The following is a 144,179-nucleotide window of genomic DNA, read 5'->3' on the forward strand; positions in this document are numbered from 1 at the left end:
GTCCAGATCTGGGAGGAAATACCCCAGGACACCATCCGTCGTCTCATTAGGAGCATGCCCCGACGTTGTCAGGCAGGCATACAAGCATGTGGGGGTCATACAAACTACTGAGTACCATTTTGAGTTGCTGCAATGAAATTTCAGCAAAATGGACTAGCCTGCTGCATCATTTTTTCACTTTGATTTTCGGGTTGTCTTTGAACGCTGAACATCGGCGGCTCCTCCGTGGAGATCGTCAAGAGCACCAAGTTTCTTGGTGTTTACCTGGCGGAGAACCTCACCTGGTCGCTCAACACCAGTTCCATAACGAAGAAAGCCCAGCAGCGCCTGTACTTTCTGCGAAGGCTGAGGAAAGAACATCTCCCACCCTCCATCCTCACCATGTTCTACAGAGGGACTATCGAGAGCATCCTGAGAAGCTGCATCACTGCCTGGTTTGGGAATTGCACTGTCTCAGATCGCAAGACCCTGCAGCGGATAGTGAGGACAGCTGAGAAGATCATCGGGGTCTCTCTTCCCTCCATCTCGGACATTTACACCTCTCGCTGCATCCGCAAAGCCACCAGCATTGTGGATGACCCCACAAAACCCCTCTCACACACTCTTCATCCTCCTTATGTTTAATTTATGTAGTCCCCGTAGCTCTGTGCTGTTCTGTGTTGTCTTATGTAGCACCTTGGTCCCGGAGAAACGTTGTTTCGTTTCACTATGTACTTGTATATGGCTGAAATGACAATAAACTCCACTTGACTTGACTTGACTTGACTTGACTTGAATTCAGCCCTCTGTAGGTTGATAATTTTCATTTCCATCAAACGATGTGGCATCCTTTCGGTCCTAACACATTACCCAGTCCATATCAGTATAGATATCCAGCATGATATTTTTCCCCATTGAGATCTGATGTGTTTTCAAAGTGTCCTTTAATTTTTTTTGTTTTAAAGTAAATTAAAGTCCTTTAATTTTTTTGAGGAGTGTATATACAGGGTGTCCCAAAAGTCTCCATGCATAGGGGAAATTAACACTTTTTTTTAGCAAAATGTTTTCCAACATTTTTTCATACTTCATCTATATTATTTTTTTTCAGATAGCCTTTAAGAATGCCATTGACAAAAGAAGAATGTATTGAAATCTTTCTCATGGCTGGATCAGGAAGCTGTCACAAGGTTGCGATGGAATTTAACAGGAAATATGGCAAGCAAATCATACACTGTTGCCGAGACTGAAAGTGTTGAGGACCAACCATTAAGTGGACGTCCACAAACATCCACTGACGAAGGCACAACCGACGTGGTGCTGGCACATATAATCCCATTGTCCAGTCTGATTCAAAGGCCACTTAGATTAGTATGAAAGCATGTTGGACATGGGCCGCTGCAGTCTGGTGTAATGGGCTTAAGACAAGCCCCAAATTTAATAAAGGCTGATGAATTTTTTAATTTTTTTTAAATATTCCATAAATCAAGTTTATATGCATAGAACTGCATTATAAATAACGGTTGGCATACTCTTGCAACCCCATTGCGCATCTAAGGTGACCCTACATTAGGTTGTGACCCCAATGTTGAGAACCTTACATTTACATTTACAACTCTTATCCAGAAGTGCTTTGTAATCTCTGTGAAAAAATTGCTATCAAACTCATGCTAGTTTACTTGGTCAGGGCCTAAGAGTACAAAGGTCAAAAAACTCTGTTGAGGAGGTTAGTACAGTATGAAAAGAAAGTACAAGACAAGGACGATTCTTTTAATAGATTCATTCAAGTGCTAGGTGAAGAGGTAGGTCTTTAGTCTTCACTTGAAGACAGCCAGTGAATCAGCTTTTCTGACAGCCGGGGGAATTCATTCCACCACCTGGGTGCCAAGACAGAGAAGAGTCTTGATACATCTTCCTCATACCTTGAGGGATGGTGGATCCAGTCTAGCTGTACTAGAGGCTTAGAGAAAGTGTGGTTCAGAGCGGGGTGTGACAAGTGCCTTAAGGTAGGCAGGTGCTGCTACATTTTTGGCTTTGTAGGCAAGCATCAGTGTATTAAATCTAGAGGAAGCCTTTTGAGGGCGCTTAGCAACGGTGTGGTGTGAGAGAACTTGGGGAGGTTAAAACAAGTTGTGTGAAAACAAGTTGTGAATACAGTAGTCCAATCTCGAAATGACAAGCGACTGAGCAAGCACCCGCGTGACCTCTTTAGATAGAAATGGCCGCATCCTCCTGATATTGATGTTGCATGACTGGGTCAGGTTAGTAGTGTGAGGCGAGAAGGACAGCTGGTTGTCCAGGACTGCCTCAAGGTTGCATGCAGTGACCTATGAACTAAAGGGTCATGAGTCACTTTTAATTATGTCTGATGTCTGATCGCATTGCATTTTATTAAATTTCAGTGGCATGCTGCCTATTTCAGCACAGAGACCTTAATTTATGTCTATGAAAATTCTTTGTGAACAGAAAAAATATTGTCTTTGGTCCAAACAAAATAGCATGATGACCCTAAATCATATATGTAAACCTAAATGACCATAGAACCATAAATCCCTTATGAACCCATAAACACACACTCTCCTGCTCCTTCACTCTCGCATGCTCTCTCCCTCCCCCAGTCACACCCCCCAGTACTTATGCTTTGTATTCTTTTGTGTATGGTATGCATTCTTCTGTATTTCCTCTCAGCTCTTTGCATAGTGCCATAGAATCAGATTTTATTTCTGTGTTAGGTGTTTGTTGGTTGTTATTCCATGGAACATCATGTGACCTATTCAAAATGGATTTGAATATTTTACGTGGACGTTATTTGAATAAAGTACAGCTATGTACCAGTTTGTGTGAGCTGTTCGTGTTTACATACAAGACTGGAGGTTAAATATATGCACTTGAATAAACTTGAGACAGGTCAACAGAGAGAACTTACCTTTGTGCTACACTAAAAATTCTCAATTACACAAATTAAAATAGTTTTTTTTTTTTAGGAATTGTGTCATTTAAGTCACTTAAATTTAAACTACTGATATTTTCATTTTATTGTACAACTGAAGTTGCTGTTCTTTCGGCTGCACCTGTTAGGGGTCACCACAGTGGGTCATTGGTCCGCATGTTTGATTTGGCACACGTTTTATGCCAGATGCCCTTCCTGACACACCCCTCCCATTTTATCAGGGCTTGGGACTGGCACTGAGAGTACACTCCCATTGGCCGGGTTGGTTCCCTGCCCAGGAATTAAACCCAGGCCATCGCAGTGAGAGCATGGGATCCTTAGCCACAATACCACCAGGGACCTACGTTGTATAATAAAGTATTATAATAACATAATATATAAAATAATAAAGTATTGAACAGAAATAAAATGTCCATGTTTTGTTCAGGGTATGCCATAACAGATTTTTCTTTTCAATTTATAATCCACTCTGTGAGAAGTGGTTAACCTTACTTACCTATAAACCAAGAATAAACTAATCATTTCATTCCTCTTTATAGAGTTTGTTTCTGGAAAGATCTAGCATTATTCGGCATTTGGTAATCTGTACAACACTGAATTAAATCGCTATGTTTGGGTGTTTGCTACAATATGAATTATAGTGGTTGTTATGATTGTTTGTTATTTCGTCAGGGCTGATGTCAGGTTTTGGGGTTTGTCGAAACAGGTACCTGTTTCGATAATTCACTGCTTTGATGCATTAATTTAACAGAAAATTCCCAGCTATCACTCCTGAGCACTTACTTAACCAGTAATCAACAACAATAACCAAAAATGATAATAAGCTTCCCACCTTAAATTATGGTTAAAGTCTTGGATGTCAACAATATTTAAGTTTTCAATGTGCAAAGGTCATAAGCAAACATGAATCTTTCACACTAGTAAACATTGATAAACGTGGCCACGGCTATTTGGTAGCTATTTGGTAGCTATCTGCATTCTGCACTAATTAAACATATTGAACACAGTTCTGAGTGGATACATTAGATTGCGTGTTATGACTTCTTTTTTTTTTTAATTAAAAAAATGAACTGGTTATGTGAAAAAGCAAAATGCAGCATAGCATTTTATTGTGCTACATCTCCACCTGGTGAAAAAGTAGCTTGCTACTAGAAAAGCTACATTATTTTGAAAATAGCTCAGCTACTGCTATGCTACTAAAAGCATAGGTATCACTGGTTCTTGTAGCTAGATACTCCTCAATACTGACAATGATACTGATACAGTAACACTCCTAGCTCAAATATGATTGGGAAGATTTTCAGGTCTTCTAAGGTCAGTTTTAGACAGATTATAAAAAATTGTAAAGTAAAACACATTTACAGTTACAATTACTGTACTGTATTTACTACTGTATAGTATTCTATGTTTCTGTTAATATACCATAAAATTTCAAATAATTCACTTACTTGGCTGACTTTTCCATTCTCACCCTTCCTAAAACATTAGATGTTCCTCTATGCATTGCCAACTTATACGGACACACAGACCCATTGTTTATGGCATCCACACACACACACATACACACTTATCAGTCTCACAGCAACAGTGACGCAATTGCCAAGGAATTATGGAAATGAGACAGCTGCTTACTTCGGCACCCAGCGAGATCATTTGCATAAAACAACACAACGTCCCAAAAAATAAATAAATACATAAATATACATGAGTTTGATGGGGAAGTGCAGGAGCATGAGTCCTCAGGCAGCAGCGACCTGTCAGATAATGATTAACTTTTTTCTAAACTGTAGCCAGTGCTGTTGGATCGATGTCGAGACCTCAAACCTAAGTGCTTTTCTCTGAGGACAAGAAAAGAACTACAGACAAGATATTATTTTTATTTTCCTTTTGCACTATTTCCAGGTGCAGAGCAGCTATAAAATGGTAGATGATGAGATAACCTAATGTTTTCACATGATTCACTCATTTTCATGCTAATTTTTCACGATTCATTTACGTTCATATGTGTTTTTTTTTTTTCATTTATTCCCACATAAATCAATTTTTGTATGAGTCATTTATTTTCATGTTACTTTTACGCATGATTCGTTTATTTTCACGTTAATTATGTAGGGCAATTGGTTCCATTTTTCAGATGTGATTGTCTCACATGATTCATTTATTTCAGGGCATAACGTTGAAATGCACTTTCCTAATCCTTTTCATATGTAGTCACATATTATTCACACAATGACATCACAGACATGATTTAAAAAAAAATTGTAAAAAAAAGTATGTCCTATATTCATAGATATTCTCATATATTGCATTAGCCAGTTAGCAAACAGTTAGCTAAAATGCTAACAGGAGCTAATTTGACAGAATTTCTAAACAAAATTCATAAACACACCATTCTGGTGTAAAAGGAGTTGTGGTAGGCCGAAGCCTAATAATATAACCAGAGAACATGTTATGTATGAGAAATCAAGATAAGAGGAAAACTTCCCTTAGTCTCACTAAAGGGGGTGTGGCCTCTGTAATCTTTAGTCTTAGTGGAGAATGTGTGGCCTCTGTAAACTTTAGTCCCAGTGAACGTTTAGTCCCAGTGAAATAGGTGTGACCCCTGTAACCTTAAAGGAGGTGTGGCCTCTGTAAACTTTGGTCCCACTGAAGAAGACGTAGCCTCTGTAACCTTTAGTCTCAGTGAAGGAGGTGTGGCCTCTGTAAACTTTAGTCCCAGTGAAGGAGATGTGGCCTTTGTAACTTTTAGTCTCAATGAAGGAGATGTGACCTCTGTAACCTTTAGTCCCAGTGAAGGAGATGTGACCTCTGTAACCTTTAGTCTCAGTGAAGGAGGTGTGGCCTCTGTAACCTTTAGTCCCAGTGAAGGAGATGTGGCCTTTGTAACTTTTAGTCCCAGGGAAGAAGATGTAGCCTCGGTAATCTTTAGTCCCAGTGAAGGAGGTGTGGCCTCTGTAAACATTAGTCCCAGTTAAAGATTTATGGAATCTGTAACCTTTAGTCCCAGTGAAGAAGGTGTGGCCTCTGTAACCTTTAGTCTCCCTAAAGGAGGTGTGGCCTCTGTAACCTTTAGTCCCAGTGAAGGAGGTGTGGCTTCTGTAACCTTTAGTCTCCCTAAAGGAGGTGTGGCCTCTGTAACCTTTAGTCCCAGTGAAGGAGGTGTGGCTTCTGTAACCTTTATTCTTAGTAAAGGAGTTATGGCCTCTGCAGCCATTAGTCCCAGTGAAGGAGGTGTGGCTTCTGTAACCTTTAGTCCCAGTGAAGGAGGTGTGGCCTCTGTAACCTGACCTGTGCAATGTGTCAAGATTCTCGAATGATCTTTGCTTGCATCTCTGATAGCTAAGTTGTTTGTGTGTTGTTTATCAATTTGATCTCTCATTTCAGGGTGAAGTTACATAACATTCAATGTTTTGTGCTCATGAAAATCTTTCAACTAGTGGAGTAAAATAAAATAATAATATGCATTTAGGTTGGTTAATACAGTAGATATACAAAATGCAGTATGCACCATGTACTCAGACAGACATCTAGTTCACTCTCATTTGGCAGAAGCTTTTAAACATTCACTTGCTCCATAGAAGGTGCAGATGGTAATCACCTATCAGGCCTGGCAGCTTGCCTTGACACCAAACACATACTTGTACATGGAGTGAAATTACTCCCCAGAGCAAAACAGATGTTCTCAAAAAAGCAGTCCAATACCTTGACCCAACTCATCTTTATTTACTGCAAAATGGGGAAAAAGTTTACGGGAGACTCAAAAAAGCCGTCATGTGATGATCTCAGTATTCTGCCTTGGCTAAGACTTGGGGAAACTCATGTGATTCCATTAGCTTGATTTATTGATTCATAACTCAAATTCTCAAAGGACAAAAGCAAGGCTTTTAAATCAGACCATCTAGAAATGCCTTCACTGTCAACTGTCCCAATGATTGAACGCTTGTCCTCGAGAACAGGTCCCATGATGCTGATGTTAGCCTTTCATAAGAACATGGTCCAGGAATGATGAGTAGATGTCAAATCAAAGATATGAGAAAGAAATTTTGTGAGTCCTCGGATAGGAAATGTCATCCTATCTGTGTAGCTGTTTTTACAAAAGCTTTAGTCAGTGATTATTTTTATCCTGCATGAGATGTCATTTTCTTACCTGTTTGTTTGGAAATGGTAGCTGCCACAGGACATACTCTACAGTCCAGACTAGTGACTGGTAGAGGAGGTTTATTACTTCTACTGATACTGGTACAGGTCAGAACCTGCAGGTTGTGGCATATTTTCAGGGGCACTTCGTCCAGTTTCTCTCTTGAGGTTTCACACATATCACACATTTTCACCCAGGAGCTTAAAGGTTGATAGCATAGATGGTTTTAAAAGCACAGCAACCATTTGTCCATGTTTCTCATGTAACTCTAGAGAAGAACTGGCACATCTTTTGCTTGAAGTCTGGCACATAAGCAGTAAAATGTTCATGCAGTTCTATATTATGTCATGATGTGAAACCAGTCAGATCCCTTCTTGATGTCTCTTGACACAAATCCAAGTGTCGCCTTAGCCAAGTTAGCATCTGTTGGGATTGTTCTGGTTGAAGATGTGTTCTCCAAACTGCAAGGCACACTATCTTTCTGGGCAGTGTTTTACACATCATCATAAATCATTTGGGACAGAAAATATTTCAAACTCTTACTGATCTCCCAACCTACCAGTGTAACTTCCTTTCATGAAATCTGAAATTCTCCAGAATCTTTGGTCTTTTGGGCTGTGTTTCATGTGTCTCCATGAGGATTTTTTGGAATTACTGCCTTAGCAATCAATACAATGGATGAAATCTATTGCATCTTTCTTTCTCAAGTTTGATAACATGCAAAAGACTGCCATGTTCCCCTTCAGCATTGAGGGCAACATTTCCCTTGTTTTGTAAAACATTCAATTATTTTTCTTCTTTCTTTTGAGAATTTTAAATGTCATCATTTGCTATTTTGGCTTAAAGCACAATACAAAGTGGTTCCTTTTGTCATCCACCCTGCACGACCCATAATTTGATGGAGGCAACGTGTTTATATTGCTGCTGTTGTGTTTTCAAAGGTGAACACAGTGAACACTTCGGTTCCAAATACTTTTTCGCAGTGGGGTCCAAACTTCTTCCAGCTTCATCAGACAAGCTTCCAGCAGTGTCAACTATGGACTCAACATTGCTGTAATCTGTATAGTCAGATTGCTTAATTGGTCATCCAGGGAACCTGTTAGGGAGTGAATTAATGAATAACCAGCCAGTTGTACCAGGTCCAAATCGGACACATAAAATGTAAAATCATGACAGCTTATGACATTACAGCCATATTATTTCATTTTTTTTATATATAAAAAAATGTAGCAGCATTAGTTTAGAAAATGTCATCATTGTGCCACATGTCTGAATGTTAAGAAGTTTAAAAAATGGATTTGCTTAATATTAGCTATAAAAATATTAACTTTATTATGTCATGTCTGTCATATAGTGTCAAGGACTGATTTAAAGTGGCATGCATATTTTAGCTATAGAAAAAAAAAAGTCATTCTTGTGTCTTTTATCTGATATACAGTGTTAATATATCTGTATACACGGTCTGTATTCTGTTTGTGTCTTACCCAAGTTGATTGTTAGATTCGAGCAAGCTGAATGATGTATCGCCAGTTCTGTACTTCAGCCAGCCACTAAAGCATAAAGCCCTGGACGTGATGGTCCAACAGAATTCCTTCTGTGGTTAGCTAAGGACATGCACCATTACCTGCTCCTTTCTGCAGGATATTTTATGTCCCTTTAAATTGGAGAAAATGGGCAGTATTCCTGCAAGGTAATGGCTTCACATCATTTTCACACACAGCGCAGGGACACTGACAACGCGTGGGACAATTTGCAACATTGCTCAAATCTCAGTATCTATCTCTAGGTTCATATATGCTTACGGTAACTTACCAGTGCAGCTTGTTCTCTATCTCTCTGTCTCGCTCTGTTCTCTTACTCCCACAGCTGACATTTCTGAAGAGCTTCTCATTTATTACAGGTCACAGACACTAAAGCAGCAGTTTAAAAAGACAAAGAGACTCACTGTGGTCCCATCAGCACCCAGCAGCAACTCTTTCCCCTGGTCTTAGTCATACATTTACCCCATATTTTTTAAAACATGACAGCACCTCACACTGGTGGGCCTCCTTTAATTTGTGAGAAGTCAGCTGGATCTCTTTAAAAGTACAGCACTGCTTAAGAGCCTGAAAACAGTCCTGATATGAACATGGCATGGAAAACTGCCAAAATGCTTCCCCATTATGAAATATCAGGTGGCTTTCTAAGCAAACATACACACAGCTGGTCTAATCCAAGAAGCCAGTCGGTCATCATTCAGACTTTTGGGGCAGAGCATGAAGACTAGCGGCTAGTCATTTGGAAGTAAGAACGACAGATATGTGTACCATTAGAAAGTGGCCCAAATTAGCAGAAAATTTTTTTTTTCAAAATTTGAAAGTACAATATTATACTGGTCTTTGTTTTTTAGCAAATGATCATCGCCAATATCTGTCACGTGGTCATGTAACAACTGGACAAACCATGTTTCCTATGTCTTTAATTTACTAGAAGTAAGAAGGAATACAAGTTGAGGAGCATGCTGTCTTTGGAAATATATCAGCGACAAAGTGGAGTGTTTGAAGCCACCCTCAAGTTGATTATTTTCCAAGAACAGCATGTCCCAAAGTGTTTTATTCCTCTTACACCACAGCAGTTTGTCCATGCTAACAATTTTTATTTTCTTAGAGAATGACCTACTTTAATGTCATGTAATGTTTAATTTACTGTATAGCAACTGTAAACAGCCATTCCCTCAGTAGCCTGTCTTCTGTCACTCTTGAAGTTAATAAAACAAAAAAGAAAAACACAACTTGTTGTGTTACCCGAAAACAGCAAAGACGTGTAAACTCGTCTGTCCTGAAGATGTCAGAAAAGTTACAGCTTTGCCCTCTGACTGTTACTAAGCTCTAACACTGGAGACTCCTTCCATACATGTTAAATAAACATCACCTTACAGAAAGCTTCAAACACCATATCAACAGTCACAAAAGTTATTTTATCTGTTTATGTGGTGTGTTCTCCAAACAAATACCAGTCAATTAGCCATTTCTACAGAAACGATAATGTATTCAAATAAGCACATATATACACCGATCAGCCATAACATTATCCCTGACCCGCCGAGGCATGGACTCCACTAGATCCCTGAAGGTGTATGTGGTATCTGGCACAAAGACATTAACAGCAGATCCTTTAAGCCCTGTAAGTTGCGAGGTGGGGCCTCCATGGATCGGACTTGATGGCCAGCACACCCCACAGATGTTTGATTGGATTGAGATTTGGGGAATTTGGAGGCCAAGTCAACACCTTGAACTTTGTCATGTTCCTCGTACCATCCCTGAACAATTTTTACAGTGTGGCAGGGCGCATTATCCTGCCAAAAGAGGTCACTTCCATTAGGGAATACCGGTGCCATGAAGGGGTGTACCTGGTCTGCAACAATGTTTAGGTAGGTTGTATGTGTCAAAATAGCATCCACATGAATGCCAGAACCCAAAGTTTCTCAGCAGAACATTGCCCAGAGCATCAGACTGCCTCCGCCAGCTTGCGTTCTTCCCGTAGTGCATGCTGGTGCCATCTCTTCCCCAGGTAAACGATTCACACGCACCCAGCCATCCACATGGTGTAAAAGAAAATGTGATTTATCGGACCAGGCCACCTTCTTCCATTGCTCCGTGGTCCAGTTCTGATGCTCACCTGTCCATTGTAGGCACTTTTGGCAGTGGACAAAGGTCAGCATGGGCACTCTGACAGGTCTGTGGCTACACAGCCCCATACGCAGCAAGCTGCGATGCACTGTGTGTTCTGACACCTTTCTATCATAGCCAGCTTTAACTTTTCAGCAATTTGTGCTATAGTAGCTCTTCTGTGGGATCAGACCAGATGGACTAGCCTTCACTCCCCATGCACATCAGTGAGCCTTGGGCACCCATGACCCTGTTGCTGGTTCACCAGTTGATTTTCCTTGGACAACTTTTGGTAGCTACTAACCACTGCTTACTGGGAACACCCCACAAGGCCTGCCGTTTTAAAGATGCTCTGACCCAGTCATCTAGCCATCACAATTTGGCCGCTGTCAAAGTCTCTCTAATTCTTACGCTTGCCCTTTTTTCCTGTTTCCAACACATCAACTTGGAGAACCAACTGTTCACTTGCTGCCTAATATATCTCAACCCTTGACAGGTGCTATTGTAACAAGAAAATCAATATTATTCACTTCACCTGTCAGTGGTCATAATGTTATGATCGGTGTACATACATAATATATACTGTATCTGTTATTAGCAGAACCCATGATAACTACTTAACCAGGTCCTGCACACACATACAACATACACATACATTTCATAACACAGTAGCCCTGGGCCTTAAAACCAAAACAAAACAACATTAAATATTGGAATATTGAAAACCACCCTTCCATAACACTCAAAATTAAATCAGTTTAAAATTCCTCAGATCGTATATAAGCCAAGCCCCCACTACAGGAACAATATGCTAAGGTGGATAAAATGGTCACCTTAATGGCAAACAACACTGGGGATGCACAGTCAAAACCTCAAGCAGCGAAGGCTTAATTATTTAATAATTGACTTTAATTAATTGAAATACGCATTTTAAAATTGATTATTATTATTTTCCTGAACCAAAAACATTTAAATTGAATAGACAAGCAACAAAATGTACACTGTAGTAAAGATTAATTATTATTATTATTATTATTATTTATTTTTTTAGGGTAGGTCATTTTAATTTAATGTGCACATTTTTAGTGCTTTGTGTTCCCATGTTGTAAAATAAAAATGCATCTCCAGTGCCAGTTGCCTTTGATTGCGGAGGTGTGAAGCACCTTACTAACTTCCTCATTGTGATTCACATGCAGTCACAGTGTGGCCTTTCAAACAGATACAGAGAAAGTGTGTGAACATGAAGCGTGGCAGCCTGTTTACTGTATATGTGGTTGCATAGGTCATCATGCTGACATAGGTCTACCATCATCATCATCATCATCATCATCAGCATGATCATCATCATCAAGGGAAGTTAAGAAAAAAAAAAAAGAATGGAGTAACGGGTCGATGAGCACCCAAATATCACATTTTTATTGTTAGGATCGTGAAACAACATTTTTCAAGACAATTAGGCCCTGAGGAAATCAATGTCTTATTACTGTGTTCATTATGCAGGCCAGTGAACACAGACCTAAATGAGACAAAGAGAAGTCAGAGTGAATGGGCACCATCGACATCTCATTTCCAAAGAGGAAAAAGAGCAAAAACTGTTGACACTAATGACATAACATGAATTATTCAGCAGACAACTATTTGCATTGCGTCATAAACCGTGCTCTCTAATAGGTACAAATCATCGCTTCCGAGAAGATGTCAAAGTCCATTTTTCACCACAGCGCTGTTGGATTCTTGACTCGGATTGGCCAGATAGAAAATATTGATTCATTTATATAACAGCAGCTCGGCCAGTAAACACAGGTTTATATTAATGTTAATGCGCTTTTTCTAATATTGTGTAATAAACATGCAAGATGATGTTTAATTACCATTTATGGAATGAGTCTCCAGTGTCATCAGTCAAAGGTTTTAAGTTTTCTGACACGAGAAAGTTTTTGGTACAGAGTTTATGCTTTTGCGCATTCTTGGTAACATGACAAACTGCATTTTTTTAACGTGAATAGAAAAAAAGAGAATCTGGTGAGGAACTGTTTACAGCAAGAACTGTTTTGCAAGAACCTGCAAGACGTTAAAAGTAACTACAGATAAACAGATAAATAGTATGACATCATTCATCATTCTGCTGCAGTATAAAAGGAATAAAACACTTCAGGATGTGCTGTTAGTGCAAAATAATCAACTCAAACTCCACTTCATCACACTTCATCCCCCATCTTTTTTTTTTGTTGATTACTTTCCTCTAACAGCACAACACAGTGTGTTTTATTCCTTACTTATTACTTATATACTGTACATTGTCCCAGTGTCCCAGACAAATGTGTGTGTTTTTCTCCCGAATGGATTTAATCCATCATCTCACTGCTCCTGGAGCTGCTGTTCCACATGGACGCCTAGGACACAGATCAGCAGTTTTGGAGGACACTAGTGTCACTTTAGGGATTATTGCATAGTGTTAGACAGGACTGTGGACGGTTCAACGTTTTGGGAAAGGCTTGTACCATTTGACACTACAGGACAGACAAATATGAGCTTCACACTCATACACAATAAATGAATGAAGTAATTATCTAGAAATATATTAGATTAAGGAAGGATTTTCTTACATGATTTTTTTTTACCCCAAATCAATGGCTTTTCTCTACTAAGCCAGTACACTTAAATGGAGAATGGACTTTCAGTGCAAGTGTATTAAAACCAGATTAGTCTCGGGTCTTGGACAGACAATCAATAGACACACTGATTACAATAATCCTGAACAGCATGGTGTTTATTATCTGGATCGTTTGAAGAAAGACTAGAACGCTACAGAGTGTTTTGCTCATTTTATACTCTGGATTCTTTGTGATAATGATTAAGATAACGCAATGGAGTCAGTAAGATCATTCACAGGTATGAACACCATGCACACTATATTATTGACTTGACCTCTTATTGTGGTTGGTTCATCAAATAATCAAACATTTTATTACTGTAGGTTCCATTTGGGTTTACTTGTCTTATACCAGGCATATGTAAAACCCAGTGTATAAAAATATGTTTCATTTTTTTCACATTGCTAAAAGAAAAAGAAGAAATGTTAATGCATGGCTAAATAAGAAATAATGTAGGAAATGAATTTATGTACGAGGATCAAGTATAATAGAAGGTGAGGTTTTCTGGGAAGGAGTTAATGCATATGGGAGAAATTTAAGAAAGGAGTCTCCAGTGTCAGCGCTGAATAACAGTCAGAGAAAAACTTTTGCGTTTTTTTTTTTTTTTTGTCTAATGAACTTCAAGATAGAGAGATGCTGTGCAGCATCAAGATTTATTACTTTACAACAAAAACACTTTGGTATTCATCATTAATTTCACATGTAAAATACACATAAGACAGATGTAAAAGCATGAGCGGTGGATTCCTAATGCATCACACATGATTTGTAAGACAGATCATTTGGCAGTACTTTAGCAGGAAGTACACTGACTTGCATAAGTATTCACCTTCTTTAACTTGTGCACAATGTGCAGTGTTACAAACTGGAAATGAAATGGACTTCGTCAGGATTTCAAGATTTTTATTTGTATATAATTTTGCAAACTATTCATAACACTACAAATTATGGAAAAGCTCAAGGGGGTGAATACTTATGCAAGCCATTCTAGATATTTAGCAAGACGGTCTCATATTCTCCCTCCTTCCAAATGTCACCATTCACCTTATTAAATGCTACTTGCTGTGAAATTTGCATGAGCAAATTTGAATTATCCTGTGTAATCTGGCGACAGATTCATGAACTATCAGAGGAAATAAAGGGAACCACGACATAATAACCGAATGACCTTTTATTATAGAATGTTTTTTTGTATAGCAATTTGTAGCACTGTTAACAGTTTGGAGCTGCTTTCTTTAGCAAGGCATGTGTGTAAATCATCTTAAATCATCATTTTAATTACTGTTTTATTCTTATTTAATTGCTTTCTTGCTTTTTTAAAAAAAATATTACTTAAATATGTATTATTTATTATTACTAATATACAATGGCATGCACTTTTAGACTGAACAAGTGTCATGCCTTCAAGATTAGAAGAAACCAAAAAAAAAAAAAAACAACATCGTCTCACACACACGTTGTTCAATTTTCTAAGTTTACGCAATTCACACGAAACGTTCTGAACATCTTCTTTTCAGATATAACACGTTCTAGACATTTCTCTCTTAAAAGAATACAAACCTTTCTCTTTAATTTTGAACGAATGCAGCTGTTCAACATGTCTTCATGTCAGAAAAGAATTAACTTCGATGTGATAACAGCTTGCTAGCAAATGGATGATCTACTCCGTACTAGCACATCTGAAGAAAAAAAAAAAAAAAATCGTAAGTCAGTATATGGAACTGTATGACTTAAAATGTAGAGCTTGTAATAAGCGGTGCTCGTCCGTACTGGTGGCGTATTACACAATGAGGTGCTATGCTAACACTAAGTACTTTTTATCACTGAACAGTTTAATTAAGGATGACATGGTGAGTTCCTGCCACACAGTAAGGCTCAGTATTCATTAGATTCTTGTGAGAGTGAGGAAACTATAAGCCGAACAGCAGGAAATTCATTTTCTATCTTATTTTCTACTTAGCCCAAGGGAGTCCGTATCTCCGCACTGTCAAATGGAGTTAATCTGCTTTAAATATGTCATCTGCTATTACACTAATCTCATTCGAACAGCTTAGTTTTTACATCCTGCCACCAGGAAAGCACTGAATTTTTTTTTTTTCTTTTTAAATGTATCCTTCCTTGAAATTAACGTCCTCAGTTATGGTCTCTCAGAACGTCCCAGGAACTCAAAGAGAAGGTGCGGAGAACCCTGGAAGAACACAGCGGGATCACCTCATGGACAATTTGAGAATCTGATGTCCAAAAATTTTTTTTTAAAAATCAAATCATGAGCTGCTGAGCTATGCTGGATGTACGAGCACTCACAAATCTTCGGTAAGTTAAACAAAACGCGAAAAAGTTTGTGAGGAAGAATTGAGAACTTTGTACCCCAACTGAGAGAATTAAAAAAAAAAAAATCTAATTAAAATCCTGTGTAGTGTGTTTACTATATTTTCTTCTAATTTATGACATTTATTGTATGCAAATATTAACACTGTTATGAGCACATTTTTATAACGAACAATGTGCTTTTGTATTATCAACACACATTTTGACTGATTAATAAATCATTAGAATTATTTTTTTAAAGATGCAAACGTGTATTAGTTTAATTAATAGGTTTCTCAGCAAAAAGCTGATTTTTTTGGCTTCAAGAGCTGAAAAAGGAGAGGTTGGTGAAAATAATCAACTTCAGGGTGGTAACAGTTACTCCGCTTCATCACTCAAACCCTGTCATTGATTATTTTCTTATAACAGCCATGCGATCAATCTGAATTGCTGGAAAAGGTTGCACATTTACGAGTTAAAAAAAAAAAACCCAAAATGCTTGTTTATATCAACAGCATAAGCAATAATTTCCAATCTATAAGACTGTACAGGCAATACAGATAGTTTCATTTAAACCGTAATCATTTTATTGTGTAATGATCATAATCCAAAAATATACATCATAAAAGACACTGTGCCAGTCCACAACCAGGAATAATACAGCATGTTAAACATAGACTTACAACACTGAGAGGGAAAACATTCAATTATTATCCTTTTAAAAAGCCAAGGGCGAGACGTTCTCAGTATTCACAATTCTGCCTTGGAAATGTCTCAGAGCTCTACATTTTTATTAAATAACATCCACGAGTGAGTCAGGGAGGATTAACCAGCCTCTTGATTAAGGCTTTGCTGCCTCAGAACAGCACACGCGTTCTCACATAGCACGAAAAAATATATTTCCAGGTACTTTTATTACTTTTTATTATATAAGATTGATGTGTAAACAATCCGGTGCCTTCAGTTTTCTAAAAAATATACTATAAAAGTCTCCGATATCTTCCAGAATTTACAAAGTTTTAATGTTACCCACACACAGGATGAAGGAGAGGTACAAAAGTCTGAAAGGTACACTTTGTTCTCTCAGTCGTTTGGATATATATACATATACAGTATACAATATATTATGGGATGATGCTGAGGAATACACTATTTCTTCTCTTAAGAGCATGAAACGTTCTGGCAGGTGAGTTCCAGGAACTGCCGAGGAAGAAAGTAATATCTTTAACGTGCTGGTAGAAGAAGCAGTCTCTGAGGAACATGGATGATTGAGATGCTACACTACAGTGTTTCTGTGCCTGTATGGTGGCGGAGGCAGAAATGTTCTTGGCTTCATGCTGGACTCTGAAGGGTTCTCTGGGTTCTCACGGCCATTCTGCTTGTAGATGAAACTGTTCCTGCAGACCAGCGAAGGATCTGGAGGATGCTGTGGAACACTGGCTGGAAGGCTGTGATGCCACTTCTCTGGATTGTTTGTGTGAAAGGACTTCTTGTTTGTTCCAACTGTTTGTGTTGTGCTGCTTTGATGGATCACATGACCTGGTAGAGCAGTGGTGCTACTTTTAACACCATCGTGTTGGTGTGAGACGTGAGCAGCACCAGGAGAACCAGGCTGGATTTGGTGGCTGATGTGACATATTTGTCCTGTTACTGAAGGAAGGACACACTTACTGGGATGATCAGTACATAGACCGTGACCTGAATGGAGATGGTGGCCATTTTGACTCATTGGTCCACTTTGAGGAGGCTGAACTGGTGGAAGTGTAAAATGAACATGGGGTCTCTCTGTTTGAGTGCTGAGGTTTACATAGCTATTTGTAGTCCTGCTTGTTGTTCTGGACAGCAGAGGAAGAGAAACCCCGCTCTTCTTCAGTGTCTCTTGGATCATCTCATCTGTGTTGTGGTCTAGAGGACTGTTGATGTTCTCATCCTCAATCTTGAGCTGTCCGTCAGGATTGCCATGGTAACCTGGGTTGTCCAGTGCATGAATCTCTCTGTTTTTCTGGTGTGTGATGAAAGGATTCTCCTCAATAGGGTCTGGAGTTTAGAGAAAACAGCATTTTTTAATATGAGATCTCAAAAATCCTGCCAAGAATAAGAGCGGAGAAGTTCACAATTTATTGATCTATCCACTTACATAACTTAACACAAAGTTCTGTTCAGGATCACTCTTATTATTTTTTTCACCAGCATAAAACACTGGACTACTGCAGAAACAGAAGAGGTTACCTGAGGAACTCTTGTCATTCTTGGCGGCAATACAACGATCCTCATCAGCACTTCTCCTCTGGGTTCTTTCTTTCAGGAATGCAGCAGGATCTGTAGTGTAGCGTCGACAGCTGCTGTCCTCCACAAAGGCAGTGCTGAGCTTCTTCTTCAGCCTTCCATGACAGAGCTGCTCCTCCTTCCCAGGCCTCACTGGGAAAAACAGTTCACCAGACGACGTGGCTGCCTCACAACTCTGTGTTCCTATTGTCGCATCGCTCAGTCCCTGTATGTCATTCAATATGCAAAAGAAAACAATCCAAAAAGAAAACTCTTAATTCCGTGCCTGATTATTAGCTTAGGGGAAAATAAAGCAGAGATACAGTAGTGATAGGTACTACAAGTCTCACCTGATTGGAATCCAGATGAGGGCTGGATGGATGGGAGGAAACAGGAGAATTGAGGTTGTGAGGAACCAGGTACTCCTCAGCATCCATCACATCTCCGAGTTCGTCCTCATCCAAAAGACTGTGGAAGAATTTACTGTGGCTGGGACTGGGCAGCTTCATGCTGTCATCCCCCTGAAAAAAAAGCACCCCAGTACTCTCCAGAAGTACGAAGTGTCAGAACTAAGAGAAGAAAATATCTTTTTGATACTCACCTGGATGACTAGGTATCTCTGAGGGTCTCTTGCCATCCTGCAGAACTCTGTAGCGAGCTCTTTAAACCTGGGACGACTGTCAGCATCGATCATCCAACCTTGAGCAGGTTGGATGAAGGATCATTAATGAGGTACAAAATGAAGCAGCCCTTTCAGCAGGAAATGAATCAATGCAACATAAATAAATGGAAAATTCTGCCTGCACCATGTCTTTTCTTTTTGTCCGTAATTCCCCGACTTTGTCTACGCAACTATTCCGCTTGCTGATAGAATCATTTAATCCCTGTCAAGGGATTGCATTTGCATGTTTCCACTTCACACCGAGTTAATTCCCTCTCTAAAGCTCATGCTACAACAGTAATTACTCATCTCTATCCATACACTGCAACGTGGTTATTAACGGTACAGGGATTAGAATCGTAACAGTATGTCGTATAATAGTAATTAAATATAATGCATTTTTATTTGACCACATTGTAAAAGAACAAACTTCTTGTTTTACAATCTGCAGACATGTGGAAGGAAACACAGGTAGAAAATGTAAGCTTTGAGACTTACATTTGACCATGACCATGTAGACATCTATGGTGCATATAAGAGGTTGAGCCAGACGTTCTCCTTTCTCCAGAATATCCGCGATCTCACGATTGGGAATGCCATCATACGGCTTTCCTCCGAAGGTCATCAGCTCCCAGACGGTCACTCCTGATGAAATAAATATTAACGGCTGATTCAAAAATGACTTGTACAGTGATTGAGGCAACCTCAGAGGCATGAATTTGCACAGATAAATTGTATATTATGAGTAGCACATCCAAACAAATTTACTTACGCAGATGCACAACTGGACTCTGAATACGCATAACTTTCCCTCCATAAAATTTGACATAACTTTTTGGACTTACGTTGTGCAAGCATTAACTGGTAAACTACTAATAATGAGCATTTCCCATTTACCATAACTCCAAACGTCACTTTGGTGGGTAAACTTTCTGTAGTGAATACACTCCAATGCCATCCACTTGATGAGCATCTGCACATGAACGGAAGAAGAAAAAAAAAACACATACGGCTATTCTGTATCGTTAATACGTACTGTAGGTTTGACCATATTCACATCTAAGTTTAAAGAATGTCACTGTGGCTTGATGTACACTATCTAACCTTGTCTTCATCATTACTGTACTCCTTCACATCAGCACCCAGAAGCTGAGCAAGCCCAAAGTCGGTGATCTTGATGTGGTTTGGGGATTTCACCATAACATTACAAGCAGACAAGTTTCTATGGACCAGCCTTCTCTCCTCCAAGTACATCATACCCTGAAAATGGATATACGTCATCATAATTAATGTAGGCATGTCTCTTCTCTCACTCTATAAGTACACTTTTGAAGGAGTCCCTCAGGGTTCAGTATTAAGCCCCGTCATATTATATTCTATCGCTGCAAATCTGTGTGATATCGAATCAGGTGTGAACAGGAGACTGAACATAGAGCATAGACACATTCTCAATGTTGTGTTAATGGTGTTAATGCAGGTCCAGTTCTCTGCTTACACACTGCTAGCCTTTAGCCGTCCTCACATGTTCCATTAGAGATGGGCATGATGAAAGGCAGAGCAACCCAATCAAAATCCGTTGAAGCTAATTAGCATTAGCCAGCCCTGTGCATGCCCCATACGTTGGTACATGCTGAGTGAAGTGCATTAGAGCAAAATCACTCACTCTGGCTTTGTATGGTCTTGGTTTTAGTGAGCGCATTAATAGAAATTCACGGGAGTCAAAGAAAAGAGGCTCCCTATGTGCCCTGTTACAGCAATATCATTTTACTTTGAGAGAGGAAACAGAATCTATGTGACAGAGAAAAGAGAAGGAGGTTGGAGGAAGTGGCATAAAGGTCCCTCTCATTAAGAACAAATCAGTCACAATCCACTGTGTCAAAAAAAATCGTGGTCTGTCAGGATTCAAACCTGTTGGTGCATTCGTTCTAGAATGAACAGTTTTCAGTTGCCAATTACTGGCTTTCATTAAAAAAAAAAGATTTAAGTATTGATTTAATGATGATATCTATACGCAGGATGTGAACAATGCAGCCAAAGATGGCTTCTATAGAAAACTTAGTATACTCTTATGAGAGAAATGAGGTTGCATGGAATCACTGAGTGTTGGGATGCCAGGGTTTTCTTGACAGCTTTATTGAGTGTTTTAATTTACTAACTGGGCACAGAGAAATAGGAAAGAAAAAAAAAAAAGATGCACAACATTCCATCCAGCATGCCGTAGTACTGTTATAGCCAATCAAAATGTACTTCCACGGTTAATTACTTCATCAATAATCCATTATGCAATGAGATGGCACCACAGTCAGAGCGAATGAATAGCCAGCGCTCCTGGTTCAGCTGGAGATACTGGAGAATCCTCCTTGCTAATACATCATGCTTCCATTACCGTAAGCTCATTTATTATTCCTCCATGTGCCATGCAACATCTCTAAATGAGGATCTGCTACCAATCAGGCTGCGGTGTGACCGCGACAACCTCCAACAGCAGGGACGTGTCGCAGGTGGCCGCATGATTGATAGAAGTCATTAAGTCAGTGTCCGAACCTCTTTGTGATGAAAAGCCAGTGTGTGTCTCTTCTACTCAAGCCATCAGTTCACAGTGGGCAGGTGACTCGACAGTGTCGCAGGTTAGCGAGCAGGATAAGGGGAAAGTTGTGCCAAAAAAAAAAAAAAAAAAAAAGCATTGAAGCACGACAGCAAGATGCCATTTTAAAACAGTAGCTTGTGTCTCTTACAAGATGTAAGAAAAGTTTACATGCTCAAGTTCTTTCTTCCTATTCTAGTAAAAAAGATGTTATGTACAACAATAAATGAGATAGCAGACTCAGATGAGTGGCAGCTCTTTTTTTCCCCCCTAAGCACTTTGTGGTTACTGTAAAACCCCGTATATTCACGCACTCTAGTTTCTACTGGAGCAGGCTTGACCATGCTGGGACAGGAGAAAACAGAAAACAGAGTTTTCAATCACTTTCTAATTATCATTATTATTAAAAATATTTACAAAGTGTTAGATCTGACACTTCATTGTACACCACGTTAATCTTGTGGCACAATTTTTAAGGAAAAAAGTGCAGTTTTTGACCATTTTCAGTCATTTTTTTTGGTGGCTACTGTTGAATGCAGTAAATATAGCTAACTGATGTGAACTATATACGTGTTTAATGTTAGCTAATTAGTACATTGGTAGATTTAATTTCACATTAATGAACTCAAAACATTCTCCATTTGTCTAGCCAGAAAGCAAGGCCTCATCTTTCAAGAGTGAAAACTGAGAAGAGATGAGAGATGACTATAATGTGAGATGGAGGAAAGGGGCGGTGCTTTTTTTTTTTTTTTGCAACTGTCAATCATTTCAGATTCATAGGTCGAGTGGATCCATCATTTGTTTCGGGGTTCTTTTATTTTGAGTGACTCGTGGCAGTGTACTCCGGCGTTAAAATGCGGACTTTGCGCGCAAAATGTGTGAAGGCTGGCAGATCTGCAATGAAAGTAAATTGGAAAGCCACTGCTGGTGAAGGTGACCTGTGAAGGTGTCCCTCATCATCTGTGCTTGGAACTCATTTACTCTGCACCTTCACACACATGCTCCTGGGGTCTAAGAATGAGAGTGTAGGAGCTTTGTTGGTAGCACGGCAGCCTGAGGATAAAGGCCACAAAAAAACCAAAAAACAAAAACAGAGCAGAGCTAGGCGATGTGGCAGAACATCCCAAGAAGAAAAAAAATGGAGACGGAGGAAAAGTAGGACCATGCTGTGCAGCCCCAGTGTGATTTTATCACTAATAGTTTATAGAGACTGCTGAATGAAGAAATCAAGGACACCACTTTCTTCAGACAGCAATGCTACTTATAGTCATGACAAAAGCAAGTCATAATTTAAAAAAAATAAATAAAATCATGAAAAATAAAAGATATTTTTGCCTGAAAGCCTAAAGCAAGAGTGATTTAAAAACTAGAAAGGCTAGCTGGCGAATGTGAAGGATGTAATCATATTCAGTTACTTCATACTCTATACCCCTAATAATGAGTTTCTCATTGAAGGACATTGAGACTTATACTGTAAATAACTGAGACTTGGAGATTTTTGCGTGTGTACGGAGCACAAAAAGAGAAAAATACAAGGTAAAACAGAAACAGGACCCTCTTACCTTGGCGATCTGCACACACCAGTTGAGCAGCAGTTGAGAGCCGACGTTGTCCTTGTGCTCGTGAACGTAATCCAGCAGGCAGCCGTGGGGCATGAACTGGGTCACCAGCTGCACGTTCGGGCTCACACACACCCCGAGCAGACGCAGCAGGTGTGGGTGATCCATGCTGGACACCATCACAGCCTCCTGAGGGGGTAAAAAAAAAAACGTGACCTTGTAATAGAAAGCTGTGAACCTCAGATGCAGGTTTAGACCCTTTGAAAAACGCGATCGTGCTAACGTTCACCTTGACGGCCATGCAATGCTTTTAATAGATGTTTTTTTTTCTTATTATTTATTTAATCCTGAATTCAGAGAAAAGGCTGTGCATTAACATTGGCCTTGAAGAAAAGTAAGAAAGAGCATAGAATGAAGACTTTTTTCATCACTCTAAGAAAAAAAAAAGAGAGAAAGGTCATCAATATCTGTCCTCTCAAATCCCAGACTAAACATTATCCACGAAGGCTTATAGAGAGAAAGAGAGACAGAAAAAATAATGAGAGAGTGTGTTTAGGGTTCCCTCGCCTCTCAGAAGAGGTGACCGCCATTAGTGAGAGTGACCCTCAGCATGTACTCATCTGTGTGCTTATGTGTGTGTGTGTGTGTGTGTGTGTGTATACTAATGCACTTATTTAGAGTGCATGCACATGAATATAGTTTATAGCTGTTTTTAATTATGACATGACATTTTCTGTTTCGTACATACATTAAACCAAAGATCTTGATGTGTGTACGTGGAGATTTATGCGCACGGAAAAGAGCATCGCTGCTACTCACATCCAGAAACTTTGCGTTGGATTTTGGTTCTGTGGTTTCATTGAGGACTTTTACAGCCACTGGGATTTTCACACTTTCACCTTCAGGTATCCAGATGCCCTGATAGAGAAAAACCACACTCAGATATTTTATAGAATAATAAAATGCACACTTATCTCTCTCTCTCTCTCACACACACACACACACACACAAAAAAAAACACTCTATCTCTCTCTCTTTCTCGATTACCTTGTAAACAGTACTGAAGATTCCAGATCCCAGGATTTTAACCTTCTTGAGTTCAGTTTCCTTCAGTAAGCGCAGCTGAGCCTGATTCAGTGCTGTTCCACTGGCTTTAAGAGGCTCCAGGAGCTGATCCACACACAGATCCCAGATCAGTTATTACAATAACACACTAACATACACTATACACCTATATATACACACAGCAGATCCCAGATCAGTTATTACAATAACCCATTCACGTACACTATACACCTATATATACACACACAGATCCCAGATCAGTTATTACAATAACACACTCACATACACTATACACCTATATATACACACAGCAGATCCCAGATCAGTTATTACAATAACACACTCACATACACTATACACCTATATATACACACAGCAGATCCCAGATCAGTTATTACAATAACACACTCACGTACACTATACACCTATATATACACACAGCAGATCCCAGATCAGTTATTACAATAACACACTCACGTACACTATACACCTATATATACACACACAGATCCCAGATCAGTAATTTGTACCTCTGATTCCAGAAAGCGCCGTAACACTCTCTTCTTCTTGATGCTCTTGCGTCTGAAATAAACAGCAAAACCGAGCGCCACAATCACGAGCACAAACATCATCCCGATCACTCCGGCTGCAATCAGAGGAGTCCTGTAATGAAAAACGGCTAACGTTTAGGCAGCCAAAAATGTCAAAATTCCAAAACGAAAGAAGAAGAAGAAAGAAAATCACTTCCTGGAGGTGTTATATCTAAAACATATATTCACTGGAGTTTCATTCCAGCAGGGGTGGATATGAGTAAAATAATAATAATAATAATAATAAGTTAGCACTATTATTACCTGTCCATCATTCCAATGCAGTCTTGAATCCGAGGTCCAGTGCATCTGAAAGACACACAGCGATGTGTAAAAAATTAGTTTATATTAGTGTAGTGTAATTAGTGTAAAAAATAGTTTATGTAATATAAAAAAAGGTTTTACTTGAACACTAATCTATCACATAAACACATCTATACAGTTTGTAATATCCCTCATTTTAACAGGCTGAGGCCATGTACCCAGAATGCACTTGGAGCAGGGAGTTCAATCTCTCAGCTGGACTCCTCACAGTGACACTGAGCTCTAATGAACAATTTACTCCCAATTAAAATCTTTTCTATTAAAGCTTTGCTCTAAAATCTCTGCTGGGTGCCAGGAATAATGACCACAATCTACAGCAGTTGTAAGTTTAATAAAGTGTGATTTAGAGATTTAATTCTGTGTTAGATTCAGTGCAGTATACAAGTTAATCGAGAAAAACACACACACACACACACACACACACATACAGCATGCAGACTTATTGCTATTACACTCAGGCTGCTGCTGCATTACGAGGAAATGATATCATCATGAGTAAGTGATCTAATTCCTTATGGTTCATTACAGTGCGCTTCACATTTGCAGGTTTTTTCAGCTGTCACGTGTTGGAGCACTTAGTTTATCAGCATTAATCAAAAATGAACACACACACACACACACACACAGATACACACACGTACCCCCGGGTGCAGTGGGTGTGGCAGGGTCTGCACTCGTTGTTGCTGTGTGCGTATTTGAAGATGAAGCTGTCGGCACCCTGCAGCCCATCAGGACATTTCTCCACGCAGCTGGGCCCGTCTTTCACATGAACACACTTCATACACTGATCTGCACCCTGAAGAGGAGAGAGAGAGAGAGAGAGAGAGAGGGATAGACAGCGAGAGAAACAGAGAGACAGAGAAAGACAGTCAGACAGACAGAGAGAGAAAGAAGACAGGCAGACAGACAGACAGACAGACAGACAGACAAATAGATAGACAGTGAAAGAGAGAGAGACAGAGCAACAGCAAGACAGAGACAGAGACATAGACAGACAGAGGCAGACAGAGAGATAACAGAGACACAGAAAGAGAGATAAATGGAGAAAGAGAAAGATAGATAGATAGATAGATAGATAGATAGATAGATAGATAGAGTGACAGAGCAAGTCAGAGACAGAGACATAGACAGACAGAGGCAGACAGAGAGACAACAGACAGAGAAAGAGAGATAAATGGAGAAAGAGATAGATAGATAGAGCGACAGCAAGACAGAGACAGAGACATAGCCAGACAGAGGCAGACAGAGAGATAACAGAGACACAGAAAGAGAGATAAATGGAGAAAGAGATAGATAGATAGATAGATAGATAGATAGATAGATAGATAGATAGATAGATAGATAGATAGATAGATAGATAGATAGAGCGACAGAGCAAGACAGAGACAGAGACATAGACAGACAGAGGCAGACAGAGGGACAACAGAGACAGAGAAAGAGAGATAGACAGATAGATAGATAGATAGATAGAGAGAGAGGGAGAGAGAGAGAGCGACAGAGCAAAACAGAGACAGAGACATAGACAGACAGAGGCAGACAGAGAGACAACAGAGACACAGAAAGAGAGATAAATGGAGAAAGAGATAGATAGATAGATAGATAGATAGATAGATAGATAGATAGATAGATAGATAGAGAGAGAGAGAGCGACAGAGCAAAACAGAGACAGAGACATAGACAGACAGAGGCAGACAGAGGGACAACAGAGACAGAGAAAGAGAGATAAATGGAGAAAGAGATAGATAGAGAGAGAGCGACAGAGCAAGACAGAGACAGAGACATAGACAGACAGAGGCAGACAGAGAGACAACAGAGACAGAGAAAGAGAGATAAATGGAGAAAGAGATAGATAGATAAAGAGAGAGAGAGAGAGAGAGAGAGCGAAAGAGCAAGACAGAGAAAGAGACATAGATAGAGAGAGAAATGGAGAAAGAGATCGATAGATAAAGAGAGAGAAAGAGAGAGAGGGGCAGAGACAGAGATAAAGAGAAAAAGATAGACAGAGAGACAAACAGAGGCAGTAAGACAGAGTAAGAGTGAGAGACAAACAGACATACAGAGATAGACAGATATATAGAGACATAGAGACAGATACAGAAAGACGGAGAAAGAGGGGAAGAGATACAGAGAAAGAGAGAGAGACAGACAGACAAACAGACAGAGAGAGAGAGCGAGCGAGTGAGCGACAGAATAAAACAATAGTATGTTCACTGCATTAATGATGAAGGTAAATCGTGTAGCAAAAGTTAATAAACACACTTCTACAGAAAGCAGAAATCAGAGTAAAAATACTGAACCAATGAGTCCAATACAACACACACACCCAAACACACACACACACACCCACACACACACACCCACACACACACACACACACACACACACACACACACACACACACACACACAGAGTCAGATTCTAAACATGCAACAGATACATAGTCAAGGCACAAACCTTGAAAAAGGCGACAAGCAAAGGTACTTTTATTAGGTACTAAATGCAAAAGTACTAAATTAAAGCTACATGAATTTAAGAACAACAACTTTTAATCTAATTGGAGTTACATTTAATGTTGTGGAACATCTGTGAAACAAGCTAGTACCCGTTATCACGTACGTTACAGCAGAAACAAACAAACGCTTAATGTCTTACTGGTCCGTGACAGGTCAGTGTTTTATCTCCGGATTTCTCACACTGGCTGTCGCACGCCACACACGCTGATCCGTTGATGAACTCCCGGAATTCTCTGTAACACACACACACCCACACACACACACCCACACACCCACACACAAACAGCATTAGCAAAACCACCGTAATCTCTGTTAGGAAAAAAATACCTTTGTGTCGTATTCAGTACTGGAATAAATAGCAATTCAAATTTCCACAAACATCAGCAGGTTCTTCTTACTGTTTCAGCTCCTCTAAACCCCGAGCTCAGAGTGTCCAGAGCTCCAGGGATGTGAGACGAACCATGAATAATTCACTTTCCTTCCACTGGGAGGGGAAAAAACAGGACAAACAGCCGTCCCTCCATTGTATCCCGATCGATTTTCTTAGCAAAGACACTAGGAAACTTGGCTAAACAAACCGGCCATAACAATGGTATGAAATGTAGAAAGAAAGAAATGATACTCTGTACACATTTAACCAGAAATTACACACAGTGATGTTTAGGTATAGTGTGTAATTGTGTATAGTGTATAGTTGTTGTATTGTGTGTGTGTGTGGGTGCAGAAAAATGAAAAATACATTAAAGAATTAATTAACAGGGTGATTCCAGGATTGTGGTGGCCTTTAGCGCTTGTTACTCTTAAACTTTATTTTCTAAGCATTTTTAAACACTGAATCTAAGAATACATTTATTTAATCATTCTGTTAACCCATCTCAGCGAACATTATGTCATTTTATTTACGAGATTTCTTTCCGGAAAGGCTGCGTTTTGCTCTTAAATGAGTAACACGGTTGAGGTGTTTAGCATAGAATTAGCAAATGCACAAAACGTTGTTAACTAGCGTCCATGACGACGTTAAGGACATTCTAATCATATACGTTTTTTTTTTTTTTTTACTTTCGAAGTGAGCTCATGAGCGAGTATCGAAAATATCGCTGAAAGTAAACAACAACAACAACAACAACAACAAAAAAGAGACTGACAGAACATATTTTTCTTCTTCTCATGATCTTCTAGAAATTAGGATGATGCGACTTTTTGACTTGTGGAATGTTCCAATGCATTCATAGGGGTGAATGGGTGGAAAAAACATGTTTCAAGCATGAGATGTTAAACTGATTCATAAACGTATAGGGAAATAAGGAAATATTTGATATTTGACACTTGACCTGTGTTTAAAATGTCGTTGATCTTTAGTTTACAATTGTGGCATCACTCAACAAGACTGAAAAAAAAATATTAATAAGATTCCTAAACTCTGGAGGTGAAAAGAAAAGTGTAAAATAAGTGAGTTAGAAAGTGACGAACCAAACTTATCAAAGTCATGTCTATTCATCAGACGCTCACAGGCAGTCACAGTTGACACAGAGAGGGAATATCTTTTGCTTTAATGAATAAACCAGGAACAACCGACCCGCCGACCCGCCATTCTTTCAATAATCCTGCTGGAACGAAATGTTAATTTTCTTCTTTTGTTCTTCTTCTCTTCTTTTTGTCAGGCTACAATTTCATGCTCAGTTCTGTGACGGATTACGTGTTTCACGTATTAGCGTATTAGCATTGCGGTTAAGTCCGTATGCGTTGCTTATAAATAATTTCATATTTTATTATTAAATTCAGTTCTGATTTGGAAGAAAATCACAGGTTTATATTAATCCACTCCTTCTAATACGTTATCGTTTCTATAGCAACAAGTTCCACAGGACTTCACGTAAACGGTTTAAAAGAAAAGTGTTTTTTTTTTTGTCATACTAACTTAAAGGCTGTTGAGGGAATGACTGTGTGTAGCTGCTACAACGCAAGTCAACAGAAACTCAACTGTTTCGTGAACATTAAACGTTTCTACGAACAAAGTGAAAAGTGCGAGGTCTTTAATTAGTGCGAGGTCTTTAATTAGTAAAAAACTGTAATCGTTGGCCAGTTGTTGTGGTAACAAAGGAATAAAACACATGCTGTTAGGTGGAATCAGACAAACACAGTAGTTCCTGTAGTTATATACGTTTAGTCTAGTGTAACGTGAACACACTGACCCGTGGTACAGGTTGCACGACTTCACACACGTCCTCCCGCGACTGTAGTGCCTACAGGACACACACTGGTCAAGACCGGGACCCCAACATCCTGCTTCTGAACACAGCTTATCACACACATGCTGCTCTGTAACTGTAAAACACACACACACACACACTAATTGTTTATGACAAGTATTTAAGTGACAATTTTGCAGCTTCTAACAACATGTAAATGAAGTTACCGCATCACTGCTCTGCCTATTAAAGCAGCCTTAATGATATTGTTGTTGTTGTTAACGTTGTACTCAGTTTGTTCACCAGGAACTCGTGATCAGTCGTGGAAAGGGATTTGTTATGGTATGATGATGTGATTGCAAAGCTGGGGATCATGGGAGCTGTGGAGGTTGTAGGCGCAGACGTGACATTTTGCAACAGAGGCAGGACTCTCTGGAGCTCATCTTGAGACATCACTTTTTTTTACCAAGTTTACTCTTCAGATTTCTGTGCTGCCGCAGCTGCTTTGCTGGCGGTACGTGACATTATGAAATTGTAATATTTTAGAGAGCTGGGCTGTGCAATCTCACATGATGTGGGAGAACCATGGGAAATTTGTCTACCCTGAGTAGAAACAAATTCAGGGAGTCATGTCAGCACAAAAACTTTTCTTTGGGAGGTGAATAAGACGGGTTTCCATGACGACACTCAGAGATAAATGTCACGGAAAATGAGAGAAAGCTATAAAGGATTCTAGAGGAAAGGATGCGCATTCTCTGCAGTGATGAATCACGCTTAGTGCAAGTGTCACCGTCTGATGTGCCAGAGTTTGACTTAATAAAGCACAACAGTGGTGATGTTATAGGAAAATAATCGACGACAGGTTGGCGTGACGAAGCGGAGTTACTCTTACCTGAAGCACTTTATTCCTCCACTTTATACCAAAGAAACAATTCGTATCTTTTACACTTTTAATGATGTGTAATGAATGATTATTGACATCAAACCCGACACACCCAGTTTTACCGTCCTGTAGGATGTGTGTAAAGTGTTATCCTTGTGTATTTTTACTGTATTCTCTGCAGTAAATCACCCATTTAAACTTCAAGGGTATGTCGATAAGTCTGGTGTCGGCTGCTATCCACTCACTGCACTGTTGCGTGTCCTTGTTGTTGTTCAGCAGAGCTCTCTGACTGCTGGAGCGGAAAAACCTCGTCCAGTTCAGCGTGTGATAGAAACACAGCTGGCTGTTGTTGCTGATGTAAACGTTCCCGGCGCTGATCTCCTGCAGAGACTGGAAGCTCAGGGATGTGATCCAGCGCTGCTTCAGGATCAGCAGAGAGACGCCACTGAGGGAGAAAACCAACATCGACGCTAACAATAATAATCCTAACAACAATAATAATCCTAACAACTTTATTCCAGCGTTAATAAGTAAATCAGTCCTAATGAGCACAAGGCACATAAAATCAATTCTGTGCTCGTATTCTTTCGCTCTCACCTGTAAAGAGTTCGTCCTCCAATGATGCTGAGGTTGGAGAACACGCTGAAGTCTGTCATGTTCTCTGGCCATGACTGGATGTTCAAGAAACCTAAAAATTCATCATCGTTTTCTCTCTGAACCGAATTTCACACTAAACAACGCTGTTGACATTTAACAATGACATTTCCTCCTCATACACAGGCTCTTTTTTGCTTGCTTTTTCTTTAACGGCACATAAAAGACATACTGATAAGGGAACAGAATGAGAAATGTTGATAAATAATACAAAAAAAATTACAAAACAGGGTTTTATTATTGACTAGAAGGCGTGCAATAATCATCACATGTTTAAATAATGAGTGTTCAGTGTGAGAGGCGCCATTACTTTTTACTTTATACTGCGGTTTTCATTACAAGAAAGTTTCACCCCATTAGCTCCACGACACAGTCAGAGGCATGAGTTTAATAGGAAAGATGGAGCAGGAGATATAATAGTTCAATTGAATTCTAAGAAATTGATAAATACACTGTTTCACCTACATCACCATTTCCGATAAATTCAGATTAATAAAAAGATTGTAAAGATACCACTTCAAAAAGTTGAATAAAATTACATACAAAAATAGATTATAATTTTTAAACTTTAGGAACAGTGACTGGTTGTATTTACTATTTTTTATATAATTTTATATATATAAAATTTTATATATATATAAAATTTCCCTTATTATTGACAATATTATCTAAACATATTCATATATTCAGTTTATCTGTTTTATTTTTGTGTTATTATGGTGTATTATATCATTGTTAGTTTTCCATTATATTTTATATCATTTTTTTTTACATTTTATAATATATTTTACTTTGTTTTTGTATTGTCTATTAAATTAGATTTGACATTTTCCTTTATTGTATATTATTACACTTTGTATATTATTTTGTAATGTCTTTTATTAACAAATTTATTGTATATTTTGTTGCGAATTATATTTTATATTTCATTTTAGTTTACATTATTGCGTTGTATAATATTTCCTAATTTATATATTGTGTTAATCTTTTATTTTACATTTTCATTTTATTTATTATTACGTTCTTTATTTCTGCTAATATGAGTTCAAGTATTCATATATTCATTTTATCTCTATTTTTCTTTGCTGATGTTTTTAAAAGGTCATTCGCTCAGAACATCCTGAACATGTTGGTTATCATCACTAACCAGTAAACTAGTAATCAGGAAACATTAACAGTTAGAGTTGAAAAACCATTCTGATGGCATTCCTTAGAAGTACACTACATAGTGTGGAAAGTGGTGTATAACTGAGCCCTCCTCCTCACCTGTGATCTCTTTAACTGTGAGGAACACACTGAGTCTCTCAGGGTCCAAAGCTCTGATGCCGTGGTACATGTCTCTGTTAGGGAGTGAAGAGAAACATCATAGGCGGGAAGCAAATAGTTGAGCACTTCAGAGCGAGGTTTAAAATGGAGTTCGAAAGCATAAGTGAGCTCCTGAGACACTGAGGGGGAAAAAAAAAGCTCATGGAGTGAAGGACGGACTAATGACGTCTCAGAGCAACAAGGCAGCTTGATGAAAACATTAAATGAGTTCTGACAATCTTACTGAATGATGGCCTGTAAGAAAACTGTCAAATAAGCGAAAAAAAAAAAAAAAAACTGTAATACAGGTGCATAGACTCAAGGTTCTGAAAAATTAGTATGTGAACAGCAAAGCTCTAAAGTTCAAGTAAAAATTGAAATTCTGTTGCAGAAAATTGAACATACTCCGGGGAAATCAAGCTCGGAGATGGATTACTTTACACAAAAAATAAAAAGATAGACTGTGTTGCGAGTCTTGTAAGTTTCAGACAGAGAGAGAGAGAGAGAGAGAGAGAGAGAGAGAGAGAGAGAGAAATTTCTCACCCTTTGATTCCAGTGATGAGGAAAATCAGGTTGCCGTTGATTTTGGTGCAGTTGATGAACTTGTCGATGTTGCTGGAGTCCACGGTCTGGGCCGTGTGTAAACTGCCCGTCCCTATTCCATCACACACTCAAACACCAACGCACACCAACAAACACTCAAACTCTGATAAATATCCAACTGCAAACAGCTCTAGGCTCATTGCTAACTACTCATCTCATTTATCTGCTGCTTTGCGGGAAGCTCCGATCTGCAAGTTGTGGATAAAAGAAGATGAAGTGCTATGTTGTTATTTTGACCTACACTAAAAAAAAGGGGGCGGTCACGCTGAAGAGAACATATTGCATATAGTTTACGTACAGTAAAAATATTACGTTTTTTTTTTAATCACAACACAATTTCATTGCTTATATTAAATTTAAACAAGTTTCTAATTACTGTGAAATATGTAGAGTGAGTGTGATCAATATGTGTAGTATTAACGTAATTCAATTACACTGTACGAAATAAATGTGTTAATGTAACTCGATTCATTCACATGAACCCAATGTTTGCAAGTAAATTCAGTGACCATTTTGTCTCAGTGTAATATTGTCTTATTTTGGCTTAATATCTTGTTATTTTGTTAATATCTCATTATTTCAAGTCACTCTCGTTATTATGACCTAATATCATTATTTCAACTTAATATCTCATTATTTCTACTTACTATCTCACTTTTAAAGTTATTATCTTATTATTTCAATGTAATATCTCATAATTTCAGTATCTCACATCTTGTTATTTTGAGTTAATATTTTGTTATTCTATATATTATTTGGACTCCGAACACTTAAACTGATTGACAAACTGATAAACACGTTGCAGTGAATTACGAATCATTAGACATATCTGAATAGGAAATTACACTGGATTCCAATAAAGCAACATTTGGATTAATTAAACAATTGCTTATGTTGAAATAAAGACAAAATAGCAAGATACTCTATGTATTAATGCAAAATAATGACACAGTATTTATGTACATTCAGGACGTCCATGCTTAGTAGAGTTAACCTTTTTTTTCTGCTACAGTAACACGGATTAGAGAACGAATGTAGCCATTAAGTCATTGTTCAGTATAATCTAAAGTTATTGTGATGGTCTGTGAAAAATAACGCAATAGTTGTAGACCTTTGGTACCTACTTCTACGTAAATAAGCCTAGTTAATGGCTTTAGATGTTTACATGAGTTCAGAATTTTTAATGGAATCAGCAATCAGATTTACTAGAATTGGCGCATCTTTCCAGTTCAAACAGATGTACTGACTGGTGGATGTTCACCTTTAGGACAGATATCAGTACAGGGGACACACATCCTGACGTGGTTCTCCTCCACCTCCATCTTGTTACTTGGGCAGGCTCGAACACAGGAGCTGTGATCCACCACAAAGTTATCTGGACGACACCACAATGGAGCTTTTTAATATTTGAAATATTAAAAACAACAACCATGACAAGTCATGACATTTTCTATCTATATTTAACCAAAATTGACAATATCTCTTGGATACAATTTACATTTTATTCAATAACGCCTCTTTTCCGCCTCACTCACGTGGACATTTCTTGACGCAGAACGCTCCGTACGTGTATCTGACTTTGGGATTGTGCTCCAGCTGGAAGGTTGTTGGGTTGTAGATGAAAGGTTGAGGACACTGAGTCACACAAGCGCCGCTGTCATTAAAGTTAGTGCAAGCCTACATCAAATACACAATAACACATTAATCAAGAGGTTAAAGGTCACTGATTTTGGATGAACCATGCATATTTGTCTCACTTTAGCTCATAAATCATTCTCCTGGTATACAATTAAGATTTGTTTTGGCATAAACCACTATGTTTTATTAATTTAACACCGTTCACATGTGGAAAGTGCAAAAAAAAAACAAAAAACATAATGAACAATTGATCCAAGGCAGAATGTAAAAGAGTGAAATGCTATTCTAATTAAAATCTAGGCATGTATACAATCCCTGTGTGCGTGCAGCAATAACCTGAAGTAATTGAAACTCATAAAGCTATAAACAACAATGGCATTATTGCAAGAGTGCCATTACTTTTCTGAGATTAAATCTGACCCATTCAGAAAGCACGATTTTGTAATATTGTCAAACTGATTTGTATAAATATTTGCATAAATACTGGCCTTAAAATGAACTTTATAACAACACTGTGAATGGTTGAGTAAATCTCTACTGTACACCAGACTATAAAAATAATATATAATAGTGATATTGTACGACAAGGTATTATATTATTAATATAAAAGAAAGAGGACATACGAAGCAGTCGGTGTGTTTGGGTCCTGAACAGCCTCCAGCACACTCGCGGTGACAGCAGTCACTGACGAATGGACTGAAACAGCGACTGTCACACTGATCAGCGCACACCGTCTTCGTTACTGACACACACACAACATTTAAACTTACACCAGATTTTTTTTTTCTTTTCAGTTATATACAGTTGGGTCCAAAAACCTGTGTGCACTAGAGAAAAAAAAAAAAAACCTTTCATAATTTTTTGCTAAATATTCTAAAAAAATCAACAATTCTAAAAGATAAAAGCTAAACTTTGTTTATGGAAAAGATTCTCAATGCAAGAAACATTGCAACATATAACAGGTAAAGACACAACAAACACAGTTGTTTGTCGTAATGTTTCGTCTGGTACTGATTGGATGATGTGTCTGTAATACAAACTGTCTTTTATCCTAGATTGTTTCTTTTAGCATTCATGTGAAAACATGGTGCATTAGCATAAAAGTAAGACAGACAAGACGCTTGGTAAAGGGTGTGTTTATATTTAGGTCACTCAGAGATAGTGTATATTTAAGACACTCACAGATTTGGCACTGATTCTCTTGGTGTCCCCAACAGCGTCCATTACAGGATCGATGGCATCGTCTGCCTATAAAGAAAGGGACTTTAGTAAGTAAGTACTAAGTAAGGAATTAAACACTTTGTGTCATACTGTTATAGGAAAATAATCAACAGTGAAGTAGTGCAATAAAATGGAGTTACTGTTACTAAAGTTACTAAAGTGTAGTTCACTGTCTACCTATAACAGCGGAACAAGTTACTTCCTGTTATCACTTATGTTATAGCAGCTATAAACAGTCATTCCCTTACCAGCTTTCTTCTTGTCTCTTGAAGTTAAAAAGATGTAGCTTGTCATGTTATAAGAAATCGCAAACTGTAAACTCCTACCTTGAAGACTTTTCCCATGGCGTGTCCACCATACTATCACTAAAACGATAATCTACGCAAGCTCTTATTATCATATTTCATTATAATGAATCGGGTACAACTGGCCATTTTCTGTATAGAGCAGGAAGAGTAGCAATGAATCAGTTATAGTTATATATCTATAAAGATTTACTCACATGAATAGCCGCTGTTGTTGGACGGCACCACCAGCAGCTCGGCGTGAGGGTTCCTCATGATGTCCCGCCAGTGGATGGTGTCCGCATGGCACAGGAACTTGTTCTGATCCACATACACACCGCCGTTCAGGATCTCTGATGGAAAAGGTTGAAAATCAGAGCTGCTAAATATTTAATCCAGAGAGTATCAAAAAGCTGGTGTAGTATGCATATGTGTAGTTTAAATTAGCTTACACAAATTAGTGTTTATTTAAAGTGTGAAGCTTAACTAGAGTAACTTCATGGTCACTGCATGTTTATTTGTATACACTGCATTACGAAATGTCATTAAAACTATAGACAAGGCTAGACTGTGTAAATCTGCAAATATATCTACTGATTCTCAAAGAACACACCTTACGTGTGCTTAGTTTTCTGAATCCACGTCCTCTACAACATGGTGAGACAAACAGTAGCTGTATGAATGTTTATGATAAACATAGCTTAAAGCATAAAGCTTTGAAATGTGGTCCCTTGAGAATTAGACTTCTTACAATATAGTATAAACTGATTATTTTAGAAAATTCCAGAACAGGCACTTTGGGCCATATAAGTCCAAAAGTTACTCCTTAATAACTCCTTAATATTTACTTGGGGAAAGTTCCTTGTATTCAGAATCTGGTTAAGCACATAGTTAAGTCGATATTCTGTGCGCAATTCCAGAATTTACTCCTTACTATGCTCTCGTAACTCAACTCTGCAGAGCAACCCTGCAGTCTCCCTCAATAAGTTTCCTGAGCTAAAACAGACGTGATTGTTGAGAATGACGAATGAATGAGCTAATGTAACTGCTGCGTGTATGGAGGAGCCGCTCGTCTTCCCACAGCCTCCTAAGCTGTAATCATGTTTCAGACCTCTGATTTCATTTCAGCTGCCTCAAATCCTACTGTTTCATAACCAGTCAAGATGAAATATGTCAGGTTTTAAAAGAATAAAAGATGAATGAGATGAATGAGGCGTTCCTCTTTATGTTCATGCTGCTTTGTAGAAACATTTTAGTGAGATGAAAGCTGAGACGTTCCAGCAGAAACCTTAAAGGACTTCAGAATTAGTTTTGTCACATGTTCAGAGTCTATTACTCATGTTTTAGATAAGATTAAATCCTCATGTTGTAAACATTATATGTGTGGCAGCCTGGGAAAACCCCTTGACATGGTCAAATTGTGTAGAAATTTTCTACAATATAGTTTTGAAAACTACTGACCTTCCTGAACTGTTCTTTTGTTATAGAATTCAGTCAAGATTTTATGATCTTAAGAGACAGCTGAAATGGCACAGCGTAAAACTGGCTTTAGCTAGCAAGTTTAAGACGTCTTTAGGCAGAATGGCGGCGTGGAGCTGTTTAACGCTGTGTTTGTTAAACTGGCTTCTTACACAACATGAACTTTGAAGGCAGGATAAAGTAAATAAATTTAAGTATATTACAGGCAGAAAAAAACAAACAATTCAGATTTTTTTTTTCAGTTTTCCAGAGTTCAGCCACAGCTATTTTCAGTGGGTTTTCCCTGACTGACACACATTTATGCATAACACCTTGCATTAGATTTAAGCATACTCTAAGAACAGCCAGCTGTAATTTGTGAGATTGAAAGCTTGAAAATTCCACACAGGATGCCACACATTAGAGAATTAAATTTGGACCCTCTTAAACCTTTTCATAAAGCATCCAGGTTACAGAATAGCTGCAGACTGCAGAACAGACACACTGTCTCTAACACACTGGCAGGGCAAATGGGAACCTGCTTTGAATATGAAAAGAGGGCCTTCATAAAAGATTCAGCTTTCTGAGATATATTATAACCTGCTTGGCACATCTCCAAAACAATTTGTCTCCATATATGGAGTAGTTCCCTATAAAAAAAAGGTGAGATGAAATGTAGTCATGATGTAAGGACACTACTCCAGTTCTTTTTATTTCATCCAAAAAGGCATCGATCAATAATGCAAACTACCTGGCAAGACAAACTGGAACGTGCTTTGAATTTGCAAAAACATTCTGCCCAACTGTCTGTATACATAAAAGCTTGGCATAAAACCTCTCCAAAACTATTTGTTTCCATATTTGGAGTTGTGAGTGCCAAGACGACATGAAAGAATGACTCCTAAGTTCATTCAACAGACCGCTTTCCAATGTCACGTGACATGCACGCCAAGCCAACCAGTCTAATTTCTTTATACCCCTGCATTGATGTCGTCCTGTTCAGCTGTGCTATAAAATCTAAAAAAAATCATTGCATATCATCACAAAAACAAGCCAGCTTTGGCTGGAGGCCATTAAATGCACCGGCTGGATGAATGAAATCGAAAAAATCTGGTTTATCCCGTGATACTTCATATCAGCATTACTCTATATTATGAATTTAGAGTGAGCTGTAATTAATTTGACAACTTGAAAAAATGTTTAATGTTTCGAGGTTTCATTAAGGTGTGCACATAATAAACTCTTAGCACACAGTATAAAAAATAATAGTGTGCAAAATAATAGGCTGTGCTGGATCAAGTGCTATTCTATGCACTGATGAATAATGAGTGTGGAAGCCATTTTGTTAAATTACACCAGTGATTAATGTGATAATTTCAACTAGGACTATTCGTGCAGAAATATAAAATAGGTGATTATTTCAATTTTAGCCATCTTCTCATTCATATCATGGTTGTGTAAATCGTCTCTAGCTTTTATGTTGCATTACATAATGACTCGGATTTTCAAATCTGTTAACTAAGTACTCAACACAATCCTTCACTGCAACTGAGACAGTATCGTCTGACAGTCGAAGGTCTGACATCTTTGAACTTTGGTGCACTGCATTTAGAACAGAAACTGAGAACACCTTGAGATTTTCTAGGAATTTTTAGAAAATTCTTTCCATCTATCTTTCACAGACGGTTCAATAAAATATGCGGGAAAGTAAAAGCATTTAAAGCTATGCTTTCATGTGTAGATTGGTGATGGGTGGATGAAAGGAAGTCAGGACAGAAGGACACTACTCCACTGGATTTGGGATGCAGCCTTCATTCATTCGCTCAGTGATGGTGGCCTTGTTTAGAAACACGTACTTTACATCTGAGCTGCATGGAGCTGTGATCTCCAGAGCCTCAGATGTTCCTGTTTGTTTGCCGCATCTATTAAAGCACCAAAGGCCAAAGGAAAAATGAGATCAACCCGGTTGCATGATATCAAAGCCGGATTGGTTTAATATGATTTATATGTATGAGATTCTGACCAACACGCCCGCTGCTCCTGAGCTAATCAGACTCTGTCATGTTTTTGTCCATTCATCAGGCTGGTTTAGAATTATAGCAGGAGAAACTGTCAAGAAGTATCAGCATGAATAGTTGGCAACAAATTTCATTATTGATTTAAACGAAAAACACATTTGCTGGAAATGGCTGGGCTTGTTATTACAGAAAGTATGGAGAAAGTATCACTTTACATTGTACTACGCTGTTGGATTTTTCATGATTTCAGGATAGAGGAGTTTACGCTTTGCAATTTCTCTGCAACATAACAAGATGTGTGTTTTTTGCTTTATTAATTTCATAAAAAGGAAAAAAAAACAAATTTGTTAAGGGAATGAATGTTTACGTAAGTAAACCTGTATCTCGGATGTTCCACAATATTAAACGTAGTGATAGCGATAAAAAGTGTGTTGTGTTCTTTAAATGTTTTCAAGCATTGGCAAATTTCGGTGGTGTAAGAGTCAACTATGGAATACACGAGATTCAAATTAAAGATTTATACATGCAGCATGTAAAAATCATTACATACTGATGAATGTAATACCTGTAAAGTTCAGTTGTAAATTACTGCATACAACATGGCAGACTTGTTGAGCTTGTAACTGGCTTTACTAAAGTATTCTCAAAACTCAGATTTTTTTTTCAGAAATTGGGATGTATAATTAGAGTCGAAAAATATTTAATGATGAACCATGCCGTGCGCGTTCGTCTTGCCTCGTCAGCTCCATTAATGGATGAGTGTTCAGGGGAAATGGATTTGAAGTACCTTCCTGATTCTGGCTACTGAAACAAACATATAGAAAACACTAAACACAGGGTACTTTTACTTCAAAGAGGGACAAATGAAAGCAGAAGTTTACCAGTAAATGATTCAGCCTGCGCTTGATGAGGTTCAGTTGGCTTCCTAAAATGAATCTGGAAAAAATTCTGAAATGGACAAAAGCCTACATATGTACTGTACAGAAGACTAAAAAAAAAGTCTAATGATAAGATAAAAGCACAAACAAGACACTTGATGCATAGTTTTATCTCTCATAAGAAAGTCAATTTAGTCTTTTTTTTATTTATTATTTGATTTTAACAAAAACCCTGAATTATTGGATCATTCTCTAGTTCTCTACCTTGTCTTGTTTTCTTCCTGCCTCTGTTCAGAAGCATAAATGTTGTTTTATGGGACACACACTAAAATGGTTAGAATGAGGATTATGTTTGCTTAGTTATTGCATTACCATTGCATCATCAGTTTCCTGAATGCTGAAATTTACATCTTAATCCATTTAATAATTACTTCCAGACATTTTTTAACGTCATGTTTTATTCCTCGTATACTACACTTATACCAATTTGCCAACAACTTTTAATTCAGTAAGGAACAAGCCATACTTTTTACCCATTTATAGTTACGTTGTGGATTGTCCATGAAACAAGTTACCTGCAGCTATCACTTACTTTATAGCAGCTACAAACAGTCGTTCCTTTACTTTCTCTTAAAATTAATGCTGCATATTACAGAGAAACTAAGTGCCATTTTTTGAGAAATTTCTTGCCTAATACATACTAATACACTGATTTTTTCTTCATTCTTCAGAAAGAAATAGTGCCTCGTGAGTCGTCTAAGCAAGTACATCTGAAATGGGGGGGAGGGGCGGGGCTTTCAGGGGAATGTTAATAATCAGAGAGTTCGAAAAAACAACACAAATCGATCCAGATTGAAATGCTGATTGGCACATCTCCAGTTTCTATGCCAAAAAAAAGCTCTTTTGGTGTATTTTTGTGTAATAGCTTGTTCTAGCCTACTCCGTTGTTAAAACTGCGGAGCTCCTAAGCACAAGCCATTGTCAGAGCTGCTGTTATAAAAAACGAATCAACACCTTTTCACATTCAAAATTCAACAACGTTGTGGTAAAAAAAAGTGTTTAATCTGGAGATAAGATGTAGAACCCTAGCATAACGAGTAAAGGTAAAGCCAGTAAAATGATTTTTTAAAAATTTAATTAGCCTATTTACATTATTTCCAACTGAAATGAAAATAAACAAGAGTCCCTTCAGACCCAGAGTCTCATACTTCCTGAGTCCACTGCAGTGAGCACTAGAGGAAGTGAACTGAATACAGATGGGAGTGTTGATGCCACTTGGACCCCTGTGTAATATATATTTCACGATCTTGGGGAATTTATTGAGTCGTGAATGAACTGCAGTCTTGCGCATGGGTATAAAGGAAGCAGAAGCATTCCTTCACCTCCTCACCCTCATATACATGCCACTGCCCCAGTTCTCACACCATCTCACACAGTGTCTATTTCTTTGTGTGTGTGTGTGAGTGTGTGTGTGTGTGTGGTTCTTTTTACTAAATAATGAAAGCACATTAGTCCTTAGATCTTAGACTACCCAGCAGTCATAATCTTTATTCACAGGACATTAGACTTGCACTTCGTTAATGGGTATAATATCCCATAATCCTTTGCAACAGATTAAAAATGAAGTTTTAGAGGAGTCGCTTAAAATAAACCCGTGAATCTAAATGTTATTCATGTGTAGTTATATATAAAAATAAATTGTATTTTTACACACTGGTCACCTTCACTGACATAAAAAAAAGGATTTTTATTTTTTATCTGAACTCCAGGAAAGACACTCGCTATTGAGTTTTGTTTTTTTTTTTTACACAGCAATATTGTGTGGCTCTCACAGGAGTTAAAGGATTTTTTTTTCTCCTTTGTAAAATGGAGTTTAAAAATGACAGAAGTGTGACAGAGTTTTGGGGGTTACTATAACTTTTTTTTTTTTTTTTAACTTGGAAGCCTTAAAAGAAAAAATGATGCTGAATTCCTTTTTCATTTTCATTTTGAAAGGGGAAAAGATGCAAAGTTGGATTCCATGTTTCTATTTGAGTAGTTAATTTGAAGAGGAAAGTGTGTAAGGCTGATTTGGTACATTGGTAATATTGGTACATTTTTTTTATTAATGACAGTATAGAATTAAAAACTCATTAGCAAGCCCATGGTGTGCTCTGCTGCCCAATCCCATGTTTCGATTGCCTGGAAACCTACTTCACGAGGCTAAAAAGATGGTAGCTAAAGTAATAAAAGTATGTAATAACATAATGCAGTAGTGGAATTCAAGACCAGAGATTAATTGGGACAGAAATGTGATGCTAAAGCAACAAATGTCTGATATACTCTTCAGAGAGGTGTAATTATTGCTGTAGGTAACAAATTAGCAAACCTTGTTAATCATAATTGTGTTGCCGTGCTGATTGAGCCATGTCAGGGGAATTAATTCCAGAGAGAGAGAGACAGGAAAAGAGAATATGCACATAGAGAAACCATAGAAAAAGAAACCTCCATAGAGATAGAGAGAATTAAAGGAACGAGTACCGGTTAGGTTGTTGAATCCGAGTTGGCGCAGACCGAAGTATTCGTCTCTCCTGTAGTTGAGGAAGATGGCCAGAGCGTAACGGCCTTCGTACAGTTTGGCACCGCGGATGATACGCAGGTTCTCCAGAGGCAGATAGTCGAACTGGTTCAGAGCCACCAGGACGTAACCGGTCACCTCTCGGATCGACTAGAATAAGGGAAAACAATCCATTTTTTCAAACATAAAACTATTCATTTCTTCATTTCGTACTTCTATTGCTGTGGCTTGTCTCGCCATCCGGACCTGCATGATTCATCCTGATACTCCTGCTGCTTGAACTTCTACACTTTTTGCTCATGTGGATGGTCCTACATAGATACCCTAAAGATCAAAAACAGTTTACACCCAAGACTCCTCCTTGTGTCAGTGGACAATCTCAAGTGTACAATCTCTAGATGTGTACTTAACTGCTGCTGCAATCATAAAGACTATCCTGTGCTCATCCCAGGACTCTTATTCACAATCTGCTCACACTGAACATCCTTTCTTCTACACCTGTACACTGTAATGATTTATAATCCCACTATCTGGCACCACCAGAAGAGGATGCATTCCTTTTTGACCCAAGTCTTTTTCCTCATGATGTCACAGGGAGTTTTTCCTTACCATGGCCGCCTCTGGATCTGAAGCCACCACCAGTCTATAAATAAAGTATTGAAGTTATAAGCGCTAACTTAGTGTCATATCCTAACATTAAGAACTGATTTCTTTTCATATATGTTGGCTCAACTGAAAGATATCAGGGATCAAGACCAAGTTGCTGTACAAGTATAATGGCTGTCATTTTTGACAGCCTTAAGTGATTTACTAAAGCTTACCTTGGATTTACACCTGCTAATTAGCACACATTTCCAAAAGGAAACTTCACCTATTTTATCAATGTAAAAAAATATATTTTTTAAAACTTTTACAGCATATATTCCATAATTCATGGATTCTGCTGTATTATAAATCTCATGCTAGTTTATCTTCCAATCTACAGTCTGCAAGGCACCAAAAGGATTTCTTCTTAAACTAAGCATAGATCAACTCAATCTCATGCAAAATTCATAAGTGAAAGCAATTTTGCATTTTGTTGAAATGTACAAAATAAATAAGCAAGCCTTTGAGCACTTATCCTACTCCTCACCCTATCCTTAAATGTTATCCTTTAAAACTTTAGATATTTATCTTCACATGAGTTCTTGCTAGTCATGAGAGCATCTTGCAGGTGGTAAAAGCGAGGTGGGAGGGACAAATGCAATAAAACCTCAGCCAGTAAAAGCTTCATCGTTGTTAATGTCAGAGTTGATCAAATGCAATCACAAAAACCTATTCTGCATTCTAACTGAAGGACGAACTATCCAAATTGGATTATTTTAACACAATTAATTTGTTCTGCTTCTGAAAAGCTGGACAGAAGTAAGACAGGCCAATTTATCCCAACCCAGCTGACACCCACGTAAAAAAAAAAAAAACCCTTTAAAGGAACGGATGTGAAGCCTCATTCTCATATCATCCAGCTCACTGTGCAAATCTCTCAGCATGGGACGTGAGACTGCCAGTGTGATGAGCATTCAAAGAGCTACTTGAGGACTCTGCCATTGCATATTGCATCAAGTTGGAGAAAGAAATAAAACACCACCTAATGAGTAGTTCTTAACTGATAGTGACAGGTTAATTGTTCTAAACGTCACATGGTTTTTAGAATAACGCTGCCCCAACGTATTGTGAAAACTTCACAGTATCAACAATTATGCATGTTTTTTTTAATGGCTCGTCCCTGTGCAAGTTGTTACTATAGAAACGACAACATCAATAGACGATAGAACGAGCATAAAAATATAAACCTGTGATCTGCTGCTGCACTACTGTCAGAGCTGCCGTTATGGAAAACGAATCACCACCAATCAGAATCAAGCAATCAACAGCATTGTGGTATAATGATAAGTAAGGATGTGTGCAGTTGTATATCATAAACTGAAATTATAGACTTGAGATTTGTCACCTGAAAAGCTCCTGATAAACGCACTAGCTGCTCTCATTCACATAGACCAAATGGCACTGCTACAACACCTTTAAACTTTCACACGGCAAGAAACGAAAACGCAAACCCTCACCTGCGATGTGAAGTTAACAGTGGTGAGTGGTGGAGGGAATCAAGGTAATAACAATCCCCTCATTTCCCCATAATGAGTGCTAATTACACTAATCCTGGCTCCATAGCACCCATGCTGCTTCCAGCTTTTATCCATTACAGTGATGGAGCTGTGGGATAATGTGGCGGCATCATTACGGTGCTCTCTTCCACAGCTCTACTTGCTGTCACTTGTAGCACAGCGCTACACTCACTTGTCACTTGAAGGTGTTGATTAATATAATATAGCTGCTGTTAACTTGTTTCGTGGATAACAAGTATAACAAGATAACAGATAACAAGTATGACATGTCATTCTTTAATAAATTAAAAAAAAATTGTAATTGTTGCCAAATTGCTGCGGTCTAAGAGAAATAAGATATTTCTCTGACATGCTGTTATAGGAAAATAATCAACAATGGGCTGGTGTGATGAAGCGGAGTTACTGTCACCACTCTGAAGTTGAATATTTTCCTATAACAGCATGCCACCAAGGGTTGTATTTCTTACATACTTAAAAAGTTTGAATATGCAAACTTACGAAGACTTTAAATCTGAGATGTACAAACTATTGAAGCCTTTACACTTGAAAAATGGCTGATGCGGACACTAATTATGTATTGCAATGGCTTGTTTGCACTTGATTGATGGTGTATTTGTTTGTAATAGCTGGTAATTTAACTTGATTGTTGGCCATCCTACTTTATAACTGTTTGCCTCTCTTTGAATCATGAGAGTGTTGAGTTTGTAAGTTGTCAGAGGCTTGAGAAAGACTGAACAAAGACAGGAGGTTTGAGCTCTCTCTCTCTCTCTTTCTCTCTCCCTCTGCTGTTTCAAGCTTGTGCTTCCCTGTGATAAGCACTCTCACTAACCCGTCCTTCTCTTTGAACCAAGACGGCTGTCAGTCATCTGTGTGTGAGAGGCAGAGAGCTTTGTGTGTGTGTGTGTGTGTGTGTGTGTGAGGTTATCAGTTTATTTTCCCCAGCTCTCTCCATACAGCTTCTGAACTCACAGCACTTTGCTCAGGAGGTCCCTGCGTGGCCTGTGTATAAGAGTTGTTTAGATACAGTGGCTTCCATTGACACAAGTGCCTTTCAGAGGCTCTTCCTCCCAAACACAACAGGAACCAGTAAATAAGATTGAGGTTGATTAGGTTTAAGATTTAAGGATTTGGGGTTAAGGTTAAAGGTTATTGCTGGTGTGACTCACCTTAAGAAAGTTGAGGTTGCGGTTCCGCTCGATGCTGGTGATCTCCAGGTTTCCCATCACCACCTCACAGTTCTCGTAGAAATTGCGCAGAGTGTGGTAGTGCTGGTCCAAATCTGACAGGGTGCTGAGCTTGTTATCGGTGCCCTCACACACTGCAAAACACAGAAAATTAGCTGTAAATGTGTGAAACTACTGTACATCCAGACTGCAAAACAGTCCTAATTAAGTTTTGGTGAAAATGTTCAGCAATTAAGGTTCATTTATAGAGAACTTGCTAAATATATTTTAGAAGTAGACATTCACTGGCCTAACAGGATCTTTACTGCTAATTTGTCAGCTAACAGTGGTGGAGATATTTAAAAGTACACCAAACCAGACCAACGAGACAACAGCTAAAGATTTTGTTATATTTAGCAAAAGCTTGCATGTTGTCAAATCTTATCAGAGCTACTTGTACAAAACCTGGCAATCTCTCTACAGCATATGGAAGCACTTTACTCCCTTTTTACTTCACATGTAACAAACTCCATAAAGGTATGTATGATGGCCATATATCCTTACAATGTGACAACTGACGGCATGTCTGTATTACCTTGTAATTAAACCGTGCAATTAAGCACACATCTTTATGCCCATAAAACACTTTCTTCTGTCTGGACATAGCCATCTGCTCCATCAGCTGGACTCAAACAACCTTATGTGTCATACATGTGTGATGTTGCCCATATACTGGCCCACTGGGGATCACCACAGCCTACAAGTGGGCTAGAAGCCCTGTCCTACCATGACATGCCACTCTCCTCCTTATGGACAGTTAGTGCCGTTTCCAGGAAATCAACGTTGCAGCTACCTGGGCATCACCATGAATTTTCTTTACATTCTACAAGGGTAACATCACCCCTTCCAGTGGGACAAATATGGAGATTGTATCTGAGCAGCCTTCGGAATTATGAGCTGGTTCCACGTGACATTGTAGTCTAGGTGGTCAACGTGTTAGACACTGCCCTTGGTGGTTAGGAGGGGAGAAATGGAATGCTAGTTATGTATGTAACTATGGGTGAACAAACACTGGACATCTGCCAAAGTCCCTGTCACTTCGAACATGGAACGCCAAACCAGCAGGAACTCAGTGAAAAAAGTTCCGGGGACAGATAGCCGTTGCCGATGGTACTCTATAGTAATGTACTACGTCATATGGTCACCATGTGACCTTAAGGTAAGGTCTTGGTATGCATGCGCACATGCACAAAAAGGTATTCAGGTGGTAAAACACTGCTCCAGTTATGAGGAATGGACTACAATTAACGTTTTGTAATGTGAGATTTAGAATGGGAGTTTTGGAATGGGAGTTTGAAATGCAAGTTTTGAAATGCAATATTTAAATTCGAGGTTTGGAATGAGACTTTCATAGCTTGAGTTATGGAAGGTGAGATTTGGAATAGAACTTTTAGTTTTGGGCTGCAAGTTTTGAATGGGAGTTTTGGTCATTAACCACAGGGTCAGTTTATAAGACACTGAGATCTAAGAATTAGGGTAAGGATAAGAATTATAACCCTGCTGGTGTAACAACACTAAAAGGTAATAAATCCACATCTTTAGTATCCAAAATGTGATGCAGTTTCAGTGTAGGTGTAGTTCTAAAAGAAGAAGAAATCAATGGAGCTTGCACTGATTTACCTGCAAAAAAAAAAAAAAAAACATTCAGTTTTTACTTTTAGAATTCAGTGAAGCATTTCACAGACCTTCAATTTGCATTTTTGGTCTATTCAGGCATCAAGTGAGTATGGGCTCATGCCATATCCATCCTGGATAAACATTGGCTGTCGACACCCTCGGCTCATTTATCAGCTTACTGTTTGGACTCTTAATAGCTCCACTCTCAGGGGGCCTAAATGCCAGTGGACAAAATTTAATGCCACAGTGCCTCAGAACATGACTGATTACAATGAGTGTAAATGGCTGTTATTTTTATTCTCTCTAGGTATTTCTGGGCAAAATGCTTTTATGTAAGGTCAATTTATGGGGTAAAAAAACAAACACACCAGTTTTAGATTAATGTAGAAGCTTTTCATTTATCAGCCATAAATATGAGCCATTACACCTCCACATTTGTCTCAAACACACATTGCATTTTTATGCCAAAAATACTATATTTTATATATATAGCAAACATCTGCATAACAGATGCTTGCAGTTTACAGTTGAGCCACAGTTTTGTTTTTGTTTTGACATCTCTACACATTTCATGTTACCATAGATTTCTTTGGCAAGTCAATCAGGGCATCTACTTAGCTCATATTTGAGGTCAATTTTAAAACAATCGATTAGAGACAGACTTATTTCAGCTTTAATTCAACATGTACCAGAATGCCAGTGCGTCAAGTTTACATACACCAAGTTGACTGTCTTTTTAAACAGTCTCGAAGATTCCAGAAATATCACAAGAAGCTTGTGGAAGGCTACCCCAAGCGTTTTAAGTTCAAGCAATTAAAAGGCAATTCAACCAAATACTAATTAAAGTGAATGTAAACATTTGACCCTCTTTTTACATCTGTTATGGTAAATAAAAGCTGTAATAAGTCTATCTCTCTGCTATTATTTTGAAATCGTGTAGAAAAGCTAGTTGACTTAACACAGGAAACGTATGGTAACAAAATATGTGGAGCTGTGAAAAAAGTTGAGATTGAATGTCTTTAGCCTAGGTGTATGTAAACTTTTGGCCTCAACTGTACTTTTTTTTGATGAATGCTGATGGCATTTAAAAATCAGATGCTCCTCTGTCCTGTTCCCTGCCTACTGAATTTATATAAATGCCAGATATTTTATTGGTTCATTTATTTGAAAGTGGTGATAAAACGAAAATGTCACCTCGTCTATTGAAAACGGAGGCTATAATAATGCAGAATCAAAACTCCACCAAGAACCCACTCACATCGTGGATGGTTTTCCTTGAAAAAGTCCACTACAGCAGAAAGGGTGTTGTAAGACTTTAATATATTTAAACTGCAGGGTAAAGAGCAGTATTCCTTGCAATAATGATGAGTTAATGAAGGTAGATCAGGCAAGTGTATCCAGTGCTGCTTTTCTTTCACCAAAGAACATCAAACATTTATGGTGACATTGGCAAGATCTTGTGCTGTAGAGAGAGTTGGGGACCAGATAACATGTCTAAAAAACTCAAGGATATTCAACATAACATCAGTGTATTAGTAGTATTTTTCAAGCATTGTCGGCAGACTGTCATGATAGAGGTTGAGATAGATGTGACATATAAAGAGAAAAGAAAGACTTCTGATTTAAGCACAAATAACAGAACTGAGGTTCACGGTTAGTGAGGCGACCTTGAGAGAAGGGCTATAGCTGCACTTCTGTGCTTCATAGTGGGAAAACAGAACAGCCATTCCTCAGTCAGTGATATACGCATTGATCAAGATCTATATGGAACTCACATTTTTTTCCATGGTGAATTCTTCACTTGATTAATTTTTCAAGACCTGTTCCTAAATTCCCAAAAACCCAACCTCATGTGTAAATGAATCCAGTTGTGGCTCAAGTAGCTCCTATTTTATTGCTTTTATTGCTTTCAAGAAAAAGGAAAAAACCTGACTGTGACTCCTCCTCTGACTGTGGAAAATCACAGTGGAAAAAAACTGCACTCAATTTTTTTTTCACTCCTGGAGAAGCACCATGACCTCATGATCTCACCATGTCCAAGCTGTCAGATTTGTTGTGAGAAACTGAGCAAAATCCATGTGTTTTTATGATTGTGTTAGATGGTCCAACCTGCCTGAGGGGAATGCAGTGGGTGATGACTCCAGTTCTGTCTAAGCACCATGCTTATTGTGGGAATTTGTGGCTAGCAAACCTGCGATGAAGTGCTCTCTAGTGTAGGATGGTGATAGATGGTTTGGAGCTTTACAAATGGACTCAATGTTACTACATGTTGCTACTGTGTGAGTAGTTGTGTATTTTGACATAAAATAACTTCTTGTTTTCTTTTTGTGTATAGTATTGCGATGTTGGGCATCATGACGCCCAAAGCAGCACGACTTCAGCACCAAGGACAGCTCCGTCAACCAAAACTCTAATAAATGAATGTGGACCCGAGGCAGAGCATGGTTCAATCGCACACAGCTGGAATCCACTGATTACCCTGACTCTCCACAGCTGGATATGGCTCAGAGGGAGATAAAAGTGCTGTTTGCTGAGAGAGAAAAACTTTTGTTGCCTTACAAACCCTTACTAACTTCCTCCCACTCCAGTACACCGCAGACTCCCTCGAGAAACGGTGGACTCTGGCGCAGCAGTGAGATCCTGACTCCATGGGAGCATCGCACTGCCATGCCCAGGCGCAAACATGCCCACGATTTCATTCACCAACACTTCTCCACATTCCAGATTCAATAAAAACCACACTGTGCTTTAAACTGCTGCTCAAACAGAAGTGGAGGAGAAATCTTACATTAGGGTTGGGTCGGGTTGGATCAGATCAGATCAGACCTGCGATTTTAGTTAATAGGTCACACCTAAGGATGGCATACTATCTCTCAACACTAGCCAATCATAGGCATCTGTGAGATCATGTATGTGGAAGTGGGTAAATAGTGCTTTCCTCTGAGAGTGTTACGCTGCCTTGTGACACAAGATGCACATGTAAAAAAAAAAAAAAAAAAAAAAACAACATGGAAAAACTTAAACAAAGCTTTACCAAATGCACTTAGAAGTCACAAAAAATAATCCTGAGTTCATATGTGAAAGCCCACTTACTGTCTGTAAAAAAGGAACATAATTACAGCTAAAACATTATGCTTTGTCTATCTGAGATGCAAATGAACTGCATCCCCATCATGATTTTAGTTCTCAGAAAGGTCAAAATGAACACAGCTTGTCCCTGCAAAAGACTGTGTGTAAGTGTTAAAATCTGTTCCCATAAATCGACTCCTCGCTCGTCTGCTCCCTGATGAGGACAAGAAGACTATTTTTGTGCCTACTGCTTATTCAAACAGCACAAGTCTTTGTGTGTGGACAAGACTCGAGAACAAAACGCAAACATCAAAGTGTAAATCCACTGTGAAAGACTTGGATATGAATATTCAGAATCCATATGTGAGCTTCAACTGTGCAAAAAATATTTACTTTGAATTCTGAGTTGACTTTCATTGACATGTTGGTGCATTTTAACTTAACGGTTTCCTACATTATCCACAATTACCCCTTTGAATCCAGCATTTGCACCAATGTCTCCACAACTTCTACACTGTGATTTCCCATTAATATGATGTTTTTAGGAGCTAAGGGCAAAACCTGAGCATTATCCCTATATGTTCGAGATTGTTTAGACCTATATTTTACTTCTAATGAAGGCTATAAGTGTCTTCACTGTGCTTTGGTGTACTCCAATATAAACATATTTAATCTGTTTCAGGGTTTCTTAGGAAACAAACGAAATTTAGCACCAGAGGTATGATGTTGACTTTGCATTGCTCATGTCTTCCTCAATATTTGAGGAACTGTGGTAATACATAAGACATCAGATATGAAGAGCGGGGGAAGTTGCTAGCATATGCAAACTGAATCAAGTAGCCGGGCCAAATTGATTGGAAACACCATGAGAGTAAAAGTGAAGAAAGCTGTGTATAAGAACCCAAAGCGAGGCACCATCTGGATTGATCCTGCAAAACTTATTTCTCGTAGTCTCTATTAACTATCTAACTACCCTGACATACTGTATTGCATATTACATTAGCTACCACACTTTTTTCTGGGCCAAAACATGGGACTGGGCAGCACACTGGAGCTTTTACTTTCCCGTTAGCCTAGCTAATGAATTCATCATTATCCACCCCTGAAACAGATCAACATCTCTGGCTGGAAATGTGGAACAGAATCCCAAGGAAACACTGGGTAGTGTCCGTGTACTCACATTCATTCTCTCTCTCAATCTCTCTGTAGATCTGCCGGTTTGACCTTCCAGCTAGAATGAATGCTAAACCCTGTGGGTCTGACGCTACACCCTGTACTGTGACTCCGCATAGAGACGACTGCTTTAGACAAATAAAATCCCCTCCGGTAATTTTCCCTGAACAGAGACAAACTGCTGCAATTAAGGCAGAGTATGTACAATGGAGGAGGGCAGAAGGACGTCCTGAGAGTCCCAAACCACTAGCATGAAGCAAATAATGCCTGTGTCTGTCTCAGAGAAACTCAAATTACCCCCAGTCTTTACACATCTGTATGATTCCAAGTTTAATAGCCTATTTTTTTTATCACAGTCCACGATCTTTCATTTATTAAACTCGCTTTCTTGTTTAATGGCTCCGTGTTAGCATTTTCAAACACAAATATATGCGCACTCTGTGAGAAACCCACAAGTTTAACAACCAACATTAAATTTGATTAAGGACACAAGCTGATAAAGTAGAACAAATCATGGTGGCTCCTGAATAATCGATGTCTTTTCCTCCATGTGCTCAGCAGGAGCAGCTTTGGTCAACAGCAGAAAGCTCGTGTTTGTTCCTGCGTTAACTACACACCTGCTGGCATGAAATGTGTTCAATTGCTAATCATTCCTCCTGTATGAGGAAAGATGAAGACTGACACACAAGTGTAACAACACACTGTTGTACATCCGCTAATGCACACTCTAATTCTATTTATTCTTAATAATATTTGCAATAAACGAATCTTCCAACGCAATGTCATCTGTAATCATAACAAAGAGGAAAGTACAGCTGTTGATGGTGACATTTTCTGTGAGAAGATGTTTAATTGACATTTTAGAAAGAGTCTCCAGTGTCGGTGCTTTGTAACAGTCAGACGTAAAGCTATAACTAATTTTTTAAATAAATCTTCAACATATGAATAGAATCTGAAAACTACCACAATTTCTATCTCACTTGTCTCAGTTGTCAATATTAAGAAAAATTATATTGTTGAGGAAGCATGGACAAATCAGTAGTGCAAGTGACAAGCAGACTTCGTACCGAGGCTATAAAGTTTTTTTTTTTTTATATATAGTTGCCAAGCGGACCATTAGGTCCAACAAGACAAAATACTGAAGAAAAACAAGAAATACTGACAAAAACAGAGCAAAATAAAGTGCAGCTTAAAGCTGAGTCACCTCATGATTGAACATTTCAAAAAAGAGAAAGATGCTAAATCAAATAGTATCTTCTACATGCAATGTGAGGATAGAAAAGCTGGCCAACGTGTTGCTGACTTTCTGTCGAGGACTCCAACACAATGAGCTACAAGACCATATACATGTACCTTTCCTGTAGTCTACATTATTAGACCTAACTAGCTAGCTACTAGCTAAGCACTCGTTACTAACTAGTTTTTTAGCCTCATCAATGAGGTTTCCAGGCAACCGAATCATGGGACTGGGAAGCACACTGGAGCTTTTTACTTGCCCACTGGACTAAATGTATGATTTTTCTTCCTCTGTTGAGTCTGATACATTGCCATGAATGTTTGATTTGCATGTTTTGTAGTTTTCTAGGCATTTGATATATATTATAAAAACTAATCTGTAAACGATAGGGCCTGGGACCAATCAATGAAACTGTGAATCGTCTTAAGTTCTTCTTAAAGTCGTGACTACAGAAACACAAAGCTAATTATTCTTAACAAGACCTAAAGAGCTCCTATCCATTACGCCTGGTGCACTGAAAATCCTGAATTATTAAGTAAGGTGGCTGGAGCTCGGTGTTATTTTAATACGCACCCAGCTGTTTTATTCTGGTTTGTTTATAATGACTTACTAATGAGGATTTATACACCCGCCGAATGCCTCTAAAACCTTTAAAACAACACCAAGATCAGGTTTAAACCCGAAAAAGACAGTAGTTGAATAGCAGTTCAGTATTGGAGCGACACAAAAGCCTCATCGCTGGATCTTGGCTGCTGAAGTGAGAGTAATGATTCATTCACCACTGCCAAATACAGGCAGATAAATCAGTGTCTGTTTCCTACACAACCTTACACACACATACACACACACACATTGCACACACACATTGCACACACAGAATAATCTTCTCTTCTTCCCCACAGCAATCCCTCAACCTAGCAGTGAGTGAGAGATGATCCTAAACACTCCGTGTGAAATCTACACACGTCTATGTCCAAAGGCATTGTGTAGTTTCTGAATAATGTATCACTGAATCCTGCACTGCAGTAAAAGAACATTTTATTTGAAATATAGGGTGCAAAAAAAGGAAATGCAACCATGAAATGGAGGTTTAGTGATTCTGAATGACAAAGTTCAGCCAAGATTGCGCCGATTAGCCGTAGCATTAGAAAATTAGCTCATTCTTTTTTTATGGTTCATCAAATACAAGCTTCCTTTCCCACTTATCTCGCTTTTCCCAGCTGTATTCTATCAGCAAATAACAGGAGGCAAGAACACAGTTACTAACCACAGAGTTACTCTACATTCTATCATTTTTTTTCTTGCCACAGTGCAGATCTGTAGCTCTGTTTGTTCCTGGACTCAACCACTGACTAATCGGAGTAAACTGTTCAGGTACAAGGCAATCGTCCACCACTTTCAGTCTGTGTGGCAAAAGACCGAAACCTTGCACCAAAACCAGAACATCTTGACAAAGATTAAAACATATACATATATATATATATATATATATATATATATATATATATATATATATATATGTTTATGTATATACATATATATATATATATATATATATATATATATATATATATATACATAAACATATATATAAAATGTATATATGTGTGTGTGTGTGTGGACAATATAGACAGCCTATGTAAATGTTACGGTCATGTGAGTGACCTACTAATGATCAAGCTCAACTTGTGTGGCCACACCCTCGACTATAACATAGGTCAGAGCAACCACTTTGTATTAAGATGCGGTGTATGAAAGATGCATGGAATTTTTTATGTGACGACCAGGCAGACATCGTGAAGACACACCTATCTCTCATGCTCTCTCGCAATCAGCTCAGTGAACTGTGGACTCTCTCATCCACTTCTATACAACAGCTTCACCACTTCACCCTTTACCTGCCTGAAAAAATCACTGCTGATTATCCTGCTTAGGTGGCATGAGTGTTAACAGGGAGTGTGGATTATCCTGTGCTCGAAGGCTGACGCTGGACGAGTTCCAACACTCAGCGAGTAAATTACAGCTCTGCTTTTCACTAGTGGCTAATGGAGGAGCACTGAGAGGTGAGAGGATCCTCTACAGCACATAGAGCTAAACTCCAACCTCTCGTTCCCTCCGCATCACAAATTAAATAGCGTATGAAATGTAATGCCCTCATTCTTGCTTACTCTTGTCCTGCCTCGTGTCCTTTCCCTCCTGCTCTTGAATTCTCTCATTCTCTCTCTCTTCAGGTTAATCTGCAAAATATTTACATTGCGCTTCCTGTTTTTAACCAGACAAAAATCACCCATGGTGTAAGAACTCCTCAAATCTGTTCTCACGACTTTGTTTCTAATGAAATTCAATAAAATGATGGTCATGAATGCAAGTATGAGAATCTTAATGCAGAACTCTAAACATGCTCTTAGTATTTGATTTGAAAGCTTGAGTTCAGACGTTTAGCCAGGAACAAAAATATCACTTTCTCACAGTAAAATATTCCACAGCTTTGGGTCAGTTTGATTTGACCTACACTGTGGAGGCAGAGTAACCCAAAAGTCAATAGACTGACTCACAGTAGAGGCAGTGAATTTCTCAGATTTTCGCTGTGTTCTTGGATGAAGCAAGTTTCTCAGCTGAAGGTGAAGATCTCAGTCGTCCATCCTCAGAGCTTGAGCTCCATTCAGCAGCATAGACAACAGCAATTTAAAGATAACATCTTCAGCCTTAAATTAGCCCTGTGCACCACTAACACCACACTGATGAGAAGTCAGGGGGAGCTTCTATTAGATTTAGATTATGTGCCGCGTTCTTCCATACAAGTCCCTGTGAATGAGTCATTTCAGACGCCACTGACAACACGGCTGCCACCGGTATTGTCTATCTCTCGTTTATCTTCATAGCTGATGTCAAAACACCCCCCCCCCCCCCCCAACTCCTTTAAAACACTGGTTCGACCAAAAACAACATCTACATATTTGAGCAGCTGCTGAGTTTGAAGCTCTCTTGTTGTCCCAAACTCTTTTGATCATGAAGAAAAACACTGCATTTATCACTGGTTTGACAGCCACTGATTTTGACAAAGTAGAGAAACAGCAGAGGGGGGAAAAACAAAGTGAGTTAAGGAGAGGTAAGAAATTAAAAAAAAAAAAGAAAAGAAAAAGAAAAAGAGGGAGACATGTAAAGAGTAGAGGCAAAAGGAAAACAGGAAATAGAGAGATGGCGAGAAAAGGCAAAGTGAAAAGATCAGGGTAAACAGTCCTCTGCTCAAACAGTTCAAACAGCCTAAAGGTGTTGCTTTTCAGTAAAGGGAAAGAAATGTGATAAAAGTGCACAAGTGTACGGCTCAAAGGGTTTAGTCGGGGCAGGGATCAGACACCATCACGGCTGTTGCAGCTTGGTCATGGTGGAAAATCAGGAATCAAAAAGAGCTGCAGGGGAGAATTCAATGAGAGCGAAATCAAACACACACACACTAAGTAAGTAAGTGTGCATTACAAGGGCCAATTTCCCAGCGTATTCAAGGGCGTAAATAAAATCTGTAAACAATAAAAAGCAAATAATAGATATATTTTTCTCTCTAAAATATATATTGAGGTTTCTTTATTCGAAATAATATATATATATATATATATATATATATATATATATATATCTTTAACTCAGTGACTACAATCTAAATGATTTGTGCTTTTCACAGCATTTCTGGCTGCCAGCGTTCACCTGCTAGTGTTCCAAGAGAGATGGAGAGATGATCGAGGAAATAATGAGACTGCCTGCGTTCATGTCTATTACACTGTAACCCCTCTAACAGAGCTGGCGCTCACTCAGGGACTCTTTGAAATTTTGGCGCCAGCACTGACTTTCTTCTCCACTTGGTACGCCACACAGTGATGGTCATTAGGAAAGAGAGGATCAGTGCCAGAGAGTTAGTAGAAATGCTGTGTGGATCCTGTGAGTACTTTATGAGCCTGCTGTCCAGACTCAATCACGTAAATTAGCATTACGGGCTAATGGTTAAAACCTGGTGCCATCTCTTTATGACCTGATTGTGATTCAGAATGGTGCTGTGCTGCATTTGGGGGAAGGAGGGTGTTGGGGTAAAGAAATGATGACAAATTAGCAGTGGGTAGATGAAATAGTTTTGCTCTACAGGTGCCTGTGATTTGCAGCTGTGCTACTGTCAGAGCTGCTGTTATAGAAAATTTATGTTATTACATGTTATATGAGTTAATAGTGAGACGCTGTCAAACACATTAGAGTAAATGAGAATGTGAAGAAATGTTGTTTGCTGCAAGTACATTGTTTTCATTGCAGTCTGGGTAACAATAAACAATTTAAATTGAAATGCTAAGAATAAGAATATAAGAGCTTTGGTGATTTCCTTATTATATCTCAGTGAAGTGTACAAAGGTGACACCAAGCACTTTGACCCAACATCTTAAATTATTACGTTACATTACATATCAGGAAAGGATCCATGCTCAAACGCTGATCGTTGGAGGACACTAACTGTGTAGCTTTAAGACTCCTGAATCATGTAAACAGATTTGTGCACAAGTTTGTGTTTACTCATTCTCCAAAATCTTATCTAAAAATAATTAGGACGCTTGTGCTGGCCTAATAACATTTACCCTGAGCCAGACATCTGGGGTTTAATATTTCTGTCCAGACAAATAAGTTCTGCTGATCCTTTAATTAAGAAAAAAAATTGCTCACAACTCCACAGATGAGTTTCACGAAAGGAAAAGAGATTAGAACATTCTGGTTCGGTATTTGGAGCACTCTGGAGGGAAAGAAATTCGGGTACAGCTCACACAGTTAAACAGAACAGACCTCATAAGGAGACCCGCAGCGCTTTCTAATTAAAATAATCCCCTTTAATTAAAGTGCGTGGTCGGTGTGGCCAAAACTCCCAAAAGCTTTAAAAGCGGTGATGGAAAACTCACATTGTTCAGTCTGAATAATGAGCTTAAAGTGTAACGTTACTCTCGGCCAGAATGCCAGAACATGTCGGCTCATTCCTCTCTTAAGCCCACTTTAAATTAGTTCTGCATTAGTGTAGATTCCTTAACATTCCTATTCCTTAACAAAAACGCTTGACCTTACATAGTTCAAATGGCATCAATACTTTGCATATCTAGAGTGAAATAAATTTCCTGCTCCTCAGCTTTACCGTTCTGTTATGTTTACTACGTCTCTAACATCTAATAAATGGCAGCTGAACCAATTTGCACCAAGGTGGCGCATACTATCAAGAGGAAAAGTGAGGATAAGTTAATAATGGTGCATTAAAAAACGCTGGAATACAGGAATGCACAGAAGGCAAAGCTAAACACCTTGGCAGCTCTTTAAACTGTTTGCTAATAGTACACAATGGCAGGAGCTGGTAATTGTGTCTCACTTTCAAGATCCTGCTCCTTTGCCCAATCAATACCAGGTCATCCAATTAAATACAGAACCTCTTTCCTCACCTTGATCCCCTGGTGCCGCTGTTTCATACCACAAAGCATACTGTGTCACTCAGTCCAAATATAATCCGACCCGTTTAAGATTGTTGTGGATGCAAATGTAGTCCTGCAAGACTACATGTACAACTCAGGTGCAAGGTGAACACATAAATCAGGGTCTGGGCTTATTCCATCTTTAAAATATAAATATATGAAGGTTCTGCAGCCACTAAACTAATAAATTCATAGCAGTACCATGATTCATGGTCAGAGGTCCATGAAAGCTACACCAAACTCCACCACAATAACTGGGTGGAAAAGAAGAGAAACAATTATTTTCAATGTAATGCTCACAGAAATTCTTACCACCCCAAAGCTGATTATTTCCTACAACCCCATGAGTTTTATTCCACTTATACCACAGTAAAGTCATAAGCTTTATCTGTTTATAATTACATTTAAGCTTGTAAATGAAGCCTTATAACTGTGCAATTAGCACTCTCCTTCAAAAGCACTGAACTATCCTATAATACTACACATGTGGCAGGTTTAAATGTTGTGACAGTCTACAAGAGACCAATGAAGGTACTGAGAGCTGTTCTCTCTGAAGGCAGACATGGAAATAAATATCTAATAACAATGATTAACACTGGGGGAAACTAGACAAAAATAATCCCTCCTATTTCACATAGATGATCAACAGTAAAGTAGAAGCCTAAGAAAAAAAACCCCAAAACAATGGAGAAACAAGTGCATACAAGTTGAGCAAGTCCCCACGGTTGATACATTCGGCCATTTTGTATGTTTTAAACCAATAGTTTTTCTTCATGATGGTGGGAAAAGCAAAGTTCTATAACTCTCCCTCTCTCTGTATGTATATATATATATATATATATACACACACACACTATCTCCATTTGTGTGAGTGAAAGATCGTTTCTCACAAGTAACTGGCGTTTGTTGGTGTTGTTTAAAAGATGGAGTTGCTAAAAGGATCCAAGTGCAACTTTTGAACTTGGACTATTTTCTACTATCCTGAAAGCACCATACCTCATTTAAGCTGGACCAAAGAGAGTTTCTCACTTAAACAACCTGAGAAAGTGTTGCGTTAATAGAAGAGAGACATTTCAACCTGTCTGTGTGTGTGAGACAGACAAGGACAATGAGAAAGAGAGGACAGGCCGGAGTCTGGGTCATTTATCACACCTGTCTGCTCTTGAGCTGATGAATGAAACCTCACAGATGGCTGTCCAGTTTGATTAGATGTAGAGGATTTCTGCTGTAATGGACAGCACAGAGTGAGACACACTGACACTGCACAACATGAAACACACTCACACACACACACACACACACACACACACCAACAGGTATAAGGACATCGCACACTGATTCAATGTTAAAGCAGACTGGAGTTAATTGACTGGGGAGTCAATCTGCTAACACACCTTAATAATCTGTGTAGGAAATTATACTGGTCAACAGTAGTATGACTAAAACAATACCAAAATCAGCTCCATTCAGGCTGTTACAATGAACTGAAGTGACTCATGCAGCAAAACATCAACATAATCAATAATTGTGGCCCGATACAAATCAAACTTCCCATAATCTCTCTACTAATAGCTGCACTATTCTCTCGAGTAGAACTTCCGGCACTGCCTCTTCCACTGCTCTCTTCACTCCTCGATATTCCTGGATGAAACTGTGCAAATCTCAGTCCAGCCTGAGGACTTGTTGTCCTAATTATCTAAAAGAGACAGACACAGCAGCAGATGGTTGATGAAAGATGGTAATTATGTTTCCTGAACGTCTCCATCGGAATCAGCCTTGGAGGTTGACGGAAGCGTGATGCGTTCTGATCCAGCTATAATATGCAAGAGAACAGTGAGTAAACTTACTGATTTCAAAATTCAATCATGTAGCACCTATTCTCATCAGACATCCTGCATCATTCTCTTACAGTCCTTAACACTAGCTACGTTTACATGGACACTAATAATCCGATCGTAATTGGACTAGAAGCACAATCAGTCTAAAATGTCACATGTAAACACGTCAATCAGAATGAATTGGCCAAAACCGATTAAAATTTCATTCGGATCGTAAGGGGTGATTTAAACCTTTTCTAATCCGATGGAGAGGACATATAAACACTTCATCGGATTGAAAATGAAACCAGATAGTTCTGCGCATGTGCAATGACGTACAAATCACGTAATGACGTATGACGCACGGCTGTCAGCGGTATTGGGGCTCTGACCGTAGCCTCACCAGGTACCATGTTCCCCTCCACCATTGAGCATAGTGTCATAAATGACTGTCGTGTCATCCTAAAATTCTCCTTCCACTCCTCGTCTGTGAAGTGGTGCAAGACGACGTTGTCCCATCGGTCCTTGCTTCGGACCCTCATCCACAGACGCCTTGTTCTGGGCTCGGGAAGGGGCATTTTAATTGCTTGATAAATACACGCAGTACCGCACAAAACATCACGCGCTCGCGTCTTCTAATTAGCAGCTGAAATAGGCGAATGTTAAGTCTGCTTTTTAAAACGAAAAAAAGAAGCAATGGCGAGAGAGTGGCTGCTAGTATCTGCGTGTTGGAACGGCGGGAAACGTGTAATCGTGCACTGTGCGCATGTCAGAAGATTCTGTCATGTAAATGCGCGTATCAACCCGATTACTTTATTCAGCGTTCTTGTAAACACTGTGATCGGATTAAACAATCTGATTGATTTCATTCCGATTGAAACAAAAAGTGTCCATGTAAACGTGACTACTGTGGCACCTGAAGATCTCTCTCTCTCTCTCTCTCTCTCTCTCTCTCAGTGTGTGTGTGTGTGTGTGTGTGTGTGTGTGTGTGTGTGAGAGATTCTCCATTACTATTTACAGCCTCATCCAAGGATCATGATCTCAGAGCAGGACAAGGAGAAACATACAGGAGTAGACCCTGGTTCCTACGAGAGATTTACAAACAGCAAAACGACAGAACAAGAGATGAAAAAACGCCAAAGAAAGATTAAAACGTATGTATTTCCTAAAGCAGGTTTATGAAAAAAATGGCATATGGAAAAATATATTAACTAAAAAAATGTAAATAAGAAAAAAGAGAGGAGAGAACAATGGGAAGTGAAAAGGGAAATGAAAGGGAACGGAAAGGAATGAAAAATGATTGAAATGAGATATCATTTGGCAGGATTTTTTTTTTTTTTTTTTTGACAACCAGCCAGGCCGAGGTCACATACCATCACCTCCACCTTTTCCCCCGGAGCTTCATGTTCCTTCAAATTTAAGGAAACAACAGCAATGAGGTTTCTGTTACTCCTTCAAGGCACTGAAACACATACACACACACACACACACACACACACAGATGATGATGAGATGATGGCATGATCACATAGGTGGATGATTAAACATGTATTTGCTCAAAAACGAGGAAAAACGTGCCTTACGCAGCCATTCAGCATCCCACATGCGCAAAGAGCTGTGCTACACAGGGAATTAAGCAGATTTAACATAAAACCTCAGAGTTGGTGTTTAACCTTTTAACATAACATGCTGCTATTATGCATTACAATAATGTTTTGTAAAAACAGTTTACAGGGCCATTTTCAACTCTGCACTACATACCGCATGTGTTAATGACTTCTGCACCCTATCTAGTGCACTACAGTATCCGAGTGGCATTCAGCTCCCTCTAGAGGTGTGCACTGGGACTGGGATTTAAAAAAAAAAAAATGTCGCTGGAGTGAGTGTTTAGATATGAAGCGCAGACAAAGGAAGCAGAGATTCAAGTTCAAAGGCCATGTTTATTAATGTAGGATCATAGGAGACACGGCATGGCTGCGTTTGCTGTAAATTGGGCCTAACTCATTTTTGTTTGTTTGTTTGTTCATTCATTTTTGTTTTCTTTGTTTAAATTTTGGGAAATAAAACCTACAAAGTTAATTAGTTCTTAACCCTCATGAGGGCCGGAGCAGGAGGTCAGATACGAAGCTCTCTGGACAAAGAAAGACCACATTCATTAAAGCAGGATTGTTTTGAACATGGTGTGGTGCTTTTAACCTACTGAGATTGGTGTAAATTGGGCTTTAGTCATTTGTTTGCTCTCCTTACATTCATTTGTGGCTTGTTATTTTTCATCTTCATCATGGTCAAGCTCACTGTGGTTAAATTGATTTATTTCTTTCTTTTTTGGGAACTAGGACCTCTGAATGTCATTAGAAAGCAAGAGTGGTCAGAATATCTGCGAGACTGTATGGCAGTGGGGTTAAAAATACAATCCCTTATCAACACTGATGCATTTCTGCATCATACTGTGTCTTTCTTTTACAACTCATCAATATTTGGAGTGTTGTCATTTGAGAACTGTGTAAAGACAAACATCTTCATTTGAATCCTTTGAATCCCCTCGATAGTGGAATAAAGTGACAGTACAAGTGAGCATTCAGTGGCTAAAAATACAACGTCATACTTCATTACTTCCTCATAATCATTCGCGCCATCTAACAGTGAGAGAAAGAGAGAGAGAAAGAGAGAGAGATAGAGAGAGTGAAAGAGAGAGATAAAGGAAAAGAAGGAGAAAGACAGAAAGAGAGAGAGATACTGAGGTGGACAGTGAGACAGAGAGAGAGCAAGGCAGAAGGAGTGAGATAAAAAAGAAAGAGCAATACAGAGAGAGAGAGAGACAAACAAGAAAGAGAGAGAGACTCCATTTCAAAACAACCAGCAGCCTCCGTCTCAGTCTACACGATTCCCCATCATTCATCTGGCCCTGAACTTCAGCACACAATCGCACACATAGACACCGCACTAACACACCACACACCGCACTAACACACCCGCACACCGCGCTGACACACCCGCACACCGCGCTGACACACCCGCACACCGCGCTGACACACCCACACACCGCGCTGACACACCCGCACACCGCACTGACACACCCACACACCCGCACACCGCGCTAACACACCCGCACACCGCGCTAACACACCCGCACACCGCAATAACACACCCGCACACCGCGCTAACACACCCGCACACCGCGCTAACACACCCGCACACCGCAATAACACACCCGCACACCGCAATAACACACCCGCACACCGCACTAACACACCCGCACACCGCACTAACACTCCCCCACACCGCGCTAACACACCCGCACACCGCACTAACATACCACACACCGCGCTGACACACCCGCACACCGCACTGACACACCCACACACCCGCACACCGCGCTAACACACCCGCACACCGCAATAACACACCCGCACACCGCAATAACACACCCGCACACCGCACTAACACACCCGCACACCGCACTAACACTCCCCCACACCGCGCTAACACACCCGCACACCGCACTAACATACCACACACCGCGCTAACACACCCGCACACCGCGCTAACACACCACACACACACACACTGCACTAACATACCACACACTGCACTAACACACCCGCACACCCACATACTGCACTAACACACCCGCACACTGCACTAACACACCCGCACACCCACATACTGCAATAACATACCCACACACTGCACTGCACTGATCAAGTAGAATCAAGCAAATGACCATCTTCAGCATCAGTCACGGTGGCGGTGGATCAGGAGACTATACAGGGAACACTGGCCGAGAGGTGGGACGACACCCTAACATCCAATTCATAGCACTACGCACACACACACAGACACACGCACACACACACACACACACACACACACACCTGTTAGGTAAAACATACTGGGAGGTAGCCAACCCACCTACCAGCATGTTTTTGGGAGGTGGGAGGAAACTGGAGAACCCAGACACAGAAATCCCTCATGCATCGAACCCTGGAGCTGTGAGGCGGAAATACTCCGCGCTGCACCATCGTGCCCCCTCAACTAAATTATGACATGCCAAAAGCAGGTCACTGGAGAAGTGAAACAAGAACACACAGTAACAATGCAATGCTGTCTAGACCTAAAGTGATAGTCGGCTACACTGTAGTACCCAAAGTACACACTCAGCGCACAGGCTGGCCTTCGAAACAGAAACAGAATGATTTCTATGAGCAGAGAGTGTGCGTGCACTTACACTTACACACACACACACACACACACACACACACACACAGGGTAACAGCAATGTGTCTGTGGAGACAGTGCTGCACTTCTGAACTGACAAAAATACAGAATTTTATGGCAAATCTACTTTCGGAAAGGTTCATCCTCGGTTCTACACTCATCCTGTTACGAGATCAGAAGGAGAATTGATTTGACAGAGAGAGAGGAACAGAGAAAGAGAGACAGACAGAGAGAGAGAGAGAGAGAGAGAGAGAGAGCTCTAAAATCAGAGCTGTTTAATATTTTGATTTCTCTTTCGCCTCAGCTGCTGGTGATTTTCCTCCCAACTTAAACGTCACGGCACGACTGCATGCTTAAGAAGAGTCGAAGAAAAATAAAATTACACAAAAAACTGTTTTCTTAACCCCTTGATCACGTGACAGAAGTGCACTTACGTAGTTGACTAAACCACCACCATCCAGATCCTATAGTAAAATAGTCTTCCTTCTCTGTAGTGCACTGCATGCAACAATATCTTTACACCCAATGCAGGGTCATAAATCCACTTCAGTGTCTTTTGTGTCATCAAGCGTCTACTGCTACATTATTACTCACCTTTACATGCACAATATTACTCATATTTACATGCACACATTAATACATATCAATGAACACACTGTGTGGCTTGTTTCTCTTTACTACAGCAGAGTTCCAAGACCAAAGCAAATGAACCAGAAATCACTACAAAGTACTTATTACATTCAGTGACAGATTTGCCTTTTATTAGCTGGTGTGTGTGTGTGTGTGTGTGTGTGTGTGAAGGAGAATTAGACCAAGTGTGCAAGTGTGTGTGTGTGTGTGTGTGTGTGTGTGTGTGCGCGCGCGCAACTGATTGAGGATAACGGATAACCAAAAATGTCCATTACGCACGAGCTAAACGTCCCTCATCCACACACACACAGGACTGAAGGATGTCTATAAGTGAATATTTAGAGGTTTAATATAAATATGGTGTAAATATGAAGGTGAATTTTTTTTTTTTTTTAGAGTTGGAGTTGCAGTCTGAAGCTTTTTTACCTGCCTGCGCGCGACTCGTCCGGATGACAGCAACCGCCAGAACAAAACACTGAACAAGACGAGGCGCCTTCATTTTTTCCCTCCTTATCTCCATAAATTCACATGTTGAGAATGAATCCTCGGTGTAAATCTGTCCTGGGAGTGAATATGAGTTTATTTCTCTTCGTCATGTCCTCATGTCCTAACTCTGCGTCCGCGTTTTTTTGGCTGTTAGCCGCGCTGCTAAAACTGCACTCACACAACTTTACCTCAGAAAAGGAACCGCCTCCTAATCTACATAAACACGCCCACTCTCCTCTCTGATTGGCTGGCAAGATAGAGGTTAGCCTCGAGAGGAGTGTTATTGAAATAAGCGCACCTGCTGCAGAGAGAGAGAGAGAGAGAGAGAGAGATGAATAAATGTCACTTATGTTTATTTTAATGCTAACACACTGTCATAATGTATAGTGTGTAATAAGGTAATTATAATTACAACATTATATATATATATATATATATATATATATATGATTTTGTTACAAAGCAATCATTAATGCACAATTCCTCACCTGGTCATAATGATGGAGGAAGGTGAACATTGTCTTTTATTAATTTTATTCCTTCAGGTGCTTCACAATAAGTTCTTCAAAAAGAACTGTTTTGCTTCCAAACTGCTTAAACCTCTTTTTGAGAAAATGTGAATGTGGCATATGATGGGCAAAAGCTGAGTCAGGCAGAATGAGCTTAAGCAGACTTCATCCAAAAGCATTTCATATCTGCAGACCATCAGCGTAAATCAATAAACAGAACAGATGTCTAGTAGGAATTGTGTGTGTGTGTGTGTGTGTGTGTGAGAGAGAGAGAGAGAGAGAGAGAGAGAACACAGCATTGCTGCTCAGTGAAACCGCTTATTATCATCTTAGGAACATAGCTAATATAGGAAATACTGTATGCTAATGTCATGATGCCAATTATTTAACTTTTCTGCTGAAATCCAAGAATATTAACAGAAGTGGTAGCTCAGTGGTCAAGCTGTTGTACTACTGGTCAGAAGGTTGTGAGTTCAAGTCCCAGTACCACCAAGCTACCACTGGTGGGCCCTTGAGCAAGGCCCTTAACCTTCAACTGCTCAGTTGTATAAATGAGACAATTGTAAGTCACCCTGGTTAAGGGCTCTGCCAAACGCCATAAATGTAAATTATGTAAGATGTCCAGATTTTAAATTAATCACCAACATTTTAGAAAAAAAAACAAACAAACCATGTGCTCAAGTAAGAAAATAATCTTAATATAGATTTTTTGTTAGCGAGCCACTAATTTTTTTTAAATAAAGGAGACTGATGAATTTGTGCATCTTCCTCTCTCCTCCTTCCTCCTCCTTATCTTCCCACTTTGCACAGGCTCACATTTGTTTAAGGTGTGGATCAAACTATGGATCAAACCCAATCACTGATCACCAATGTTCCCAACAATCAATCACTGATCATCTGGTAATATCTAGTGACTTTTTGATCATGCCTTAGCTACTTTCCTCTGACAAGATTAAACTCTGTGGACTTCTTCCATCGAAAGTTTGCCTAAATTTCGATCTACTGTATCTACGATTGCATATGGGAGAATATACAGAATACTTTTTTCCCCATGACTCAATCATGGTTTTGATTAGCATGTATCATAAAACAAATCCTGTACATTACAGTGTGAGCTTTGCAGCTATGCATATTGTGTATAATTGTGACACGCCTCTGTTTTTGCCACTCTGCCCAAGCAATGCTTTAGTCTATAGTTACCTCTGAGGTCTAAATACCAATGTGCACGATTTCTGTTCTGTATTATTATTATTATTAGGAGCTCAGAAATCTCATATTAAACTAAAATTCAAATGTAGTCTTTGTATAAGCCATAACATTACAAAAATAACAAACTGAATATTTTCTGTAAACAGATTATAGATAGTGTTTCACCTCTAGTGACCCTTTGCTCGTGTTACTTTTGTGTCCTGTTTCATGCAAATGATTCCAGCTTCCACTGAGGTGAGCAAGCATCTCATTTCCATAATTCCTTGGCATTTGCGTCACGCCGTATAATACTGTGGCACCATTAGAACTGATAAGGATGTGTGTGTGTGTGTGTGTCTAAAGGTAGATAAAGGGAGATAAAGTACTTTATTATTAATCGTGATATAATTTGTAATACATTGTTTGGAGGTTGAGATAAGATTATTGATGATAGAAACAGATTTTTGAATTTATGATTACTAAATAAGCTGTAAGTTTTTAATTGACATAATCTTGTTAGTTACTTAGAAAGTAACAACACCCTTTGGTTTCAGATCATGCTAGTTTCCCTGTAGTTAATTTTTGAAAAAAAAAAAAAAAAAGTCACATTATACCTTTTACCCAGCTGTGGTCCACCTCCCTTGAGTACTGAACTAATTGACATACATTTCCTGTTTACATACTGTATAATACAAACTATACAAACTTCACCTAATGTTCATTGCAAAGTCTTGCCAACTCTTGAGTGTGCATACATTCTGATCCTTGTATCTAGTGATTGCTTTTGCATTATTTTTTGAATACACCTTGGATTTTGCATGTTTCATGCTCTGTATGACCTTGACTTTTCTTTTGGATGATGGATTGTCACCCAATACACCTCCAGCACATGGATCCTCAAACCTCTCCCACATCGTATGTGTTACTACAAGGCAGAGATCAGTTGGGAAACGGGTAGGTAACTCGTGAGATTGATGCTCCTGAGATTGACAATTGCTTTACATTCATGAAAGCAGAATTAACTGTGTGCTTTGGGTGGGAGGGGTGGTAATACTCCCTCCTGCTTTTAAGTGTGTATTATAATTTCTAGCAGGAATGATTTATTCTTACAAATTAATTCAGTTTATGTTGTTCATTCATTCATTTTATGTAGCTGTTTTACCCTAGTCAGGGTCATGGTGGATCTGAAGCCTATCCCAGGAATCCCCTGGATAAGATGCCAGTCCAACACATGACACATTTCAGTTTTCATATTAAAAAAAATGTTTTTTTTTTTTTTAATTAGATATAATTTTATTTGGATGAAAGTATGCAATCACAATTCCTTTTTTTTTTCTCGATTAATCTCTTAACATTTGACTTTATGTAGTTAAAAGTAACTAAGAACAGAAAAGCATTTAAAATAAACTTTACGATGCTGTAGATATAGGCTGTAACGCTTACATATCTTTGTGTTATTAAAAATGTGAGTAAAATATCTTAACAAAACAGTAGACAGAGGTAGATAGAATACTGGCATTGTCCCTATTTGAATAGAAACCCATGCAAATAGTTTACAACTGCTACTGAAACTGTTTACGGTCACCGAAACTGTGGGCTTGTGTTAAATTCAGATGACGTCACTTTGTAATTTTCCATGCATCAGAGACAGGAAGAGTGAAGATGAGAGACATATAATAAGAGGACAATAAGATACAGAATCATTTGTGGAGGAGCATTCGTGAAGAGGAGAGGCAGCAAACACCCAAGTAAGTGCTCAATTCACTAAAGTAAAGAAAATATAGGGAGGAAATGATTCTAATTCTAGTAATTCTTTGATTTTTGCTTTTATTTTCAGTTGTAACCTTTTTAATAATCAGCCCATAGTTATCTCACAAGAGTAAATTAAGAATGGCATGAAAATAGGATTTAAAATGATTTTCCACTTATTTGTTTTCCCACAGAAATGGTTCAGCCATGCATTTGTGTCATCTTCTTTCTCTCAGGTCAGTGTGTGTTCATATTTTTATTAAAAAAAATCCCACTGACAACCCTTGCAAGAATGAGGTCCTGTATTGTCATCTTTAAGCATAACACTTCTGAGGAACTGAGATTCAAACATTTAGCTGTGATATATATATATTTGTAAGCGTTTCTTATTAAACCCGTACAGTGGCCATTTTTGTAGGAATTTTGGGAATTGTAGTGCAATGCTAATTCTGCCATGACATCAATATGAGATGAGATATTTCTGTTTATTATTTTAGTTTTAATTTTAAATAAGTTGTTGCAGTTTTTTCAAGAAAACGTTTAGATATTTTCTTTAAATTCTTTATTCAAGATTTATTATAGCCAATAACATGAGTAAAGGCGATATACAGAATTAATTATTAAGTGTATAGGAGGCTGTATTGATGTAAATACTATCCCTTGTGTCCTAACTGGTTTGTTGGACAGTTAAAGATTTTAGCTTCTAGGTTTCTACTTTGAACCCTCTCTGATTTCTACATAACATGCTTGAGGGTTCGCCAAGAGAGACAAATCAAAGGACGCTTTAGAGTCCTAGATCTGACCTTTTTTCTTCTAAGAGTGCTTGAATCAAGACTGGTGTCTATTAAAAATAGCAGAACTCTTAAAAAATGCATTGCATATTATGTGAAAACTAGGTGTAAATAAAAAATCGATTCAAAAACTGAAAATCGTATTTTGAATTCAGCAAACGCTTAGCAGAAAATCCTGATAAAAGCACTGTTATATGCAAAACATGAATACGCTAACAGCACCACAAACCCTACTACGTACCCAGGAAGGCAGCATGAGGTTATGTTAATCGAATGGGAGACTGCAGTTAACCATTTCACGTATAGTGTAAAGCTCAGGCTTCCACATCATGTGATACGATTTCCATTCTTAAGGCAATGATTCAATATTTGGCAAATATTTGGCGACTCGATTTCTAAGCTTCCAAATGATATATGACCACCTTTGCTCAGAATCAGGGTAGGCATACCATTAATTCTCGACTGATGATTATGTAGAGAAGGACTATTTTAAAAGTACCACCTTTCAAACCACCTTGCTAGCCTATTAAATTATTTCCACATCAGTTTAAAATTATGAATTATTTTTAATACACCAGTTGCCTGTCCTTTTTTTGATAATAACCAATATATAATCAATTACAATTGATAATTATCCATTTCTAATAAATTATAATCAATAATAATTGATTTAAGATTGATGCCTCGATTCATTTCAATTGTAAAACAATTCAATCAATTAACTTAAATCAGTCATTGAAAATGAATCTTCCATCCATATTCAATTTTGAATTATTTTTAGTTTTTTTTTTTTTATTGTTTTTAATTTTCTAACCTCTAGATTCAAGATTTCAAAGGTTTATTTGTCTTATGTGCATTTGTACCAGGTACAAAGCTGCAGTGAGTTGAGATGCAGCAAAATCCAAAGACTATGCATGGCAAAAACAATAGATAGATTATTCTATTTTTTGTCTTTCATTAAACAGACTAGAATATCATAAGACATATCATATCATTCATTTTAATCATAAGAAATCATAGGAAAATAATTTTTAATCCAATGACAGTCACTGTACTGATGCCTTGTTTTGTTTATAATATTTACCAAATCCAGAATACAATTATAAAACATGCTATGGGTGTTTCACAGTCTTTGGTTCAGTTGTGAGCTCAGGTTATGTGTGGAGTTTCTGTGCATGTTCTCCTCGTGCTTACAGTTTGTTCCCAAAAAACTCCCAAAAACATGCCAGTAAATTGCTTCTAGGTGTGAATGTTTTGTATTTGTCATGCTCATGTTTGATCTCCTTCACAATTTTAAAATCATTAATGCACTGAGGGCTACATTTGTTTTGTGAACACATTGTTTTGCTTTCTATAACAAGTCTCCTCCTTGTTTTTCTTACAGTTATATGTGGTATAGAGGCATATATTCCTCATCGATATCACTTTGTGAATGAGAACAAAACATGGAGTGAAGCTCAGATTTACTGCAGACAGAAATACACTGATCTCGCCACCATGAACAACATGCAAGAGATGAAGAAGCTGAATCACACACTGAAGAAGGAAACTGCAGAGCGAGCTTGGATCGGTCTACAGAGAGAGGGCACTGGGGAATGGCAGTGGTCTCTGGCAGACCAAACTTTCTACAGAGACGGAGACACTTACAGAAACTGGAATAAGGGAGAACCAAACAATTGCAAGAAAAATGAGTTCTGTGTTATGATGTCAGAAAGCAATGGTTTCTGGTGTGATGTCACGTGTAATAGAGCATTACCTTTTGTGTGTTATGAAGGTAAGAACTTGCTAATAGTTGTTAAGAAAAATGCAAAAAAGACTTAATGGCTTTACATTAATGAAAAAAATATCTGGATGATTGGTGTGTATTATTTTGTTTCCTTGAATTTTTTTTGATTGATATTTGATTGTTATTTTGATGGCAGAAATAAATCCGAATTACCCAGACAAATTAGTTATTCATGTAAATTAAATGACTTTCAGAAAATGACACAAACACTAACAGATACAAATTGATTAAAGAGGGAAAGACCTGGTATGATGCTCAGACCTACTGCAGAGAGAAACACATTGACCTGGTCAGTGTGAGGAACCAAAATGAGAATGAGGAGATCACAAATATGATTAAAAATGTGAATGAAAAGGTTTGGATCGGTCTGTTTAATGACGCCTGGAAGTGGTCAGATCAGAGTAATTCCTCATTCAGATACTGGAGCTCTAACAAACCCAGTGGACGTTTGAACTGTACTGCAGTGTCTGTGTCTGAGCAACACTACTGGAGTGATGTGAACTGCACAGAAAAGCTCCCATTCATCTGCCATGAGAGTGAGTTACATTACACATATTCAACATGTCTATTTATTTCTTAGTGCACAGGATTAATCGACACCTTTTTAGTTATGTTTTGTGTTTTTTTTTAAAGACTGTCCCTCTGATATACAACACTGATTGCAGAATTTCATACTGTATACATTATAAATGGTGAAGATGTTTGAATGCATAATTATACTACAACTTTTTTCCCCTTGTATGTCCAGATAAGCTAATCCTGATTAAGGTGAATCTGACCTGGAAAGAAGCTCTGAGATACTGCAGGAACCATCATTATGACCTGGTGTCAGTGCGCACTGAGGAGATGCAGCTCTGGGTGAAGGAAGTGGCTCGAAATGCCTCCACTGAACACGTGTGGCTCGGCCTGCGTCACACCTGCGCTCTGGGCTTCTGGTACTGGGTGACTGGAGAGATGATCTGCTACCAGGACTGGGCCCCGGGGAATGGGACAGGGTTCGAAGACTGCAGCAATGAGGAGAGAACCGGAGCAGTGCAGTCTGGAGGAGAGCAGCAGTGGATCAGCCTGCCTCAGAGCTACACACTCAACTTCATCTGCTCTACCTATGAAGGTTAGTCACAGTGTATGCATGTGAATTCATAAGCTTTCTCTCTATAGCAATTAAAATCTTCATCTTTTCTTTATCTCTTTGAACATGGATAATTTTTCATTAAACATAAAGCCTAAAGATATGATGAGGACCATCACCTGTACCCAATATCAGTAGATTTACAGAACTGTTTAGTTTATATTTCTTATATATATCTTTACTGTAGTATATCTTCTTTATCCAATGTTTCATCATATTTTAATATTCAGTAAATTAATCAGTACATTCCACTGTGTAAACCTCACAGGATGAAATGAAGTCATATTACTTTTTTTTTACCTATGATATTTTATCTATGATGCATTTTATGGGTTTTATGGATAATTAAATATGATAATAATATATATTTAATTGATTCTGAGTGTTTGGAATTCACATTTGCAGCGGATATAAAACATTTACACCTCTCTTGAAATTGAAGGCTTCTGTGATGTGAAAAATTAAACCTTATTAAACCTTAAATTAAACTTTAATGAGACATAGCAACCAACAAAATTCATGTGAAAAACAACAGAAATATTTTAAAAAATGAAAAAGAAGAAAACCTGAAGAAAAAAGCTGGTTGCACAAGTGTGCCCACCCTTTAACTAATACTTAGTTATAGCACCTTTTGTTTGTAATACAGCACTCAGTCTTTTTGGGTAAGAATCTACCAACGTAGCACATCTTGATTTGGCAATTTTATTCCAATATTCCATACAAAAATGCTCCAGATCTATCAAATTGCAAGTTGACAGGTTTTCAATAGGATTTAGATCTCGGCTCTGACTTGGCCAGATCTTCTTTTGAAGCCGTTCCTTTGTTGACTTGAATTTGTGCTTTGGGTTGTTACTGTGCTGAAGGGTGACATTTTTCTTTATATTCAGTTCTCTAACAGAAGCCTGCAAGTTTTGTGCCAAAATAGATTGGTGTTTGGAGCGTTTTCAGGATGCTGCCACCACCATGCTTCACAGAGGGCATGGTGTTCTTTGGGTAATAAGCTGTCTTGTTTTTGTGCCAAACATATCTCCTAGAATTATGTCCAAAAAAGTTCTACCTTGATGTCTTCAGACCATAACACATTTGTCACATGATTTGGGGTGATTTAGGTGGCTTGGATGTTTTTCTGTGTGTTTGTTTGTTTGTTTGTTTTTTTCTGAGAAGGGGCTTCCATCTAGTCACCCTACCCCATAGCCCAGACATGTGAAGAATACAAGAGATTGTTGTCATATGCAAGGTGACCAGTACTTGCCAGATATTGATAAATCATATAATAAAGACATCAATTCAGGAAGTTTATAACACCTAGCCCTGCAAACAATGATGTTAAAACGTTCATTATTCAGAATTGTTATGCAGGTGTCAAGTGGTATATTTCTTATTGGTTTTTATTTTGTTGAATTCTCATATGTATGTCTTTATGCCTTTATGCTGTGGATAAATAACTTATTGTTAAGCTGTTTGTATAATCACATGTTGATTTGCTTCTTAAAGCAGGAATATGGACTGTCAACTCAAATAAATTCAGTTTTGAGTACTCATTTTAGTGTATGAATGTTTAATCTGTGTTACATAATATGATTTGTATGGTGTTAAAATCAAATCGCATTCACTCATTAAAATTCCTACTAATTTTGCTTCAAGTGAATATTCACATAATATTGGAAAGGAGTTTGCACTGCCTAGAGAAAGAAAGATGTTTTTACTACAACTTTTCCTCCACAAATGTGTAGATTATGAAGCAGAATAACCCCAAACATAACTCTGCAGTTGAGAATTGAGGGCTTCATTAAACAACCCAAATTGGCATATTGTTATGTACACACCAACACACATCCTAACCCTCAGCAACAACTAGTCAGAGAGTGTAAATGTGTTAAATGTGATAAATAGATGGGCTCTGTGCCAGCAGTAGAGAGAGAAATATGATAACTAGGATAATTATACTGTCTCCTCATGGCGTTAATGCATGCATTCTGCATAGAGAGAAAGACAAAAGGACTTGCACATCGTCTTTATTCTGCTCACTTGCCTAGATTAATTTAATTCTGTTCCTCTCTGATATACAATGATGATAATATTTGTATGCCATGTCATACACCCGAAGCTCATTTTCCTTTCAGCATGTCAAATGAAATTCTTTCACACACCTATTATTGGCCAACCGTGGATGCCTTGATTTCTCACTGGATGGCAAGCATAAAGAGTCTTATGATTAATCCTGAATGCTAAAGAGATTGTTTTGACACCTTACTCTTATCCACTCGTAGAGTGCTAACACGTCTTTATCTTCTGCTAAAATGACATCTCTTAATCTCTGCACAGTTCAGAGAGCTCATTCTAACATTTCCTGTTACACCAACTGTGTAGAAACACAAAAGGACGCAAAAATGACAGCAATGCTTCAACGGCGGATGTAATTAATTTTATTTAATTTAAATCCCCCTAGTATATTACAGCAATGCGTGTATATGTAATATACATAATGTATAATTTATATATAAAATCATTTAAATAATACACTTCTTTACAGGACTGTATACGGCATCGTTACAAGTAGTGCATGTGTTCTTGTTCTCATGTGATTTTTATTTAAACACATGATTAATCTCTATTCATATGTGATTTTGTATACATTGAACAAAAAAACTAAAAAAAAACCACCCTTCGAATCAGAATTCCTACTCAGAAAGTAGGAAGGTCTCCTCAACTCCTTGTTCAGCATGTGACGTCAAATTCAACATGGCTGCTCACAGCATCAACGGTAAACACAGTAGAATTTCTTTACTTTTAAATGAGTTTATATTGTATGTACAAGTATTTCCTTTACAGCAATCAACATACCGACATATCTGCTGACTAAACAGTTTGCTGTTTTGAGGAGGTAAATATACATCACTCATCAAATTTAACTGGCTATATTGTTGCTAACAAAAGACGAACATGGAGGCGTCCAGGTTTTTTTTTTTTTTTTTCTCCTACTTTGTAGCTTGAATGCTTGGAGGTTGAAAATGACATAATTCCATGTTCCCACTTCCCAGTTAATTCAAAAGCAGCATTAATTTCTTATGCGATTGAGTGATCACAGTGTAATTTACTTTCACATACGCATTTGGCACATGATTTATCTGTTTTTTACAGGTCGTTTTTTTTACACATGATTTCACCATACATGTAGGTCATGTGATATTATGTTTCAAATGCCACTTTCGCCCAATAATAATTCTTAATAATTTCAGAGCATAACATGCTGAAATGCACTTTCACACATTTCTTTCACATGCGATCACATATTTTTCATGTAATGACATGGAAAAAATTACAATATTGCAATATTATCTACAGGAAGATCATCAGAAATTAAGTTTCTCATTTATGGTAATCAAACAAAATCGTCCTCACCGTTGTTTCACCGCTGGCTGGTTTATTGCAAAGCTCTATAGAACAGCACCTTTTTACAGTCCCAATGCCTTTTTCTATTCTGTGAATGAAGCTGTGTCCCTCATAGAATGAAACTGTAGAATAGAGCCATTGTGCTCTATAGTCCTGTTTTGCTACACTCCAATAATCATAGGTAAGAGGACAAAGACTGAAAAAGAGGAAATGGACAATAAATATACTTCAGATTTGGTTTTGCTGTTGACCTAATTTGGAGGTGAAAATGCAGTAGACGCACAGTGTATTTTTTTCTTTACATAGCAGCACTTCCTTCTTTTGGAGCTGTCAGTCAGAAAAAGCTTGCCGTTCGATCTCAGTGCTTCATTGAAGGTGCCTCTGAGAATCGTCTAAAATTAACTTCAGTAAACCATAGTCGTTCAGAACAGTAGGATGATTCCAACTGTCCATCAAGCAAGGGGGCGGGTTAGTAACCAAATGGCACAGTTTCACTTTTTATGACGGTTTATGGCTTTTGATTGCTGTTTCATTCTAAAGTGATCCTTAAAAAATCTATATGCAGAGGCACAGTGGTGAAGCAGGGAGCGTTGCCGCCTCACAATTCCAACAAAAATTTTTTTCGCATTAATAAATATCCAAGTTAAAGCTCTAGTGAAAGCTAGAAATCTGGCTTATGAGGCTAGTTAGTCAATGTACTGTTTATTTCATTAGCCCTGAGGAATGCATTATATTTGTAGCTTAAACACTGAGCACAATATGGATTTCTAATCATTTTCTTGGAAGACATGGAGGATAATATTAGCTAAATCAGGTATTATTGTATTCACCATGTCTATTGATCCACTGACTGCACTCCAGGAGTAATCCATTTTAAATTATACTCATAACAAGCCCTGAAATCTTTTGGCAGAGATCCAGAGTAGAGTTAAAGAAAGTACATGGGGAACAGTTATTAGAAGAAGATGCACAAATTCATGAGTCTTCATTTTCAAGTTAGCAGCTCAAGGACAGCAAAAAAAAAAAAAAAAAAAAAATTGACGACTTTAAAAACTTTATTTAAGATTCATTTAAAGATTTATTTTTTTCTGAGAGTTTCATGGTGTTGCTCATGACCTATTGCATTTTGGGTTCCAGTTTGCACAAGTTCATGAATCAGGTTTGAAGCCTTGGTATATCTCAGCTGGTTTTGGAGAACAGATAGGAATCTGTAAATGGCAAAAATCTGTTATAAACATTTAATAAAAGTTAAATAAATGTTCTCCTTCCTTTAATTAACATCGGGTGACTTTGTTGTTCAAACAGCTGAAGTCTGTGATATATGTGCAAACATGTGCGATCACCTTTAGCATCATGAATGTCCTTGAAATCAATCAGTGTCTAATGTCTAATGGCCACTCCAACACACCCTTTATCCCAAATGCTAAAAGATCTTCTCCTCCCCCAAAGGTTGCATTAATTGCATTTTAATCCACTATTAACATAAATGGTGAGAAAATGGCCTGCCACGAATTAAAACACAGTGACCTACAGAGGATGAACAGGAAGAAGAATGACTCTGATGCATAGAGGTGATAGTAAGGAAAGAGAAAAGGTCATTAACACTCCCCTCCCTGACACTTCCTGATTAGGTGTTCTCTGAGAGAAGAATACAATAGAACCGGATCTCATGTAGAACCCTGAGACACTTGTCCAATCACAATCGACTCACAATCAAAGCTGTAAAGATCTATAATTTCCAGAACTCGTAGCGCAAAATACTTATATTTCATCTAATACTGATCTCCAACGCTGAAAAAACAAACAAGCCACCAATATTATGTACCACCAATGCACGTGAATATGTTTTTTTGATGGACACCAAAAAGTCCTGTGCCTCTAAGTTTTGACTCCAAGCTCCAGTCCATCCTCTATTATCTGAACTTTAGCGTCGCTCTGAGACGACAAGCTCAGAACTTTTTATGTTTATGCCCATTTATGAATTACTAGATCAGTGCAAACTCACCATACAAAGTAATAAATAATACATTTGCAATCAATATAGCAAAATGAAATGGTCCATTTCAAAAATAAATAAACTCAAAATGACAATAATTCCTTCCTCATGCTTTATTAAGAGTGTTACCCGTCATTGGAACTGCGTTGTCACCGCGATTACCCCGAACCATCTGGTGCCGGAGCGTTCTGTGTGTTTATACCACATTCCCCGCAGTTAATTATTGTGATGTTCCAGCTGCTCTTTACTCTCTGCTGATGTGACAAAACACATTCTGAGTTTCAATACAGACACTTCAGGCTACCGTGCATTATAATTTCATCCATAGTTTACGCGGGAAAGATGAAATATCTGCATCTGCAAGCTAATTTCTACAAAAGCCTTTGCTCTTTGACTAAAATTCCAGCTTGTGTGAAGTAAATAACACTTTTAAGCACATGTTTGAAAATGACTTATAGCACAGTGCTGTTGAATTCTTGAGTTTGATTAATAAGTATTAATAATGAGCAACAGAATCAATGCACATGTTTGAATACATTATGATTTTTTTAATCATTTTTAAATCATGTTAATTGTAGATATGGTGGAGTTTTCTGTAAGGATGCGTTTTTTAAGGAAGGAGTCTCCAGTGTCAGCGTTTTGAGGTGTAACTTTTCCGACACGGGAAATTCTTCTCAGTAACAAGGTGCATTTATTTATTTATTTATTTATTTATTTATTTATTGTCTTATGAACTTCTAAAAAAAAAAATTCTAAAAAATTCTTTAAAAAAAAAAATAATAGAGCTAATCCTCAAGGTAGTGTTTTTGTATCTTATGCAGACAATGACATCTTACTATGTCAGACCCATAAAACTGATCAGAAATGTGTTCAGCAATTCAAAGACAACAAATGTGCACACCGTGAGATCAGATTCTAAACTGCACCTTTTTCATAAACTATATTCAGAATATTTTCATCTAAATAAAGTCTAAAGCAGAAACAAAGTACTGATTTCTGATAAATAGCAGTAATTGTGTTAATGCTAGTGCCCAGCCTGCCCTCTCTTCTTCTATCAGAGGACATAGAAGGCTAACAAGACAGCATTATTAGCCCACCACAGTGATTATCACCCTCTCTCACCGTCATACCGATCCTTTGTTCAGTCTCATTACTCACATTGTCTGTCCACAGAAAGAGAAATGCGAAGAGGATGAAGAAGAGATGAGAGAAGAGTCGAGTGCTTCCATCCCTGTGCTCTTGGCTAAATTACACTTTTGCTTTTCAGGTTAAGGAGAAGTGCAGAGACATTACAGAGAGCTGTAGGGAGAAAGCAGAATGCACTGTTTGATCAAATCAGGATGATTACGGAGACCTAACGTGGAAATTACAGTTTTAACGTGTCAGCTTTGAAACTGATCATGACAAAGGGGAATGGGTTAAAAATGGTACCTGGAATGGGTCTTAATTACATAAAGGGAAAATAAGAAACACACACACACACACACACACACACACAAACAAACACTTGCAGTGAGAGGCTGTACTCAGTTGGGGCTTCATAGCACCTGATGCTACTTATCAATTCCTCAGATGCCTAATTGTTTTGCTAATGACACCGTGACTAATGGAAATGTTTGCTGACTTCAAATTTGAAAAGATAGCATGCTAATTAGCTGCAGCTTAGGCACAGTGGGATCCAAGCAGGAAGTAGCACTCAAATGAGGCTAAACTTAGAAGTACTCCAACAATGTAATCGCTCGTTCTCAGTATGCCTAGCATGACTTAATCGTGCTTTCTCAGCAAACTAGCATCATGCATATCATGATGGTGCTAGCATCACTATTGTGTCACTGTAGATGCAGAAGGCAAATCCAATAGATCAGTAAAGGGTTCTTAGTGTATTAATCACGTATGCATGGCCAAACTGAAGCACACACACACTCACACACTTGCAGTGAGAGGCTGCACTCAACTATCGGCTCATACCACCTGATGCTTCTTATCAATTCCTCTGATGCTTCAGTGTTTCGGTAATGACACCTTGGCTAATGGAAATGTTTGTTGACTTTATTTTGAAATGGTAGCGTGCTAATTAGCTGCAGCTTAGGCACAGTGGGATCCAAGCAGGAAGTGGCACTCGAGTGAGGCTGCAGAGAACGAAGTGGGAGTGAAGGTGTCAATCAGTGCACGCTATAGAGTTCTTTACTCTATAGACAGATATAATGTCATCCATCTATAATATAATGCATATAGATATAATAGAGAGGGGGGTTTGAATTCCCACTCAGAGTGCACAGTGTGGTGTCTCCACTCGGGTCAACTGTATCCAGCTTCTGTGTCTTTGTCTCACTGCAAAATATGTTTTTGTATCAGTAAAGATCTGAGAAATCTCTGCATTTCCAGGTTTTGGCCCTTAGTCCTGTTTTTTTTTTTTTTAAATGTGGATTATACTTGTTTGTGTTCTGAACCCCGCTATGATCACGATTCATGGATTGGCCCTAATAAATTGTATCCTGAGTATACGCACACAGCTGAGAAAACTCAGGATATCTTGGTGTGTTTTTTTTATTACTCTCAAGATCGTCAGGTCACATGCAGTCTTTGTTATTTGAAGAAAAATAACAGGTGTATTTATACTGAGATGATATGACAAATTTCTTCTATGTCAAGAAAAAAAGGGGGAAATAATTTTCATTGTTTACTCAGAAGTGCCATGTTTTGTGACATTATTATCTGTACTAGCAGAGTGTAACATTAGCCTATTATCAGATCTTTGTAGGCTCACAGCATCACACAGTGTCTCGTCACTGCCCAGGAATTATGGAAATGAGACCGTTGAGTCCCTCTGTGGCCTCCAGAATCATTTTCATAAAACAACACCAGAGAAAGTAACATGAGTAAAAGGTCACTAGGAGTGACGAACACTGTCCCTAACCTCATTACTGAAAACACTGTGTTCATAGACAGCTACTAAAGATATTTTAGTTAGATTTTTACCTATAGTGTCATGATTTTAAAACTAGATTTAGAATTAGAAATACTGAATAGATTGTACTAGAAATTACAACACATTATATCCCACTATGCTGACAATTCACCTAAATAGACCTTCATAAATGAATTATTCCATACCTTCATTAAACATAACCAAAACTGGAAAGTTATTATTCTGTTATATTGGAAAGTACCTTATTCTTGCTAAATTAACACAGAACAAACTATTCAAGTCAAAATATTCATTTTATTGGAGAAAATAATTCCAATATTCATTACACTCCATATTCTAATGTATTAAAAGTCAAATTATCTGATATTACAGGTATAGAGAGACTACCACCCCTGATTAGAAAAAAATACAGTTTAAAAAATAATCAGTAATCTATTCATATATGAAAACATTCAATTTTGAGAGAAAAATGTATTTAGTTGTTATAAACATCCTGTAATTATGACTTTATGGTGTTATACTGTATGTCTACATGCTTGTGTAACCTACAATATTATAAAGCTGCTTACACTTTAATTATCTATTCAAAAAAAACATAATAATAATAACAAATGTGTGCAGACAACACACTTGAACATACAGTATGAAAGATATAAATGCATTTCATCTTGTTTACCTCAAACCCCCTTCTATTAATGAAGAAAACAGATATAACATAGTGAGTGCAACTTGCATGAACATACGTAAAATGAAAAAAAAAAATCCATGATATATGGTGTAAATATAGGATTAAACATTTGGATAGAATATATTAATAATGTTTATAAAAAAAATAAAAATGAGATATTGGTGTAGATCAGCTGATGGTGGATACAGATGATGGACCACAACTTGTCTTCAGCCTTCATATGTTTGAAAATATAAAGAATAAAATGTTAGATATTTATGATAGCACAAACAAAAACAACACACTGACTAACCTTCATAGGTAGAGCAGATGCAGTTGAGTGTGTAGCTCTGAGGCAGGCTGATCCACTGCTGCTCTCCTCCAGACTGCACTGCTCCGGTTCTCTCCTCACTGCTGCAGTCTTCGAACCCTGTCCCATTCCCCGGGGCCCAGTCCTGGTAGCAGATCATCTCTCCAGTCACCCAGTACCAGAAGCCCAGAGCGCAGGTGTGACGCAGGCCGAGCCACACGTGTTCAGTGGAGGTGTTTCGAGCCACTTCCTTCACCCAGAGCTGCATCTCCTCAGTGCGCACTGAGACCAGGTTGTAATGATGGTTCCTGCAGTATCTCAGAGCTTCTTTCCAGGTCAGATTCTGCTTAATCAGGATCAGCTTATCTTGTGAAACAAGTAGAGAACTAATGAGCAGATGGACAGTTTTACAGAAAACATAAATTGAAAAATATAAATACATAGAACCAGTGATGAATCATTGTAATTTAGCTCACTCTCATGGCAGATAAATGGAAAGCTTTTGTTGCAGTTCTCATCATTCCAGGTGAGATTCTCCTTTTTCTCAGTCATATTCATTGCAGCACACCTCTCAGTACCATGTGTATTATTCAGTTGGTCAAATCTCCAGTGTCTGAATGAGGAAATACTCCCATCTGACCACTTCCAGAAGTCATAAAACAGACCAATCCAAACACCAAGACCCACTACCTTGTCAATGTGTCCCTTGATTTTCTCATTCTCACTTTGATTCCTCACACTGGCCAGATCAGTGTGTTTCCCTCTGCAGTAGATCTGAGCATCAAGCCAGGTCTTACTCTCATTAATGATTTTGTATTCATCAGTGCCTGTGTCCTTTTCTGAAAAAATATATGTATGTAAATACAAATATATAAATATATAAATAAATAATATATATATATATATATATATATATATATATATATATATATATATATATATATATATATATATACATCATGAATAACTCATTCATGACTAAATCAGATTTCTGCCATTAAAAGAACATTACCTGAAAAAAATTCAATAAAAAAGTAAATTTCCCACACAGATCCTCCAGACATTTTTCATTACTGTAAAACCATTAAGTTTTTTTGTTGCCTATTATTAACAAAGTTCTTACCTTCATAACACACAAAAGGTAATGTCACATTACATCTGCAATTATACCAAGAACCATCCTTTGCCATGTCAGAACAGAACTCGTTCTCTCCAATTTTCGTTTTGTCTTCATTATTCCAGTTTCTGTAAGTGTCTCCGTCTCTGTAGAAAGTTTGGTCTGCCAGAGACCACTGCCATTCCCCAGTGCCCTCTCTCTGTAGACCGATCCAAGCTTGCTCTGCAGTTTCCTTCTTCAGTGTGTGATTCAGCTTCTTCATCTCTTCCATGTTGCTGATGGTGGCGAGATCAGTGTATTTCTCTCTGCAGTAAGTCTGAGCTTCACTCCAGTTTTTATTCTCATTCACAAAGTGATAGCGATGAGGAATATATGCTCCTACACCATATATAACTGTGAAAAGCAGAAAAAATTAGACTTAATAAAACATTGTATAGCAGAACAGAAGTAATGTCTCATAATATGATTACATGCAAAATACAATAATGTTTAATGTTTAACAGCTTAATGCACAAGTATGACACATGACAGTCTTAAACAACCTAAAAATGAAACCTGGTCTTTACTAAGTCTGAGTCTTAATCAGGATTCATCCATAAACACAAATTTACATAAAACTTATTGTGGCCACACACTGACCTGAGTAAAACAAGATTATAGAAATGCCTTTCTGATCCATTTCTGTGGAAAAAAAACACATATGCATACACCTTACTATATTATACATATAAACATTATACATGATTTGAGCAAACAAAGACCATGTTTATTAACACAAATTTGTGGCACTGCAAAGTGATGTACCCATGCATTCATTTTTGGGAGAGATGAGGAAATGTAGTAAGTAAAAATCTTTGTGTGATCTGTGGATGCCAGACAACACTAGGAGCGATTTTTAAATTTTTTTTTTTTTAATTTAATCATTCAAGCCACAGATTACATCAATTACATCCAGTCATATTCATAACATTACTATAAAATACCTTAATGGCAGTTCCACTAATAGCACGTGAAAATGACATTTTGTCTTATCAAACCAGATCTGCACTTCTTTTTCTTTTCCATCAGTAAAACCAGCTATTTTATTATTTTATATTTGCAATAATTGCAGAATAATAAAAATAAAGAAAGCAAACCAACACAAAACCATAAATTAAGACAAGTAAAACTAATCATTCAATTATTACAAATGAAATGGCATAAAACAAATTCCTCAGCTGACAGAAGATTTAGTGCACACTTATTCTAATTAATATTATAGATTATTATTTTTTTATTGGCACAGAAGAGAGTCAAAATAACTTCCACTTCTGCCTTTCAGCCTTTACTCTGATTGTTCATTTTGTGCTCCCAGCTGTCTGTGCACTTTTAGAGAGATTTGGGCATCGCTTCATGCAAATGAGTAGCATCGGGAACACACTTTGCGTATTAAGGGTGATCAATATTTGTACACGAGTACAAAGAAAATCAGTGTTTCCGAAACTTTTGTAAATCCCACAGAATTTTCTTGTTCAGTTTGACTTACACAAACATTCACATGCATCTTTACTAAAAGATTGATAAATGAGGTCATTGTAAGCGAATATAAACAAACAGTCCCTTGCACGTCTCTAGTTAAGACTAACTGTAAACTCAAGAATTCAAGTATCATACTGACAATGTTGCCAATTTGATAGTATTTATACTAAAAAACAACTACAATAATAACAAAGATACTTTCCAGATACAGTTAGTGTACTAAATAGATAAAAGATACACTTGCATTGCACCAGTGTTATACTGTATACACACAATCAGGCTTTAATTGTTGTTATCAAATGGATGCACAAGTAAACAATACCAAGTTAGCCAAGTTAGTTCTATATTTTTTGTTAAGTGAGTAAGCGTAAACCTTACCAGAATGTTTGTTGTTTTCCGTATTTGATTCTCTTAATGTACTCCTGTTTGCTTCTCTGGACCATATGTGGCTGTATTTCACTGTCCTCTTCTTTTATCTCTGTCTCTTTTTGGTCCACTTATCTCTGGCCATCTCCGCCCATCTCCTCCCATCTCCACCCATCTCCACCTGTGCACGATCCTAGAAAGTGGCGTCGTCTGAAATTCAATACAGTTCAGGTTCTGTGCACTTGCATAACAGTACACTCTGTATTAGTTGGAAAGCAATAACATGGAAAAGGACCTGTTTTGCATGTGCCTACTGCCTCAGCAGCATCAGTGGGGTGTCATTTACAGAGATAAGGATATATTTTGCATATTCTAAGAATAATAATCATTTACATCCCAGATATCCAAAAATGTATTTCACAGTAGAGAAGGGTGCTTTCTGCATGATCTTATCCTATTCATTCATTCATTGATTAATTTTTTTCATATAGGTAGATATTCGTATATTCATCCATCCATCTTCAGTAACCACTTAATTCTAATCAGGGTTGCGGTGGATCCGGATTCCAATCCTAGGAACACTAGGTGCACGAGGTGGGAGAAGCTGCACATACTTCTTCACATCAGTGGGCAATTTAGCATAGCCAATCCACCTGTTCTTGAACAGTAGAAGAAAATTTGAGAACCTGGAAAAAGCTCATGCAAATTAAGAAAACATACAAAACGCTACACAGACAGTGGTGAGACAGCACCGCTACACACTGCACACTGTGCCCCTACTGGCCTTTTCTTATTTCATCCAAAAGCTGCAGTATACTGTATGTGCTGATTTAAATGTACCATCTTACACCATTTCTCTAATAGAGTAAAAACAAATGTGGTCTCAATAAAATTTTAACTGAATTTTTTAATATAACAGTATAATATACCATTTTTAGATGGATTTAGAGCATGAGTTTCAAGGATGCTTACTTACTGTCAAGTTCTACAACTATCAACATATTCACCTAATTTGATATAAATCAAAACCTTCAGATAATTATTTATATTTTTTTGGAAATTATTCAAATTATTTATATTTTTTTGTCTTGTTGATACAACTGTGATCAAGTATCTCATTCTGAGATTATTTTGTCTGTTGGACTGGTGCTTCATTTAATAGAATTATTATTGTTATAATAAAATGACACTCTATAATAGTTAATTCAACAGTAATAATATAGCCACTTTAAATACGCTGCACCTTCATATGTTTACAATAAGTAAATGCCAGTGAAGGGGCTTCTGAGTGCAGACCCGAGTTATATTTAGGGCTAGCCGGGGCTGAAGCCCTAGAGCCTGAGCTCAGATGGGGCCCCTGGTTGGTTGAGGTTCATGTCACTTGCATGACTGACAATTATGAAGTATCCTGATTATAGCATGAGAAAGCAGGGATGCACTTTCCTTTCTAAAGTGCCTTTAATTTAAAAAAAAAAAAAAGGCACTTGCTTTCTCCTATTCGACATGAGAGACTGAGCCACCTGAGATATGGATTTCAATGACATTATCAAAGATTTCACCTCTCCTAAGGCCAGGAAGAAGAGCAGCTAATGGTAGGATGCTCTAAAGCACGTGTCAAACTCAAAACCTTTTCGTTTCGTTATTAAAAAAAGAATAATACTGAAACAGACTGCTAATCAACAACTAATCAACATTTTCACACTGTCTAAAATATGATGTGCTTTTTGTGTAGATTCATGACATATAATCTCAGTTATGTCCATCTCAGTTCCAGTTTGTAATGCTAAAAAATATGGAAAGGTTCAAGTAGGTGAACATACTGTATGTATGCAAGCCACTTGAAACCTATCTGAGGTTTGGTGTAAATTCTGTTGGAAATAAAGAAAGTCTGTCTGATTGGCTATTTCGCCTCATTGAGTGTGTATGGTTCTATGGTTGGCTACAAGAAAACAACTAGCTCATAGGCCAAACATCTTCCACTCTCCAAATGTGACAGATGATTCTAAGGATGTTGGTTTCTTTTGAAGATGGAAGCTAAAGAAACAGTGACTCACATGTCAGAAAGTGCAGCAGTGAGCACCTGAAAAATAAGTAGGAATTCTAAGGAATAAAAAATAATTTAAAAATTTAATTATAACCAAAGCTACATTTGCTACCCCCTTCACCCTGTATACACTATTCTAGCAAGAGAAAATATTTCCAATTATCATTACACTCCATATTCAAATGTATTAAAAGTCAAATGATCTGACATGACAGGTAGAGAGAGAGACCCCCACCCCTGATTAAAAAATACAATTTAAAAATAAGCAACAATCTATTCATATATGCAAACATACAATTTTGAGAGGAAATAAATAAAATAGAGAACTAAGCAAGAGAAATTGCATCTTGAATCATGAATATGTTTAACATCAAAGTATTTAGCTGTTATAAACATCCTGTAATTATGACTTTATGGTATTATACTGTACGTCTATACATGCTTGTGTAACCAAAAATATTATAAAGCTGCGTACTATTTAAAAAAATAAATAAATAATAAAAAATGTGTACAACCAACACACTGGAACAGGATGCGGGGCTAGCTGGCCGAAGGGCGTAGCCGAAAGGGCAGCACCGCTCCTCCTGAAGGTGGAGGAGGAGGTGTACGTCAGGCCAGAGGCCTGAATCTGGCCGCAGAGGAGCATGACGAGGAGGCGGGAGGGGCCAGGCCGTGAGGACGCACACTGGCACTGAGATGCCTGGCACTGAGTTGTCTAATCAGTGGGAGAGAGTGATAAAGGAGTGGCTGGAGATGCCTGAGAGAGAGAGAGAGAGAGAGAGAGAGAGAGAGTCTCTCCACACATGGTTCCCGCCTCCTCCTCGCCCATCTTGGCGTTTGTTACACCAAGCCACCTTTTTTTTGGACAGTAGAAGGAAATTGGAGAATCTGGAGGAAGTCCAATGAAAAACTGCAAAACATGCAAAACACTACACAGAGGCAGCAACTCTACCCACTGCACTTACAGAATATGTGATGATTTATATGTAACACCAGGTAAAAAAAAAAACACCAGGTATGCCATTTTTAAATAGATTTGTGGTGTTTGCTAACTTAGAGCATGAGTATTACATATGCTTCCTTGAATAACAGTTCAAAAAAAAAGCAGTCATGGTCACTTACACAACTCTGTAATGTAGTACATCTGTAATGTTATCGTATAGTACTTCTGTAATGTTATCGTTAGCTACTAATACGTTTATACATGACTTTGCAGAAAAGCGTTCAGCCAATCATTGGAAGATTGCAAGTGTGATTCCTGATGAGTCCTATAGAGCAGAATTGCCCATGTTCTCTGGGTTGGAGGGAGAGCATTATTCTGTCTCCCTTGTCAATCAGAGCGGGCACTAGCCAATCGTGAGCTCAGGTAAAAGGGAAGAGGTAAGTTGGCGCTTTCCTCTGAATGTGTTACGCTGCAATGTAATGAGTCTCAGAGGATGGTTAGATTTGCTGAGGTTTGCTCAGAGTCCTTTCTCCAGCTACAGGCCCAAGCTTGAGCAGCGTATTTTCCTGTCTTTGGTCTTTCAGAGGTGATTAGTTCCTGCAATCACTACGTATAGTATCACAGTGCGGGGTAGGACTGTGGGACTCTGCAAAACTATGCGATGAACTTCTGATGGCTCGACTGTCTTTTGATTTTCCATCTGTTTTTTGTCTTTGTGTACTCATTTGAATTTGTAAAACGTCTTTAGATTGAGTATGGTGCTACATAAATTAAAGAAAAAAACAGCATTATTAGCATTTAGCATAAGCTCCAAAGCTTAACATGTTTACAATAAGGTCGTTTTCACACTTTCTGGGAGTCGCTTCAACCAAACCATGGTGAGGGTCCAGACTGTGTGTGTGCGTGGAAATTATCTGTGCTTAGTGCTGCATACAAACTAATGTAATTGGTTCACCTTCTTGCATTACTTCCTGTGTCTACTTTCATGATGGTGAGAAAAGGGTAGCCTCCCAAAATTCACCCTCTAGATACATGGTTTTACCCATACACTATAACACATGCACACACATACACACACACACACACACACACACACGATCTTATCAGTTTTAAAGGTCTCACAGTATTATACAATGTGACACGAATGGCAAGGAATTATGAAAGTGGTAGAATCATTTGCATTAAACAACATGTGAAAGTAACATACAAAGTGCTTACAGAAAATACTGTGCTCATTCACCCTTTTTGTATTTTTTTTAATGTTATAGCTTAGAATTATACGAAGAATACTTTTGAAATTTAGCTAAATACAACTCATAAAACTCAACACACATTCTCTGTTAAAAGAGAAATTATTTGACTATCAATTATAACATCATAGCACAGGCCATATGTTTGTTGTTGTTGTTCCTATTTTAGCTGTTCCCATTAGGGGTCACCAGAGCAGATCATTGGTCTGCGTATTTGAATTGGCACAGTTTATATATATATATATATATATATATATATATATATATATATGTATATATATATATATATATATATATATATATATATATATATATAAATGCCAGATGCCCTTTCTGACACAGCCCTCCCCAGTTTTATCCAGGCATGGGAGCAGCTCTGAGAGTGCACTGTTACACACAACCCCCGTGGCTGGGGTCGGTTCCCTAGCCAGGAATCAAACCCAGGCTGCAGCGGTGAGAACGCTGTGGCCTAACCACTAGTCCTCCAAGGACCCATACGACACATGTATGCTGCTTAAAATTCCAGCACTCCCATCGTATTAAGACACAAGTACTAAAGGCAAAGAATGAAAACAACAATGCAGAAACTGAACCAGCCACACCTGCAGAGACGACAGTTAGAGCAGTGCAGGTTGTGTGTGTCTTTATTCAGCACCTGTGTGGAATGATCTGTCTGATAACATATACACACAAGATAAAAAAGCCCCATGCAGCACTATAAAAAAAAAGCAAAAAACAATTATGTCTCGCTTTTTTTTCACCCCAATTTAGTTGCCTGCCAATTCCCACCCACCGGGTAGCTCTCCTCTATCATGAGACAGTTACCAAGCAAGGAAGGTGAAGGCTAGCCTGTGCTTCCTTTGAGATATACTTTTTTCAATTCCCACCTACAGAGCATGGGATTTTGCTGCCTTGGTTCCTGACTACGGATGGCTGTGGCATTGTTGGGATTCTACCTGGCAAGAGCTTGAACGATGTCCTCGAACGAAGTCTTCTACCATTGTATTTAATAAAATATCATAATTATAAAGAGAATTTACAGCAGGTGTAAACAGTCTTTCCCTCATGAGTGCCGCGATATAGTGGATCAAGACTGCTATACGTGCGGATGAAGTGACTTGGTGCTCAAAGACAAGAGGCATGTCACCTTGGCCCTCCTGGTTTCCTTCCCACGCCCTCCTCCTGAAGTTCCCACTCCCTTTCTCAAACCATGTTTTTCAAAAAAATGATCTAGAAATGTATGAGACTCATCTAACTGGGCAGTAAAGTCTGTCTTTTAGCAACAAACAAGATTATGTAGTATGATGAGCTACAGCCAAATACACACAGTCATGGAAAGAATGAAACACACTTTTGATAGATAAAACAAAACAAGAAGGTAACAAGAAAGAGCAAAAGGTCACTAGAGGTGAAACACTGTCTACAATCTATAATAGAACTTTCAGCTTTCATATCTCATATTCATATATATTTGCAGTGTTATGGCTTACAGTTATACAAAGACTACAATTAAAAATGTAGTTTAATACAACGTGTAAAACTCATTATGAGCTCTATTCAGAGTTGAAATAAGTATGCAGTGTTTGATCCTGAGCTCGGGTTACTGTCTGTGCTGAGTTTCATGTGTTCTCTTTTTGTCCGTGTTAGTTTCCCTTCGGGCTCTCTGGTTTCCTTCTATCTCCCAGAAACATGTCGGGAGGTAAATTGGCTTCTGTAAATCACCCCTAGGTGATTGGAGGACTTCACCGACCAGGCCGGAAATAAAGTCATAGAGGAGCACCTGTAAAACAGGAAATTACCCCAGGACCGAATGTACATGTAATCCTATCTGGATAGGGATAAAGACAACTAGAATAAAAACTAAAACTAAAATATAAAAAACCAGAACAAGATCTTAACCCGAACATCATGCACACAAAATATCAAGGGTTGGTATCTTTGCAATGATTGTGTGCAAGTCCAGGTTATTTGTGTGTGTGTGTGTGTGTGTGTTAGATTGATGTCACAATCATTTACATAACATTTATGGAAGGAGTCTCCAGTGTCAGTGCACTGTAACAGCCAGACAGTCAGATGTAAAGCTATAGGTTTTCTGACATAGGAAATTCTTCAGGACAGAGAAGTTCACGCTTTGCGGTTTCTGTGTATCATGACAAGCTGCATTGTTTTTGTTTGTTTGTTTGTTTGTTTGTTTGTTATTTTGCCTTAATAACTTTAAGAAAGAGAAAAATGAGAGTTTGGTGAGGGAAAGACTGTTTATAGTGGGTGTAACACAAGTCATAGTGTGATGTGCATTAATGAGGTAAAATTGTAATTGCTGGCAAGCTGCTGTGGTGAAAGAAAAATAAAATATTCGGCACATGCTGTTATAGGAAAATAATCAACTTCGAGGTGATTTGCAGCTAACTTAGTGTTTTAGTATTAAAATAAACAACAGAAGTGACATTCTCTCTCTCTCTCTCTCTGTAGCTCTCTCAGGTGCACTCATTATAATAACAGTCCCCGCGACCAATCAGAGAAGAGAGTGGGCGTGGTTATGTAGATTAGGATGCGCTTCCTCTCCAAGGTGCTCTGAGGTAAAGTTGTGTGAGTGCGGTTTTAGCAGCGCGGCTAACAGAAGAAAAACAAAAAAAAATAACGCGGAGAGTTAGGACATGAGGACATGACGAAGAGAAATAAACTCATATTCACTCCCAGGACAGAGTTACACCGAGGATTCATTCTCAACATGTGAATTTATGGAGATAGGGACGGGGAAAGATGAAGGCGCTTCGTCATGTTCAGTGTTTTTGGTGGTTCCTGGCGGTTGGCTGTCATCCAGACGATTCGCGCGCGCACGCAGGTAAGCGCTTCACTCCCAAATCCAACTCCAAATAAAGGCGAATTTACCTTCACAGTTATGTTATACTCATAATAAACGTTTACAGACATGATCTCAGTCCTGTGTGTGTGTGTGTGTGTGTTAACAGGGGGACTTAAGCTCGTGCGTAACGGACTTTCTGTTTCGTCGCTGTCCACCTCATCCGCGCGCACTTAACCCAGTTGTGTCCTTCTCTCTCTCTCTCTCTCTCTCTCTCTCTCTGTATCACTCTTTTTATCTCTCTGTCTCTTTCCCTTTCTAGGTCTATCGGAGTCTCTATCTCTCTTTCTGTATCTCTCTGTCCTAAACTCTGGAAGAAGTTAATGAAGTTCATAGATGTAGGTATATTTAGCTGTTGAATTTTCACTCTCTAACATTCTCAAGAGTTGAGGCCAATTGGCATTGCAACAGTAAGCATGTCTAATGCACTGTTACTATTACTATTACTAAGTGGTTATGTTTTATGGTGCTGTTGCTTCACATTACCCCTTTTGACGTCTCATGGACATCTCTTAATCCTGCTCGCTCTTACAGCTATTTTTATTTGCACCTGCCTACAATATTTTCTAAGGACCATGACTGGTTCTGTTTCCCAGTTACTGAAGGCAGCTGAACAAACAAATGAAGTGATGTGAAGTGACGTGTAGCCAAGTACAGTGACCCATACTCAGAATTTGTGCTCTGCATTTAACCCATCCAAGTGCACACACACAGTAGTGAACACCCACCCGGAGCAGTGGGCAGCCTTTTTTTTGCTGCGGCGCCCGGGGAGCAGTTGGGGGTTCGGTGCCTTGCTCAAGGGTCTCACCTCAGTTGTGGTATTGAGGGTGGGAGAGAGCGCTGGTCATTCACTCCCCCCACCTACAATCCCTGCTGGACCTGAGATTCGAACCCACAACCTTCAGGTTCACCTTCAGCTTACAAGTCCGAGACTCTAACCATTAGGCCACGACTGCCTCCGCATGAATGAATCGATGAACAAACATGTCCTGCAAGCTTCATAACTGATGTTCTGCTCTGGTCTACATGAAAGTAAAATCCACCCACTCACACCTGCATGAGTGTAAAAACCACCATCTTCCACCTACATGAGAGTAAAAATGACCCACTCACACCTGCATGAAGGTAAACCCTACCCAGGAGAGTAAAAACCACCCGCTCTCATTCCTGCTCTTTTACTAACCACTCGTGAATTACCAGTTTAGTAGTTTATTGTCATGATGAAATCTGAAATACTTACATCTTTAAGATCTTTGGTGATTTCCCCTTGAAAAACTCCTGAATGCGACAGCATAAGCAGCATATCATAAGAAAAGAAACGGATCCGGACATTGGATAAAACAAATCCAATCAGATTATTAGTTACTAATGTTTAGTTTGCAGCTAAAAAACAGATTACCCTAAAGATTTATAAAAAAAAAATATTCTGTTTTGGGTAGTTACATGCCGTAGATCATTTGAAAGGTCTTGAAAAGTAATCATGACAGTAATCAAATCTATTTTTATTTCATTTTGGCATATCGTTTCATGAAACATAACACTTGTGTGGTTACTGTACTCTCCCTACTGCTCTGCTGGCCTGATCCTCTTTGACAGTCACACTGACATCATGCTGGACTAGCTGCTGCTGCTTACATCTGGTAAAGGTTCCTAGCCCAGCTCTTCCACTGCTCCCGCCAGAACTCTCCACTTCCTACCCGTCTTCATTGGCAGTCCTGCATTTGAGACTTGGGTTGCATGATTAGCGATCCTGGGGCACCTTCCTTACATGCAAAACCTTGAAGTCCTCTGTGGACTTAAAGGGAAGCCTAAGTTTGAGGGTGAAGCTTAAGTTTGAGGGTGATGTGGCTCATGCTCTTTGGCAGACCTAGCCATCTCCTCAGGTAGCAACCTTATCTCCTCTCTGGGTCTATGATGAAGGAATTTGAGAACTTACAGGGGAGTAGTGGTCACAGTAGTGATCCTCAGCAGTATCCTTTGCTGGTACACCCAAGTCTTTGAACCTTTCTGGAAGATCCATATTGTCAACCTCCTTCAGGGATTTAAAACCTGTGCTATAGAGTGCTGGCAATCAGTGTCAATCCATGATAGCGCCTTAGCTTTGACTATACTTTAATAACCTTTTAATACTTTAATGACTTTTTTGTCAGGTTTACAGTGCCGCACTAGTAGTAATTTTAACTATAGGTTTTTCATGGAGCAGCATTTTCTTTTCTAATAGACTCCAGTATTGAAGAATGAAATGAGTAACATTGACAGATATATAACTAACGCTAATGCAATGCAACATTTGTGCATGACACTTTCTGTCTGATCCCATTACTATTATTAGTTTACTGAATGTGATAGTATGTAACACAAATGTAAGCCAATGATTTAAACAGTAAAGAAAATGTCATTTTTTTTTATGGATCATTTGCTCTGCATGTGTTGGAAATTTCAGCTTCTTTTTGGTTGAAATCCTCTCTCACCCCAGTCAATTAACTTCGATCTGCTTTAACAGATGCCTGTTGGTGTGTGTGTGTGTGTGTGTGTGTGTGTGTGTTTGTTTCATGCTGTGCGTGTCGGTATGTCTCACTGTGCTCTGACCATTACAACAGAAATCCTCTACATCTAATCAAACTGGACACCTGGCTGTGAGGTTTCATTCATCAGCTCAAGAGCAGACAGGTGTGATAAATGACCCAGACTCTGGCCTGTCCTCTCTTTCTCATTGTCCTTCTCTCACTCTCTCTCTCACACACACACACACACACACACACACACACACACACACACACACACACACATGCTCTACAAATTGACAGGATGAAATGCCTTTCTTCTACTAATGCACAGATTCTCAGTATGTTTAAAGAAGAAGCTATCAGTCTTAAATGAAGTATGGTGCTTGCGGGATAGGAGTACAAGATTCACAGTTGTAGTTCGATCCTTTTAGCGACTCCATTTTTCAAACAACACCAAGAAACACCACCATTAGAAACTTTCAAGAAATGATCTTTCACTCACACAAATGGAGATAGTGTAGAGAGAGTTAGGGAACTTTGCTTTTCCCACCATCATGAAGAAAATCTATTGGTTTAAAACATACAAAATGGCTGAATGGATCAACTGTGACGACTCCATTTGTTTCTCCGGTGTTTTTAGATTTCTGCTTAACTGTTGGTCTTACATGTGAAAAAGAAAACAATTTAGTGTGACTGAGAACGAGGAGGGATTTTTTTGTCCAGTTTCCCCCTAATGATATTCATGGCAATTTGATATATATTATTAAGTCATGCTCCTTTTTTCTTGCAGTAACAAGTTATAAAGGGGACTCGTACTCATACACTTTAATTTAACATCTATGGATGGAGTCTACAGTGTTTTCAGGTGTTTCAAGCAAGAAATGGAATTGTTGGTATATTGCTGCAGTATAAGAGGAACAAAACACGTCAGGATCCGAAATATTCAACTTCGGGGTGGTAACAGTAACTCTGCTTCATTACACCACCCTATCGTTGATAATTTTTCTATGTCAGCATGCCCCGAGTGCTCTATTCTGTAAGAAACACACCCCTGACCAGCCTTTGAATCAAGAGTGAGAGCAGTACTAAGCAGTTGTTTCCAACCAATTACAGCAGGGTCAGTTGTGCTTTCATAGATGTTTGACCATGAATCATGGTGCTGCTGGGAATTTAAACTTCTGAGATGCAGAATATTGATATTTATATTTTAGAGCTGGAATAAGGCCAGACATGTTACAGACCCTGATTTATTCAATCACCTTCCACCTCAGTTTAACATGACTACATTTACATTCGCATCAGGTTGGCATCAAGGCCATTCAGCTACAGAGGGTCTGATTATATTTGTATCGAATGATACAGTATATTTTGATGTGGGAATGAGATGAGGAAAAATTGTCTGTGCTTAATAGGGCAGCCTGGTATTGATTGGCCAAAGGCGAGGGCTCTTGAAAGTAAGAGGCAATTAACTGCTCCAAGTTATTGTATTGAAACAACACCAAATCGATATTGTGGAATACTATAATAATGAAATCTGAAATTGTGATATGGTTAGCATTTCCTGATGTGGCACATCCACACTATTTCTGTGAGAATTTTATCACTGTCTCATATGTTAGATCTCTTGGCACCACCTTCTTAACTCAGCCATAATGTAATGTGACAAGCCAGATGTTCTGCGCTATGTACCATTATACCACACTGAAAAGCCTTGGACACTGTGGGTATGTGAGCTTCATTGCCTTGGCCGTGGTTGCAGAAATAGCATCTGTTTCCTTGAATTTAAAAGATCATAAAACTCCCAGGGAAAAAGCGGAGGTGACGGCATGTGACCTCGGCTTGGCAGTTTTTCAGCAACAAATTCATTTAGACGTTTAGATGACGGACGTTCCTGCTTTAACCGTCCTTTTTCTATTCAGTTCAACAAATATCAATCCCCAATATATTCTCATTTTCATTAATTTGTACTTTTTGGAATCACACTGCTTCAATATATTCTCATATATTATTTACATGTTATGTTTTAGATACCTAACTTTCCCACCTTCATGCCCTTCATCCCACGTCTTCTCATCTTCCTGCTCCGAGATCATCACTCCTTGGAGGAGGGTGTAAATATTAATGGAGTGCCAAAGAGCAAGATCACTGGGGGTCACACTTTCTTTTACTCACTGTGCGTGTGTGGAGAATAGGTTCCCTGTATTTTTTAGGAGGATGCTGGAGGACCTTTTATGAGTAGTTGCTCCATGGTTGGATTTTTCCCTCTGTAAGTGTACCTTTGTTTTGTATATTACAGTTTGAATCTGAGAGCGTCACGCTGCTGTCAACCTGCAGGCCAACTCTGATGGAGACATTCAGGAAACTTAATTACCATCTTTCATCAACCATCTGCTGGTGTATCTCTCTCGTTTAGTTAATTAGGAGAACAAGCCCTCAGGTTAAACTGGCACACACTTCATCCAGGAATCTACAAGAAGAAGTGAAAAGAACAGTGAGCTTAACCAGGAGAGAGAAAGTGCTGGATGGTCTGCCGGAGTGATTATTAGAACACAACATAATAATTCATGGGCACAAGATACTCAGTGTGTGACCTCAATGTTAAAAAATAACCACCATATCGCTACAGAGACACCATACCTTTAAGCTCCTGGACCTGAATTATATTTTGGCCCAGTAGATGATTGTTAAAACAAGAACCGTTAGTCCTGTTGTAATCCTGTTTCCTTTTTAAAACAATGCTTAATTTAGTCATTTCTGTCAGTCCTCCAGAAGTGGTTAAGAAAATGAATTAGAAGTGAACTATATCAGTAAATGAAATATTGTTCTATAATCTCAACTATACTTTTTTAATCATCAGTTACTTAACTGATAGATGCAATTCTGGTTTCTGTAATTAAGCAGTTATAGCGAAGAAGTCTAAAAAAAAAGCTTAACATGGTAAATATTCTGAATTCTATTTTAGACTCAAGAGCGTCCAACATGTTGATGCAAGTTGGAGAATGAAGCTGTTTTTAATGAATTCTCTTACTTTAAATATTATTTTTTTCTTACTTACATATTAGTTCTGAACTTTTTTCTTATTAAAATGTAAAATTCTTAGTAAAATTACTTATCTAACACAGAAACAAAACCACATTCTGTCACTGCTTGAGGCATAGAGACAGTTTTACATATGATACCTGGATAAAGGAAGGTTGGAGACCCAGATACATTATACTGGAGCACAAATGATGTAATACATAGACAAACTCTTGCAGAATTGTCTTTTAAGAAGCTTGTCAAAGCATCTAGACCAGCATTTCTCACCTTTAGTCAGAACTGTGCAGTGTCACGGTAGCAATGTTTTCTGCTCTAACGCACCCAATTCACATCTTCGGCTAATGATGGAGCCCTTGGATTGGGTTAAATGAGGTGTGGTATGAAAGGAATGAAAATGTTAAATGCGGCTGAACATTGAAAGTGGACATCCATCACTAGGCACTGAATAGAACATCCGATTGGTCAGATATGGCTACTGAGTTTGTTCTGCACTGTTTGAGATATTTTAGAACATAGCATATAACACACCAAGCTTGACCATCCCTATCTTTTTCCTGGTCTTAATCCTCAAAGCATCTCCTGTCCAGTCAATTAAATCCAATCTGCTTTGAAAATAAATCAGTGTGTGATGTTCTTACATGCGGTTCAGCAGTGTTTGGTCTCAATCTGTGCTGTCCAGTACAGCATAAATCCTCAACATCTAATGAATTTAGACAGCACTCTGTGATGCTTCATTCATCAGTCCAAGAGCAGCTAGGTTTGATAAATGACCCAGACTCTGTTCTGTTCTCTCGTCTCCTACTCTGTGTTCTCAGTCTCTTTTAGAAACCATCATCCTAAGCTACTCAATGCTCCACTGTTGAGTCCACCATCAAAAGACTACACTTACACTATACACTATACACTAAACACTTACCTTGCAGTTTGTACCTATATTAACCTTGGTTAAACCATTTTGCTAGCCACCTCACAGATGATCATTTGTAGGTGAAGCCTTCGTGATGCATTCAATGAGGGTTCTGTGCTCTGCAAGACTGCATTTGCATTCACACCAAGCTGACGTCAGGATGCTAGTCAATGGTGTCCACCTCTGGGCCTGATTACGAGCATGTTGCTTTCATTTACACCTAATTAACAAAGGTTTCCTGTCATTGCTGCATGCATTTTTAGGCCTGGGGTTAAAACAAGACCAGAAGTGTTTAGCTTCTCCATGAATCCAGAACCTTAAACAACCTTTGTATAATTCTAACCATTAAGGGAATCTTTGAGAAAGACTTTCATGTTGAACGAGATAGGAAAATGAAGTTTTTCCTGGTAAGATTCCATTCAGCGGTTTCTAAATTGTTACAGTGATCAGAGCAAAGATGAAAGCTCTAATGGTCTAGCGATAACTAGCCTCTTTTTCTGTTCTGTTTTTTTTTGTTTTGTTTTGTTTTGACCCACAGGTAATTAGGATGGTTTGGCTTGCAAACTGATCCAACAAGAAGCAGCAAGGCCTTGTTTGTGGTGAGTGACAGTAGCTCCTGGGGAGCGAGGTGCTTAATTGGACGTCCTGGTATTGATTGGGTGAAGGAGATCTTGAAAGTGAGAGCCAATTACTAGCTCCTGTCATTGTGTCCTATCAACACATGGTCTAAAGAGCTGTTCAGTTTAGCTTCCTCAAATTCCAAAGCTGTTATTAATGCACCCTCATTATTATGTTCTCACATTAGTTTATTAACTGAAGATTAGGTTAGATAAGATTAGTGATCTAGTCAAGAGAACTGTAAACTTGCAGAATGTACCCATCATCAGGGGCAAGCAGGGCTAAGCCTCCTGGCCTTTCAAAGATGAATAGACATCAATATAAAGTTTCACTTTTGGCCTCCACCTCAGATAATCTGCTGTTAACAAATGTCTTAAAGTGGATTATTTTGGATTTAACACTTGGATTTTACAGATTCGACAGTTGGTGAGGCTGGGGATGATTCCTTTCTAGCCTAGACTAGATTTGTTCAGTGACAGTCATGACATAAAATGATACACCCCCTAGATTTGATTTCCATTTGGGCTGATATTTTTCAGACACATCCATAACACATCATCAGCAGTGACTGTGAAATGCAGTCAGGAGCATAATAAATGTGAACGATGTGGCCTATTTACTCTATCATCCTTTTTTTTTTCTTTGGAGGTGAAACTAAAAGTAGACAGACTAAGCACATATTGTCCAATCAAATTACAAAACTTTAACTTTAGTGTTCTTTTTTTATTAAAGGATAATTTTTTAAAAAGGATTTTTTTTTTATGTTATGTTTAACGTTCGAAGGAAATCACAAATGCAGCTGCTGATCTTCCTTTAAGTGTGTTTGCATGATAGTTGCCCACAATGCAATCTCATTTTCAAAACAGAGACAAAAAAAACCCCACAAGTTTATTTTACACTGCTAGCTATACAGTGGATATAAAAAGTCTACACACCCCTGTTAAAATGGCAGGTTTTTGTGATGAAACAAATGAAACCAAGCAGTTTTTCCACCATCAATTTGAAATTACAACTTATAAAAATTAAGTGAAAAACAACCAGAAACATTTTCAAGTCAGTTTTTATTGTTATTCCTCTATATAGCTTGAACACAGTGAAATGAAATGTCTTTTCACCAGGACCATGAGGCAACACAGAACAGTATGCAAGACAACATAAAGTGAAATACACAACAGTGTGAGACGAGTACAAAAATACACAGAACAGGACAATACATGCACAGAACATGGGCTGTAGACTGTAAACTATTGTGTAATGTAGCAGTAATAAATGTAGCAGCAATATTGTTAGCAAAAACAAGTTCCATAATGCAGCTTTTTAAAGTGCAGGTGTGCAATGTTTTTGAGTCATATTGGGTTAGGTCTTTGACTAGCCCAGGTGAGCATTGGGAGGCAGCTGTGTGTAGAGTAATCTGACTGCGTCAGGGAAGAAACTGTTGCTGGAGTCTGCTGGTGGTGGCACGGATGCTCCTGTACCTTCTGCCAGATGGCAGGAGGGTGAAGAGTCCACGAGAGGGGTGAGAGCGGTCGTCTGCAATACTGATGGCTTTCCGGATGCAGCAGTTGTTGTATAAGATACCGATGGTGGGTAGAGAAACTAATGATCTTTACAGCTGTCATAATTCTCTGTAGGGTCTTGTGGTCAGAGGCTTGCAGTTCCCTGAACACCCAGTGAGACAGTTGGTCAGGACATTCTCTGCTGTCTCTCTGTAGTACGTGGTGAGGATCGGAGCTTCACTTTGGCTCTTTTCAGCCCCCATAAGAAGTGGAGGCGCTGCTGTACCTTCTTGGCTAGGCAGGTGGTGTTGAGGAAAGGTCTTCTGTCATATGCATGTCATGTGCATGCCGATTTAGGGAGAATAGGAAAAATAAAAAAGTTATAATACCTGGTTGCATAAGTGTGCACACTCTTTTATAATTGGGGATGTAGCTACATTCAGAATTAAGCAATCACATTCAATCTCGTGTTCAAAAGTAATTATCATGCAGCTGTCATGAAATTTTTTTGATTAACCCCAAATAAAGACCATCTGTTTCTGTAGGATTTTCTTGACCTCTACTTGGATTTATCTGACTGCTGAAGCCATGGTCCGCAAAGAGCTTACACAGCATGCATGGTATCTCACTTGACGAAAGATATCAATCAGTAGAGGGATATAAAAGAATTTCCAAAACATTAGATGTACCATGGAACACTGTGAAGGCCATTATCAAGAAGTGGAAAAAATGGGGCACCACAGTAACATTACCAAGAACAGGAGATCCCTCCAAATTTACAAAAGGACAATACACATACTTACCAGGGAGGTTGCCAAGAGCCCTATGGCAACATTAAAGGAGCTGCAGAAATATCTGACAAGTATTGATTACTCTCTGCATGTAACAACAATCTCTCATATTTTTCACATGTCTGGGCTATGGGGTAGGGTGGCTAGACAGAAGCCCTTTCTCACAAAAAAATATCCAAGCTCACTCCAGACCATGTGGCAAATGTGTAATGGTCTGATGAGATCAATTCTGAAAGATATAATAATTCCAAAAGGTACACTGGCACCAAAAATTGCACATCACCAAAAGAACACTATACCCAAGGTGAAATATGGTGGTGGCAACATCATGCTTTAGGGCTGCTTTTCTTCAGCCAGAACTGGGGCTTTTTTCAAGGTGGAAGGAATCATGAATAGCTACCAATTCCAGTCAATTTTAGTGCTAAATATTCAGCTGTCTGCTAGTAAGCTGAAGATGAAAAGGAATTTCACCTTTCAGCATGACAATGACCCAAAGCATACATCTAAATCAACAAAGGAATGGCTTAACCAAAAGAAGATCAATGTTTTTGAGTGGCCTAGCCAGAGCCCAGACCTGAATCCAAATAACAATATGATGCCCTTACAATTTGATGGATCTAGAATATTTTTGCATGGGAAATATTCAGTGGGACAATATTACCAAATCAAGATGTGCCATGCTGAGAGACCCTTATCCAAAAAGACTGAAGGGTGTAATAAAATCAAAAAGTGCTTCAACAAAGTATTAGTTTAGGGGTTTGCACACTTACAAAGCTTCTTGTAAGTGTTTTATTTTAGATATTTTAGATATTGTAGATCTTTTATATCAATTGTAGCTAACTAGTTCGTTGGAAAGTTCATGTTTGTGAATTTCAAGTGGTCAGTTGGTGTAAACATTAATGTAACATTTAAAATTAATTTCAAATTGCTAACACTGATAGGAGTGAGTGCAACTGTAAGCCAGCTAGCATTACGTGAACATGTTCATGCTAATTGGCTTCCATTTGTAGCTATTGATTTAGAGTGAAATTAAGAAAGTCTGTGCACTGTGACTATGTTTGTTTTACTTTTTTTGGTGAAGAATAGAATAGGAATATCTGATAGTTTATATCTGTACCTTGTGGGGACATGTGACTGGTCCCCAAGAGAAAAACTGCTTTTGTATGGAAAAAAAAACTAAAAGAGCCAAAGGGTTTCCTTTTGGTTACTGAGGGTAAAGTTAGGGTTAGATTTAGGAGCTATATTAATAATTAATTCAGTGGAAGGTCCTCACATTGATCGTAAGGCAAACATATGTTAGTGTGTGTGTATGTGTGTTTGATGTGTAGATTTATGGGTGTAATAATGGAGGCTCAGTGGCTTTATTGCAACACAGTGATATTATCTTTGTCATCCTTGTTGTTTCATCTTCCTAAGCTCTGTGTGTTTTCCCATACAAACACTGAATTTCATGGAATCTGTAGCCTTTAATTCTCTAAACATGACCACAGGGGTCTATGTTTGTCCTCATTCTGCTTCAATCTCCATTATCATATTTGTTTAGACATGCTCGTCTTCTTTCCATTTCTCTCACATCTCTCTTGCCTCTCTCACTTAGTGCTCTTTCTGTGTTAAATAGCCCCATACAGGGTGTGTAATAAACACAGCCTTCATTAATAAGGATCCTCACACTCACTGTTTCTCCGTCAGCCATCGTCCCCACATGTTGTTTAATGAATTTCAGTGCTTCTCCTCACGCCTTGTATTAAATTTTTTTCTTTCTCTCTGTTCTGCCCTCTCACCTTTCTCTAATTTACGCAAAAGGAGAAGAAAGTAATTTTCTTTGATAGAATGATGGAAAATCTCAGCATGTCCCTGTCCCTGTAATGTTGTGAAAATCTCAGTTAAGTGCTTCTATGGTAAAATCCTGAACAAAGGAGGAGATGCACATGGTACCTGTGTGAGATGCTTGAGAGAAAATGAATTACACTCTGACTATCATCGCCATCTCTTGTGCTCACATGGTCTCACAAGTAAGCATCACATTATACAGGTTTCATACAATGAAACTAACCACTGGACAGTCCACAGCATTAAATGTAAGTATAAACAGATTAAAAGTATGATGTGTCCTTCTGTAATCAATAGAAAATTGTAATCATTGGCAAATTGCTGTGGTAGAAGGGAAATAAAACACTTTGGGTGTACTGTTATTGGAAAACAATCACCTTCTGGGTGCTAACAGTAACACCGCTATATCCCACCACTCCAAGGTTGATTATTTTCCTTTAACAGCGCCACACAAATCCATCAAAGTTCTATGTGACTGTAGTTATACTGTCTGCACATTAACACGCCTTTCTTTTCTTTTCACCTCAAATAATGAGCCAAAATTCCATCATCTTCTTTTTTTTCCCCCATGTGAAACCCATCTGTGGAGTTCTGAGCCTTTTTTTTTCTTAATTAAAGAATCAGCAGAACTTATTTGTTTGGACAGAAATATTAAACCCCAGATGTCTGGCTGTGGTTAAATGTTATTAGGACAGGATGCACAAATTATTTTAGCACTGTTTTATGAGAATATCCAAACGCAGACGTACACACCATCTTGTTTATGAATTTTTATAACCTCAGAACATTTATCTTCAGCAGAAATCATTCGCCGTGAACAAAGTTACAATAGCATGAAGGTTTTTATTATTTCTTTCTTTATTTCTTTATTTTTTTACAAACCTCACACAAATTGAGATTTTAATACTCTGCGTGTGAGCGCTGAAGTAGCATTGGAACGATATGATAAACGAAAATCTCTAGGTGATAATTGTGTTAAGAGGATCGCTCTTGCTATTGGCCTTTTGTTCACAAATAGGGAAATAATTTAGCTGTTTTCAGTGCTGCAAGAAGTGAATTACTGTGTTAAACTCTTGTAGCATAATGTTTTAGTGGTGTATGATGTAAGAATTTCAGTACGTAATACTAGTGTATCATCACACCCATACATGGAGGCTAAATTCATCAATAGCTAATGTAAATTTAACTTTGGGACATGTAACGTTCGAAATCATTCACCCCAAACAGCCAACTCTTGTTGCAAAAAGCAAATATAGAACAAATATTGATGGTGCAATGTTCTTGTTTGCATGCATTTATTGATAAATAAACAGGAGAGCAGCAGCAGTGGGGCTTTCTAATGAAAGAGACATCAAGTTAATTAACTTAATTCTCAACATAATTTATTTCATTAGTTTGCTGATTGGTGTGTGTGTGTATTTCAGGAAACCCCCAGCTCATTACATATTTTTAGGTTGGAAGCATTCAAGGTGTCTGATTCTCATTCCAACAACAACAGAATGATAACAAGTCTATTATGAGAATAAAATGAGTGTCTAAGAACAATTATTTGATATTTTATTTTGATATTCTTGGACAGTTAAAAATCCTTTCCCAGAGTATGTAAGGAATAATACACTCTGTGTCGTGCTAGTATCATGGTGTGATACAGCGGAGTTACTGTTACCACCTGGAAGTTAATTATTTTCTTATAACAACATATCCCAAAGTGTTTTCATCTTCTTATACCACATTAATCTACCAGAATGGAGAGTTTAACAATTCTAATGGCTGTCACTTCTTCTCACTCTGGTTTCTCTTGATTTTCCTCGCCTAGACCAGAAATACACCAGCTATATTTATTTGCTTCTACCATTTTGGCTCAATTTGAGTGCTTTTGTATTTACTTGATTAAAGCACTTGCCATGTGGATAATTCTCTCACCACTCGGCTATCCCCCATTAGCCGCTAGCATGAAGGCAGAGCTGTAATGCAGTCACTAAGGTGAGTGCCGTCAAGTGTCTCTGAGAGCAGGAGTACTCCACACACAATGCTAGCATTAGTGCTGCCTAAATGCGGAGTTGATGGTGACTTTTTTGGGGAGGTAACACTGATTATTACTGTTTGTAGAGCAAAACAATCCAAGCATGTCAAAAATCTGTTGTTCTGTCCTTTGTGTTACCTTGCTTGGCTTAATGCAGTGTACAACCTTTCAATGATGTGACTGATTTGTGAGATTCTTAGTTTAAGTCATTGGTTTTCAGTGCATGAGTTGAAAAAGATGCAAAAAAAATGAGAATTAAAGGAAAAGTTTCCTCCAAACTCCTAACTTGTGATCAGTGGACACTGGCTCAGCAATACTGGACAGTTGAAGCTTGGGGAAAACGTTGCATGATCTGAAGAATCTCGATGTCAGATTGAGTCAGAATTCTACATTAACAACATGAATCCATGGACCCAACCTGCCTCAACAGTTCAGACTGGTGGTGGTGGTGTAATGGTATTGGGGATGTTTTCTTGGCACACATTGGGCCCCTTAATACCAACCAAGCATCGTTTGCCACGGCATATCTGAGTATTGTTGCTGAACATGTGTATCGCTTTATGGCCATAATTTCCCCCCAGGGGTACTATGCCATGTCACAAAACACAGATCATCTCACACTGGCTCCATGAACATGTGAGTTCAGTGTACTGCAATGACCTCCACAGTCAACAGATCTGAATCTAAATACCTTTGGGATGTGTAGCTTAAAAATCTGCAGCAATTATGTGATGTAATCCAGTCAACATGGACCAGAATCTCAACAGAATGTTCTCAACACCTTTTTGAACCCATTCCATGAAGAACTGAGGATGTTCTGAGAGCAAAGTGGGGTCTTACCCAGTACTAGTATGATGCTCTAAAGAAAGCAGACCCAAGTAATTCTATGGGAAGCAGCCTCTAGGTGGGTGAAACCTGGTGCTGCTCCTGGTGGTATTTTTATGGTCACAGTGTAGCTTCGTGACTTCTAATGCTTTTTTCAACGTGCGAACTGATTTGGTGGGAGGCCAATGAAAAAACAAACAGGGAGGACAAAGTGATGTTGAAAATTGAGGCTTGTTGACTTTACATTACGAATTTGATTTGTGTTAAATTGCTAATGTGACGCCCCACTTTGGCTGCATACAGTCAGTTTGAAAAAGGCAGCTCAAATTCTTTTTTGATGTTCTCATTCAAATCATTTTCTCTTGATTTTGCTCAGTGCCATAAAAAGATTTACACCAGATGTGCAAATTATCTCTACTCATTAGAAAATCTCTGGGCAATAACACCAACAGGAATCACTGGAACCAATAAAAAACATGATATCCTAGTAAAAACTGGACAGTTTGGAGTTTGGTATCATACAGGCATCCAAGGACATAAATTAAATGTTAGCTAACTAAAGCAAAGTCAGTGTGCAGGGTTATTTTGAGCGAATTGCACACTGCTTCATGGCAGTGTTTTTGTGCTGACACAGAGGATGTTTCTCTGACTCCCTCCATTGTACTTATTCTGACTTTAATTGCAGCTCTGTTCAGGGAAATTTCCTGAGGGGATTTTGATTGTCTGAAGTAGTCATCTCTATGCAGAGTCACAGTAAAGGGTGTCGCGTCAGACCCACAGGGTTTAGCATTCATTCTAGCTTAAAGGTCACATTGTGAATGTGAGTACACAGATATCACCTAGTGTTTCCTCTTGTAGCAGGACACCTTTTATTATTTCTCTGCCACTAGATGGTGGAGGTATTATGTTTTCAGGTTGTCTAACCATCCGTCCGAGATTCTCGTTAGGGTGATAACTCAAGAACGAATGGTTGAACGTTTGGAGGATTTATATGGCACATGATGTATACTAGCGGGAGGTGCGAGGCATCCATTAGCACTGCCACTGGAGTTTAGTGTTGGTTTGGCAGAAACAGGTATTGAGATGTGATGGAGAACCTGATTAGAGTTTTGGCAGAGACTTTTCGTACAGATGGCAGCGCATGTTAGGCTCGCACACACAGCCTCTTTCTCCTATTTTTTCCCTCTCTCTCTCTCTCACTCTCTCTCTCTCTCTCTCTCTCCTTATTGTGCTCATTACGTTGGGCAATTTCCTGCAGAAAAACAGATTAATGCGTATAAAGCAGTGTTGTGGTTATTTATCACTAAGCAGGGGTCCTTTAGGCTTCCAATCGCCACATCCCCTAATTATATAGCTAACAATTTAAACTATAAAACCAGTAAATCCAGTGTGTGTGTGTGGGTGTGTGTGGGTGTGTGTGTGTGTGTGTGTGTGTTTGGTTGGGTGCTTTTTCCAGGTGATGCTTTGGGACTAATCTTCTCTTTTTTTGTTGCCTGTATTGTGTGCAGCAAGCAGCGTCTGGGAGAGATAAGAGTATGTGAATGATCCTCCACTCCTCCTTATTCAGCCATCCATCTGTGTGTGTGTGGTGTGTGTATGTGTGAGGGCTTGTTTTTATGTCTTGTTGGGAACCAAATATCTCCCCAAGGACAGGGATATCAGTTTTGACCTTGTGGGGACACTTAGCTGGTTCCCCTGGGGAAAATTAATTTGTGTTTTTTATTTAAAAATAAACATCCAAATGGTTTCCTTTTGGTTACTTAATGTTAAAGTTAGGGTTAGATTAGATTTAAATTAATTAGATGCATTAATAATTATGTTACTAGAATGTCCTCACAAGGATAGTACTGCTATTCTTGCCTTTTTTCCCCACCATGAATTTATTCAGTGCCATCCACAGTGCTAGACCCAAGGTGGCATTATATCACTTTCACCTGTGTGAACCTGTTAAATTCTGACATTTTTATAAATTCAGAGAGCAAGCAGAGGAGCATTTAATTATACAAAGATTTGCCATGCAGGTTTTGTTTGTTCGTTTTGTTTTGTTTTTTAAACAACTTCACCGTAACTTACTTGACCCCCAGCTCTGAATTACAACTTTTTGTAATAGCTCCAGTACCGATCTGCTGAATGCATGTTGCATCGTACGCTATAGTAAAATAATCAACGACAGGGTGGTTTGATAAAGCTAGGTTACTGTTACCACCAAAGAGTTGATTATTTCCCTATAACAACATATCCCAAATTGTTTTATTTCTCTTATACCACAGCAGTTTGCAAGCAATTACTCTTTATTAAAGAATGATGTCATATGTTTTATCTGTTTGCAGTTGCATTTAATGGTATCAAAGTGCTGACACTGGAGACTCCTTTGATAATTGTTAAATAAATGTACCCTTACAGAAAGCTTGTAAGTATTATGGGGCGTGGCCACTATACAAGTACCTGTGTAAGTTACTCTAGAAATAATAACGCATTAGAACAAACACATTAATATAAACCTGTGATCTACAGCTGCACTACTGTCAGACCTGTTGTTATAGAAAATGAATCAACACATTCTACACAATCCAGATCTCAACAGTGCTGTGGTGAAAGCATGAGTAATGTACTTATTTTGCATTTTGAGAGAGAGGAAATAAATGTGTGCAATAATATTTTGGCTATTTATTGAAACCATAAAGGTTTTTGTTTCTAAATGGTTTTGCTAAAATTGTCATTAGATTCAAATTGACATTATTTATAAGGTTTGGATTAAACCCAAGTAACCAGATAAACAGGCTAAGATCTATAAGAACCCACCTTTGATGATGGTGGGTTATGATTTCCACCACTGTAACAACATAATAAAATTGCAGACCCCCTGATTATGCATCTTTCTGGACCCCACTTTGAGAACACACTGCTCTAATGGAGGCCTCCAAATTCATTATAATTGGTGGTGTAGCTCTGAGTTGCACTAAATCTTGCTCAGTGGCAGTCAGATCTCGAGAGTGGAGCCATTAGAGCTCAACAGAAGCCTGATCAATGGCCCGAGTGTGTGCTGACAGCCTGTGTTTCTTCCCTCTGTTGGCTGGATGACTAGAAATCAGTGGTGCTGCATGTTAATCCACTTTGTTTCTCTCGATGAACAAGAGAGCTCTTCCATGCATATGAATCTAGAAGAGGCATAACTGAGTGGACAGCAATGTGAGACTACAAAGATTTTGATAATTTCTTGTTTTAATTATGGAAAATTTAAACATGTATAAAATGAATGACCAATTAGGATGGTCACCTACACACTGTAAAACCTGAGGGTGTTGGAGTATGTCGGCACAGCTGATGGAGCAGATGATTCTGGCCTGACAGTGGAAAGTGTGTGATAGGTGGAAAGAGGTGTGTTTAATTACACATCAAGTCTCATCTGTTTACAAGCTGGATTGTTGCCCATTACTACAAACATTGCTCACACACATACACAGACGTGCTGCTTATAGAAAAACAGAAGGAAAGGCAAAGCTGTAGTCTTTTCTGTAGTTTTTTTTTTTTTACCATATAGCTGTTTCCAGAAACTTGCAGTCACATAGTGTGGTCGTGTGACTATCATGATTTTCATCGTTGATAGGCATATTATATGTGATATGTAGTTTTACACGTATGAAGGAAATGTGTTAATTATGTCCTTGAAATTGGTTTGGATTTTAATTTTGATTTGAAGTACATGCTAATGCAAGCATTATCTGAGTCTACTTTTGGTTTATTAAGTGAGATGATGTCTAAATCTGTTTTGCATTCTGAATGTATAGTAGTTTCACACATTTAATGGTATATTTCTGTGTTTTGCAGCATATAAAGGCTTTGATAACAAGCTCAGCACCCTGTCAGATCTGGATCAGCACTACTACACCCTGTGCATGTTCTACGAGAACTGTGAGGTGTTGGTGGGAAATTTGGAGATCACTAACACTGAGCACAACTGCAACCTTGACTTCCTCAAGATTAGTCACTTAAACCCTTAACTTACCCTCAGCCTCAAACTCAGCTTCAGCTTCCTTGAGCTGAGTCACACCAAAATTAACCTTTAACCTTAATTCTAAATCATAAACTTAAACTTAACCTACGTAACATCTTATGGCTAAGTAACACCAATGTTAATGCCAACATTAAGTCCCAACAACAAATATTCTTCAGGGTAAATCATATGAAACTTACCTTTGTACCCTAAACCTTAAACCCAATACCCTGCTTTATCTAAACTCAGAATCATTCCCAAATTCTTCCCTGGGCTCAATAAAGTACATCCATCCATCCATCCACTCGTCTAAATGACCACAACTTCCTAAAGACCATCACAACAAAATCTTTAGTCCTAAACCATAACCCTTAATAGCTACAAACTGATGGTAGGTGAATCATAAGTCTAAACTTCTCAACCTAGTCCTACACATTTAGTTAACTTAATGTTCAGTCACACTGTCACTACTTTTCCACCAGTTAAGGCTCAATTTATGCAGCTGTATTCTTTAGATGTGACAAAACCATCTGCATTCAGTATTTTACTAGCAAACTGACCTTGCCTGTATTAACTCATGGAGGAGACTTTACACTTAAACTTGTCAGGAGCTGGAATAACAGAAAATTGTGATCTGTCTGAGAGTTTCTGAGGCCTGGATTGAGAACCTCTGCTATGGTTTATGTTTATGTGATGTTAGAGCTAGATAGTCATAAGGCACTGTTATCATCTTCATAATTTGTTGTATCATTGTCGTGTTAAGGCTGTCAGTAAGGATTCTCAACATTTGGGCATCTGGAGGCTTGATAAGGGCTATCAGTAGATATGAAAAGGGGAAGAAGAAGAAGAAACTGTTTTTCTTTTTTCATGGTTAATCTCTTGGGCCTTTGCTGTTTCTATGATTCACTCTGTGATTATGTGGAACAGATGTTCACCTACATTTCAGATTCTCAAGATAAAAACACAATGGGAAGTTTGTGTATTTGTAATGTAGCTTTATTCTCCAGGGACTTTCCCTAACACACCTGATTGAGCAAAGAACATCTGCTATATCTTTTTTTTACCAGGTCATTTCAGCATGAACACTATCATCATTGCCATTAAATTACAGCTATTACAAGCTTTAATGGTGGTTTAATTCTTTCAGGGCTATTTCCATTTTCTATACTGAATCCAAGCTTGATTAAATCTACTCTGAGTGTATGAGAACAGAGACTGTGAGTTCTTTCAGATTGTCTTCACACTGTAAGTGCTCAGTAAACACCACCATAAAGTTAAGCAAACTTTTAAAAAAAATGTTAGAATGCATACATGCCAACATACCTTCCTCTAGAATCTTTACAGGGTGTCACAAATGTTTCCATACACAGGGGAAATTAATACTTTTTAGCAAAATGTCTTCCAAAAAAGTTTTTCATACTTAGTTTATATTATGTTTTTTTCAGATAGCCTTTAAGAATGCCTTTGACAAAAGAAGAACGTTTTGAAATAATTCTCATGGCTGGATCAGGAAGCTGTCGCAAAATTATGATGGACTTTAACAGAAAACATGACACGCACATCAAGCACAACACTTGCGAAACTTATTAATGAATTCAAAAAGACTGGACAATTTCCACTGAAAGGAAATTGTAGGGAATTGCCACAACTTTGTGGCAGTAGTTTGTGAAATATGTGGTGTGTTGTGATGGTCAGGTGTCCACAAACTTTTGGCCATATAGTATATATATTTTTCTTTCAGAGCATCCAGCATTTTTCCTTCTGAAAATTCCTGAAGGAATTGACATGTTGCTCTGTTTTCACTTTGGTTAACGATTTCCTTACGTTGCCCATGATGCAACTTAGCACAGCTGTGTCATATAGCCGCAATTCATTCTGGAACTTTTTAAAGCATTTGCGGTCTCCACTACTTCTGTGTTAGATTTATCATTAAAACATTGAATGCACTGGAAAAAGGTGAGTAACAAAATAAGCTTTTGCTCTTTTGTTTCAATGAGCTAACAGCAAAACCTGACTGTTACCACTTTTTTTCTTCTATTAAAGGCCATTGTGACTGCACTAGCAATGTCTCCAGTGATATTTCAATAATAAATATATTTTAAACATGTGTTTCAGGGTGGTGGTTTCCTTTAACTAAACTCCAAATAGTATATTTCCAATTAAGCACAAACTGAAATTTCTAATTTCATCCAAGGTCAATAGTGCGCTTGAGTATGCGTTTATTCTTAAATGGCTTGAGTGTTGTAACTTCAGAATTTCTCATCAATAATCAATATTACATTTATTAACTCACCTTTAGACATGACCGGCCTACAAAACAATGTGGAGTACTGAAGAGTTAATATTTTTATTCTCAACACACCTGATTCAATGAATCAGCTAATTATTAGGTCCTTTATGACAATGAGCTGAGAAGCCCAGTGTTGGAGTAGGGAAAATCTGAACTGTGTAAAGCAGGACCCCAATTGGAAGCACTCATGTTGGAACCTAGCTCTGAGATCTGCTGCTGCTGGAGTGCTTTGAGGCCCATTTGGTGTGTAAAAAGATGCTATAGAGCATCATTACCCAGAATGCAATGGGGTCAGAAAGTTTGACTTATTTTTGTTTTTAGTGCACTTTCTACCCTTTCTACTCACCAGTTTGTGTACCTCAAAACCTCTCATTCTGGCATTTCCATAGTATAGCAGGCTTCATCATTTTGCCCATCTCGACTTTTTTCTGTCTCCTGGTAAGTGTAAGTGAAGAGCCTCTCATCTCCATCCATAGAGAATGAACACATTTATCCAGATATGAGAGGAAAGCCCTTGTCTCCTCTATATCTCTTCTTTAGTCATGCATGCTAAACTCTCCTAGCGATAAACCTGTATTTTTTGCTCCACCAAGAGACAGCAGAGCTCTAGAGAGAACTCTAATAATGACGCTGGGTTTAAACACTACCTCATTATCCCACCTCTCCATCACATTAATGGATAAAAGCTGGAAGCGGTATGGGTTCGAGCACACTAGCATTAGCAAGATTAATGCTCCTTATGGGGAAATGAGGGAATTTTTAGCACTCGATCCCATTCACCTTCCCGCAGTCACATCACAGACACTGCTTTTGCACAATAGAGAAGCTTCTGAGCAAACTTAATGGTGATTAATTTTCAGCATGATTTTGTGATGCAACAACAGTTTGTCACTTAATGATATGACAGGCTGAAAAGTATAATCTTGATAATTGCAGAGTGAGGCAGTTTTGTTCTTTGCCTTTGTCAGCACTGGACACTCCCATCTATAAGAGCAATAAAATTAGTTTGGTTCAATAGTTATTATCCAAGACATGGATGACTTCTGTACAGATTCACAAGACTTTTTTAATGTTAGCAGACAGTGAAGTTAAAGGTTTTGTAGATAACTGTCCACACTTCCTGACAGTTTTTACATGCTACAGAAAAATTGGATTTTTTTGTGTTATAGACTTGAACAAAAAGATATTAGAAAATACTGTTTAGAGCAGTGGATATTAAACAAAATATTTATTACAAAGTTATTTAATTGATTATTGAGTTCTAACATCTGTTAGCCTTTTCACTTTGAATGGGCTTAATCCAAACTTCAATAATGTAAATACAAGTCATCCTGTAAAAATAATGGCACCCTGAATCTAACAATGTGTCATGTTGGTGGAAAGGTATAGGGTATAAATGGCAAACTAATCCGAGAGCTAATACAAAGCAGGTGCCCACAATCGGGTAATGCAATGATATAACAGGGGGTGAAGCCAGGACCATAACAGAAATTAAAACAAACACATAGGGTTGCCAGGATCCACTCATGGAGCCAGGAGGTTTCTTGGCAAGGTTGCTGGGTTTATTCTCCATGATAGGGTAAGGAACTTGACAATCCTGGAGAACACTGGACTAGATCAACTGCTCCTCCAAATTGATAGAAGCCAGTTTAGGTAGTCGCTGCACCTTACAAGGATTTCCCTTAGTCAACTCCTGATAAAGCTATACCAGGCACATCCCACTGGATGGAGACTTTGGAGCAGCCCCAGGACCCACCGGAGACTTTATCTCTCTCAGTTGGCTTGGGAACATCTGGAGATCCCCTGGCATCTAAGGATCCCCTGGGGGGAGCTGGAATCAGTGGCTGGGACTAGAGAAGTCCTTATAGTCCTTAGACCAGTTCTGACCTTTTTAGCCTGTTGCCAACATGACTTGCACCAAAATAAGTGGACGAGTAGACCTGCGTATGTTTAATTAGGGCTTGAATTAAATAAGGGCAGTAGATCAACAGTAGTTGCCACCTTGCAAGTCTACTGTCCGAGATTTGATTCCGAGCTCAGGTTGCTGTCTCTGTGGAGTTTTGCATTTTTCTCTCCATGGCCATGTGAGTTTCCTCTGGTTTGTCCAGTTTCCAATTGATTGGCTGGTCTAAATTGCCCCTAGATGTGAATGAGTGTTTGAATGTGTGTGCATGGTGCACTGCAATAGCCTGGTATCCCGTAAGGGGTGTGTCCCCGTGCCCAGTATAGGGTATAGACAGAGTTGGCAAATAACAAAGTCCAATTACTTGGTTTGACAGTTTCTTTATTCTGCTGCTAGATCACAGGTCAAAAGCCATATAAGACCATTTTTAATGTCAAAGGCAGGAGTTTCACTTTTACATAAATTTGTATAAGGCAACTTGGAATTATTAAAAGGCTTTAAGGTGAGTGGTAGGGTAAACATTTTTAGCATTTCTCATGACCGTATTAATAGAATAAAATCTCTCACATTAATTTTTTTTTATATTTTCTGTGAGCTCTTGACACAGTGTAACAGAAAAACATGTTCAGAATTGAACACAGAGGTGTAAGCTGGAGATTTACAGCATATAATTTATAAATTGGTTCCATGTGGCAGCTGCTGCAGCATTCACCTCTACAACTTACTCAGTGTCATCTACGTTATAGGACATAATGATGAGCACTGTGTGTAAACACCAGCAGTGATGTGACTGACAGTGAGAGCTATCAGTGAAGTAACTCAAGTGTGCGCTGTGTGTCAGTTCTGGAAGTAGAGGTGAGTGTTGGTGTGCCATCAGCCATCAGTGGGACAGAGATGAAACATGTTAATGGTGGACAAAAAATAAGTAGCACTAGCACCTAGGACAAGGAGATTTCATGTCAGGGCCATTAGATTTTATTCATTTGCTTGGCAGACAAGTTCAACAAGTAGAAAAAGGAAACCTCACAAAACATTTTCATTTCATTTGGTCTATATATTTAAGTTCAGTGTGCTTCACAGTGGTGTGATGCACCTCAATGCTGTAACTATAGCACATGTTACTGAATCTCATAAAGCTGTCATATACATGAACTCTCATGCATACTACAAGCAGTCACTTCACGGTTAAATATAAAGACACTAGACAGAACAATATCTGTTAACTCAGAGCAGAAATGTTTGCCAATGACTTGATGAGTTTTCAAGGGCGCAAACAGTGTACTGTTTCCTGTAGTCTGTATTAATGCACATGTAGTTCAATAGCAACTTCTGCCATACCTTATTACATTACATTACCTACCACTTTTTCAACTAGTCAGTTTTTGAGCAACCAAAACATGGGACTGGGCAGCACAGAAGAGCTTTTACTTGCCCTCTGGGCTCGCTAATAAATTTATCATTTGCCCAACCCTGCATGTTCTCTGTCTGTGTTAATGACACTGGGACTGAAGCTGGAACTGGATGTTTACATTATTGATGAAGGTGCCAGATGGGAAGGTTCTGCACTGTCACAGACCATTAGCTGTTTAAATTATTTTTAAAAAAGCAATTTTGGCTAGTAGAAATGCAGTTCCTGTGATCTCAGAGTTCACAGGGTGATTCAGTGAGGCTGTGAGTGTATTACCACACACCTTGTTCATGAAATAACGTATCTTTAAGTATTAAAGTATTAACTCTCATGTTCTGTTCTTTACTTACCAATATTCTGTCCTATTGACTCATCTGTTCAACTCATCTGGTTTTTGTATTTTTCAGAACTATATATAGTATTTATACAACAGTTAGTTCCAGTCCACTAATCTGATTAATTGAAAGGTGTCCCAAGAGTGCTTGTATTTAGTATAACCACATTGGGAAGTTTCACTATTTGTATCACTCCTCTCTTTTGTGTTTGCCACATAAAATTCCACTTTCTACTTCGAAACGGTTACTAGAGTAGTATTAGCGACATCATCAGCGGACATGGCAGACAGTACTTTTGACTTAAAATATTAAAACCAGTGGACAGGACGGCAGTTTCATCGGAAGCACCTTTAATGAGAATGTACAAATCAAGGTGATTTATAGCCAACTATCCAGTGTGCTATAAAATGAATGTAGCTTCTTCCATGTATATTTCTGCTGGCAGAGCAAAAATAAACAAAACATTTGCCCATATTGTGTTCGAAATTTCAGTTACTCGATATCAATTTATTGTTTGTAGAACTGTCATAAAACATTGACTGATAAATGGCTGTTTAATGGCCAGGTGTGGCCTGTTTATCTACTACTGTTAAACTACTGGTAATACTCAAGAACAGATAGGCCAGATTAGAGTTTGCTAAAAAAAAAAAAAAAAAAAGCCTAACCAGTTCTGACACAAGATTAACATTTACCAGAATGATGGGAAGAGAAGAATATGGAGAAGGAAAGGAAGGGCTCATGATCCAAAGCATACCACATCATCCGTCAAACGTGGCTGCGAATGGAACCGGATCTCTGGTGTTTATTGATGATGTGACTGCTGATAGAAGTAGCAGGATGAATCCTGAAGTGTAGAGAGCTATACATTCTGTCCAGATTCAGTCAGATGCTACAACACTGATAGGAACGTGCTTCACAGTGCAGATGGATAATGACCCAAAATGTACCACGAAAGCAATCCAAGAGCTTCTTAAGGCAAAGAAATCGAATGTTCTTTAAAGGCCATGTCAGTCACCTGTCTGTACTTTGCTTATTGAGCAAACAGATCAGTGGATGATGCAGTCAACATGGGGCTGCATTACATCCTGCAACACCTTGACAGACCAGGGACCTGAGCTTCACCATCTCACAGGATCTGAAGTGGGAGACCCACATAGACTCCATCATTAAAAAGGCCCAGCAGAGGCTGTACTTCCTTTGCCAACCGAGGAAGTTCAACCTGCCACAGGAGCTGCTGACCCAGTTCTACTCAGCTGTCATTGAGTCTGTTCTGTGTACTTCAGTAACTGTCTGGTTTGGTTCATCTACCAGAACAGACAGTCTGGACTGCTGAGAGGATTATTTGTGCACTTCTGTCCTCCCTCTCAGAACTGTACTCATCCAGAATGAAGAAACAGACAGGAAAAATCTTTTCAGACCCTGGCCACAATCTCTTTGAACTGCTGCCCTCTGGCCGGCTCTACAGAGCGCTGAGCACCAGAATATCCAGACACAAGAGCAGCTTTTTCCCGCAGGCCATCTCCCTCATGAACAGTTAACTGCCTCCAAGGACCCTCTTAGTGTAATATTTTCTGTAGATAGACTCTTACGTGCAACTGTAAATTCACTGCTATTATTCTATTACCTGTACATCCCCCTACCTTCTGTACATTGCATTACCCCTTGTATATTATTATTATTATGTTATAATGCAATATGTTATTATATTATTATTGTGTCTTGCTGTCATATTTGTATATGTACTGGAAGCTTCACTTACCAAGTCAAATTCCTTGTGCATATGAGCACACTTGGCATTAAAGCCAAGTGTTTCTTTCAGTGGCACCTGTCAAGGGGTAGGATACATTAGGCAGCAAGTGTCAGTTCTCAAAGTTAATGTGTTGGAAGCAGGAAATTGGGCCAAAGTGTGATAGCTAGACAACGGTGTCAGAGCATCTTCAAAACTCAGGCCTTGTGGGTGTTCTCAATATGCAGTGGTTAGTACCTACCAAAAGTGGTCCAAGGAAGGACAACTGGTGAACCAGCAACAGGGTCATGGGCACCCATGACTCACTGATGTGCGTGGGGAGCGAAGGCCAGCCCGTCTGGTCTGATCCCACAGAAGAGCTACTATAGTACAAATTGCTGAAAAAGTTAATGCTGGCTATGATAGAAAGGTGTCAGAACACACAGTGCATCACAGCTTTCTGTGTATGGGGCTGTGTAGCCACAGACCGGTCAGAGTGCCGATGCTGACCTCTGTCCACCGCTGAAGTGTCTACTATGTGCACGTGAGCATCAAACTGGACCATGGAGCAATGGAAGAAGGTGGTCTGGTCTGATGAATCACATTTTCTTTCACATCATGTGGACGGCTGGGTGCATGTGCGTCACTTACTTACGGAAGAGATGGCACCAGGATGCACGATGGGAAGAAGGCAAGCCGATGGAGGCAGTGTGATGCTGTGGGCAATGTTCTGCTGGGTCCTGGCATTCATGTGGATGTAACTGTGACACATACAACCTACCTAAACATTGTTGCAGACTAAGAACAGCCCTTCATGGCAACAATATTCCCTAATGGCAGTGGCCTCTTTCACAGGATAATGCACCCTGCCACACTGTAAAAATTGTTCAGGAATGGTTTGAGGAACATGAAAAAAAGTTCAATGTGTTGACTTGGCCTCCAAATTCCTCAGATCTCAATCCGAACGAGCATACGACCACAGCACACCTTCAGATGTCTTGTATAGTCCATGCCTTGACGGGTCAGAGCTCTTTTGGCGGCACAAGGGGGACCTTGTGTTTGTGTGTGTGTGTGTGTGTATGCATCCCATGGTTTTCTAATCACTCACATATTGCCATTGTTTAACACCATACAAAATAAACTACAGGGCTCCAGAGTGGCACAACAGAAAAGTGTTCACCCCCTCATCCAGAGATCACTAGTTCAAATCCCTGTGATGCCACAGCCATCCATGGCATAGAGTCCAAAAGAGCAAATGTGGCAGTGCTCTTAGGGAGGGAGGGGCAGCATACTCTCTCTCCCCTACCAATCACAGTGACACAAGTCAATCATGGGTGTCTAATGTAGCATGTGTATGTGGAAGAGGGCGGATAGAGCTTTCCTCCAAGTGTGTTACGCCATCCTCTGAGAAGCAGCAGTTTGAAAAGATGCAGTTGGCTGGCTTCACGTGCCTCTGGGAAAGAAACCTCAGCAGTAGTTGAAGTTTTTCCTTGAGTTCAGAATATTCGATTATGCTTTTCATGTCAGTGAAGATGAAAATAAACAGGGATAGTTATTATGACTACAGGCGACCGGGATACAGTGTTTTAAATGATCTAGGAGTGACAGAGCAAAGACAGATTATTTTCAACCTCTGAGGGTTTTGGGATATTTTACCTATTAACAGAGGAGGTCTCATATTCTGCTTATTAAAGATTAGATTGTGAACCAAGTATATGAGGGTGAAGAGATGAAGAAATGATTCTGCATCCTTTAAGTCCATCTGCAGGATTGCAGTTCACTTACAACTCAATCAAAATCCCCAGATCATGAAATATATATTCCATGTGAATATATGGAGTGAATACAGATGGTAATACTCCCATCTGTATTCACTCCATTTCCTCGACTGTTTACTGTAGTGAATTTATTTATATCCTGTTAGTCACCAGCTCTGTATTCTACCCACCCCACAAGAAGAGGTAGCAGTCTCCTGAATTCTAACACTTTGATTCATGTCCTTATTTCATAGTAAAGTGTCTTGCATAAGTATTCACCCCTTTTGAACATTTCTACATTTTATAATGTTGACAGCTTGGAACTGAGATGAACCAAACAGACCACAGTCTGATTGAGAGTCTAGCCACAGACTCTCAATCAGATTTTGGTCATCCCTTGGTTTTATCATTTCATGTGTGATTGTATCGGACTGTCTGCTTTAACGTTTTGAGTAATGGACTGTCTTTGGATTTGTCAGTAAAGTCTCTCTGCACATGGATCCTAATCCTTCTTCTGACTGAGTTTTTTCAGCTTAATGTGGAGTTCTTGACTTCTGGGTTATTTTGATTTCAGGACATGTAATTATTTTAGGAACTCATTGTAATGGGACATTGAATAAAACTGGCTTTAGTATTCATGTTTTATCCAACCATGTTTTATCTTACCATTGTGTTAGGAAACCATCAGTGAATGAACAGCAGCTTGCAGTAAAGACACAATCATTCAAGTTCTTTACTGTTAAGATTAAAAATGTCTAAATAAAACATTGAGTGAGGGTTTGTTTCACAATGGAAAATAAGAGGCATCGCTTCATAGTCCTTGAAGTAAAAAATATATTTTGAGCAATGCTGAATGTACTGCAAGAGTCTTAACATAGTTTCAACTGTAGGGAAAGATTTGTAAATAAAATCAATGGACAATAAACTCATACAATAATGGTATAAAATTAAACTGCCTTTCTTTAGGTATTAGTGCGAATTTTGTGTTTGGAAATTCTCTAATGCTTTACCAGTGTGCGCAAGTCCTGCTTGCTGATGCCACATCTTTTGTTGCTTTTTGTTTAATTTATTTTACCTGTCCCTAATATTTACCTTATATATGCCTTGTGCTATTGAATTAATGCTGTAACCCTGATGTGGAGTTTTTTTTTTTTTACCTCAGACCCTGGGATTTACAAATTCAGTCACAGTCAAGTCCTCCTACATACAGCCTTGAGTGATATGCTAATGGCTTTCAAGTATCTGAGCTGTGGGTCCTGAATTTAAATACAGAATGCCAAACCTTAATTAAATAGATTTTGCTTATGTTCACTATTATTACAAGACAGTTAAATCTGTTTATAACAGTTGCTTACATTTCTTGAGAAAGTTCAACCTAGAAATGTTTAATCTGGCATATCTCCATCATTTTTAATAGAATTTTATAGACTTGAGTTCTGGGTGCAGTACAGCTGTCAGGTGTTGGTTTTGAGTGTAGTCAATTCACATTTACATTTTTGGCATTTAGTAGACACCCTTGTCTAGAGTGACTTTATTCTTTAATCAGAAACATGTGGGCAGCTACAGGAAGCCACTGGAGGGAATGAAGCAACTGGTTGACATGGGAGCACTCATGGGAGATTGGAAAGAAGTCCAAGCAGCTGCATTCTGGATCAGTTGCAGGGGTCTGATGGTATGCAGGGAAGACCAGCCAGGAGTGAGTTGCAGTAGTCCAGTCAGGTTATAAACTGGAGAGAGAAGGATAGTCCAGAGATGCCCCAAGGTTGCATGCATTCCCAGATTGTGTGATCCATGAATTGTCCAGGGACATCATGAGATCTTTATATGGGGTTGCATCTCAAGAGAACTACAGCAGCTCAATCTTGCTGGGATTTAGTTTCAGCGTAGCTGCCTTCCATGACGCCACATATGCTGAGCTCTATACAGAAACATAAGTGTCTGAGTGAGGAAAGGAGAGAATGAGTTGGGTGTGATCAGCATAGCGGCAGTATGAAAAAACATGTAAGGATATTATATCACTGGGACAGCAGGTATAGAGAGAGAACAGAAGAGGACCTAGCACTGAGCTCTGTGGGACACTAGTGGAGAGTCCCATCCATGTCTCGTAATGTGACTCATTCTAATTCCACTCATTATGAACAACTATGAGTCTTAAAAAGGCTGCTGCATGGTCAAGGAGGATGAGGACTGATGACAAGACTGGATCTCAGAGGTCATTCTGTGTAGGATTGAGAGACAATTGATTGTATACAGCATGTTCAAGAATTTTAGAAAGAAAGGAAAGAAGTGATACCAGTTGGTAGTTGCTGATGTCTGAGGTACCTAGTGTGGGATTTTTCAGGATGGGTATAACTCTTACTGTCTTGAAGCAGTTGGTCCCTGACCAGATGTTATGGAGTCATTTAGTACAGTTGGGGTTGGATTCTGGGTGCAGGATAGTAGATACATTTGTGTTCTGGGTGCAGTACTTTAGGTAGTTTTGGGTTTTAAGTCCAGTTCAGTAGTTGGATGTGGGTTCTGGGTCCAGTGCATTAAGTAGTTCTGGATGCAGTGCCACTGTTGGTGTTGGGTTCTGGGTGCAGTACCGTAGTTCAGGCTGAGTTCTCAATGAGATACAGTAGTTGGGTTTGAGTTCTGGACATGGTACATTAGTTGGGTTTGAGTTCAGGGTGCAGTACCATTGTTTGTGTTGGGTACTGGGTTCAGGATGCAGGGGTTAGGTTCTGGGTGCAGTACAGTAGTGGTGTTTTGGTTGTGGCAGCCAATAAATCACTTATTTTCCACCCATCAGTTGGTTTGGTCCATGTAGATGCAGGCAGTGAGGTCTTGAATGTCCTCTGTGGTCCTTGCTGTGGCTTTAATAAACATTTCCATTTGCTTGTTATGAGATTTACACCTTTCAGTTTAACCTGATTATGAAACTGTTCAGGTGGCAGAGGAATAAACATCCATCAATTACTGAGCAATTTAGAGAGGAGGCACAAACAGACAACAGGGCCTTCAAATTTAATCAAGCAGGGATGAGCAATCTCACACAGAATTTTTATTAATTTTTTGTGTCCTCCTGACTCACAAATAAGTAGCCAAGAGAATACTTATACATGAACACTGCTGCTTTGAGGGCTGAATTTTGTCTCACAAATTATTTTTTAAATTGCTTCTTTCAGGAACAAAGTCATAAAACAATTCTCGCAGAGCATCTTGGTTTTATAATAGCACTGACCCTTCCATTGCTAAGACTCTTCAGCTCCTACATTGTTTTCATTGCTTATAATATCATCTCAGTTATGAGGAATCCCATACTTGTTTAACACATGCCATTTTTCATCCTGACTCATTATGAAATAATAGGATTTGAGTGGCTGAAATGAAATCAGATGCTTGAAACAGAGTTGCAGTTTAGGAGGCTGTAGGATGACGAGCGGCTCCTCTACACATGCTGCAGTTACATTAACTCGTCCGTTCATCATTCTAAACAATCATTTCTCTGTTAACTCAGAAACCATAGCTAAGGAGACTGCAGATCTTTGTCTTTGAGCTCTGCATGACAGATCTTACAGTAACACATTATAATAAAGCAGTTTTTTTCTAAATGGACTGATTTAAGCTATAAGCCAAGAATAAATGAATAATAACACTCTGTTATAGTAAAATAATGAGTGATGAATTAATGTGAAGAAGTGGAGTCATGCAGCAGGGTCTGGGACAGTTGCAACTGCAGGTTAGCCTTTTTATTATAAAGACACTGGCAAACAATTTCAAAACGTGAGGCAAGGCTCGTAAACACGGAACAGGCATAATGTCAGAATGGGAGAATGCATGTTACCTTGGCTTGTGCATATGTGATGCATGACAAGATGAATTTGTGAATGTCTTTAATCATATTAGGCCACCACTACTTCACCTTTAGAAGGTGATATGTTTGCTGTGTACCTGAGTGTCCTGTGGCTGGGGTTGTGTGTGCCCTATGTCATGTGATGAGTTTGCTTCTTAGGCTGGATGGCACAAAGGTTCTGTCTGGTGGACAGGCGGGGGGGAATTGTTGCACCAGTGCGTGAGCGATATCTCCATCAATATCCCAGGTTACTGCTCTCTCAAAGCAGGAGGGGGGCAGTATGTTTTCCTCCTTCTGGTTGTTGACCTCTGTAGGATACAGACAGGACAGAGAGTCAGCCTTGGTATTCTTGGAGCCTGGTCTGTACGAGAACGTGAACTTGAAACAGGCAAAGAATAGGGCTTGGCGAGGGTTCAGGCACTTGACTGTTTTCAGATGCTCAAGATTTTTATCATCTGTGAAGATAGTGAAGGGATGGACCACACCCTCCTACCAGTGATGCTATTCTTCCAGGGCAAGTTTCACAACCCTGCAATTCTCGGTTACCTATATTGTAGTTTTGTTCAGCTTTGAAAGCTTTTTGGGTTGAAAGCCACCGGAAGAAGTTTAGGTTTATCTTCAAACTTTTGGGACAGCCCGCTCCCACTCCAAATTCCAAGACATCTACTTACACAATGAATGGTTTCGACAGGTCTGGGTGCTTTAAATGGGGAGTGGTGGTGAATGCGGTCTTGAGTTTCTCGAAGGCTTCATCAGCTGCTGTGTTCCACACCAGATGCTTGGGTCCCTTTTTCAGTAGTGAGGGGAGTAGCAATGGAAATAAAACCCTGGATGAACCTTCAGAAGAAATTGGTGAAGCAAATAAATCTTTGGAGCTCCTTGCCAGTCTTGTGGGCCATTTAGTGACTGCAGCCACTTTTTCTTGGTCCATGGCCACTCCTTCATGGCCTATGATATTTTCCAGGAAAGAGATGGTGGACACATGAAAGTCACACTTTTCAGAGGCAGGAGAGGTGGACGTATGAATGTACCCCTGTTGCAGTGCCTCTTGTACATAATCTTCCATGGCCTGTTGTTCCGTTAAGGAAAGGGGATAGATTCGATTATATGGTGATGTGGTGCTTGATAGGAGCTCTATGGCACAGTCATGGGGTCTGTGTGGTGGTAGGCCACTAGCTTTGGCCTTACTGAATACCTCTTGGAACTCCTGATACTCTGGAGGGATGTCTATGGATTCTTGAGTCTCAGGACTCTCTACTCTGGCCGAGGCTATGATGAGGCAGGAAAGATGCCTATCCTTGCAATGTGATCATTTCGTGACCATTTCATGATTTCCTTGTTGTGCCATGATATTTGGAGGTCATGGAGGTGCATACAGGGAAATCCTAGGATGATGGGGCATTTCGCTGTGACAGTGATGAGAAAGGAAATGAGCTTCTGGTGGACAGCACTGACTTGGAGTAAGAGAGGCTTAGTACACAAGGTGACTTCCATCTCCTATGAGTTCTCCATCAACAGCATGAATTCTTAACGGATGTTGAAGTGGTAGCGTAAGTATGTTGAGCTTTCTGATGGTGTTGTGGTCCATGAAATTCTCTGCTGCTCCAGAATCAGTCAGTGCTGAGACAACAGAGGCATGGACTGAGTGTTTTATCTGCACGTTTAGGGTAAAGGACTGGTGAGAAAAAAACTGAGATGGACTCACCATGGATGTATGGATGTGCATGTTCTCTCAGCGGGGCTGGGTCTGGCTGGGATTCTCTCCTGAGAGGGGCACTGTGCTACAAAATGCTTGAGGTGGCCATAGTAGAAACGCCTTTTGCCATTTCCCACACTCTGTGGTGCTTAGTTTGGTCCGAACCAACTGCATGGGTTCTGAGAGGTTGGGTTTGGGAGTAGGATTTGCAGCGCCCTTATTCCCGTAGTCCATTGTGGCTGTGTTTGTAGGCTGCAGTGTGTTCTGGGAAGTGGAGACTCTGGTAGAATCCAGCATTTGTGTGACACTGTTAACACCCTGAAATTGATTATTTTTATTCCTGTTCTAACACAGCAATTTGCCATCAATTAAAATTTTTTGTTAATTAAAGAACTTTTACTGTGATTTTATTTTCCATTTCTTTTGTCTTCTGCCTTCTACCCTTTTCTCCAGTAAAGACTTTTAATTTTCCACAGAGGACAATCCTGTCTTTCATCCTTACTTTATTTCAATGTGCTCAATGTGTCTCATTTAAATAACAGTAAAGATCTACGAGATTAAGAGCACTCTGTTCTTTTTTGTTATTTTCTTTGTTAAGGTGTCAGTCCTTAAGGTGCAACAGTTCTTTTCTCTTTTTTTTATTAGCTTTATTCATTTTTGAGGGTTCTTTTATTCTTCTTCTCTATGTTCTTTTAATTATCTCATCATCAGTATATGTCGTTTTTCAATCAGACATTCTACATGTATAATGATGAAACTAATTGTTATGATTTCTGACCTATAAAAGAGAGCAGTGGCTATTACAGACCCAACACAGAGAAAAGTAATGGCACCCTGAATTTATAGCTTCCTGCATTTCAATTACTTCAGGTTACTGCTGCACAAACACAGGGATTGTATACATGCCTAGATTTTAATTAGATCAGCATTTCACTCTTTTACATTCTGCCTTGGATCACTTGTTCATTATGGTGTACTTTCCACATGTGAATGTTGTTAAATTTATGAACTGTATTGGGTTAGGGCGAATGATTTATGAGCTAAAGCGAGACAAATAAGATTAGTTCATCCAAACCCAGTGACCTTTAACATCTTGATTATGTGTTATTGTGTAGCATTGTATCAACTTCAGTGACAGTCCTTGTGTGACTCAGTGTCCTCAACCTTTCATCTACAACCCAACAACCTTCCAGCTGGAGCACAATCCCAAAGTCAGATACATGTGTGGAGCTTTTTTCAAGAAGTGTCCATGTGAGAGAGGCAGAAAAGAGCCTAAAATATAAATTATATCCAAGAGATTTATTATTTCCCCTTAATTTCCTTATCATGATCAGTTTACTTATTGTGAAATTCTTGTTTGAGTATCAAAAAGAAGAAAATTATTTAAAAACTTCCACTGTGGTCCATCGGATAACTTTGTGGTGGATCACAGCTCCTGTGTTTGAGCCTGCCCAAGTAACAAGATGGAGGTAGAGGAGTATTGTATCAGGATGTGTGTCCCCTGTACTGACATCCATCCTGAAGGTGAACATCCAGCAGTCATTTACAGTCCAGATGTTTCCTCCAAATCTTTTATCTCACATTGCAGAAATTAAGATGAGGATGCACAATAAATATTTCTCATTGTGAATATGGATTTATTGGCATTTGTTTCATGGGTGTAATGTATTTATATTCCTTGTCTGGTCTTTCATCATATTAGACTCCTGCCTCTGTGTAGCTAATGAGGTGAAACTTTCTAATAAAGAAAGCTGCAGCATAAAGAAAATATAATGGGGTCTCTCACACTCTTGCCCTGAACATTCATTATTAAAACATGACTAGTCAATAAAAAAGAAAACCCTGTATCCTATTTATTGTTTTATTTATTGATGATTCTCATTTTGTTCCAGTGTGTACTTTTTTTCTTGCCGTTACACAGAACACAAGGAAAACAAGTTTGTGTATGAGGAGGAAATTTAAATGTCATTTTAAATGTCAAAATTTTTTCACAGTTTGTTATCTCTATTTGCTGCTTAGCGCAATAATCAGTTCAGGAAGGTTAACACAAGTTTCTTTTATAACACATTCAGCAGATATTGGTTTCCATCACAGCATGGTTGGGCTTAAAAAAAAAAAAGAAGGTTTGAGGTTTCGTGGCCGACGAGCATGACAGGCTTCAAAGTGTTCTTCAATCTCAGAGTCATTGGAGGAAGAACATTTTACAGGTGAGGACAAAATGTGCATAATAAATACACAATTTATGGATAAATACATAAATGAATATTAAAATATTTTGGACATTAGATGATTTGAGTAGCAGCCTGGGAAAACCCTTCACGGGGTCAAATTTTAATATTTTCTACTATATGTAGTTGTTAATACTGCAGGCTTTCCTTAACTGAAATACATGCACACCAGTGCTATGAATCCATTTATTCTTTGCATTCACTGCTTGGTACGTCACTGTAAGCATGATTCAGAATAAACTGTGTTCTTTACGCCTGTTTTAACCTTTTATCATTCCTTAGTCAGTTACTATTAATAATGCATTTAGTACGTATTCCCACAACATTAGGTTAAGATCCACAGATGTTTGAGTATGTTACTCATACTTTTAACATTCTTCACATTTAAGGTCCTACACCACTCCATATCCTACACACACCATTATTCAAATCCATTTTAAGAGTAAAAGACTAAAGATAAAAATTCTTTAAGAATATAAGTCTGAGCTATTGAAGGATGTTGCTGAATAGCCTTCTTCCATTCATTATCATGCTGATTTATGTTCTCTCTTCTCCTGTGTGTATTTCTCAGCTCTGTGCCAAGCTCCATTTTCTTGAACTTTGCTGATCTCACCACCATTAAAGTTATTTTGAGCAGTTACATAAATGTGCTTACTTACTTTTGCAAGTTCATCAAAAATTCATCAGCATTTCATAAACTGACGAACCTTCAGAGGAACATAGATAGTAATATCTGCATTAAAAGAACAACATTTGTGCATAAAACTTCACCATATCAATAATCACACATGCTTTTTAATACAAAAACCATACAAGTCCCTGTGTGTGTTGTTCCTATAGAAAATTAGCTGCACTATTGCCAGAGATGCTGTTACAGAAAATGAACCAACACCTTCTGACCAATCAGAACTGAGAATTCAGCAGCATTGTGGAATAAAAACTAACAAATGATTCAACACAGTAACTCTTGTTAAAGGTAAAATGGATGAGTTGGAGCAGAGAAACTATTAAAATGGACATTTTTCCAGCAGAAAACACAAACTAACACATTCATCTCAAACCAAGTCCATGTTGAGGATATAGTGAATGTGTTATGCAGTGCAGGATTGGTTTGATGTCATTAGTGTGCTAATGGCTCTGTGGTGAGGAGGATCAATGGCTCCATTAGTCGCCTTGCTCATTAGCCACTTATCCACACAGACCATTGAATCCCACTGATATATACTTTGGGTGTGTGTTTACACACACACACACACACACACACACACACACAAACACACTTAGCTCCACCATGTAAAGACGATCCATTACTCATTATTGCTTACTGAGAATGGGTTTTTTGAGTGCTATAGGTATACTATAGGTATACTATAAGCTTATAATAGGTGATTTAAAGTATTTTTCCTATAATGATTGAAGGGTTAATTATATCTTATACTGTATGACCAAACTTACATCGGCTACACCATTACTTTCAAACTAATCTTTGCAGGTTAGCCAATGAAATACAGCTTCAGATCATTATCCCTTTCCCATTGCATGCTGTAGTTGGTATTATGCATTATGATAGGGAGTTTTTATATATCAACATATAGCAATATCTTTAGTATCCTGTGTGTCTGGGTATGTTTACAGATACAGAGCACTGTGTGTGTGATGAAAGATGTTAAGAAGCAGGATGTTGGAAAAAGTATCGAGCTCACTATTACTTACTATCAGTAACTGCTTTAATTAAAATTGAGACAAATTAATTGTTGTGAGAAATCTGAAGAGCAGTAAAATTAATTCATGTGGAGTCTTAGCTGTAATGTCAGGAAATAATTCTCCTTTTACATAAGCAAAGTACAAAATCTTCCACAAAAGAAGCATGAACAAAAGAATTACCATTTACCAAAAAACAAAATTACCATTTTGTTTAAAAAAACAATGTTCATAAATGGGAACAATACTAATTCCCAACTGTGCGATTGTGACTCTATGATGATAGGAAGTGTTCATTTAGTTCCGGATAATAGACACTAGCTGCACAGGCGTGTCAGGAGTCAATGGATGTAGTTTAGTTTGTTTGATTAGCTCTGTTTCAAATGAACCTTTTATTTATTTTTTTACCTTAGTGTTTATTTAAGCATTTTTGTTAGAGCATGCACATGTTTGTGGTTTTCTCAATGCCTCAGTGTTGTGGGTGTGTTTGTGTGTGTGTGTGTGTTACAGAGAACACTGACATGCCACTGACCAGTAAGAAACCAGGGCTCTTTATTCATTTCTCTTTATTCATTTATTCATTTTGCATTTAATTTTGACATCTGGTGCCTTAAAATGAGTTTTTGGTAACAGACTCATATCTGAATCTCTCTCATTTTGCCTGTCTCTTTCTCCCGCTGTCTCTGTCTGTCTCTCTCTCTCTCACACACACACACACACACTCACTCTCTGTGTTTCTCTCCCTCTCTATCTCATTGTCCATTTGTCTATCTTTTTGTCTGTTTCTCTTTGTCTGTCTCTCTGTCTCTCTTTGTCTGTCTGTCTGTCTCTCATGCGTGTTCATATGAAAGACGGGCCCAGCTGTGTTGAAATATGCAAATATGCCAACAGCAGCCAACAGAGCACAGACTCTGTCATGCCCATCACACCCAAGGGTAACTGTATTTGTGTGTGTGTGTGTGCCTTTACACAAAGGCTAAATTAAAAAATGGGAAATAAAATAAACACACTCCAGACTTTGAGGAAAACCAAGAAGTAGGAATGAACATACACACACCGCACACAGACTGGTTATAAATTCAAAACCACACTAAATGGCAGTGAGAGAATTTTAAAGAGCCTTTGATGAACAGGAAACAAGCTGCAGGTGTTAACACTCAGACGAGGCAGAGCTCTGGGTGTGTTCTGCTGAGGGTGGTGTCGAAACAGAGCTAGACTGAGACTAGAAATTTCCGTTAGTATTCAGTGTATAGTTATATATTCATATGAACATTTCTGCTGTAAAATAGATTTGTCTCTATTTTAAATAACATAGCCTTGAATATTATGTTTCAGATAAGCAATACGCTTAGTGATTTTGTTAATGCATTAATTTTTAAAACAAAATGTCTTGCAATTTTGAGTTCTTTAACCAGCTGCTCTGTTGCAAGAGAGCCTTTTACCTTCCTGACACCTGTGGATGATTAACAAGAACTGTAATAGAAAAGACTTTAAGCAGAAGCAAATTGGCCATTAGAGCTCAGTGTCACAGTGAGGGGTCCAGCTGAGATATTTAATTCTCTGCTACAAGTGCATTCTTGGTAAAAGGCCTTCGCCTGATAAAACCTCTCAAATTGCAGCCGGAGTGATCGGGGTGATTTTTGTGCTAATGATCATAGCGCTCATTTTCTCCATTCACATCTGACGCAAGAGCATAAAGAAGAAGCGGGTGTTACGCTGCTTTCTGGACTCTGAGGCACAAAAAATCTGACCTGGCATCTGCTGTGTGTATGTATGTATAGTGTATGCAAATGCGTTATTGTAATAACTGATCTGGGATCTGTGTGTTGGATCACCCGCTGGAGCCTCTTCAAGCCAGTGGAACAGCAAGAAGAGCTATCTCTAGCTTTTCATCAAATGGTAATGCCATTTTTCACCTATAAGAAAAAATATATAAAAATAAGTGTAAATGAATAAAAAAATACAAAATCCCATATAAGTAGTTGAATTCCCATAGGTTCCTGATTTTTCGGACACCCTGTATATTCATGCATGTATACGCAAGATAAGTGCATCAGTGCTTCTTCTCAGAAACACATTTCCGTGCACACACACACACATACACACACACATGAGTACATACTGAGGGTCAGTCTCACTAATAGGGGTCAGCTCTCTTGATAAGCAAGTAAACACTAAACACACTCTCGCATTCTTTACCTTCCCCTCTGGGGGTTCAATGATAATGTTTTCTCTGGGATTTGGGAGTACATGCCTTGGAGCACTAAAAGCTCTTTTGTCCTTTGGCCATTCTTTCATGAAAGGGCGATGTTAATGTGTAACCTTCTATATCTATTGAGAATGAAATAAAACCACCTACTAAAGTATCACAGCATTGCAGCAGGTGGTTGTTTGTCTGAAAAATAAAAAAAAATTCTGTCTTTTCAACCTGTGGCATCAAAATTTTTGCAAAAGGTTTCCAATCCAAGGTAATGTTTTTGTTTCTCTCCTGCCCCTCCAGGAGGCTGTGATGATGTCCAGCATGGATCACCCGCACCTGCTGCATCTGCTCATGGTGTGTGTGTGTGTGTGTGTGTGTGAGCCCCAACATGCAGCTGGTGACCCAGTTCAAGCCCCATGGCTGCCTGCTGGACTACGATCACAAGCAAAAGGCCAACATTGGCTCTCAACTGCTGCTCAACTGGTGTGTGCAGATCACTAAATGAAGAGCTGTGTGTGTGTATGTGTGTGTGTGTGTATATGTTTGTTTAATAGTTTAAATTGTGCTACTCAGGCCTCATTTCCATGTTTTCAGGGAAATTTCTTCCAAAACATTCCTTACTTTATTGTGCAGAAAACCAAAGGGTCATGGTGTTTCATTCTGAAATTTCTCTTACCCCATCTCTTTCTGAAATATCTCTTTCCCTGTTTTCATGCACTGCATGCAGCTATGATTAAATCGTAGGCCTTAAAGAAAAAAAGGCCTGGAGTACATAAAGGCGCTTCATAAAGAGTTCTTCAATCAAAAACCGCACACAAACAGCTGAAGGGATTCGGGCAGGTTCAGACTTTGTTTACCAGCTTTCCAATCTCCCTTCTGGTGAGCAACAACAGCTGAGGAAAGCACCGTTCCTGATTTCTTCACTCACTTTAGGTGTCCACATTATTAGTGATAAAAAAAAAACCCACAACTGGATCCGCACAGCACGGCTCCAGTCTTCCTCGCTCACATGCACTTTTTGGGAGGTTTTTCTGAGCTGCCTTTGGTCTTCAGGGAGGCAACTCCTGCTTTGTTTTGGCTGAGGATGGATTTCCAAAGTTCTGGCTTTCTCACGCTCTAACTGCAGGAGCATGTGTGTGTAAAGTGCAGAGGAAATGAGTTCCAAGCACAGAAGATGAAGGACGCAATTGGCAGGACAACTTCATCAGCAACCCCTTTTTTTCAGTTCAGCTTGTCACAGCGGTGCCATGATGCAGAGGTGAGAGGAAACATGCTCAAAGTGAATGGCTACCAATTTGAAATTCTATTAACTTCTGATAGAGTTGAGTGAGTGGAGCAGTTTCACTGCTGGTTTCTGTGTAACCTATATATGAACTCTCTGTATAAAAATAGAAATATAGTGCAATAAGTAAGGAAAAAACACTGGGTGTGGTGCTGTTACAAGAAAAAAATAAACAATGTGCTGGAGTGATGAAGCAGACTTGCTTTTAACAACCCTAATTTTAATTATTTTCCTGTAACAGAAAGTGTTTTATTCTTTCAATACCACAGCAGTTTGCCAACCCTAAAATTTGTAATCAGTCAAAGAATGCCATGTCATACTCTTTATCCAGTTACAGTTACTAGGGATGCAACTTTTATCCATCCATTTATGTAAGCCTAGTGTATGTTTTGCACAAATAAAACAGATGACAATATCTGGAGAACTGACAGAGATCTGGAGTTATTTCATGATTATTGATCAAAGCAAAGCAGTTTACAAACTGTGCTCTGGAAATATCAAGCATCTTCCCACAATACATGCACCCTGATAAATCATCTTGCACATAAAAATTAGCATGAATAGTTTATTGGCTAGGCAAGAAAAATGGTGAGTGAAAATAACATCTCTTACCCGGTATGATGTTCTTGACGATCAGCCACTATCAGTCACTGACAATGTGGGGTCCATCTCTGTTCCACTACAAAACTACTTGACCCAAGACTAATGTAGCTAGTTAATGCACTTCATTTGAAATCAGCTTGCTAATATTATATAGAATATTGTATAAAATCTAAAAAAAATTGTCATGGAACATCCAAAAACAAGTTAGTTCCCATTAGCACTTATGTTATAGCAGCTGTAAATAGTCAGTCCATCACCTACAATTGTGGGTTTTTTTTGTTTTTTTTTCTACATGCTAGGAGTTTCTCATTGAAATGACGTTATTGAGTGCTGTTGTATGAGACAATATCCCACTCTAAAGTTCCAGTTTATAGCAGAATGGTTTATTGATGAACTAATTAACTGTAGCCGTATGTTCTGATGACATGCTTTATTGAAAAAGAAGATAGAGGTCTCCACCTGTTCTATTGTATGTCATTGGCTGTGTCAGAAATCATTAGCACTTTCAGAGACCAGCTTGGCATCCAAAGAGACAAATCATATCAGATGGTGTGTGCTGTTGGACTCCTTCCAGTATCTGTGTGCCTGCTAAGTCAATTAAAACACTCAATAAACCTGTCAAGAAAACACTGGCATCTCAACACGCAGTCATTCTGCCAAGCCCACAGTCACACCAAACACTCCTGCCACTGTGAAGCTTAAAGTCTACTATTCTGGAGATACGCTATATTGTATGGCTGAAAGTTTGTGGACACCTGACTATCACACTCATATGTTGGCCTTCCCCAAACTGTCGCCACAAAGTTTGAAGCATGCAATTGTATAGAACGTCTTTGTATGCTGTAGCATTACAATTTCACTTCACTGGAACTAAAAGGCCCAATCCTATTCCAGCATGACAATGCCCCTGTGCACAAAGCTAGCTCCATGAAGATGGTTTGCCAAGGATGGAATGGAAGAACCTGAGTGTCTTGCACAGAGCCCTGACCTCAACCCCACTGAACACCTTTGGGATGAACTGGAACGCCGACTGAACCCCAGACCTCCTCACAAACATCAGTGCCTGACCTCACTAATGCTCCTGTAGCTGAATGAACACAAATCCCCACATCCACACTCCAACATCTAGGGCCTTCTCAGAAGAGTGGAGATTATTATAACAGTAAAAAGGGGGACTACATCTGAAATGGAATGGATATTAATTTACATATCCAGCACTCATAAAGAATGATCATAATTCATCATAATAATTTGAAAGACATCTATGACATCCAATATATGAGTTCTAACACAGTGTGGATGTTAGATGGCAATGTATCTCATCCATATGTTTTTTTCTTGTATGTGCCTTACAATTGCTTGTAGGCACGTGTAGGTATGTGCTTTAATATTTCAGTATCACATGCAAATTCAAAATGATATCTTGTGTTGGCTGTGATATTTTCTGCACTTGGTTTATTTTAAGCTTTACAGATTTGGATAAACCTCTCTGTGTATTTATTATGCAGTAAATATCACTTGGTGCAAATGATGCAAACGCTATTTGCATTCACAATTAATTGTGTGTGTGTGTGTGTGTGTGCGTGCATGCAAGGTTGTGATCTTGTGTCAAGTCTTGTGCTGTGCCGTCGGGTTTTATTTGCACATAATTGAAATGTACGAGAACAAAAACAGCACAAGTGTCTTTGAAATTGCAGCAATTACCACAAGTGAAACATGGCAATTAATGGCATTTCTTGTTCTAATTTGCATCTTTATCTGCATCTCATCCAGCTTAACTTCCCAGCCCATCTCTGAAATAGTGTACTAGAGGTTGATCAAGTGTTTATTATAGCATTTAATTAGACTACAATTGCCCTAGATATTTTTTTTTTTTCTGATCAGGCGGAAATTTTGCCCTGTATCACTTCTAGCTACTTTAACAGCCCTGCGCTTGGGTTAGATTTTGGAGCGTCCCCTGTGAATAAGCAGTTACTATAGAAACGATAACATATTAGAATATAAATATGTATATATAATATAAAGAATATAATATAAAACTGTGATTTGCAGGTGCACTACTGTCAGAGTCGCTATTATAAAAAATAAAAAAAAAAATCAACACTCATATCCATTTCATTGGTGCTTAATTGTCATGAAAATTTAATTGAGAAAAAAAAACAGTTAAAGAAAAATATTACCCTGAAAAACATTAAATTATATATTGTATATTGAAATTTAGCGATTCTGGTTCTAGTTTGTTTGTTGGTTCTGTATTTTCATTATTCCTGTGAGAAGTTAGCAGTTATGTGCCAGGCTGAGCTTAAACATGTGCACAGAGAGCCTACGATTCTCAGAACCAATCAAGTCACGGCTACGACCATGGCCAAACCTGCAGATTTAGACTGAAATGAACAGGACAGCAAGGTGCAAGATGTCCTCACATCCTAATTCCATATCACACAGATTTGCACCCTGTCTGCAGACAGAATGTAATATGACAGGATTGAATATTGAACCCTGGGGCACTCTTTCAAAAGTGCTCATAAGGTGAGAAATAGGTGAAGGTAGCTTTCTTCCCTTGATCTACCTCACAATATGAATGAGAAGAAATGTTATTATCTCATACAAATGACATAAAATTAGTAAGGTAATCATAATTTAATAACTATATGCCATAATGCTATAATAATGAAAAGGGCAGCTACGGTAAACATTATCATTAAAATAAGGATGCTAATTTTTTAAAATTATTTTTATTAAGGATCATGCCTTTTATATGTTCAGGGTATGATATACTTGGAGGAGAGGAGGCTGGTCCACAGAAACTCGTAACATGCAGGCCACGCTAGTATTAATAATACATATTATTAAAGCAAAAAGAAATCTCGATACACAACGAACACATAAACGTTGTAAGAATTAAAGTGCACATCTGTTTCCTTACAGCATGCAGTTGTTTTTGTTTGTTTGTTTGTGTGTTTGGTTGCATGTTCGTTTTTTCCAAGCAAGTCAAGCATGGTCAAATCAAACCTCACTTGCATTAACTCTACTTATAATTATACGAAAAGCTGTTAAGATTCTAATCACTGTCCCATTAATAACCACATGGAAATGTAAAGATAGTGATGCAGTTTGATTGCTTGAGTAATTAAATAAAAAGTAAATTCACTGAGATAAACTGTTGCAGTGTGAGCTTTAGAGAGAATGAACTGAGAAGCAACAGCATGAAGCAGAAACATGGACTGGATTACTATTTTGATGATCAGCGCAGATGCTCATCACTTCAGTAATTCAGGTTTAATAAAGTAAATCAGTTGGCAAGCAACTTCACACTATGTCTTTTTCTTTCCTTCTTAATCTTTGAGCTTTGAGCTGGTGGAATTTGCCATTGACTGATTTGCTGCTGAAGGGAGCTGCTTCACTTTGTGACTCATTAATGATCCTTCATCCTTGCTCAAGGTCAGATGATTGATGCTGACAGTCAGCCCGGGTTCAAAGAGCTTGCTGAAGAGTTCTGCAGCACGGCAAGATGCCCTCAGAGATACTTAGTCATTCAGGTGAGTAGCAGAATACCAAAATTGCCCCAGCATAAAGAATGAACAGTTTTCTCCTTTTAGCTTTTTTAGCTCAGACACTTCCTGATTCTAGAGAGCATTTGGGATACTTTTTGTCCCAGGGGGACAACTACGTGAAGCTGCCAGAGCCTTTTGGATGGTTCCTCAAAACCTCAGTGCTCCTGTTTCCTCCTATCCCATATTTTCTGTATATACTGTAAATTATATACATTTATACAATTTCCTATAACCATATATCCTGAAGTGTTTTATTCCTCTTATACCACAGAAATTCGCCAACATCAAAATGATATTAATTTATAGTTACATTTGATATTCTGAAACTTCCATGACACAAGTTAGTTCCTGCTGTCACTTATGCTATAGCGGCTATAAACAGTTGTAAACAGTGTAAACTCATCTGTTCTGAACTTTTCCAGTGGTTACAAAGCACTGATACTGGAGACTTCTTTCGCAAATGTTAAATAAACCTCTTCTCTTCACCATATCAACAATAACACACATTGTTTATCCATTTATTATTAAACTTAGATTATGCACCATTACTACAGAAATGATAATGAGCACTTTAATATAAACCTGTCATTTCCAGCTGCTTTAATCTAAGAGCTGCTGTTACAGAAAATTAATCAACACCTTCTGACCAATCAGAATCCAGAATTAAGCAGCGCTGCGGTATAAGCCCTTTAAATCATTATCTTGCTGGTGGAATCTTTTCTACACCCATTAATCCTTCTTGATCTCCTTTTTTTGCTGAAATATGGACTCCTCGTCAGCTTCACAAGGAAGTGAAATAAAAAGTAGTCATTCCTGCTGTTCATTATATGACCACTGCATGAAATTGATGAGCCTTAGGCGACAGCGTCTTAACATGTTGCCTTAAGTTCCATATTACAGCATATTCTACAGGAATCATGTCCGTTTTAATATTCATGCTTACCTGTTTCTTTTTATGCTTGAAAATCTGACATGGTTTTGATCAGCTAATCTTCTCACACCGTACAATTCCGTCTGTTGACTAATTAATTTCTCCATGGTCCGTAAAAGTGGTGGTAGACGCTAAAGGTTAAAGCCTCGGTGGTCCTCTCCTCCTTTCACTTTGTTATGCTGCTCTATTAATATAAATTAAATCCATCTGTCATTTCTAAAAGGCATTTTTTTTTAAAGTAAACACTACAGCACAATGTTATAAGCATTTATTTTAGCCAGGCTCAGGCACAATTAGGCTGCATTCAGCCTTAAACTGGAGTTTGAGTGGCTTTTCGCCCAATTTTTGGTGAGGAATGGGCAACAATGGGCATCAGACATGCTTGTTAATTCAGTCCAATATTTTTCTATGGGATTCAGATCAGAGCTATGTGATGGCCACTCCAATACATTCACTTTGTTGTCTTTAAGCCATTTTGTTCTAACTTTGGAGGTATGCTTAGATTTCATTGTCCTGCTGGAATCCCCAACTGTGACCAGGTTTTGAACTTTCTGGCTGATGTCTTGAGGTGCTTCAGTATTTCTAGATAACCCTCCTTCATCATGATGCCATCTATATTCTCAAGTGCACCAGACAAAAGAAAGTGACCAAGGAGGTATTTTTTGGGATAAAGTATGTTTTTTTAAAGCTTATTATTTACAAGAGAGATAAGAGTGACTTTTCTGTGTTTATTTTTAAATTATCTGTTGCAGACACATGTAGAATAATTGACATTTTATCATGTAAATTCCACACAAGGCAGCATTTAATTAATTGAATGGTGACATTTCAGCAGGTTGTGTGAGGAGAGGTTTGGAGAATATAAGAATGTGTCGCTGAACCCTAGATATTAAAAGATAATCCATTAGTCTGACCTGTAGGAAATGTTAATTCACTGTATGAATTATCACAGTGCTGTTGAATTCTGAATCTGGTCAAAAGGTGTTGATTCATTTTCTAATTCAACAGCAGCTCTGACAATAATGACATATTTATAACTTCAAAAGATGTAGACCTAATCGCCTTTATAATAGACAAAAACAAGCACTTATGTACTGAAAACCCTCTTTTGCTATTTCGGTTTTTATCACAATGAACAGCACAGTGTTTGGGTGGCCTTGAGGCTTGTTGTAATCAGTGTGTGTATTGATTACCTGTCCAGGAGCCCAGGAGTAATCAGATTTAAATGCACTTGCAGTTCTAGTTCATCTTCCAGTGTGTAGAGAAAAAATAATCTTAATCATATCCATATTAAAAAAAAAAAAAGACCTCACTTAATATGACATATTTCTACATAATTGCTTCATTATCGTGTGCCATATTGTATGTGTGAGGCTCAGTGTGAATAATTCTGAGGTGCTGGAACACGAACCGACTCAAGCAGATTGTGTTCAAGTCCTAAAGCAGTCCTCCATGTGGCCTGGACAAATGCGTGTATTCATCAATGGGACAGAATCCAGGGAACAGAACGAGACACCAATTTCATCCATCATCTCACTGCTGTTCCACTCGGATTCCCCGGACACACATGAGCAGTTTTGGAGGACGCTAGTGTCACATTATAGATTATTTCACCTCAGCTCCATGTGGAAATGATGGTTTAGACTGGTACTATCAACAGTTTGGGGATGGCAAATATATATTTGAGCGAGGATTGAGTAAATGGGGATTTAGTAGAGCTTGAATGAGAAAAATTTTCATTACTAATGATGTTTTCCATCACTTTTGTCTGGAATTAATTTTCCAGCTTCGGTTTTATTAGCTGTTTGTTCTATTGTTCTTTTTAAATGCCCATTATTTTTAACATTCTGATCAAAATGTTTTTTTCTCTTTCACTGAGCTCTAAATCTAAACGCTCTCTGTCCCATTTAGGTCTTTGTCTTTCACGTTTCACATTTTTACACTTGTAATAAGAAAGGTTTTATATTTCAAGTGCTCACTTTTCTCCCAAGGAACAGTCTTTAATTGTTTTTTACCCACCTTGATGGTAACAATTCTTATACCACAGCACTGTTGAATTCTGGATTTGTATTAGTCAGAAGATGTTGATTAATTTTCTACAACTGCAGCTATGATGGTATTGCAGCTGCAAATCACGGGTTGATATTAATGTGCTCATTCTGTTATTGTTTCTATACTAACAACTTATACAACAAACATATGGCTGACACTTCACATAAACAAAAAAACGTGTAATTGTTGATATGAAGTTGGGAATGGAAGGAGTCTCCAGTGTCAGCAGTTTGGAAGAGTTGAGGTAGAGCTGTAACTAAGTTACAGCTTTGCGATTTCTTGTGTTTTTTCTTCTGATACCAGAGCAATTTGTTAATGGTAAAAAATATATATATATTTATTGAGCAACATGGCATACTTTTTATCCATTTACAGTTACACATCCACAAAACAGGTTAATTCCTGTTATTACTTACATTAAAACCATCACAGCTGACCAGTTAAACGTAACAGATTACCATGAAAAAAATCCGTTTTTTACTATTTGAGTGATTTGAATTTAATTGAAACAAATGGTGCATTAAGGAATTATACAAATCGCGGAACCAACTTTCAGACTTCAGACTTCCATACCTTACTGCGTTCTTGCAAATTCTAATAACCTGCCCAGGGAACCTCCTACTTCGACACTGAAATGCTGCTGTTCGCAGCTTTGAGTACATTCTACAGTTCATATATAAAAGATGTTTAAAAAATGGAAACAAAAGGAGAATTGTGTCTAAGATAGGCTGAAACAAGGTGAAACCTGTCACTATAGTGTGAGGAATAGATTCAGCTGATCCACAGAACAGAACACAGGACGGATGCTGTAATATGCTGTTTGCTGTTGCAGTCCACCCGGAGCTTCCTTATCTGATATTCCAGCCTCAGGCAGAGAGAAGAGTGTGAGTATGTGTATATGTTTATTATGAGCACAGTTGGTCATGAGTTTTTAAGTGTGGTTTTTTCCATTGTTGAAGGAAAAAGAAGTGAGTTTCAGTGTCTAGGATTTGCCACTGACATTTTCCCCACAAAAAATAAATCGTGACTAACATAGCTAACAATGAGACAGTGAGTCATGACATTTTACCATATGTCTTTGTTCTTTTAAGTTCGTACAAACATCGGGTTGACTCTACGCTAACCAAACTACTTGAATTCTCTGCAACAAGAATTTTTTTTAAAGAAATTGGTTAATGTCAAACTTTTGTCCATATTTACATATTAAATGGTGAAGTCTGTGTGGACCAAGAAAGAAATTACCCATCACAGATTCCACAGATTCGCATCACTTTTCCCATGGCAACAAGCACCATGTGCCTAAGTTTTGGTTTCTGTTTTGGTCTCATCTCTGCTCCCTGTCCTGTCACTGGTTTCACCTGTTTTGTGTTAGTGCTTGATTAGTTTGTCTACTTATACCCTAGTGTTTTTTTGTCTTGTTACAAAGTCTTGCCAATTGTTATCATACCTTTCTGAGCCTTTTGTTTTCACTTTGTTTTGATTGATGGTTGTTTATTTGACATTCATTTTTGGGTATGCCTATGATTCCCTTGTCTAACTATGCTCTGACCCCCAGTTTTGACTTCTGAGTATGATTTGTGCATTGCCTTATCAGTCCACATGCTACATTTAAACACAAAAATTTTGGGGTCTATTTGGGCAGGATTACTTTCACTGGGTGATCGCTGGAAATTTAACACATCTTTGCTGAAATAAAACTCGTGTCTAAGGGAAATTAACATAAGATGAGCGATTTTCCACTTTTTTTTGGATGTTTACATCACAATATGATCATTTATGATTATATGTATTAGTCAGCATCCAACATCACATAAGATTGTGGCACATGTGAATATAACATGGTATTATACCCATAGCTGACATTATAATAGCCCCTTTAATCGGCTTGCGAGATCAGTCTCTTCTGAATTTCCTCATTTGGAAAGCTTTATATTAATACGTGCACTAGACAACTAAATACGGTGAGTCACACCAGTCAAAAAACTCATGAGGCAGCAACTGCCTGCAAAGTCACAGAGGTGTCAAACTACAGGTTATTTGGTCTGGCCATGGCCAATGGCTAATATGGATGGAAATAGTGGCTCTATCCCGGAGCACCATGTAAACATACACACAGGATGTTCTTTGGCTTGATCTCTTCTCAAGCAAATTGAACAAATTGCTTATTCTTTCAATCCCCCTTGGATTCACACACAGATTTATCTGTACTATATTTAAGTTCGCTGTGTGCTGGTGCTGCTGTTTTGACAGGTCTGAATTTGCCCTGAATCTTCCACCTGCTGTATACACACACGTACACACAGACTATGTTTAGCCCAGACGCTGAGATTTACGGATATTTGGGTCTGAACTGTGATTAAAAGCCAATTCCGCTTCACGCAGGCTTTATTAAAGACCCCCCTCTCATCAGGTTTAATTAAAAGACAGTAGGCACAGGATTATAACTACGAGTTGACTCCAGCAGCTTTCCAGCACAGAAATGCACAGCTGTAATGAACAGGACTTGGGAGATGTTTTGAGAATCCATATGCACGAGGTTTAATAATAACACTAGTCCACAAGACAGAATTGGAGGACAAGGTCATACACACTACACAACAGTCGTTGAAACCAGCAAGGCAAATCCAAAGAATTGGCAATTCTAGCCTCAACAATAAGACTTCACAATGACAGTGAGTTTTATTGAGCTTTCTATAGGCTGTAAATAGGCTGTTTTTCCAGCTAGGGATCCTGTAATGGCGACCCAGCTGTTCGTGAAGAGCTTCTCCTCTCGGTCGACTTTGTTTCCGGGAGATGCGTGTGCGATTTGCGCTGCTTATGGTCACGGGAAAGCGGGAGGATGTCACCCTATGCAGTGCCTACCTGCGGTGGCAGCTCGGCTGACGGCCCACCGAGGTGCAACTGGTTGTTTTTCCTTTTGCTTTTAATATCAGGCAATATTCAAGCTGATCCAGGCCTAGACCTGACGCAGCTTCAAACACCCGATGAGTTTAAATCTAGAAATAGACTATGGCTTTTCCATCTTAATGGACGCAGTTTGGTAAATAAAATGGACTTAATAAGAATATGGGCTGACTCAACTGACTCCGACATTATGGTCTTTTCTGAGCTTTGTCTGGTGCAGCTGATAAACTCGTTAACCCACTTAAATCAAAAAGACATGGTTAAATCCACATTACTTGATCTTATTTTATCAAATGCACCCCACAGATTCTCTGCGGTTGGAATTTTTTGTAATGATGTTAGTGGCCACTATGCAGATGCGTGAGAAACTATAAGATGCCTAAGAGTACACCAAATCTTATCTATGAAAGACAATTAAACATTTTAATGAACAGGTTTTTTGCATGATGTTTATAATAGTGACTTGGTTATTGTCTCACAAATGGCTGATATAGATATATCTTGATATTATTTTCTGGGCTTCATGTGATAAACATGCCCTTTTAGAAGATTTAGGATAAGTGGTAAAGATAACCCTTGGTTCAATGAATCTATTTCCTCTTTTATCAGACAAAGAGATGCTGTTTGTGCCAAAGCAAAGAAAACACATAACCCTTTGGATTGAACTCTGTGTAAAATACTAAAAAATAAGTGTACAAAATTCATTTAAAAAAATTCAAAATGTTATCTTAAATAAATGAAAATCTGAATGACCCTGTCAAGTCTTGGAAGTTAGTCAAATCCTCCTCTAGTTTTACTATGTCAACCAGTTTTCCTGATCTTTTAACGGTGTATCAGAGTGTAATCAAGGGTATGAAAATGAAAGTCTGAATGACCCTGTCAAGTGTTCGTAACTAGAATCATTACTAGAATTGATTCTAGTAATATAGGGGTACAAAACGAAACGTTGTGCCTGTTCCATGTTGCCCTACTCAACTGTTCACTTTTACTCAATTACACAAGTTCCTAAAGCTCTATTGAGCCTATTGTTTAACAAAAAAAAAAAAAAAAAAAAAAAAAAAAACTTTTTTTTTTCCTTCAGATATTATTGCAGAGCCTATTGCTTCTGTTTTTAATTTGAGTTTATCTTCTAATGTCATACCCAATATCTGGAAATCAGCTA

At 38.6% G+C, this 144,179-nt stretch overlaps 5 protein-coding genes and 1 long non-coding RNA gene across 9 annotated transcripts in view; 2 read left to right on the top strand and 4 right to left on the bottom strand.

Annotated features, from left to right (window-relative positions):
• The window catches only part of LOC113535651 (C-type mannose receptor 2-like), a 10,423-nt gene extending 5,917 nt beyond the window's left edge, over positions 1 to 4,506 (bottom strand). For both annotated transcript variants that reach the window (XM_053229923.1, XM_034300269.2), the window contains exon 1: positions 4,375 to 4,506. The gene's annotated coding sequence lies outside the window, so the exon portion shown is untranslated. The remainder of the gene's footprint in view (positions 1 to 4,374) is intronic.
• Positions 4,507 to 16,233: 11,727 nt separating this feature from the next.
• On the bottom strand, positions 16,234 to 66,214 carry LOC113535598 (receptor tyrosine-protein kinase erbB-4). 2 transcript variants are annotated; one of them, XM_053229921.1, is made up of 28 exons: positions 65,978 to 66,214; positions 62,077 to 62,165; positions 46,251 to 46,402; positions 42,886 to 43,072; positions 36,230 to 36,364; positions 35,689 to 35,754; positions 35,130 to 35,248; positions 34,403 to 34,544; positions 34,129 to 34,242; positions 32,808 to 32,934; positions 32,226 to 32,299; positions 30,903 to 30,993; positions 30,551 to 30,750; positions 29,426 to 29,558; positions 27,373 to 27,466; positions 25,362 to 25,516; positions 24,661 to 24,705; positions 24,337 to 24,469; positions 23,789 to 23,911; positions 23,561 to 23,659; positions 22,745 to 22,930; positions 19,703 to 19,858; positions 19,496 to 19,571; positions 19,097 to 19,243; positions 18,539 to 18,636; positions 18,288 to 18,458; positions 17,902 to 18,163; positions 16,234 to 17,709 (listed from the first exon to the last, which is right to left on the bottom strand). In XM_053229921.1, the coding sequence occupies exons 3-28, from the start codon at positions 46,305 to 46,307 to the stop codon at positions 16,949 to 16,951; spliced, it is 3,951 nt and encodes a 1,316-aa protein (XP_053085896.1). In that variant the 5' UTR covers positions 46,308 to 46,402; positions 62,077 to 62,165; positions 65,978 to 66,214; the 3' UTR covers positions 16,234 to 16,948. The 2 variants fall into 2 exon arrangements, with proteins under 2 accessions (XP_053085896.1, XP_026784833.3); XM_026929032.3 differs by lacking the exon at positions 62,077 to 62,165.
• Positions 66,215 to 69,281: 3,067 nt separating this feature from the next.
• On the top strand, positions 69,282 to 74,684 carry LOC113535762 (macrophage mannose receptor 1-like). Its single transcript, XM_053229658.1, has 5 exons — positions 69,282 to 69,482; positions 69,678 to 69,719; positions 71,659 to 72,084; positions 72,255 to 72,596; positions 72,809 to 74,684. Exons 2-5 carry the CDS (start codon positions 69,680 to 69,682, stop codon positions 73,174 to 73,176), a joined length of 1,176 nt encoding a protein of 391 aa, XP_053085633.1. The 5' UTR covers positions 69,282 to 69,482; positions 69,678 to 69,679; the 3' UTR covers positions 73,177 to 74,684.
• A 4,030-nt stretch (positions 74,685 to 78,714) lies between these two features.
• On the bottom strand, positions 78,715 to 80,100 carry LOC113535806 (uncharacterized). The gene is made up of 3 exons (XR_003403637.3): positions 80,010 to 80,100; positions 79,737 to 79,877; positions 78,715 to 78,832 (listed from the first exon to the last, which is right to left on the bottom strand). It is a non-coding gene; the product is annotated as an uncharacterized LOC113535806 (long non-coding RNA).
• A 1,696-nt stretch (positions 80,101 to 81,796) lies between these two features.
• On the bottom strand, positions 81,797 to 85,573 carry LOC113535761 (C-type mannose receptor 2-like). Its single transcript, XM_026929274.3, has 6 exons — positions 85,498 to 85,573; positions 84,241 to 84,282; positions 83,608 to 83,994; positions 82,961 to 83,323; positions 82,488 to 82,850; positions 81,797 to 82,409 (listed from the first exon to the last, which is right to left on the bottom strand). Exons 2-6 carry the CDS (start codon positions 84,278 to 84,280, stop codon positions 82,405 to 82,407), a joined length of 1,158 nt encoding a protein of 385 aa, XP_026785075.3. The 5' UTR covers positions 84,281 to 84,282; positions 85,498 to 85,573; the 3' UTR covers positions 81,797 to 82,404.
• Positions 85,574 to 92,296: 6,723 nt separating this feature from the next.
• LOC113535805 (receptor tyrosine-protein kinase erbB-4-like) lies at positions 92,297 to 112,673 on the top strand. 2 transcript variants are annotated; one of them, XM_026929324.3, is made up of 3 exons: positions 92,297 to 92,564; positions 95,183 to 95,252; positions 110,447 to 112,673. In XM_026929324.3, the coding sequence occupies exons 1-3, from the start codon at positions 92,499 to 92,501 to the stop codon at positions 110,617 to 110,619; spliced, it is 309 nt and encodes a 102-aa protein (XP_026785125.3). In that variant the 5' UTR covers positions 92,297 to 92,498; the 3' UTR covers positions 110,620 to 112,673. The 2 variants fall into 2 exon arrangements, 1 of the variants encoding a protein (XP_026785125.3); XR_003403636.3 differs by lacking the exon at positions 95,183 to 95,252.
• The last annotated feature ends 31,506 nt before the right edge of the window (positions 112,674 to 144,179 follow it).

Source organism: Pangasianodon hypophthalmus, chromosome 26 (genome assembly GCF_027358585.1).
Source record: "Pangasianodon hypophthalmus isolate fPanHyp1 chromosome 26, fPanHyp1.pri, whole genome shotgun sequence".
Taxonomy (NCBI): domain Eukaryota; kingdom Metazoa; phylum Chordata; class Actinopteri; order Siluriformes; family Pangasiidae; genus Pangasianodon; species Pangasianodon hypophthalmus.

Bases quoted from the DNA above. Each gene is read 5' to 3' on its own strand.
- LOC113535761 (XM_026929274.3), bottom strand. From the start codon at position 84,280: ATGGATCAGAAAGGCATTTCTATAATCTTGTTTTACTCAG. The intron at 83,995-84,240 runs GTCAGTGTGTGG...TGCTTTTCACAG, and splicing joins TATAATCTTGTTTTACTCAG to TTATATATGGTGTAGGAGCA. The intron at 83,324-83,607 runs GTAAGAACTTTG...ATATTTTTTCAG, and splicing joins ACCTTTTGTGTGTTATGAAG to AAAAGGACACAGGCACTGAT.
- LOC113535805 (XM_026929324.3), top strand. From the start codon at position 92,499: ATGTTCAGTGTTTTTGGTGGTTCCTGGCGGTTGGCTGTCATCCAGACG. The intron at 92,565-95,182 runs GTAAGCGCTTCA...CCATTACAACAG, and splicing joins CGATTCGCGCGCGCACGCAG to AAATCCTCTACATCTAATCA. The intron at 95,253-110,446 runs GTGTGATAAATG...TGTGTTTTGCAG, and splicing joins ATCAGCTCAAGAGCAGACAG to CATATAAAGGCTTTGATAAC.
- LOC113535598 (XM_026929032.3), bottom strand. From the start codon at position 66,071: ATGGAGATAAGGAGGGAAAAAATGAAGGCGCCTCGTCTTGTTCAGTGT. The intron at 19,244-19,495 runs GTAAATGGGAAA...TTATTTCATCAG, and splicing joins AAGTGACGTTTGGAGTTATG to GAGTGACCGTCTGGGAGCTG. The intron at 18,164-18,287 runs GTGAGACTTGTA...AATGACATACAG, and splicing joins CTCATCTGGATTCCAATCAG to GGACTGAGCGATGCGACAAT.
- LOC113535762 (XM_053229658.1), top strand. From the start codon at position 69,680: ATGGTTCAGCCATGCATTTGTGTCATCTTCTTTCTCTCAG. The intron at 69,720-71,658 runs GTCAGTGTGTGT...TTTTTCTTACAG, and splicing joins TGTCATCTTCTTTCTCTCAG to TTATATGTGGTATAGAGGCA. The intron at 72,597-72,808 runs GTGAGTTACATT...TTGTATGTCCAG, and splicing joins CCCATTCATCTGCCATGAGA to ATAAGCTAATCCTGATTAAG.